Consider the following 144179-nt stretch of genomic DNA (forward strand, 5'->3'; position numbering starts at 1 on the left):
TTCACCCCCAAAATATATCTTGAGCAAAAGTGTTTTTGTTTAAGCTAAGTGAAAAAAATTTATAGCAGCAAAGGAACTGCCAGACTGGATCAGAGCTGTGGCCCATCCACACCAGGATCCTATCTCTGACAGTGGCTCATACCAGATGCTTTAGAGACAGCTGCCAGAATGATATAGGAGACAGCTGTGGGATGATTTCTCATTATGACAGGATTATTCAACTTGTTAATAAAAAAGCCCCCCCAAAAAGTAGTAAGTGAATTACTACAGCCAGCTTTGGCTTCACTCCTATTATCTGAAAAGTACAAAGTTCATTTTTAAAGAAAGGCGCTTATCAACGTATTATGGACATTTATCTAACTACCAGCTATAACCTGTATTTGGCTGCTAAGAACAACTCTCTAACCCCAGATCCTCCCATGCGTCAATACATTTCTTTTATTTATAGTTAGTAAATGTTTGCAGCAGAAAAAATGGAACGAAGTTTACAGTGATAAAGAAAGTGACTCATATACTACTGCAAATTTTCCTGCATATTTTCAAGGTGAATGGCAAAGGAAATATAAAGGCATCCTCAGAATGGTTTAATCTTATGCTATTTTTTCTATTATCATAAAGATTAGGTTTTTCTGGACTTTTATGTTTTTGCTGGCAGACTCTTTGGAGGACTGAGAGAATATTAATATCACATGAAAACACTTATTACTTTACCAGTCCTCAGTAAAAGAGTGAGGGGAAAAGTTGATGAGTATTAGGCCACGTCTGCGGTAAGGAATTGATCCCATCACAGCAGATTGCGTGATAAAGCTGGTTTCAGTATTAAGGGATACACTGTGGCCCCTTTGCTAGGCTGATCTGCGATCTGAACAATTGTGTTTTGTTCTTCATTTTTATTGCACTGTTACCTGTCCCACCAAGGCTCCTAAAAGCATGAGATTCTGAATTACTACATGGGACAGTAATATTTGAATTACCAATGCTACCCCCCTACCCACCTTCATCTTCACCAAATCTAAAACAGTTGAGATTGAAACAGATTTTAAACCAAATGATACCAATAATTGGCATTAACATTAAGTGTTAGGGGCACTTCTGGGTATCAATACAAAATGCTTTCCAAGCATTTGGAGAAACAAAAAACAGTACATTTCCTTTCCTGTTTACTTTTAATGCAGGATTTGGGGTTTAGGGTTTTTTTTGGGGGGGGGCGCAGGAGGAAGAACAGGAAGAACAGCATTGCCCCTCATCTGTTGTTACCGTGTACAGGAGTGGTCTGAATCTGTAAATGTAGGTCTAATATAGAATTATAGAATCATAGAACTGAAAGGAACCTCTAGAGGTCATCGAGTCCGGTCCCCTGCCCTCACACCAGGACCAAGCATTGTCTAGATCATCCCTGATAAATGTCTATCCAATGTGATCTTAAATATCACCAGTGATGGAGATTCCACAACCTCCCTAGGCAATTTATTCCAGTGTGTAACAGCCCTGACAGTTAGGAAGTTTTTCCTAATGTCCAACCTAAACCTCTCTTGCTGCAATTTAAGCCCATTGCTTCTTGTCCTATCATCAGACATTAAGGAGAAGAATTTTTCTCCTTCCTCTTTGTAACACTCTTTTAAGGTACTTGAAAATGGATATAATGCCTCTTCTCAGTTTTCTCTTTTCCAAACTAAACAAACCCAATTCTTTCAATCTTCCCTCATAGGTCATGTTTTATAGACCTTTAATCATTTTTGTTGCTTTTCTCTTGACCTTCTCTAATTTCTCCACATCTTTCTTGAAATGTGGTGCCTAGAACTGGACACAACAATCCAGCTGAGGCCTAATTAGTACAGAGTAGAGCAGAAGAATTAATTCTCGTGTCTTGCTCACATCACTCCTGTTAATGCATCCCAGAATCATGTTTGCTTCTTTTGCAACAGGGTCACACTGTTGACCCATGTTTAACTTGTCATCCACTATGACCCCTAAATCCCTTTCTTTTCTTGACAATCACTTCCCATTCTGTATGTGTGAAACTAATTGTTTGCAAAGTAGTCAAAGCCACAATTTAAGGGCACACCGAGAACTTTCCTGGGTGCTGTAGAACTTTCATACCAATTTCACACTACTGCCTTACATGGTCCCTGGGAAAAAGAGTCCTTAGTAGGACATCCATAGGCCTGATAGTTCCAGGCTGCTGAAATGAGCTCACAGCTACTCTAATTTAAACCTTCAGGATATACTAAATTAAACAAGGGGTTGGAGCACCTCCAGCTGGTTTTAGGGTAATGGAAAGGCAAAGGTGACATTAATTCTTCTTGGGCATACACTGAGCACAGATTAGCCAGATCAGCACATCTGGAGTGTAAATTTCTGTTAACAAAAAGAATTTTAAAAAAAGGAGAGGAGTGACCATTATAATAAAATAATCTTAGTAAGCTAAAGAAGTCCATTCAGTTGATGAGGATGTAGATCCTGGTGAGGCTTAAGCTGTTTGGATAATTCTTTGAACAGTTTGTTTCTTTAGACTAGTTGACATATTTGTTACACAAGCAGTCCATTGACTATCTTGTATTTTATATGCTAAGATGCAATGTAAGCACTCTTTGATCTGACTTTGAATCCCATGGAATTCTCCCATCTTCTTGATATATGCCCTTCTAGGCTACATCTACACTGCAGCGCTATTTTGGGATTCTGGAAGTATCCCAAAATAGCTAGTCCATGTTTTTTGAGCACGCCAGTTATTTCAAAATATAAGGGGCTTGCTATTCCAATGTCCCTGTAAACTTCATTCTACGAGGAGTAAGGGACGTTTCAGAATAGCGATTTATTTCAAAATAAGTGCTGTGTAGCGAGCACCAAATTTCAAATTAACATTGGAATAAGATACACAATTTGCATAGTTCAAGTTGTGTATCTTATTTTGACCTATGGTGCAGTGTAGATGCACCCCTATTGTTTTAGAAAATAAAAACAGCCATACTGGGTCAGATGAAGGGTCCATCTAGTCCAGTATCCTGTCTTCTGAGAGTGGCTGGTGCACATTCTTCACTGGAGTAAACGGAACAGAGCAATTATTAGGTGATTCATCTCCTGTTATCCAGGCCTAGCTTCTGGCAGTCAGAGATTTAGGGACACCCAGAGCATGGGGTTGCATTCTTGGCCATCCTGGCTAATACCCATTAATGTATCTAGCCTCTGTGAACTTAACAATTTTTTTTATCCCTGTTATAGTTTTGGCCATCACAACAATCCCCAGGAACCAGTATCACAGGTTGACTGTGCAAAATTATACTTTATGTTTGTTTTAAACCTAATGTCCATTAACTTTATTGAATGACCCCTTTCTCCTGTGTTATGTGAAAGGGGGTAAATAACACTTTCTCCACATAATTTGTGATTTTTATAGACCTCTATCATATTGCCTCTGAATTGTCTTTTCTCAAATGTAAGTTGTTCCATACCTGTCCCTTTTCCCCCTTTTTGTTTCCTTCTCTGTACCTTTTCCAGTTCTAAGATATCTTTTTTTACATGGCGTGAACAGAATTCTATCCAATATTCAAGATGTCAGCATCGCATGGATTTTCTATTCCTTTCCTAATGGTTCCTAACATACTGTTAGCTTTTTTTGGGATGCTGCTGCATATTGTGGATAGCTCTCCGAGAATATCTGCTCAATGACTCCAAAAATCTCTTTCTTGAGTGTTAACAGCTAATTTAGAGCCCATCATTTTAGTGTGTGGCTTAAGGTTTTTCCTTTTTTTTTTCTTAGACGTTCGTAATGTTTCTAACTCTTGTAACACTTCCCTGCTTTTTCTACAGTTATGGATTGGAAATTTATGTACATTTATTTTAAAAAAGCCCTGAAAAATTATGAAAGGAGTTTTATAGAAAAAAGATCAAGGCTCTCGCTATTTCTAGAAATACAGCATGATGTGATGTCATATCTTTACAAGTTCTTTGGAGGTTAGAATTGTAATTTGAAATGACCTACAAACTGGAGAAATGGATTGAGGTAAATTGGATCAAATTCAATATGGACAACTGCAAAGTACTCCACTTAGGAAGGAACAATCAGTTGCACACATGCAAAATGGGAAATGACTATCTAGAGAATATTGTAGAAAATATCTAGAGATCATAGTGGACTGACCACAAGCTAAATATGAGTCTACAGTTTAACACAGTTGGCAAAAAAAAAAAAAAAAAAAAAGAAAAAGCAGCAAGGCAGCAAACATCATTCTGAGATGTATTAGTAGTAGTGTTGTAAACAGGGACATGAGAAATAATTCTTTCACTCTATGCTGCACTGATTAGGCCTCAGCTAGAGCACTGTTCGGCTCTGGGTACCACATTTCAAGAAAGATGTAGACAAATTGGAAAAAGTCTAGAGAAAAGCAACAAAAATGACTGAAGTTCTAGAAAACATGACCTAAGGGAAGATTGAAAGAAATGGTTTATTTAGTCTGGAAAAGAGAATGCTGAGGCCTGGGTCTACAATAGACCAGGCAGGTCTGCTTAAGTTACGCCATCCGCTACGTAAAATGCGTAGCTGGATTTGGTTTATCTTAAGCCAAGCCGCCTTAGTGTCTACACTATGGGAGGCCGACAGGGGCACACACTGCCATTGGCTTCCCTTACTTCTCTCAGAGTGAGGAGTACAGGACACCCATGGGAGCTGCCCTCAGCATTTCATTGGGGGGGATGTTCATTAGACCTGCTAAATTGAATACTAGAAGATCAACCTACAGAGGGTCAATCTTTTCTGTAGAGTAGACATGACCTGAGAGGAACCATGATAATGGCTTTCAAGGACCTAAAAGGTTGTTACAAGGAGGCGATGGAAAAAATGTCCTCCTTAACCTCTGATAAGACAAACAATGGGCTTAAAATGCTGTCTGGGTGGGTAAGCACTGGAATACATTGCATAGAGAGATTGTGGAATCCCAATTGTTGGAGATTTTTAAGAGCAGGTTAGACAAACACCTTTCAGGGGTGATTTAGATGCTGCTTGGTCCTGCCATGAGTGCAGGGGGACTGGACTTGAAGACCTCTCAAGCTTCCTCCCACTTCTATTATTCTATGATTTCATTATTCTCATTATGTAATCTATCAGGATAGACTATGTTGAAGAATAGTCCCATTTACCAGCAGCTGCTGACTTTCCCAAAGTTTCTCCATATTATCATGAAAACCAAGAATAAGGTACAAGGGTTCCCTTCCCTATGGCCATGAGGTATTTAGGTGTCATTTACCATTGATGGGAATAGTAATCATGTAGTCAAATTCCCTCCATACAATGCTTTCAAACTGCACCTCTGAAAATCTAAGAAATCTTGTAATCCAATTATAATTGGTATTGTCTGTATTTACCAGAAATTACCCTTGTGCTAACGGAAAACTAAACGTTTGCATGAGCCAAATACAGGAAGTTTTGATTCTGTGAATCACACTCAAGGGGACATAACCACTTGCTGAGAAAGAGGCTGAATTTGTGGTCCAATATTTTCTGGTTCTCCAAAACATTTTGATTTGTTCTCTCAACAGAAATATAGTCAAGATAGCAGCATTTGAGCCTGAATTTACTCTGATATACAACACATCCTGTGGAATACTCACACAGAATTCCTTTGCTGTTGCCTTCACAGTGAAAGGGGAAGACAGTCAAAATGGGCTTAGGGCCTTATGTGCACTGCTTCCTTGGGTATGTTCCAACTGTAGCACAGTGAGCAAGATGCTACTTGAGGGTGTTCCCAGGGCCATGGCAGTGTGTTCCTCCTGCTGACTGGCTATTGTAAAAGAGAGTGTTTCAGGCCTGATTCACCCCACGCCGCTTCTCATGTAAAGTCTGGGCAGACACACCTTGTACTTTCAGTGAATTATTCCCCCGCCCCATCCAACAGAGCAAGGACATTTTGTTTCCTGGGAACTCACCTTAGATCAATCTCATCCCCCAGGAGTTTGTATTTTGGACTTTGAATTCACCCAGTGAGCATTAGGACTCTCTTGAGGATTTATCTCTTGCTCATTCATTCTAGGTTAAGGGATGACTTTCACTTAATCAAAGACCTGGGCATGATGCCATATCATAAGACATACTTTCCAAATCAGTAACTTCTTCCTTGAGAGCTTTCATTTTGTAATGCATATCTTTGATCTGCTAGGAGAGCCCTGTACTGTATCCAATCTGTTATGCAGTAAGCCTACACTTACTTGACACCTTCTGGGGGGCTTAGTCTTTTAAGTTTCTGGAAATTATTGGAATACTCACCAGACGGAAAGGGATTCTGCTCATCCTCAGAATAATGGGGCTTTAACAATGACATTGTGAATCACTTGGCTTAGATTGTTGGGGCTGTGAGGAAAGAATAAGACTTGAGAGGAATTCAATCTTCCAACTGATTAAAACCAACCATGAAAAAGTATGTAAATAATAAACTAGGAAAGCTAAATGCCTGCTAGCATCCATAATATACCCCACATACACGTCCCACTATCTTTCCTTTCCTTACCCTCACTCTCTAAAAATATTTTAATGTCATTAATTTATTTTCCAAAGATCAGTCTAGCCATTCATATAAATGTTCACTTATTAAATAAATAAACCAATTAGGAAGAAAATCCCATAGCAATTTCTCTCTGTTACAAATTCATCGGTAACTCAGTTCACTGGTTAAAATACTGAATCTAAATCATGTAGCACATGTACACCTGAAAAAATAAATGTGATCCTTGTTCCTTAGAGGAAAACTATTGGGAAACCCCACTACTTCTGAAACAGGAATATACTGTTTAGAGTCTCTCTTTTAAAAATCACACACTTTTAACGCTTTTATTAAAGAGGTATAAATAGAATAAAACCAATAAAGATTCCACGAGCAGTAACAGTTAATTCGAACTAACGGGTTTATCTTGGGATCCCGCTTCTCTGCCGTGTGTAGACGTGGGCAGTTACTTTGGGCTAGTCAGTTTCCAAAATGGCAACCGGCTGGGATTATGCTAATCAAGCGTGGGATATTTAAATCCCGAGCTTCATTAGCAATTTCAGTCACCCTCATTAGCCTCCCTAGTTCGAACTAAGGGGCTAGTGTAGATGTACCGTAAGAGAGAGATTTTAAGTGATGGACAAAATGTCAGAGTGTGTGTTACCAAAAGCAAATAAAATATAAGCATGCAATCAAAACACTCAATTCTATTAGACTGGACAACATTTCGATTAAGCAGTTTCTCTTACCCAGCTGGTTATTGCGGTTCATAGTGTACAGGTTTCACCCTTGAAACCTGGGCCTGTCCCTTCTGTCTAGGAGTCTCTGTTGGAAATTCTTTGTCCCTCGCAGCATAGGTGAAGGCAGGAGAAATGCCAAGTCCATGTGCTTGGAGAATACAAATCCAGGCATGTCTGGGGGCATTGCTGAGTCCCCAGACAAGGCTGAACAATTCTGTTTGTATGGTTTCCTGCAGATGAGTCATTGATTTGTAGCTCCCTTGCTGCTAGACAATGACTATTGGTGGTTGTTTGACACCCTATCTCAGTGTTGGTTACTCTCCATGCTTTGTCTCAGGGCTGCTTTCCCAATTACAGCATGTTTTAGCAACAACCATACAACACAATCTCATAACTTAATCTACACCAGATAGCCAAAACCATGGGTTTCTGCAATGCATAACCTTTACCCTGATACCTTACATGGCATGCTTTATATGCAAGATCATCTCTCTACATAAATGAGGGATATGTGGGTTACAGAGCATGCCCACAAGGTGGGGAGTGTCATTGTATGAACTTGACATAAAGAGAGGTTCAGAGAGAGGCTTCTCAAAGGCTCTGTGATTCCTGAGTTGTAGCGCTGAGTTCACAGCTCTGATGGCAGTAGTTGTTTGAGCATGCAGAGTCGGGCAGAACTTTTAATGTGGAAAAATATCCATGAGGCAAACAACTCACAAGATCTATAACTAAAAAACAACTATAAAAAGGCTCTCAATCCTGAAGTCCTTATTCACTTTTTTTACCTTATTCATGGGGCTTGTCTACACTTGAAATGCTACAGCAACACAACTACAGCACTGCTGCAGCTGTTCAGCATGGATATTACATATGCCAATAGAAGTTCTCCTGTCTGCAGTGTATGTTGCTCAGACCTCTGGATCTTCACAACCTGAGCAACATAGCACACACAATTTAATTTTCTAGTGTAGACTAGTTCTTACTGGGGCAAAACGGATAGATTTCAACTGGAGTTGTGCCTTAGGAAGTACTGAATGAGGAATTGAGATTGCATGTGTAGGTGAGTTAGTATTATGGGAGCAGATTCTCAGCTGGTGTAAATTGGCTATCTCCACTGACGTCAGTGTAAGTCACCAGACTTCTGCAGAGCACTAAAGTTAATTGAGCTATACCTTCTTAATTAAAGAGGTAACCAATTGTGTTTTGAAAAGGTGGATAATTTGGTCTAGAGAAAAGAAACAAAGAACTCCAGCTGACAGTTGCTGTTAGTTGGTGGCCTGGAAGGTAATACTCATAGGTCAAGAGCGATAAACAGAGTTGGTGGTGAGGAAATCCTCAATTCCATCTTTTTTTGGTTGTCAGTTATCCTGTTACAACAAACAGGGATCGCAAAGCACCTTCTTCATATTCTTCTCTATGTACTAGCTGGGAAGGGACTGTGTGTCACAGTGAAGTTTTTGCAGCTACCAAAATGGCAGTAAATACCCTGTCCTCCTATGACATAACTGTGTATGTAGAACGCTGCTCATACCACCCAGACGTAAGACTCAGATCTTTCATGTTTTACTTTATCCTTGAGCAGTGCCATTGGCTGTCTAAACAAAAAAGAAGCATAAGGCCAAGTACTGCTGTTGCTGTGTAGAAGACTGATGATATGAATTAGCAAGAGTTTGCCGTGGCAACAAAGGCTGGACTGGTCGATCACATTCTCAATTAACTGAGTAGTGTTCAAATAATAAGAAGAATGAGGTGTTTGGCTTCTTTGTTTACTTGCTGTTCAACTCAGCTTGCTTCTGATGTTTTTGAAAATTAAAACAAAAAGAGAAAGAGAAAAAAATGAACTGATTTGTGGAGGTTACATAGCAAATGGCCTGTTCTCTGTCATAAGGTCCCATATATTCATATGCTTTATTTCATAGGTACAGCACAGTTAAGTCACCAAGGGGAGCTTAATTGTTAGAGTGCTGGATAACATTGTTTTGCCATTTTAAAACTCACTTTGAAGAAATACTTTGCAGGCAAATTAAAGACACAATTCCACAAGATTTTGAGTTTACCTGGGGAATGAGGCATGTCGGCACCTCCTAAGACCAGGCCTTAAATGTTCCCCTTCTCTTGGATACTTGAATGACATAAAATGTAACACAATGTAATGGACTTACATGTAGACATTTACATGGGTTGCAAGGCTGCCTATAACTGCAGTCCATTTGAATCTCTCAGTAAAATAATAAAATAAGGTTTGAACCTTTATTTTTTCAAATCAGGACATTTGCAAACAATTCGCATTTTTGCTGCATAAATCTAATTCAGCGATCAGGTGACTTATGTGGCTTTGCACTGAGAACACTTTGTACTTCATGTGCGCCAAGGGAACTCTAGCTTGCCTTGAATTATCTTCAGCAATTGCCTCGCCTAACAGTTGTTCCAGTCTTGTACTCTTCACTTTTAATCAGTAATCTCCTAGTTGCATTTTTTATGTTGTAGTTTTTTTCTCATACCCTGTGCATAGAGAAAAAGGAAAATGATGTGATGAGAACACACATCTGGACGTAGTTTTAAAAATGTCCTCAACCCCGCCTACACATTCAGGCCTCCAATTCTGGATACTCATGTTTTCTGACACATCTAACCTCAGCTCTCTATGTGAAATTAGCATGGGTGTATGCACACTAATTTCGCTACTCTGAACATTTTGATACCCTAATATGTGCATATCCAAAGTCATCCACTTTGGACATTCAGATTCAAAGGCCTTTTTGATGATCTGTCTTGAAAAAGTTTTGCTTTCTAAAGTCACTTATCCTGTGCAAAGTTAATGAGCAGCCAGGCTGAACACTTTCTAATGCCTAAACCCAAACAGCATCTTGGGTGGCCTGAAGATAATATTTACCAACATTCACACTGCAGACAAATAGCTTTATTTGAGCATGAGGGATGGAAACAGTCTTAGGTTTTGTTTATACTGCAGACAATATATCTATAAGGTATGTCTAAATTACACCTCTCTGTCTGCAGAGGGATGTAAATTAGACACATCGAAAGTGCAAATGAAGCCAGGATTTAAATATCCCACGCTTCGTTTGCATAATTGCAGCTGCCGCTTTTTTTCAAAATTGGGCTTTTCGAAAAAAATGGCAGTTCAGACAGGGCATTTTTGACAGAAATGACTGTTTCAAAAGAGGAGTATAGGATCTTTCAAAATGGGGCATTTCTGTCAAAAATGCTCCGTCTAAACTGCCGGGTTTATTCAAAAAGCCCGGTTTAGAAAAAAAGCGGCGGCTGCCATCATGCAAATGAAGCATGGGATATTTAAATCCCAGCTTCATTAACACTTTCGATGTATTTAATTTATATCCCTCTTCCAACAGAGGGGTGTGGTTTAGACGTACCCTCTAGGTTAACTTAAATTTTAGGTGCAGACCAGGCCTTACTCTGGCTTTTCATGAGTCTTCCCTCTTTCAATACACAAGAACAAACACCAGTGCTGCCAGTCTGCTGAGATTTGTACAACTGGATCAGTCTATGTCAGCCCTAATGCTAATTAACAAAATTGCATTTTCTTAAGCATATGCCTTTCAAAACCAGTTTCACTTCCTCATACTACCCTCCTGGGAACCAGGTGGGATGGATTCTATCTATCTATGGTACTTTTAAGATGCTAATCCAGGAGGATCTAAGTACAGACATGTCAAAATCAGGTAGCCATCTTTGTTGACAAAGCAATAATGTTCCCTGCCAGAATTAAGTTCAAGGCCAAACACCAAGGCTATTTTTCCTTGAGGCTTTTTCCCCTTTAAAATGTTCATTATTGCAGCAGGACTAAATGATAGTTGGTAATGGAAACTCCTGTTTCAGGTCTATACTAGTGCTTCCATGGGTACAGAAAAACTCACTGGAAATAAGAAGTAAAAAATAATTGCTAGTGTAAGTAATTTCCCTCTCAACTATCAGCCAGTATAGAGCTTCGATAGTACGGTAAGACACAGAGGACAAAAATAGTCATAATGCAGTTTAGCATTAGTCTCCTGAGGGGTACAGTTTAAATGGTTTTACTCAGATACCTCAAGGAAGTCTTGTGCCTGCTTACAGGTTTTGATTCAACATATGCAAACCCAGAGTTGTTTGCTGAGGTTTTGAGAATACACAAGGAAGGTTGGATTACACCAAACTGGCTGTGGTGTTTCTGTGACACCTCAGTGTGCCTGTATACTCACAGAAAAGCATGTGAATAAGGGTGGGTTGTTTTTTGTGAATAGCTTCATTGTCATATGCATAAAGGTCAGCAGAATTGTGCCTCTACTAGGAATGGGTGTCAATACGAGTTGGACCTCCCTGGTCTGTCACCCGAGCGACCTGACTGGTCCTGAATGATGGATTTTGCTGGACCACAGGAGGTCATTTCTGGCCTCCCAGCCTGGTTCCTCCTGGCATGGCCACTGGCCTCTTCAACGGCTCCCCCCCGCCACAGGTCCTGCTGCCCCACAAGCAATCTGCTCTGATGCCAGGCCCTGGTCCCTCCAGCCCTGCTACAGCAGCCTGTGGTCCTGCCAAAGGAGCTCCTAATCCTACCACAGTTGACTGCTACCCCACTGCCTAGGCTCCCTGCCCCACCAGCTCTGCCACAGCTGACTCAGGGCTCCTGGTTCTGCCATACCTGCTGCAGCAGCCCGTGGCCCCATTGCTGGGGCTTCTAGTCAATCGCAGCTGGCTGCTGCTGCTCTACTGCTGGAGTTCCTGGCTACACCAGGGCAGACCTGCCCATCGGAGCTTGCTGGTGCTCTGCACACCCTGTTGCTGGCTCAGCCAGTCCCCCTGCAGCCAGCCCATCTGGGTTCCCAGCCCCCCGCAAAGCTCCTGCCTCTGGCCCTCCACTGGGATTCTCTAGTCCAGCAAATTCCGTGGTCCAGTTGCCAGACCAGGGAGTCTCAGTTTAGAGAGTTTTAACCTGTACTGTAAACCTCTAGGATTCAGATGTTATGTTCCTTCTCTAAGTTACCTCCAAACCTTTTGCATCTGCTAAAGTCATGTAAGATGTCTTCCTCCTTCTCAGATGTCTAGCGGTGCCAGCCAGGATGTGAACACTGTGAGAATCAGTCTTTCTTGAAATAATTTGCCATTTCTGATGATTGAACCTAGATAGTGAGAGACACATGAGAATGGGAAAAAGGGATAAAAGCTATATTATAACCCCTTTAGACCTCAGGATAATTTTGGGTTTCAATTTTTGGGTGGCAGCTCCTGTTTGACCCTTTTCAAAATCAAAATACCACTCAGGGATTAAAAACAAACAGAACAGATCCTCAATAGGTAGTGTGCATGTGTTATAGAGACATTTCAACAAGGAAATCCTCTTTACTCTGTGGTGCAGGAAACAGCCCTCTGCAGCATAAGCAAGGCAATGAATACAGACAGAGAATATTTCGCAACAGGAATATGTTTTTCTTTCCTCCTAAGGCTCATGAGCCTGGCACAGTGGGAGATACCCAGGGCTGAAATGAAACACTTACTAGCACAATTCATCCTGCGTGGAGTAGAATTATAAAGAGTTGTTCTGCCTTAATGCATTAGCTGAGTAATGAGTTTTACTGAAGCATTAACAACTTGCTGGATAATCACAATTCTGACCACATCATTGTCGACTTCACACATTTGGGCCCGGAGGAAAAAGCTCAGTGCTTCAGAGGTTCAGCTACAGATGTTGCCATTAATAATATGGATTGTTCTCTCTGGAGATTTTTCTTTTTCTGATTCTGTGTGATGTGTTTGCATAACTGGAGATATGGCATTGTTTTTTGTTACTGAAATTATTAGCTATTTTCTTTTAGAAAGGAGCCCTCTGTAAATCATGAGATGTGGCTAATAGGCATGGCAGCAATAAGCTTATCAATGCTATAGTTCTGCACAATTGCCTTTATCTTTGTGCTATCTGCAGAACAGTTGCAGCCATGTCAATCCTAGTATGTTAGAGGCAAGGTGGGTGAGGTAATATATTTTATTGGAACCAGCTGCTGACTTTCCCATGTTCATCACCACTGCCTTGAAAACACATACTCAATATCATGTTTACCCTGTGTTGTAAAATGTTGTCCCTCCCAGCTGATTCTGAAGACTGAAAGGCCTTTTCTTCCAGGCAGTTTCTGCATCTACTTAGTAAATATTAACATGAACAAGCCAATGATTTACAAAAGAAGGCTGTGAGACTCCTTCACAGTGTAAGAATTTAGGGGCTGACATATGGAACAGAAAACTGTTTCATCTAGGCCCAGATTCAGATTCTATAATGGCGTAAATCAGATGCTATTCAATTGAAGTCAATGGACTTATATCAGTATTAAATCAATGAAAGCAATATTGGAATTTGACCCCTTGTTTGATATTTTTATTTGACAATGGCCAATGCCAGATGTCTTAAAAAGAAGTTGTGAAATCCTCACAAAACACCTAACACTGAATTATTATGCATAGAAGAAATTTCTTCCTGACCATTCTGGGGAATCAGCATGTGCCCTGACACATGAGTGTTAGTAGCAATGATCATTATTATTTTAGCTAGTATAACTGCAGATGCCATTCATTTCCTCTAAATGCTTAATCATTTTTTGTAACGTACTAAGCCAAGTGAAAGTCATTCAAACACAACCAAAACCCTCCATTTGTATTATTGAACCTCTCTCCTCCAGCATCCTTGGGACCTGACTGGTGCCAAACCAGAGAATTTGCCGAACCAGGGGAAGTCAATACTGTCTAGCAACATTACCAACACTTCTACTGCTTCCTGTACACTTAGGAGACATTTAGGGCTAAGTAACAGCACAGAACACTGAGAGTCAGGACTGGTGGCTATAAACAAACTTTATGAGACTTCAGGAAACTTGGCCACACCCATGATAAGTGGCCATCTGGTTAACTACAATCATGTCAGATCATGGATATTGACAGACCAGAGGGTGCTGGACAAGAGAGGTTCAACCAGTAGTCTGCTAGTAAGACTTAGAGAGGACAGCGGAAGGAGCATGGGTGGCAGGTTTGTATAATTTTTGGTGGTGCCACATTAGCTATGCCCCCTGGCCCCTGTTAGCCACACCCCCTGACCTGCTCCCCCTCCCCCGTTAGCCATGCCTCTAGAGGTAACACTCTCGGGGCAAGATGGACACATGACCAAGAATAAAAGTGTCATGTCACCCCTCTCAAAGGGCTTTTCCGCCCCCCTCCTGCCCCCACCAAAGCCCCCTCATGCAACTATCCCGCAGTTGCATTAACCCAATGTGTGTGACATTAACTCGGGGGCAGAGAGGCTGGGGGAAGTGTTCCCTCTAAGGCTATGTCTACACTTGTGGCTTCTTGCACAAGTACAGCCGTTCTTGCGCAAGTGCAGCTGTTCTTGCGCAAGAACCCACAGAGCATCCACACTGCCCACCTGCTCTTGTGCAAGGAAATTTACAGTACGGCGCAGTAAAAGAGGGTCTTGCACAAGAGCTACGCTCTTTTCTAACAGGTGTAAGCTCTCTTGTGCAAGAGGGCAGTGTGGATGCTCGGCAGGGATTTCTTGCGCAAGAAACCCCTTTGGCTAAAATGGCCATCGGAGCTTTCTTGGGCAACAGAGCATCCACACTGCCATGGATGCTCTTGTGGAAAAGCACACTCGCACATGACAGTGTGGACATGTTCTTGCACAAGACTTCTTGCACAAGAACCCTTGCGCAAGAAACCGCTAGTGTAGACATAGCCTAAGAGTTTCCTCCCATGAGCAGAATGACTTGTGTTGTGCACCAGTACTGTGGCTTGTTTGGATGTGCCACTGTGGCACCCAAGTTATTAATAAATATTTTTAAACCTTTACCTTCTCTCTGCTGCCATGTGTCCTCCCCTTGTTCCATCAGCTCCCCTGGTGCCTGCTGCCCCCCAGCTCCTCACCCTCCTCTGCTGTCCTGACTCCTGCCCTTCTCACTGCCCTCAGCCCTCCTGCAACCTGCCCCCCTCCACCAGCCCTCTCCTCCAGTAGCTCCACTCTGATCATGTGAGCTACCCCTCCTCATCCCCTCTTCTAACACCTCCCTCTTCACACCTGCCCTGCCTCTCTCCTCTGGTGCTGGTCCCTCCAGTGCAGGTATCTGCCCTTCTGCTTCACCCCCCCTGGAATCCTCTGGCACCTGCACCTTCCCTTACTCCTGCACCCTCCTGGAGCCTCTCCCTTCCCTCACTGCCCCTGCCCCCTTTGCTCTCTTTTTCCCTGATGCCCACCCCCCTCACCATCCTCTGCCCCTGTTCCCCTCATGCCCCGTGCCCTCACATGTGCTGGCCTTCCTCATGCTCACCCCTTCTTTCAAGCCTTCTCCTAGCACCTCCTCCTCCAGCCCCCAATGCCCTTACCCTCTCCCCTCCCCGCATCACCCGGTCCCCCTCCCACTGACAGCTCCCCTTCTGCCCTTTTCCTCATTGTCTGCACTTGGCCCCCTGTCATTTGTCTCTCCTGTACCCTGTCCCTTTGGTGCCTTCCCCTTTCTTCCCCCTCTCCTCTCCCCCTCCGCACAAGCCCCTTTCTCTCCCAGCCCTTCCCCTAGTTTTCTCCCTCCCCTTCTGCACAAGCCCCTTTCTCTTTCACCCCTTCCCCTTCCTTCCCCCTGCCCCTCCACACAAGCCCCTTCCTCTCCCAGCCCTTCCCCTTCCGCTACCTTCTGCCTTCCACTTTGCAGGGCTGGAGTCTGCACTCCATCCCCAGCCTCCGAAACCGCAACTCAGCCACGCGGCGCAGTGCAATGCAGCACCCAGCAGTTTTAAAATCCCAGGCCGTGATGTTACTTCATGCCCGGGCATCTCCATGCCCACCTGTTTGAACACGCTTTAAAGTAGGAATAAGAGATCCTCTGGAAAAGGGCTTTTTTCCGGAGGATCGGGGCCAGTGTAGACGCTCTTTTCTGGCTTTTCTAAAAGCCAGAAAAAAGCGGCGGACATTTTTATTTAAATGCCGCGGGGGATATTTAAATCCCCCGCGGATTTCCCTATTACGACCTGTGAAATTAACATGCCCCTTTCGGAAAAGGGGCCAGTGTAGACGTAGCCCGTGAGTACGTACTACCCTGAGAAGGGGGGAGGAAGGAAGTAGCCCAGGGCAGGGCGGTGAAACAGCCCGTGGGCTGACGCGTTTAGGGGCACAACCCCATCAGCTGGACCAAGACTGGTGCACAGTCTCAGTCCTTAGGGCCCTGGGCTGGGGCCCTAGAGTGAGGGCAGGCCCGGGCCCCTCTTCCTTCCCCCACCTGAGGAGAAGGGAAATACAGCAAAAACCCCAATGTGAAGGGCAAGATCACCCAATTTGACGAAAAGCTGTCCAGCCCCCCGGACCAGGCTGGGGGTGCCCAGTCACATGAACATTCCAAAAAGTGTCAATTCAAAAAGTGATCTTGTACTTTTAAATGTTGCAGCCCAATGATATAGCCCCTACTGGTGTGCACTAAAGGTTCCCTAGTATACTTTAACAAAATGTAGTTTGAAACAGTATTATGTGTATATATAAAAAGAAAGCCCTGAAGCATCCAGATATTTATATAGAATTGAAAAATTGCTAAAAAAACACTCAAACAAACACTGCTCCCCTTCTCCTGCAGACTTTAAAGCTCTGATTTAGAGATAGCAGCATGGGGTTGCAGGGCACTCTCCAAATGTGGGGCCAGGAGCTCACTGGCTGCCGGCCCACCTCCGGGGACTATGAAATAGTCATGTAACCACTAAAATTTGATGTTATTACACAACTATTCAATTACACACTCTGTAATATCCCTAATGTTGACTCTACATTGTTTAAAAGCTTAGCAATTGATTTCACTCTGATGGTGAAAAACATCTGTCAGGGCTGTTCCCCACTTTGGCACTCCAACAGCAGAAGATGGGGGCCTGCAAAAAGCTAAAACAAAAAACCATCTTTGCTGCTATAGGCACTGGTTACAAAAAAAAAAAAAAACTCCCCCCTGAATAACAAAACACAGATTTTTTGGGAATCACTGTCACCATCAAGTGATTTTTATCCCTAAAAACCAGGGATAAACACTTGAACTCACCTCCCAGGGTTATTTCAAACTGTTTTGCCCTAAAAGAGCTTGGAAAAAGGAGAGAGAAAAACAAGCTGCGGTCTCTAGTACCTGATCTCTCAGTCTGAAGCAGACAGACAGACCTCCTGTACCTTCCAGGACACAAGAATCAAATCATCCACTTAAAAAAAGTGATTTTTATTACAAAACAAAAGATAAACTTGATAAAGTATACTTGGTTGCTAGATGTTACAGAACAACTAAGGAAAATAAATTAAAACACAGAAAAGTCTCTGGGCACAATGCAAGATGGTAAATGGGGAGGGGAGGCATAGTTTCATACAGAGCAGTTCAAATTAAACCACAAAATAGAGAAAAAATACCCTGAATGCGACTAGATTCACTTTCCCCCTTTACTAACTTCCAATCTTCTCTTTATTCAGTACATTTTCATGCCCTGAATTCCTTTGAGGCATGGTAGTCCTGCCTGGGTTTAAATCATTCTGTCTCTCTCAACTCCTGATTTAACTTTTCCACACAAAGAAAGCAGGCAAGAAATCTTATAAATTCAAATTTCATCCCTGTATCTTGATTGGTTCTCCCACTCCCCAGCCAACACCTTTGATAGCTACATGAATTTAACCGATTAGTCACCAGGTGCTGATCAGCACTCCTCCTGTCCATTACAGCATCCAATAACCCACTTGAAATGGCCCCTTGAGAATTCTTCTTGCATAGATGGTGTAGACCTGCTATTATGGCTCTTATTCCTTCCCCCTTCTGGTCTGTACAGGGGCATGATGAGCAAAAAGGGACACTGGTTGGGCCATTTCTATGTCCCAGTGATCCCCAGCTGTTGGAATGACCAGCCAGGGCAGTGAGCTGCTAGCGCAAGATTTACATCATACTGCAGACTTGCCTGGCACCTGGCAGCCCAAAGATTGGAATGTAGCCAGGATGGCTCTGCATCCCTCTCCTCCAGAGCTATAAAAAGAAGGAACTGGGATTTGGTGATTGGAAAAACTATTATTCTGCTTCAGAAAGAACAAAACTGATTTAGAGCCAACCATGAGATTACAAATCCAGATCTGACAAAAGCATAACTGAAAAATCCCTGTTCGAATGAAGTCAGTAAGATAAGGTTTGTTCTGGTTACAATGCAATTGTAACCAGTTTTGTTGGTAGAATATTCAGGGATTTTTTTTGCTCTAACTTTCTTGTTTCCCTAGTTGGGGAGTGAGGCAATTTAAGAAGAAAAGCAAAATCAGACATTCTTGCCATATTATTTACTCCGGAGACCAGATGAGCTCATTTAGGAAAAAAAAACTTTAAACAACTTGCCATACCAGTTAAAAACTAGCTGGGTGGGGAGAAGTCAGGCCTCTGCTTGTTCAAAGCTAGATTCCACGCTGGGGACACATCAGCATAATCGTAGTGCACTGTTTTCTGCTGATAACTTCAGCATTGCTGTTTGAACAACTCAGAGCCAAGCTGATAAATGCTGGGAAATGTGAAGCTGTGACAAGGCGCAGAGGGCTTACCCTCGATCCAGCAGACACTCGTGGGGTAATGAGCAGGGCACAACAGGTCAACGTAGAGGTAATGATCTGATTTAAAAGGGCTCTGAACATTTGTAACCCCCATTGACTCCAGTATGAACTCCAGGCGCCCAGCATCAAAAAAATCAGATAGTGAAAAATACTCTTTAAAAGCAGGCCACTAGTAGGCAAGTGGGAAAGGCAAGGTAGGGAGCTAGGGGGCCTCAAGGAAGGCAGCCAGGATAAGCTATGAAGGATCAGGCCTGCTGACTGCGGAGGAAGGTGAACAAAGGGTGCAATTGTCCTGGGGCTGTCAATTCAAAGGGGCCTGGGGCTCCCAACCATTGCCACTTCCTACTGTGGCAGCGGCAGAACAGTAGCAGCAGCAGTCAGAGCCCTGGGCTCTTTAAATCACCGCCAGAGTGCCATGCTGCTCTGAGGGCTGACTGCCCTAGTCCTGCCCCTTTTGCCTAAGGCCCCGCCCCTTCTGGGCTCCACTCCACCTTGCCAAGGGGACCACAGAGGCTCCCCTGTAAGAGTTTGATGTTTTTGTTACAGCCCAGCCCAGCTGATACAGAGGCAGCAAGTGAGGCAGGGAGTAGGAGGGGATGGGGGGATGTGTATAGTCAACAGGGTTAACGGATAAGCCTAAGCTTTTTGGTTAATCATGAATTTGTCTACACATTGACATCCCTAGTCAGCATGGTAGAAGGCTTTCTGTTACGGATGTTCCTGGGTCATTCCAAGGAAAAAACGAAAAGCACCATGAGCACCAAATAGAGAGGGAAGATCTTAAAGATGGAAATGCTACAGTTAGTCACCTGGAGATAGCTCAGGTGTACAGATTTCAGGCTATTCCTAGGCACCTGGGGAACAAAGGGGACAGACATCATTCATTTCCAGTGTTCAAAACTGAATGTTCTCCACAAAATTTTACAACTTGTGAATCTGCAGAAGAGCACACTTGCACCATCTCTATCAGTAAGCACACTGTCTTTCATTTAATAATAGTGAACTCCCAATCCCCAAGTCATGGTATTATATTTGCCACATGTAACAGAGGTGAGATTTAACAGTTCTCACAGATCAAGATGATTTGTGGAAGTGAAAGCATTTGTTGGGGGGTTTTTTGGAGGGGAGGCAAATGAAAATCAAGAAATGTAAGTTGCCTCTGATCAACATTAAAGGACATTTTCTTCGAAACTTTCTAAACAATAAATACGAGTACAGGTTGGACCTCATTGGTCTGGCACCCTAGGGGCCTGACTAGTCCCTAACAAGAGGGCGTGCTGACCAGGGAAGTCTCTCTGCACCTGACCCAGGCTGCCACCGGGTTAGGGCTCCAGTCTGCCTCAGCTGCTGTCCCAGCCCTCTGGGGCATTCTAGATGCCACCCACCCTGCTGCTGCCAGGGCCGGAGTACCACGGCCAGAACTCAGCACCTGGGGCAATGGTCCTCAGCCACCTGGCTCCATGGCTAGGGCCAGAGCTCCGCTGCTGAGGCCAGAACTCCCTGCTGTACCGCCCATTCCCCCTCCCCGCCACACACACAGGGTCTTCCCCACTGAGTCGCCAGTGTCTCCTCTGGTGCATCTGCCCCACTGCCAGACCTCTTTGTTCCTGGGCTCCCTATGCATGTGTGTTTACCAGAAAGTTCTAGAATCAGAACACTTCAGTAATCTACTATGGTGATCTCCAAGGCATGGAATACATATACCTGTCATCCATAAATCAATGTGTGAGCATTATGATGGTGTTCATAGGATAATCTTAGACAGCAAGAGGAAGGTTCAAATATAAAATGATCATCTTTCTTGAACTTGAACACAGGGCTCACATTTTCACCTTCCGCAGTTTCAGAATCCCCTCTGAAGTGACTAGATTATTTCAGACACTGGCATTACGGGAACCCTAGAAATATCAGTGACAGACAAAGAGGTATCTCAGTGAACTGTCAGAGGTTTAGCTCAAAGAGCATCCCAGCTTTGCTCTCCTATTCCATGTTTGCACCTTTTGGGTCTTCAGAGGTGGGCTGGAAGTTTCAGAGGAACAGTTTTCCTTGTAACATTTTCAGGAGAGCTGACAGCCTTGGAATGCCCTTGAGCAAGCAGAGGGAGGACCAGCTCCGTGCTCCTGAAAGGGGCGGGACCTCAGATGGAAGGGGCAGGACTAGGGGCAGCCAGCCTTCCTGGCTGGCCAGAGGTAGCACTCCTCCCTCCAGCCCTAAAAACCCTACAGAGTATGCGGTACAGGGCTCTGTCAGCAATTTAAAGGGTCCAGGGCTCTAGTCACCACTGCTGCCACAGTAACAGCAGCAATGGCAGGGAACCCTAGGCCTCTTTGAATCACCAGGCCCCGGGGCAACTGCCTCCTTTACATACACATATACCCCTGTTGGTACGCATGAACATTTTGGCTCACTCTCTTCTATTTTTGGCTGTCACCAAGTAATTGAAGTATGTTTGGAAATGAAAATAACTGAAGGAAGAGTTAACTGAACTATTTTAATCTCAAGAAAGTTTCAGTTTTGTGCCAAACTTTGAATCAGCGAGTGTTTCAGCCGAACAGGCTTGTTCTTCCCTGTTTGTTTCACCCAAAGGAGATTATTTCAGTCACCAGACTTGTACACAGAAGGAGTTCAGATTCCTAAGTACAGTAAAACTCCATTGGTCCGGCATCTGACGGTCCGGCACTCCTGATGGTCTGACACCATCAGGAACCCAGAAGTGCTCCGGGCAGCCAGACCATTGGAGCTACTCTGCCCCCGGCTTCCCCGATTCAGCCGCTGCTGAAACTGACCAGCGGCTGAATCAGGGAAGCCGGGAGCAGAGCAGCTGGAGTGCTGCTGGTAGGTCCCGTAGCGCTGCCCCTCGGGGCTGTGGGACCAACCCAACAGCACCCCAGCTGTCCCTGATACAGATGCCGCTGAAACTGACCAGCAGCTGACACCAGGAAGCCCGAGGCAGAGCTGCTCTGCCCCAGGCTTCCCGGAGTCAGCCGCTGGTCAGTTTCAGCAGCGGCTGACTTGGGGACACCTGGGGCAGAGCAGCTGGGGTGCTGCTGGGTTAGTCCGGTAGCACTGCCCCTGCAGCACCCCAGCTGCTCTGTCCCGATTCAGCTGCTGCTGAAACTGACCAGCAGCGGCTGAATCGGGGACACCTGGGGCAGAGCCGGACTATCGGAAGGGGGGGCTATGAGGGGCCTGGGGTGGCATCCCCCCCACTCCACCCTAGACCCCTCATAGCCCCCCCCTTCCGATAGTCCGGCATATCTGATAATCCGGATTATCGGAAGTTTACTGTACACAGAGATTTACAAGATAAAGAGCAGCCATACAACACAGGGAAACTGAGGAGAGACTTTCTGAGGGTAACTAATACACCTTTAATTGAGTAGACTACCAAGACTCTTCAGGGATTGGTTCTCCATAAATTACTATAAAAAGAATAGAAACAACACTAAAATAATAGTAATGCTAAAACTATCAGGATTTGAAACTGAATTAAAGGGAATCTTAACTATAAGGCAACTTAAAAAAAAAAGGAAATAATGGCCAAAGCCTTAAAAAAATTCAAATGAGCTACTTTTTCTTGAACATGCAATCTTTATTATATCTTGCTTTCTTGAGTGCTCTGAGACCTCTAATTCCCTCAGAAAAGGTAACATGATAAAGTTTCCTGCAGAAAGATGTTGAGGATGAGATATAAATCTAGGCATCAGCTTCATATAATAATCCACAAATATGGAGGCAAAGGATAGAAATCTTAAAAACCACATCAATTAGGAAAAGTTTGAGGCCAACACAGAGGCCCCTAGGCAAGTTGGCAACTCAGAAACAAAACTGAAAAAGTAATTTGGATCCATGATGCAATTATAAGTAAAGATATTTAAATAGAAGTTACACAGCAAAGCATTTTCTGCCTCATATCACTCAAGGCTGCATCTACACTACTATGGTAAATTGACCTTAGCTACACACCTTAGTCAATGCACTTCAGGTGAGTTTCTACTGGGTCTAAACTGCAGTGGGGGTCAAACTCTCTCATCAGCTTACCTTACTCTCTTTGTCCAGGGCAGAGTAGAAGGGTAACTGTAGCATGATCTTTGGTCAATTTGGTGGGTCTTAATTAGACCAACTAAATCAACTGCCAGTGGATCGATCTCAAGAGCATTGATCTGGGCTGTAGTGAACACATAGGTTTTATTATTTTCCGTGTAGATCTCAAGCTTGAAAAGTCTTGCAACAACACTAAATAGTAAAATTTCTTTGAATTAAAAGTTGACTCTAGCAAAGCACTCCTTTATACTGCACAATGCAGAATCTAACAGTGTACAAATAGGCTGAACTTGGCATCATCTTATATTCTTGTCAAAAAGGGGTTGTTCAAAAGGTCACTGAATATATGGGACTTGTGTAGTACCACCCTGTCTAAATTTTTACTTTTGTGTATCTATTATTTTATAACTGAAAGGAGGTGATGATTCCTTAGACTGTAAATTCTTTAGACCAGAAAATATCTTAACATTCTGTGCATGTGTACACTGGCCAGCACAATGGAGCCAAAACTATTAAAGTGAAAGACTATAATATTAATGCAGGCTTCTATGATTTGTCTTGAGATGCAGTACAGGCAGTCCCCGGGTTACATGGATCCGACTTACATCGGATCCCTACTTACAAACGAGGTGAGGCAACCCCGCACTAGCTGCTTCCCCCCAGCAGACCAGGGAGACGTGAAGCTAGCGCCCTCCTCCCCAGCAGATGAGGGAGACACAGAGCGGCTTTTCTCAGCAGACACCTCAGCTTGAGAATAAAGGACTGAGGGAAGTGAGGTGTGGGAGAATGAAACTGAGCTCTGGAGAAATGTTTGGCTAGAGTTTCCCCTACAATATGTACCAGTTCCGACTTACATACAAATTCAACTTAAGAACAAACCTACAGTCCCTATCTTGTACGTAACCTGGGGACTGCCTGTACTACAAAGTTATAACAAGAAACGATGACTAGAAGCTGAAGCTAGACAATTGTGTGATGCTGTTGCAAAAGAAGCAAATATGATTTTAGGTTGTATCAACAGGTGTGTTGTAAGCAAAACTCGTGAAGTCATTCTGCCGCTCTACTCTGCACTAGTTAGACCTCAGCTGGAGTACTGTGTCCAGTTCTGGGCGCCACATTTCAAGAAAGATGTGGAGAAATTGGAAAGGGTACAGAGAAGAGCGACAAGAATGATTAAAGGCTTAGAGAACATGACCTATGAAGCCAGGCTTCATGAACTGGGCTTGTTTAGTTTGGAAAAAAGAAGATTAAGGGGGGACATGATAGCGGTTTTCAAATATCTAAAAGGGTATCACAAGGAGGAAGGAGAAAATTTGTTCCTCTTGGTTTCTGAGGACAGGACAAGGAGTAATGGGCTTAAAGTGCAGCAGGGGAGGTTTAGATTGGACATTAGGAAAAAATTCCTAACTGTCAGGGTGGTCAAATATTGGAATAAATTGCCAAGGGAGGTGGTGGAATCTCCCTCTCTGGAGATATTTAAGAACAGGTTAGATAGACATCTGTCAGGGATGGTGTAGACGGAGCGTGGTCCTGCCTTGAGGGCGGGGGGCTGGACTCGATGACCTCTTGAGGTCCCTTCCAGTCCTATTATTCTATGATTCTATGAATTCAGATTAGGGATGTTAAAAAGCAGGTAATTGGGTAAGTGTGTAACTGCTGAAAATAGTTACACAATTACACAAACTATAGCACTGAGCAGCAGCCAGCTCTCTAGGAGGCGGGGTGTGATGGGAACCAGTTTAAAAGCCAGCTCTGAGTGTGTACTGGTACCTGCCTGCTCCCTGCTCCCAGGAAGCCAGCTACACCCCTGCACTGCTGCATCTGATTCAGCTGGTGTGTGCCGGGAACAGGCTCTGTGGGCTTATTAGTTAACTGTGTAAATGGTTATCCTATTACATCCCTAATTCAGATTAGAAATAAGATACATTTTTAACAATGAGGTAACTAATCATTGTAACAATTGACTAAAGGTTTTAGTGGTGTCTTCATCACTGTTAATTTTTAAATCAAGACTGGCTCTTCTTTGTAAGTGCCCTAATTCAAACAGAAATTAATTTGGGGTAATTCTATGGCCCGTATTATACAGGAGGTCAGACTAGACAATAACATCATGCTTTTTTGGCTTCAGAATGTATGACTATGACAAGAACATGCAGACTTTTTATGCACAACTTAACTTACCTATAAATATATCTGAAAGCCAATCTGACACAAGCTGAACCTAACATCATCATAAAGTAATCAAGCGTTTGTTCTACAGAACACGTTGTTCTATGGAGAGTGTCCTGACTATCATGATTAGTTGTTTTCTGGGTTGGGAAAACAAATGCAACATCTCTGTGGGAATCATCATCAAGAAATGCTATCATTTACTGAATGGTGTCATTCACCTTTGTCTTGCTACAATAGTTCTGTGATATGTTTTAGTGCCACCGCCCAAAATGGCCAAAGTATGTTCTCCAAATAGGTCAACACTATTGCTATGCCTTCAAGCTACCCTACTGAATGAATGTTGACACAGAAGAATTTTGAATGATGCATTATCCAGTGCATCAGTCAAATGTAAAGACAGCACACTGTGAATCACCAGCTAGTCTCATTTTTGTTTAGAACTTTTACCACACTTCATATTAAAAAGACCCATTTTTCATTTAGAATAAAATCATTATGAAATATCAGCCCTTATGGTTTAAGCTTCACTGCTGTCAGGCAGCTAATCAAATATTCATTACAAAATTAAAGGACTATTAACAAGGGTAACCATCTAGTGGCATTCATTAACAGTGTTAAATAAGAAATCCAATTTATATTTTTCGGGATAGAAATACATGTTGTGATTTTTTAAATGGAAATAAAATATACCGTAAAAAAAAAAAAAAAAACCAACAACCAAACAAATGGATAGACCTATTAACAAACCAACCACCTGGCAATCAGCCAAAAAATACCATCTCACAGCTATGATAGAGAAGCTGAATGTACAATCAGGACTGTGAAGCAATCAACCAGGTGGATATTAATAAATTTTTGGGAGTGTGGGTTTAAATTATTCTTTTAAAAATATTTTTAAATTCATTCTGAAATCGTGACAGGAATATATTGTCATACCTAAAATGTCTTTATGCTAGCAAGAAACATTAGACTGATTGCAATGCCAGTGAACATCACCACACTGTTCACTCTCTTTGTATGTTATAGCTCTTTTCCCATATGACTTGTCATTTAGACTGCAAAATTTAAAATCTATTATGATATGATGAAAGCTACAGAACTTTTTGGCATCATAAAATACAGGTCGAACCTCTAAAATCAAGGATTCTCTGGTCCAGCAGCCAGAGAGCCCTGATGGTCAGGAGTCAGGTGACAGGAGGGTCTGTGGCCAGGAGCCCTAATAGTGACAGGAGTCCAGCTGGGGCAGGCAGTCCTGCCATGGATGGCTGCTCTATGGACAGTGGCAACAGGGATAGCACCACTGGGGACAGCAGCTGCAGCGTGGCCGGCAGCCTGGCTGGGGATGGTAGCCATAGCAGCCTCGCTGGGGCAGGCAGTCCAAATGGGATGGGCAGCAGCAGCCGGTCTGGGGAGTCAGGGGCTGGGTGGGGAGAAAACTGGCTGGGAGCAGAGATGAGCAGTGGGGGTATGTCTGGAGCTCATTGAGGTTTGGGGGTTTCCTGCACTAAATGCAGGAACGCAGCCGTCTACAGACGGGTGGCTGACAGCCTGGCCACCAAAGGCCACAAGCGCAACCAGGAGCAGGTGCGCATGAAGATAAAAGAGCTGAGGCAGGCCTATGCCAGGGCCTCAAGGGGCAGCTCCCAATCAGGGGCAGACCCAGACTCTTTCCCCTACTTTCATAGAATCATAGAATAATAGGACTGGAAGGGACCTCAAGAGGTCATCGAGTCCAGCCCCCCGCCCTCAAGGCAGGACCACGCTCCGTCTACACCATCCCTGACAGATGTCTATCTAACCTGTTCTTAAATATCTCCAGAGAGGGAGATTCCACCACCTCCCTTGGCAATTTATTCCAATATTTGACCACCCTGACAGTTAGGAATTTTTTCCTAATGTCCAATCTAAACCTCCCCTGCTGCACTTTAAGCCCATTACTCCTTGTCCTGTCCTCAGAAACCAAGAGGAACACATTTTCTCCTTCCTCCCTGTGACACCCTTTTAGATATTTGAAAACCGCTATCATGTCCCCCCTTAATCTTCTTTTTTCCAAACTAAACAAGCCCAGTTCATGAAGCCTGGCTTCATAGGTCATGTTCTCTAAATCTTTAATCATTCTTGTCGCTCTTCTCTGTACCCTTTCCAATTTCTCCACATCTTTCTTGAAATGTGGTGCCCAGAACTGGACACAGTACTCCAGCTGAGGCCTAACTAGTGCAGAGTAGAGCGGCAGAATGACTTCACGAGTTTTGCTTACAACACACCTGTTGATACAACCTAGAATCATATTTGCTTTTTTTGCAACAGCATCACACTGTCGACTCATATTCAACTTGTGGTCCACTATGACCCCTAGATACCTTTCTTTGAGGCCCTGGACCGCATCTTGGGGGACCAGAGGGTCCCTGCCCCTCAGGTGGTCATCAACCCTGGGGCAGAGGGCCCTGAGCAGGGCATGGAGGAGGAGGAGGAGGAGGACGACGAGCAGGAGTCACAGGAGCCTGGAGGAAGCGTGGCACTCACCCTGAACCCCCGAGGCATACCAACGGCAATATCATCGCTGTCTTCCAAGGCCGGGGAGGCAACAACATATGAGTGCCATCACTGTCCCCTTAGGCGGGGCTAAGGGGGGGGAGAGGGAGCTCAGGGATCGCGTGTATGGGCCTTGCTGACCATGGAGCATGCAGCAACCTGTGCTTGTGTCGTGCCAGCCAGGGCATGTGGCCCCAGCTGACTGCCACACAGGCCCTGGCCTGTTACCCACACACATGTATGTATGAAGGCACATGACATGCTCCGTACCCCGGAGAAGGACACTGCACACTGCCCTCCCTCCATAAGCCCCCTCTACGCAGAGGCAGGGCACATCCTTCCCGCCCTCCCCCAACACCCACACTACATATAGCACAGGGGCATGGGTACAGTCCCAGGCCAGCTCACACTCCTGGAGATAGCAGGACATGATGGTGCGGAGACCTGCTGTCCTCACCTTGCAGAGGGGGGCTGGGCTTCATCCACTATGTCCCCAGGAATAACTGACCACCTCTCTGGTTTCTCCACAGCTGCATCAGCTGCGAGTGCAGGATGCACCACCCCACCCAGGACATCCTCCTGCACTCAAGCCAGCAGGCTCACTCGGAACCAGGAGAGATACCAGCGGCAGCACCTGGGGTTTCTTCAAAGGCAGGTCCACAGCCAGGAGCACTGGGTGCAGGAAGACCTCCAGGTATGGCGGGAGAGCTTGCAGGAGCTGCATGACCAGTTCCATGCCATCCACGACGACCTGCAGAACATGGTGCAGAGATTGCTGCCTGCTGCCACTCCATCTATTGCTCCTCCTCCCACTCCTGCTCCCCCTCCCATGTGCATGTCCCATCACCGCAGAGCAGGGGCAAGTCACTCACAGAGCTCGAGGAAGGTGTTCTTCTTCATCCTGAAGTTCTGGGTCCACTGTTGGTCTCCCCAGCACTCCAGGATGATGTGGTCCCACCAGTCGCTTCTGGTGTCCAGATGCCAGATGCGGCGGGGCATGCTGGCGTCCAGCCGCTGCTCCCCCACAGCTCCCAGGGGGGTCTGGAAGAGGACCTGAGGGTCAGGCTTGCCGCAGAAGCTGCCAGGCAGTCTCCAGCACTTGCTGCCAGGCTTGCAGCAAGACATCCAAAATGAGCACCAGAGTGCCCAGAGGCAGCTCTGGCTACATGGTGCTGAGTGCTGTGGTGTCCCGAGTCAGGGCAACTAAATCACTCAGAGAAAAAAAATGCCAAGCAAGCAGGAAAACCTGAGAACCGGCTGTCTGGGGGTGGGGGGGCAGGGAGTCCCTTTAAGCACAAGCCTCAGATAGCCTCAGGCAGCATCCACACAAAGCAACTACTGACCTGATGCCCTGCTGGAACTGGTTTCAGCTGCCCTTAAATGCGATTCAGCGTCCAATCAGTGTAAACGCACTATTCCGAAATAGCAAAATGCTATTTTGAAATGCATTTTGTGTGTAGACGCGTTATTTCAAAATAACTTATTTCAAATTAACTATTTCGAAATAAGATATTTCAAAATAACGCTGTAGTATAGATATACCCTGGGAGCCAGAATTGACCTCTCCTGATCCAACAAATTCCCTTATTTGGAATTGAGGGTGCCGGACCAGAGAGGTTCAACCTGTAGAAGAACAATGATTTTGAACATCTGATGTTGACAGTATTGGGACTTACATCAGTTGCAGTCTAATTAGCCATACCCATGAGCCCTGGTCTACACTAGGACTTTATTTTGAAATAATGCTCCCTCGCCTCCCCCAAGGTCAAATTTATAAGAGGAGCATCCAGACTATGAGCCCTGTTATTTTGGGCTGTGGAATTTGAAATCTGTACTCCTGTTTTTCATCAGGAGGAATGCTAATTCTGAAATAATTATTTTGAAATAACAGTAGTGTGGATGCTCCAATGCCACTTTTTAAAATAGTTACTCTCCAGAGTAATTCTAATTACTCTCCAGTGCTTCCTGGGCCTCTAAGTCAGAGGTAGAGCATCCGTATTAGTCCAAGCCTGCCTCAGACTAATTTTGAGGCTTTCCCGTAGTGTGGACACACTACTTTGAATTTGTTAAATCGGGTGTTGTGTTGAATTTAGTCATTTTGAAATACTTCCCTAATGTACACATGGCCTGAAAATCACTCACCGTGCCTATGGTCTCCCCTCCATGATAAACTGTAGAGATCTGTCAGAGACCTGTGTAGCATGCACAGGGTTTTCGCTGCTTTCTCTGCCATGCAGCAGATTCTCAGCTTTTAAGCTTCTTTTGGAATTTTTGGAAGCATGTCAATTGCCTTAGGATTTGGTCCACTATATAATACCGGAGGCCTGTCGTTTCTTGTCACTGACTTTGGATGACTGCCTTTACCAGAAAATACTTTGAGAAGCAATGTTCTGGCATTGATCAAATAGATATGTGACTATCATGACTGGAAGTTGTTTAAGGGTTGGTGTTTGACAAAGAAGGATGTTTATAGGGCTGTGTGCCAAACCCAGAACCTCCTGAGAAAGGAGAGTCCCAGGCTCCATCTCCTGCTCTTTCCTGAGAAGCAGCTCAAAAGGGCTTCTGGGAAGGAAACTCATGGAGAGTTCCCCTCACCAGCTCTGCAGCTGTAGCAGCAGGGAGATGGCAGCTCAGCATTCAAGACTGGGAACTCTGCCACTGAGTTCCCAGAACTGATGTCTTCCATGCTGTCATTATTCATTTTGTTTCGGTGGAATGAGGAAAGTGGGTGTTTCATCCTGCTGCTGTCATAGTAGTTCCCTCCCCACCCTGCAACCCTGAGACTAGAGACAGTAAGAAGTAGGCCTGGTCAAAAAATTCTTATCCAAATGTTTTGTCAGTGGAACATTGGGTTTCCAACATAACTAATTTTTCTCACCATGTGTTTGGTCTCTAATGAAATGTTTGACATTTTGACAAAAAAAAAATCACCACCTGAAAAAAATTTGGGTGAAATCTAAACATTTCAGTTCAGCAGCATGTCATAGGAGTTGTTGTTCAGATGCCTCAAACTCCAATTTTCCTCTCGAGGGCAGGTTCCACAGCTGAACTGAACCTTCCAGGATGCACAGTGGAAATGGCAACAGTTCAGCCAGAAGGGAGACTGCTGCATCATGGGAGATGCAGTGTAGCATGGCTCATAGAGCAGAATACGGGAGCACAGAGGTAACCCTAGCTACAACTCCTGTAAGGCACTACAACAGCATTTCCAAATCCTGAAAAATAAAATATTTTCTCTGGGAGAAAATAATCTGACCAGCTCTAATCTTAAAGGCACCTTCCAATCTCTCCTCTGCCCTTGAAGAGGGGGATAAGGATTTGCCGTTGTCCTCACACACTCCTTGACTATTGGGCATAGCTACAGGGAAAGTGGCTTAGCTCAAATTCCCCCCCTGAACAACTCTGCCATGTTGCCTCTTTGGGGGAGGAAGGTGTTTTCCTCAAAATATTACCAGAAGAGAGAAAGTAGGCTACCCCCTGATGCTTCTTGTAAGCAACTCAACTTGCTATCACTATATCATAAAGCAATGAGGAATGAAATGTTTTGTCCTCTTCCTTCTCCTCTGTGACTTTTTCTACCAACAGGGTCTTCATGAAGAAACCTTCCTGAAAAAAAGAAGAGGCAAGTAATCTGGATTCGTTTTCTTGATAGGAAGGAACATATCTCAGTTTATTTCTGATCCAGGCACAGGACAGAATGGTGTGACCAGAAGGGGAAAGAATGTCATGCTTCATGTTTGGGAATTTCTACTTACTTTAATTCTCACTGGAAACAAAACCATGTGTGAAGGGAACTTTTTAGAGAACTGGGAATAATATGGTTTCTTCTAATTCAGAGTGTCCTTGTGTGGGTTAAATCTAACTATGTCTTATTAAAAATGACATGGTAGCTTGTGATTCCAGATGGCAGATCTCTGAAAACAGTAATGTTGCAGTTTTCTCTGTGAAGGAATTTTGAATCAACTGCTTTTTTCTTTGGTTCACTGTTTATTATACCAAAATTGCTTTTTCAGGCTGCATTCATTTCTTAGCAGTCTACACATGCTATTATTCACCTCTATCTCTATAGGGCTTTACTCACTTTACTTTAAACTGAGCCTTCAATTACACCAACCTGTATCCCCACAGAAAACGTATGTCTTTGCTTGCTTTGTGCATTGTCTTTTCTCCCCTATTTCAAAGGCAACAACTGCTCATGCAGTGTTTATAGTGTTTCTAACTCTTGCAGTTTTATTGTTAGTTTCACAATAAACAGTGAAGCAAAATGTCCAATGTACATAGCAGACGGACACTTTCGGCACATGATAGCATAGATTATATTTCTGGATGCGCAGGAATATATGTTCTTGATCTTATAACTCACTTGGTTAGGTCCAATAATGGTATCAGCAGAATGAATATGTGGACAAAGCTGGCAACAGGGTTTGTTGCAAGGGAAGGTACCAGGGTTGGTATTAGTGTGGTATGTCCTGTGGTGGTTGGTAAGAATCATCTTGAGGTTAGGTGGACAAACATCTCAGACACTTCGCCAAAGGATTAATGCCCACAAAACAGATATCAGACAAGATCACAAAGAAAAAACAGTTTCTTGCCATTTTAACCAGAAAGGACACTCTCTCAATGACTTAACCACCTGCATTCTGCTACAAAGACCTTTTACATCTGCTCTTGAAAGGGAATCCTCTGAACTGTCATTCATGTTAAAATTCGACACTTTCCAAAAAGGACTGAACAAACATTTGAACTATCATACCCATTACCAAGATAGTTTCCCTAATTATCACCTCTAATACCATTAACTCACAAACATCCCACTCTCCCCACCTCTAATATCATCAATTCACAGACACTTACCTTCCTTCCTCCCCCCCCTCCCCCCGCATCCACCTCCTGTTCTGCAATGTGATTTGTCCTTTTCATATTTGTTCATTTTTTTAATTGTATCCTTTGGTATATATGGTTGTGACTACTTTCTTCCACTATTTGATCTGAGGAAGTGGGTCTGGCCCAAGAAAGCTCATCATCTAATATACCATCTTGTTAGTCTTTAAAGTGCTACATTGTCCTGCATTTTGCTTCAGCTACCCCAGACTAACACGGCTACATTTCTATCACTACAATAAACAGTGTAACTGTGGTTTCCTTAAGCCTTCGCTTCTGAAGTCATGTGACTATTTAGAGATCTCAAACTTTCATTTAAAAAATAAGTATTTGGTGCACCTCAAAAGCTTGAAAACTAGAAGGTATTAAAATATATTTTTTTAATCTAATGAATTTTTATTTAGACCAGTCTCATGGTTCTGGGGAACAGTCTCATGATTTTTGAACATTTGGGTTGGTAATACTGCACCCAAGTGTTGTCATTCATCCTGTTTAACCCAATATATCCAGACACAACATATCTCTTAGACTGTCACCTGGGACAGATGCTGTTCCTCACACCGTGGCTACATCTAGACTGCAAACCTCTTTCAAAAGAGGCATTTTTAAAAGATACTTCCAAAAAAGCCTCTTTCGAAAAAGAGCGTCTAGACTACAACACGTGGATCGGAAAATCGATCCGCTTTTTTTGAAAAAGAGCGTCCTGACTGCTGGACGCTCTTTCGAAAGAAAAAGCCACCCGGAACCGCTTCTGCCAAGGTATGGGGGCAGCATTTCCTTCCGGGTGCTGCTGCCTGCCCTTTGCAGAGACGCGTGGTTAAAGGGACGCCCCTGAACACCCATTGCTCTGCTCCTGCAGCTGCCTTTGCTGTCCCTCTAGGAGATAAGCAAGGTAGTGCAGTGCTTGTTTGGAGTGCCCAGCTTCCTGGGATACCCCAGCAGGTTTTTTGTTTGGAGGTTTTTCTGTTTTAGTCCCTTTTTTTGGCATGGAGCCAGAGCTGCCCCTGGGCAGGTGATGGCCCCATGCCATCATACTGCAAGTGTTGCTGCATCTGCATGACACAGTCATGAGGCTGCTTCCCCATTTGGACCCAGACCAGAGGTGTGAAGGGATTGTCCGTCAAGCAGCCCCACTGCCCTTGCCTCCAAACTTCTTTGTGGACAGGTGTTTTTGGAGGCTTGACTCTGACTGGTGGGACAGGCTCGTTATGGAGCTCTGGGATGACCAAGAGTGGCTCCGCAACTTCCGGATGCAGAAGACCACTTTCCAGGAGCTGTGTACCTGGCTCGCCCCGGCAGGACACCCACCTGTGGCCCGCTATCCCCCTGGAAAAGAGGGTCGCTATTGCCCTCTGGAAGCTGGCCACCCCTGACAGCTACCGCTCCATGGGACACCAATTTGGAGTGGGCAGGTCTACTGTTGGATCCATCCTGATGGAGGTAAGTCATTGTCTGGGGACAGTCACAGTTTTGGGAGGAGGAGGGAGACTGTCAGGAAAGGGCAAAGTGGAGTGGGAGTGGGAGTGAGCTCCTCCACTCACCCTGAGCTGCTGGGAGGGGGTAGAGTTCTGAGGAAGGGATTCCCGGGGTATTTGAGAGGGAAGGTGGATGGTGGGTTCTCCTCCTAAGAGATAAGGCACCCCTTCTAAAATTTTGTTGTCTGTCTCTTTCTGCAGGTGGTGAGGGCCATCAATTCTGAGCTGCTGAACAGGCTCGTCCGTCTAGCAGATCTGAACAGCGTTGTGGCCGGCTTTGCTGCTCTTGGGTTCCCGAATTGTGGAGGAGCGCTCGATGGGACACACATTCCAATCCATGCACCGCCCCATTGTGCAGCCCAATTCATTAACAGAAAGGGCTACTTTTCAATGGTCCTCCAGGCCCTGGTCGACCATCGTGGCCAGTTTACTGACATTTGTGTTGGGTGATCAGGGCGGGCACATGATGCCCGCATCTTCAGGAACTCGTACCTCTACCAGAGGCTTCAGGCAGGAACACTTTTCCCTCATCACGACTTTGGGGTTGGGGATGTGCACATAGTGGCTGATGCCGCCTACCCCCTGATTCCGTGGCTGATGAAGCCCTACATCGGCCACCTGAATGCAAGCAAGGAGCAGTTTAATGCTCATCTTAACCGGGCTCGCAACCAGGTGGAATGTGCGTTCGGACATTTAAAAGGGAGATTCTGGTGCTTGCTCACACTGCTAGACACGGGGGAGTGCAACATCCCTGAGGGGGAGTGTTGCGTTCTCCATAACCTGGTGGAGAGAAAAGGGGAGGCCTTCCTACCAGGATGGGGTACAGGTGCTGATTGTTAGGAGAGGCACTTTGCCCAGCCCCGGACAGCTGCCATCCGCCAGGCTCACCGGTCTGCTGTTCGCATCCGGGAGGCCCTACGGGAGTGATTCTCTATTGGAGGCCACTGACTCTCCTGAGGGGCTTCTGGTCTGGGGGCTTGGCCCTGGCCCAATACAAGCTTCCCTCCTCAACCCATATCCTGACCCTGTTTGTAGAAATAATAAACACCAGGGTTTGTCTCAAAAGAATAAGTTCTGTTTTATTGTTATAAATATCAGTAACTGAAAGAATGTATAACTGTTACAAACATAAAAAAGCTTTTGTTGATTTTTGATGGAGAAAATATACTTTCATGACAAACTATGTACAATAAACATTTTCTTTAACATAGTGCTTGTTATTTAACTGGGATGATGGGAGTGCTTGAAACCTGGAGGGGGGAAGGGGATCAGGTTGCACGGTGCTTGCCTGCTCGCAGTCTCCTACTTGTGCCTTGTGTTCGGGGTCCACCATGGCCACGGGATCAGGTGGGACGACTGTCCGTTGGCTGGACAACAGAGGGTAGGTGCACTTGGGACTGGGAGGCCTGGGGGAGAGGAGGGCCAGAGGGAGAGAGGGGCTGGGGGAAAGGAGGGCCAGGGGGAGAGAGGGAGTGGGTGGGCTGGGGGAGAGGGAGATACAAGGGGGGAAAGGGATGGTGCTGTGGAAGGGGGGTTTGGTGGCGTGGGGTCATGGGGTGCTGGAGGAGCAGGACCAGGCACAGGAGCAGGCAAGCCACAGATCTCCCTGAGAGTGGCACACAGGGACGTGCCCTGCTGGACAAGCTCCTCCATCAGCCGATCATGCCTCTGCCCTCTCTTGCAGGATGGTGTTGAGCTCCTGCACGGCCGCCACATGCTGCCTCAGGATGACTGCACAGACATGCCTGTGTCTGCGGCTCCCATGTCCCTGAGATGGAGGTGGGGCTAGGGTGCTGCGGCCCTCTTGCATGGCTGGTCCGGCTGTGGAGGAAAAGAGGAAGACATAATCAGTCATAAAAAACTGGACTATGTAGCACTTAAAAGACTAACAAGATGGTTTATTAGGTGATGAGCTTTCGTGGGCCAGACCCACTTCCTCAGATCAGACTAACACGGCTACATTTCTATCACAATCAGTCATGTGTGCAAGAGCTGTCCAAAAGGGCATGCCCTCTCCTTCAGACAGGGGACTCAGACATTCTGAAGGTAATACCATGTGTGACCTGGGCATCAGCCTGAGCATCACAGGGGTCCCGAAGTGCCAATGGAACCTCACACTGACAACCCACCTGGGTGTGTTCCAGACTTGGTTTATGCCACCACGTGGCGCACCCCCATGTGTCACACTGTACCGCTGAACATGTTGGCACATGCACAGCCAGCTGCAGGATGTCCATGGTGAGCATAACAGCTTTCCCTTGTGCATCACCCACTGTGCACCCACCTCCCCTCCCCCGTGTGTTATATGACCTCTCTGAACTCACCTGCTGCTTCGTCTCCGCCATCAGATGACACCTGGGAGGCCTCTGGGGTCTGGGTGACTGGCTCCAGAGTGAGGGTCACCATCTCCTCGCTGTCCTTTTCCGGCACCATCTTCCAGTCTCCAGACTCCCTGGACTGTTCTGGGTCCTGCTCTGGCGCGTTCACCACAGGGTCCCCCAAGCCAGACTGGACAAGACGCAATGGTGTGCGTGCTTCGCCACCACCCAGGATCTGGTCCAGCTCTGAATAATAGGGGCAGGAGCGGGGGCTGCCCCAGAACAGGAGCTCTCCTCCCTGGCCTTCACATAGCCTTGGCACAGCTCCTTAACTGTAGAGCGCACCTGGTCCTGGGTGCGGGGGTGCTACTGTCTCTGGGCCAGGGCCTCTGCCATGCAGCCAAAAATGTCCACATTTCGCCGCCTGGTGTTCAGGGCTTGTAAGGCCTCCTCCTCTGACCAGAGCTTGAGAAGTGTCTTGAGCTCTGGCCCAGACCATGCCGGTGCCCGGCATTTGGAGCCCCTGGTTGGGTCCCCAGAAGGCTCTCTGGAAGGGCCAGGAGGGTCTTGGGGCTGGGACATGGCTGCACTTGAACAGCCATGTGCTCTGGCTGCTTTGCTGCCACAAGTGGCTGTGAGGGTGACTGTCCCTTTAAAAATGGCTGCAGGCAGGAACCAGAGACATGCAAGGCTTGCCCCAGATTGTCCACCAGGGCTTCTTCCTGGAGGCCATTATTTTCGAAAAAAAGGCCTCCCCGCATCCACACACACTTATTTTCGATGGATCTCCATCAAAAAAGGCGTTCTTCCTCGTGAAATGAGGAGTACCGCCATCGAAAGAAAAGCCGCGTTCTTTCAATTTAATTTTGAAAGAACGTGGCTGTAGTCTAGACGCAGGTGAAGTTTTTTCGAAAAAAGGCTACTTTTTTCAAAAAAAAAACCTGCAATCTAGACACAGCCCATTTGTACAGTGTGTTGCACAAGGTGACTGACTGGTGTCTTTCAGTACTGTCCCAATACAAACCAATATCAGATTAGCTAAAATTACCAGTCTCCTCAGACAAATATGTCTAGATCGGTAATCATAAACCTCCAACATTCAGTAAGGTTTTACCTTTTGGCTTTTTAAAATATCTGGTAGCTCCATCTCTGCTCACAGATCCTTCTCTCCAGCCCATTTCCTGAAGACAGCAATCTCTTGAAATGGAAGTGGCAGAGATACATATTCTTTTTACAAGCTCTGATTCATTTTAGGTCTGAATCTATTGGCCACTGCCTCCATGCTTCCTCAAATTAAATCTCCAGAAAGCTACCATGTCCTGTAGTGCTGTGTAATTACAATTGTTCAATATTTATATTCCTAGAGTGTCCAGAAGCCCCAGTCTGGATTGGGATCCAATTGTGCTATTCAAATATATACAATGTATCTTCCCTGAAGATCTTCAACCTAAGGAAACATCTTGGTATCTGAAGGGTGTGGGAAAGGTCTACAGCCAAATCTTTGCATCCATGTAGTTAAATAGTAACCATTTTTTACATCCTTACAAACAGATACAAATGCTGTTATATGAACTATGCTCATCTGCCCCATAAGTTATGTATACTGGCCTTATAGATTTTAACTAACTAGGAAAATTGGTTACCAGGGTTTCCAAAGGCAAGCAGGGTGGAAATGATATTTTCAGGCCCACTGAAACCAAATTAATGCATAATGCTCAACAGCTCAGGACTACATTACAACCTACTGAAATAGGAATTCCCAGTGTATTGATTCACTGTTGCAGGCAGCCATACAACAATGTCAAAGCAAATGGTTGTGAAGCCAATGATTTTCCAGCAACTGCAGCAAATGGAAATGCATAAAAGAACCACCAGGGAGTAGCTATTACATGAAGAAATCATTTCTATGCCTGAAAGGAAAGGTTGTAATAGCATCCTATAATGTCTCTCCTAAAGCATAATTCAATAATTAATATTTGCTTTTCGTCATTTGTATGGTATAATAATGGCAACTTAAAATGGCGATCCTGGAGCAGGTCTGGGTTCTCCCAGGTGGAAAGCATACATTTTGTTTAAAGTATTATATAATAAATGCCTAGCTAGAGGATTCCTTTACTTTTCAGGTTACCTAATTCCTGGAAACCATTTCCATGTGAGGATCCTAAGTGAGCTGAAAAAAGTTGAAATGTGTTTACTGAGTCTGACTTGTGTCTTGTTTGAACTGGGAAAAAAGCAAATGGGAGGGGAGATAAAAAAGCCCTTTCGAGCAGTGCCTGTCAGTCTCTTGGAACTGCTACAGCCAGTTGCTTTCTTTCTTTGGGGCCCTGGCTGCTGCAGACATATCAGGCACAAATTCTTGCATCAGCTCTTTGTAATTTATTTTTAAAACTACAAAATGACCATGACCCTCGGCACTGAACCAGAAACCCTCTGATTATGTGTCTTTGTAAAGCTACAGCAAGTTTTATATATGTGGTAGCTACTATTGTACAATATGTGCTGTCTCTGCCAGTGTTTCACAAAGTGTCCTTAGCGCACAGGATGTGAGACTGATAAATAATCATTCATAACATTTTTCCTTTCTCTTTTTAGACTTATTGTTATTCTTATCCTCCCAGACTTCCTAACCCATTACATTACAAATCCTAGATAAACACCCAGTCATATTGATATGATTATAGACAATTCTTGTAGGCTTCTTAGTTGCACAATGAAGCACATAAAATACTATACCTATTGCTAACAGAAGATAAAAAAAAATACCAGACCTCTACAATAAAATACCAGGGCACAATACTCTAGAAGCCTTGTTCTGGATTTCCTCATAACAGACAAAGCAATTCCACCAATCAGTTTTAGATTGTAATCCTTGTAGCAGTCATTTGATTGAACTATAGTACAAGTTGAACCTCTCCAGTCCAGCACCCTCGGGACCTGACCAGTTCTGAACCAGAGTCATGTCTGGACTACAGGAAGTCAATATTGTTTAGCAGAGTTACTAACGCTTCTACTGCTTAGTAGGCTGTTAGAGGACATTTAGGGCTCATCTAGACTACGGGGAACAGTCAAAAGAAGATATGCAAATTCCACAGGAATTTGCATATCTTCTTCCGATCGCACTTTTGAAAGCGGAGCTTTCGAAAGTGAAAGTAATTAAGACGTGGCTTTTTCAGCGAACCGCCCTCTTTGTCGAAAAGCTGTTCCTCTTTTGTCAAAAAGCAGAGCTTTCAAAAGTGTGATCAAAAGAAGATATGCAAATTCCCGTGGAATTTGCATTTCTTCTTTTGACCATTCCCTGTAGTCTAGATGAGCCCCTAGGGTTAAATTAGAGCTAAATAAGAGCACAGAACACTGAGAGCTAGGATTGGTAGAAACTTGGCTACATCCATGAAAAGTGGACATCCGCCTAACTAAAATCATTCCAGATGATGGATGTTTCCAAACCAGAGAGTTCTGTACTAAAGAGATTCAATTAAGGATGTTAAGAAGTGGGTAACTGGCTAATCAGGTAGTGGATACAATTTTTATTGACTACACAATTAGTTGATAAGGGAAGGCATTCAAGCTTTCATGGAGGCCAGGAGACTCACCCCTGCTGCACCTCTGCACCCAGCTCCCTGCTGAGACCCCCCCCATGGACAGGGGCTGTTACCAGAGCAGCCTCTGCCCATGAGCTTGGGCCTACCACAGGCAGAGGTTGCTTTGCAGCAGCTTCCCCTGATAGAGGCAGCAGTGGGGGGAAGGTGGCCGGCGGCACCACAGAGATGGTACTGGGGGGAACCGGCTTTTAAGGCAGCTGCCCCCAGCACTGGCTCCTGCCACACACACCCCCCTCCCGATCGTTGCCTCTGATACCAAGGCGGCAAGGGGTGGAAGAAAGGTGAGTAGTCGACTCGACTACCTGATAAGCCTAGACTTATCAGGTAGTCATCTAGTCGACTACTGGCTTACATCCCTAGGTTCAACCTGTATTCCCAAACTATATTTTCTTCAGTGGTGCCAATAACAGTGACAAGACTGCATTTCTTCTATGTTTCAAATTAGACAATTTTCTTCCATAAATAATCTTTTATTTGCTCGGTTCTCCATCAAACAAAAGAAAACTTTATGCAGCCAGAAGGGCAGGACTGGATTTCCAATTAGGCACAATAGGCTCATGCCTAGGGGTGACTTGCCTCTCTAAAAACTGGTTGCAACGTAAAGGTCAACTATGGGCAGGTGGAAGGTATAAATCTAGCCCTGTAGGAGAGTAGATATAATATGCAGAAAAGTATAATGGTCTCCGTTTACAACCATGGGCCATTAGCAGATGGACTGTATCAGATCTCAATAGATGTTCTTTCTACTAGCTAGTAGAGATCTTCTTTTAGCAGAAATCACTCTCTCTTAGACACTGGTTCTTCTGGAGTCATCCTGAGTCCTCAGATGCCAGCAGAATGTGACTAGTGGAAACTTTGCTTTTTATATGGAATTATATTGGCACTTAGAACATATATAGTGCTTTTCATCTCAATTAACTGGTTAATAATTGCAAAATACTTTATCAAAATCCACTTTCCATTCATAAATGAAAACTCAGGCCCAATATATAGCACAATAGTTTTTTTTTTCTTAAAGCTACAGGTCCTGTAGTTATGTAAGTGTATGAGAATCTCAGTTTGTATATTTTAACAAAAAAAAGTTTCTATCCCTCACGCTAGTGGAGATAAGCTTTAAAATGTGGCCCAAGTAAACCTTAACTAGAAGGAATATAAGATCTGCAAATGTATTTATTTAAATCTCATTATTTTAAGCAAGTCTCATGATTTTGGGGGGCTGACTCATGATTTTTGTATCCTTGAGGTTGACAATGATGGTTAAGGAACTTGAACGAGTTCAGTGTTATAGTAGAACCTCAGAATTCTTAGCTTTCAGTCCTAAATCCAGAGCACTAAATCACCCACCTTTTTCTTAGTTACAGAGGGCCATGAATCTTTTCTCAGTGTTGATGACACTCTGTGGTTCAACCAGAAGAAACAGCCAAGAAGAGGAGCAGCTCACACTGTTTCCCAGCTCAAAGGAGTTCCTGAATCCCTTAGTTGATACTTAAAGCCCAGCAGATTTACAGGTATCTTCTTTATGTCCACAGGTATCCACTAGGGATCTAAAATCCCATGTAATCAGTTAACCAATTAAATGTGAAGTTTAGCAGCTGGAGTAGCACCTCCCTCCCTCACAGGCCTTCTGTGGACAGAGGCTGCTCTGGACACCCGGAGCATCCCCTGTCCATGGCCACTCCCACGCGGCTGGAGCAGCCCCCTGCCCACATAGGGCAAGGAGAGGCTCCAGTTCCCACTGGCTAACTGGGACCGGTAAGCATCACCCGTTAAGAACAATGCTAACCTTTCACATTCCTTGTATTCACATCCACAAATGTGGATGCAGATATCCACTGCTCATTTTTGCAATGTGCATACAAAATTTCTATCTAGAATCCTGCAAATCTGCAGATGCCTGCTTTATATCCATGCCTATCCACATCCATGGATGGGAATATGGATGTGGATATTCGCAGAGCATTTTTGCGGATGTTGATACACATTTTGTGTCTGTGCAGGGCTCTAATGCTACTGCTGCCAATCCAATGGAACAGAAAGGTAGTTGCTAGCTTAGAACTTTCAGGATTCACTAAGAAATGTCTGAGTCCCTTAGCAGCTATTTGCACTTTTCCATCAGATATTGCTCCACACTTAAGAACTGCAGTATTGCCTAGAAAGCTTTCATTATGTCTATGAAACCACAAAACTAAAAGGTCATTAAACTTGGCATTAAACTTCAAAAATAAGATGAGAAAGAACATTCAGAGTTTATATTCCCTCTTAAACCAAACAAAAAACTTCAGTAATTTAGGATTAGGGTTTCTTATATGCAAGTTGCACTAGCAAAATCCCTAAAAATCCAGGAACCACCCATTAGACCAACACTCACTCATATACTAACCTCAGCTTTCATTCCTTTCCATCTAAACATCATAATACCAAAATAGACTTTCAAAATCTCAAACCACCACCCAAAGCACACCATGCATTTCCTCATACCCATATTCAAATGAAAAAGCCTAGCTCCAGCCTTAGTTAGGTGATATTTTATGGATAGATACATCTGGCTTAAGTATATAGTTACTTCTCCATCGGGAAGTTGAACATCAAAATTAGGTTTGGCATACAAAAATTTAAAGGATGTGCAGTTTAGAGTGATTTGTTTGGCTATAATGAGGGGGAGGGACGCAGTTTAAAAACTGAATGATTTTAAAATTCTCCAGCAAAGATTAACAAGTATTTATCTAGAGAACACACTAGAAAATTCAGTTGCATCAGAAATTGTAGCAAATGTGAAGACTAAATTCAGTGTGTGAAAGAGCGATTTTGGTCCTGCTTCAAGTAAAAAGCCCCCTTCTCACCCTAATTATAGAATTATTACTAAGGCTTGCAAAGTTCTGCCTAGTGTGCCTAGATAATGTAGCGCATTAGGAGGATATATGCAATAGACCATTAGATACTGAAAATTAGCAATTAGCACTGGAACCATTACTCAAAATTCAAAATAAGAGAAATAAGTTTCAAGAATATAATTTGTCAAATATTATATAACCCTTCTGCCAGGACAAGTTAATTGCAGCAAGGGCCGGGTTCAATATCTAGGGGTCTCCTCCCAACAACATAATACAATGCCAGCTCGAGCCCCCACCCAGTGACCTGGGAAATCTTACACAAACCCCTGGGTGCCTCAAAGAGGCAATTCTTCCCCTCTTGCAAGCACAGAGCCTTAGTATAGCAGCAAATCTTTAATAACACAAGGTAACCGACATCAGCATTGAAGTGGAAAAACACCACAACTCAGATTCATAAACCAGACATGAGCAAAGACCCACCCCCCAACCACAAATCACTCCAGGTCCCCAAAAGTCCAACACCCCAAAAATCTCTGCCCCGGGTCAGTGCCGCCCCAGAGTTCAAAAGTTCACCTGGCAGGGTTTTACCATCCTAACCTGGGTGCAATGGAGGGGGCAGAGGTTGAAACACCTTACGCGGTCCACTGGCAGCTCCGCCTCTCCGTAGGTTTCTGCTGCCGCCATTGATGCAAATCACTCTGCAACACTCCACCTGCTGTCCTGTGAGCTGCTCCAGCTGTTCCATGGAGCAGTGTCTGCTCCGCCAACCCGCCTCAGTCCATGCTCCCCGGTCACCAGCTGGTAGGTCCCGCAGCTGCTCCACCGGCTGTCCGTCGGTCGTCCCTGCCAGCCACTCACCTGCATCCACCAGTTGCCCCTGCAAACTGCTCCGCTAGTCGTCCCATGATTTGCTCTGCTAGTAGCTCAGCAATAGTGATTTCAGCTCTTCAGCAGTATGGCACCAGGCACCCCTCAGCACACAGTGATTTCAGCTCTTCAATAAGTTCAGCTCAAAGCAGAAGAGTCTGAGTGCAAGTGCACCATTGGCCCACAGAGAAGCCAGCAAGTGAGGAGTAGGTGCAATTAGCATGTTTTGGGCTCTCAGATGGGGGCCCCCCACCATCAGGTACAAAAACCTATCCCCAGCCTCTCCCAGTCTGATTGGGTTTGGAACCCATGACCCTTGTCTAGCAAGTGCTACTTAGTTTATGGCGAAACAGTTCCACTATTTGCTTCACATAATCAGGGTAACAACACTTTATCCCCCCTGCCTCAATAACAGAGAAACTTGAGATCCCACAGTGGCCAAAGTGACCATTTGGCTGCTGAGAGCACATACTAGGCAGGGTGGGTGTGCCTATGCAAATGAATCAGCCCCTGAAGTCTTTTTGCATCACTTGCCACAGTTCACCCCCAGATGTCAGGGTAGGGCTTATCCTGACCCTGCTTACAATTATATACTAAGGAGGAGGAGTAAATTGTGTTTTTTCTTTAAGTCCCATGGATAGGACCATATTTAGTTGTTTTATGCCCCCTAATTTCTCTACACATAATTAGATATGTCAAGACGTGGCCATAAAACCATAATAGTGCAAAGGCTTGTTGAAGGCCACTGAATTGTTTTAATTGGAAGCATGTGAATTATTGGTTGTTTTAATGTTAGTTGTTTAAACTATATATTCTGAAAGAATTCTGGGTGTCCTTTAAGTTTCACTCAGTTGTTACATTGTAATTGGGGGTTAGTAAGATTTTGGGAGACGTTCACTTCTTTGACGTGACATGGCGAACCTTGAAGTTTTGAGCTAAACCTCCAAATAGTTTACCAACTATTGACGTTTTACTACTCCCTCATCCAAACAAATCCAACACAGTACAAAGGATTTTGCCTAGATAAGGCCCCTTTAGTCCCCCTTTCCGGGATTTGGATTTTTGAGGGCTGTGGGATCTCCAGAAGCATGCAAGACGTTGATGGTCGCTGCTAAGAGGCAGAGCAGTGATGAGAAGCTGCAGGTAGCTGTTGTGGGGGGAGCTGCTTCTCAAGAGCTCCTCAGGCAGTGAGATATGTGCTTCCCTCTAAGAAGGTGCTCTTCTCCCCACTATTCTCAGAAGGCTCCCCACCTACTCCCATGCTCCTCTCTTTGAAGGTGTCAGGTGATGCTCTGACAAGCTCCCTCCCTCCCTTTTACACCAGAAAGAGGCCTGTGAGAGCAGAAATTTGCCAACTGTCATGTTGCCAAGGAAAGAAGCCTGTATGGGGAGCTTGTTTCACTGCTGTCATGCTGTTGAAGGAAGAGGCTGTGACAACTTGCCAGGGCACAGCCTGGTTCCCAGTGAATGAGAAGTTACTAAGTTCAGCTTTCCGCTGCCTTTGCTCAGGTCCACAGCAATGGTTGTTTGGGCAAGAGAGGGAGTTTGCCTTAGGCCAGGCATGTCCAAAGTCCGGCCCAGGGGCCAATTGCGGCCCGTGTTCCGGTTTAATACGGCCCCACAGGTAATTTGGCAATATCTATCTTTTATGGCCCCCAACGAATCCATATGTATTGAGATGAATACATTGTAAAATCTCAGTTAATGTCAGATGGTCTAAATCAGTTATAAATATATTTGGACACAACATGTATACTTGGTGTTATGTTCCTGTTCATATTTTTTGAATTTAAAAGTTGACAGACAACCTTTATTACCAATAATATGTAATGTACTTTACAATGTTCCTGACATATATTTCAGCTTCCTGGATTTTTTTTCATCTGGCCTTCAGATATGAAAGGCAGAGTGATTTAACACCTGTTTAGATTTGTCATCCATGTGACGAAATGAAAAGTATGCCGTTTGCAATAAACTTTGCATAAAATAGTTAATTTGCATTTAATTTTAATGGTTCAAAGAATGTCAGGCAAAATGGTCGGCCCTCAAGCATGTTCACTTCATCAAATCTGGCCCTCTTTGAAAAAAGTTTGGACACCCCTGCCTTAGGCTCTACACCTTGTTGTTACTGGGTTTTTAGGTGGCTTTCCAGTTCTTCTCTCTGGATGTATTAAATTTGTATTTACTTGGTACAAACAGTAACTCTAAGGGAGAGCCACTGCTGGCAGAATTCTGTCCCAGCTAAAGCCCCAGCCCGTGGGGCCCCCCAACCACCCTCAGAGTGAGACTGATGGTTACCTACTAGGGATGTTAGTATATAGTTGAGTAAACAATTAACTGTTAAGCCTCTGCTCTGAAACAGAGGCAGCAAGGGGGCAAGGGAGCTTGGGCCAGTGCCCGTGTAGAGCTGGCTTTAAGCAGGCTCCCCACAAGCGCAGGATCCACCTGCCCCCTGACACTCTTGCACTGCTGCCTCTGATAAATAGGCAGCAGCACAGAGGGTGAGGGGGGAAGCTGATGCCGATATGCATGGGGAGCCAACTTTCAAGCCTGTTTCCCATGCATATCTGCTCCCTCCTTTCTCCCCCTTACTGCATCCCCATAGAGCAGCCTCTGGCCACAGCGCTGCTTTGTGGCAGTAGCTCCTGTCCATGGGGGATCCGAGCTTCCTGGAGCAGCCTCTGTCCACGGCAAGCCTGGGCCCGCCGCAGGAAGAAGCTACTTCGTGGCAGTAGCCCTTTTCTGTGTGGGGTCCAAGCTCCTCGTGGAGAGAGGCTGTTCCACATCCTATGAAGCAGCTTCTGTCCGTGGGAAGCTTGGCTCCCCCCATGGACAGGGGCTGCTGCCACCCTGCACTGCTGCCTCTGTATCAGAGGCAGCAGTGCAAGATGGCAGGCAGCTGGTCCATGAGGGGAGCTGGTTTTTAAATTGGCTCCCCTCATGGACCAGCTCCTGCCTTCCACCCCAGGCTGCTGCCTCTGATAGAGTGGCAGACAACTCTTTGGGAAAGGGGCCGGAGTGCACTAGCTGCTGACCCATCCCCTGGGGACTATCAAATAGTCATGTAACTAATAAAATGTAATGTGGTTACATGACTATTCAATTATACAATATCTAACATCCCTATTACCTACTCTTTTACCCAACTCTTAAGTGAGACCCATAGAGGTCAGTGTCTGAGAGAGTAAGGGCTTATCTCCATGCTGAAGTTAGTGTGCCTCAGGCTAAGGTGTGAATTTATAGAACACTGGCTACTCTATGCTAACTCACTCTTAATACACATTGAAAGTGCCTTTGGGAGATTATTCTCCTTGTTTTATTTTCTTCGGGTAGGGTTACCAGGTGTCCAGTATCGAACCAGACAGTCTGGCATTTTTACCTCCTGTCCAGAAAAAAAAATTAGAAAATACTGGACACTTAAAATGTCCGCTATTTTCTGATTATTTCCCAGCCAGGAGGAGAATCCCGGGTGCTTACTGGGTTCTGCAAGGGAGCTGTCCAGCCCGGTGCAGGGAGGCAACACGGTGGGTGGCCACCGGCAGCCTGTTAGGGCCAAAAAGCTTCAAAAGTGTTTCTTAAAGGGGCCATGCTGGGTTTTTTTTTATTTTTAAGTTTTTTGCTTAACAACTCTCCACCTCTCAGAGTCCTTTTTTTCTTCATTTTGCTCAACAACTTTGGTCTCCTCCTTTTTTTTTTCTTCAACAGAATTTTTTCCTGGTGGTTCTTTTTTTGGGGGGGTGTTTGGTATTTTTGGTTAAACCATCTGGCACCCCTATCTTCAGGCAAGAAGAAGCCACCATGCCTCACGTCTGAGCACAAGCTACAGCAGTCTCTTACTGGATAAATCAGTTACCTGTTTCTAATTTCCCCTTTCCCCTTAACATTATACCATATATAACAAGATTTCAGTTAACATATCTTGAACCAGATGTTCATGAAAACCATATGATTTTAAAGAACATAAAATCTGTTCCCAAACCTGTTAACTTAAGGGCATGTCAGTTATGTCACAAACTTCTCTGGTTAGAAAAGAGTTAAAGCTTGATCGCATACACCAGTGCAATGCAGCCCAGCTCAGATTACTTTTTGTTGTTGTTGCTGTTTAAAAAACAACAACCAAAAAAACCCAAACACCATTCCCCCATTCCCACAATCTGCAAACATGAGGAAGTCTGGTCTCTGGCCTGGTATTTTCCGGAGAGGCCTCGCTGGATTCCACAAGGTCAGCAGAAGGGAGCCTGCAGTGTGTAGAGGACAAACAGAGCTCTGGTGGAGATTTCTGTGCCATGGAACTATTTTTGTTCATTCTGCTGTGAGGACTTTGAGAAAACTGCTTGGCCAGCAACCAAACACCAAGTGAAGAGAGAGACACTCACCAGAACAGAGGAACTATCTTCTCACCTCAGAGGCATTTGAATTCCTGCCACCATGCAGTGGGATAGAAATACTGAGTAGATTTGGATAACTGCCTGCCAAAGGTTAGAGCACACTTCACTACTTCTTCATTATGCAAAGACTACTTATTTCTGAAGAGATCTCTATCTTATCATTGATTTGGGAACCTTCTCTCCTATCCTAGCACTGGTCTCCCTAGCCAATCACAATGGGTGCCAGTGACAGAAGCCCTCACAATATTTGCTCAGTTAGGACTGAGAGGTTTTTTGTGTAACTGAATGTGCATTTAACACTCTTAGCAGATGCATTCAGTGTGTGCTGTGAGCTAGTCTTTGTGTGAGAGAATTCAAAGGCAGGTTTTGAAGGGAAGAGTTATGGGGCTTTATATTTGTTTAGCACAGTGGTAGGCAAGATACGGTTCATAGGCCAGATCCAGCCTGCCAAGCCATTTGATCCAGCCCACAGCCCACCCTGCTGCACCCCTACCCCCAGGCCAATCGGGACCTGGGGGTAGGAGAGTGCGTGAAGTCTCCTCCCCTCACCAGGGGTGCACAGAGCCTAGAAGGAACCACCAGGTGTTCAAAACAGTTGGTGGTTCCCTCAAGGCGCTGCGTGCACCTGGCAGGGTGGGGTAGGGGAGCAAGAGACTTTGTGCGCTCCCCGGTCCCCAGGCTAATTGGTGCTTGGGGGTGAGGGTGTCCACGAAGTCTCCTCCCCCCACCAACGGTGCATGGCACCAGAGGGAACTGTCAGCTGTTCACGGCATGGCAGGGGAAGGGGACAAAGAGATTCTGCATGCTCTCCCACTCTGCCCCGCCCCGGTTCAACCAGCACCAGCTCCTGTCTGCCCCTCCTCCCCCACCTCCCGCTGCCTCTGTAGGAAGCAGTGGGGGAGGGGGAAGGTGGGTCAGTGGAGTTGGCATGCGCCGAGAGCTAGCTTAAAAGCCGTCTCCCCGTGCATATTGGCTCCTGCCTGCCCCCCTTTCCCTTCATGCTGCTGCCTCTCTATCAGGCAGATCCTGTGCTCGTGGGGAACTGACTTAAAGCCAGCACCCCACAGGCACCGACTCCTGCTTCCTCTCCCCTTGCTGTTAATGGATAAGCCTAGGCTTATCGGTTAATCGTGTAATTGTCTATACGTTGACATCCCTAATGGCTACAAAATGACCTGGACTAAATTACCAGTGACTTTGAGTTACCCTTTCATTCAAATACATGCAATAGTAAACAGGAACTACATAACTATAGCTGTAAAAACAGCTCCATTTTAGCAATAATAAAAAACAACAAATACATTCAATCCCATGAACCAATAGCTTCCAGGCTGCCATCAGACTGGTACACAGCTATTAAGAACATAAGAACAGCCATGCTGGGTGAGACCAAAGATCCATCTATCCCTGTATCCTGTTTTCTGACAGTGGCCAATTCCAGGCGTCTTAGCCAGAATGAATGGAACAGGGAATCATTAGGCATGGAAAATCCTGTTTAATAGAAATAGTTTGTTAACAGCTTAAATGGGGATGCCCCCTACTTATGGTGCAACTCAGAGGGCTCAGCCTGGCCACCGGTTAACCACTGATAACCCTATTAATCATCAAGTGATCCATCACCTGTTGCCCATTCCCAGCTTCTGGCAAACAGAAACTAGGGACAACATCTCTGCCCATTGTGACTAACAGCCAATTATGGACCTATCCTCCATGAACTTAACTAATATTTTTTTGAACCCTGTTATAATCTTGGCCTTCACAGCATCAGATTCTGAACCTGTTTGGCTTGTACAGTATATCAGATTCAGTTTAAATTTGGCAACTAACAATGTCCGAGCTGTATAGTTTTCTTCTTTTAGAAGGAATTGGTAGTGTCTTACTTTTACATTTTTTTGCTGTAATATTTTATTTGATACACAAACTCCTTTTCTGATAAAGTAGTGTGTAAAGACAGGCTATCCCATCTAGATCAGAACAGTAGATCATGCAGCCATTATGTAGAATGTCACTGTTTTTTGTTAAAAAGAAGATGTCATTATGGAAGATATTGCACAGTTTGAAACAGTGGCATAGCCAGAAGGGCATCTGGGCCCCAACTGCAGGTGGGAGGGCAATGGTGGGAGTGGTAAGCTTCCTGTTCCCCCACCAAAGCACCAGGGGAGTGAGATCAGCCCCTCGCCCCCATCAGTGGGAGGTGAGGTCTCATCACTGGACACATTTTAAATGACACACACATATCTCTGTGTCTTATTCTCCACTCACCTTTCTCTGATTACTGGGATTTTAAAAAATATATAACCATTTCCTTCTGGAGATAGAGAAGTACATAGGCATTTTGATCTCTTTCAGCAAAAAATTCCAGAATCATGAGCCAGCTACCAGAGATCTGTCTCCAATACTAACTAGCTTGACTCTTGTGTTTGGTAACTTAATTATTGCAGAGGCACATGGATAACACAGCAGGTCATGACAGCTCTTTACTAAGACTCAGGCCCAGATTTTTAAAGGTATTTTATCATTCCTCCGCTAAATTTTGCAAGGCCTATTTCCACAGGTGACATAGGCACTTAAGATACTTTGTATCATTGAAAGTGGAAATACTTTTTAAAAACTAGGCCTTCATTCCTAATTTTTTTTTTCCATCTTAAGGGCCAATCTGTTTGGAAATAGCTGGAGAATGTTTAAAGTAATTTTTCAGGAAGAGGCATTTTCTTCTTCCTTAACGAAAGCAGTCAACCCATCTCAAGTTGGTGCACTTTGTTTCAAGTGTGGACTGGCAAGCACCCAAAAAATATCTCACACCAGAAATACAAGATCTGTCTGAAAGGATTCCAGGACAGAGGTCCTTGGTTTTAATAGGCATTGAACCCAGGACTCTCAGGTGCCTAGGTCACTGAAACTCCATCACCACCATGAATGGAAAGATAAAGCAGCCCCTCACTAATCTTGGAAGATCTGGCTCCTTAGAGAGTCCTATCAGGACATCCAAGGCCTTGGGCACCTGATTTGCTCACATTCACTATTTAAACTGGGACATGACCCAGATGTCTGAGCAACTGTGCAGGCTCCCTATTGCTGCTGAATCAGACACCACCTTTTTCCTGTCTCCTGTGATGTGTGTCAAACCCTGTTCCTGAATCCTCCTCTACTTCTGCTCCCACTTCTAGTTTCTCCTTTACTTCTGCTCCATGGCTGCTCCTTGTCTTCTCTCTGGTTCTTGCCCCTGGACTCTCCTTCTGATCATTGGCTCCATTGGAACCTTGGCCTGGACTCCTGATGCTGATTCCATCTCTGATCAATGGTGACTGGTGGTGACGTTACTTGCAGGGGAAGCAGCACCCCCATCACTGTACATTGAAAGAAAGCCATGTGTACCAATCCCTGAGGCAACACCGACTGACTTAAGCTGCCACTTGACCCTGGAAGAATGGCACCAAGGGAGACAGACAAAGGGGTATCTCACTAATCTTAAAACGTCAGGTCACACAGGAAATCCTGTTGGAATAACCCAGGCCTAGCATATTTGATTGGCTCTCACCCACTTCTTAAGACAAGAATGGATCCATTTAGGTCTCTGAGCAAACACACGGACTTCTCATTGCTGCCACACTGGGACCTTGCTCTTTGCCCATCTCCTGTGATCTGTATCCAACACTGCTCTCGCTCTGTCCTGTTCCTGTCCCCACTCCCTGTTTCTGTTTTACTTCTTCTCCATGCTTGATCCTTGCCTTGTCTTTGGTTCCTTTCCCTTGCTCCTAAACATTAGTTCCAGTTATATATCTGGCCCTTGGCTAAACTCCTGATACCAATTTCTGCTTTGACTGTAAACCCAGGCTGCCTGCATTCTGGTTCCTAAGACTGTCATGCTTTAAATTTGCACATGTTGGGTTTTACTGCAATATCAATTTTGATAAACATTGCGCACACATAGGAAAATTATGTTTCTGCCACAAATAATTCAGTAATTAAGCACACTAATTGGTTAACGAAGTCTTTGTGTAATATTTGCACTAATAGTTAGGGTTGGAGAAATAAAACTATGCATATTGTCAGAAGGAAATTTTTGTTTTGCTTCTGTATTCTGTTTTATTATTTGTTGAGTGCTAACAGTATTCTTAGTGACATATGAATAGATAAACAAGAGATTGTTTCCCATGCTTTCAATGGAACTTAGAAGAATAGCAGTTGGCATGAAGGACCAGCAGTGCAGCAGTTAAACTACTTGCAATGCTGAACCATGAATATGCTTAGTAAACACGTTTTCATCTTCAAAAATGAAAAGCCAACATAAATACCCAAATAATGTTTACATAATGGGGAATGGATGAGAATAACTCTATTACCAACTGGTAATTCTTCCAAACAAAGCTTTTCTGTGACTCAATAATCCTCTTATGCACCAACCATACATAATTGATACTTCTCAATCATATACCTGCAGAAGCAGCATATGATTATCCCTTGTTTAGCCAGATTTGAATCCAGCACACCAACTTTCCATATTTTCCATGGCTCCACACCTTATATATTGCTAATGCCTTTGATAGGGAACTATATATACTCTATTTATGGCATCTAGTGCCTGTCTGCTCTATCCCCCATGCTTTGTCAACCAAGGAGCATGGTATCAGATAAAATTCCATTACATTATGCAGGCATGATCTCCCTTTTCTAAAACCAGATTTACCTTCCCTTAATCTGTAATTTTCCATTTCTTCCTCTATAGATCTTATTCAGACACTCTGATCTCTCTTTCCTTGAGCTACTACATTTACACCAGATTGAGTCCTTCCCATTTCACAAATGCAAAGGATACAACTACATTATAAACAGCAAAACAAAACTGGCAGCATAATTTAACCCCTTGTGGCACTCGAGACAATCAACATCAACAAGTGACCTGAGCGTGGTAGTGTGCTTTACATCTGCAAGCTGCTTAACATTTCTTAGCAGCTCTGTGGGTGCCACATGAAAATGTGCCTGCATGCTGAGGTGCAGTGCACTGCTCAGTGGGAATCATGTATGGATGCACAGTTTTAGGCAATAATAACTATACAACACCACCAAGCATTTAGATAGTGTCTTGTACAGCAAATGGCTTCCAACCTCCAATGGCATAAAAAGTCTTCAACCTCCCACTGACTTCTAGGTCCCTTGTCTGAATGGGGAATATTTTATTACTCTGTGCATTCCCACAGACTGATAATATCCTGTGGTTAATTAAACTAGAATAGTATTTATCTGACCCACATGCAGAGATTTTGATTTGGAGCTCTACAGTTGTGCAGCAAGCCTCCATGGCCAGATCTTCCCATCAAAGACACATATACTGAAGTCAATGGGAGCTCTGATCACACATTTGAGGGCATTTTGAGAGCATCTGCTTTCACAAGGTTGTTACCAGTGACTGTGCTGTGGTCCGCAATTTTGATATTAGTTGATGCAGTGCCAGCAGAATGGGATTTGCATTTCCACTGACAGGCGGAAATTTCTACTCACACACGGCTGTGGTGCCTCTCCATAACCCACTGCTCAACAGGACAAGTCCTACCACATTGCCTTCACTTATTTGAGAAGTTTCAAACCATTGGAACAGTGCATATGGGAGGGATCATTTGTAAACTCAGGCTTCTTTCTAGCTGACATCAGTGGTGCAGCTTATGGTTCGCCCTAGAGCAGAAAAGCATGTGATATTATGTAATTGATGTCATTGGATGATCGCACTAACATCTGAGAAAAAACTCCTATTATCTTCAAAAGGCCAAAATTTTAAGCATTGTTTATATTTGTCCTTTTGAGGCACTGACACCTATAAACCACTCACACTGTTCCTTCACACATATGTTGTCTTCTGAGAGGACTGGGGAGGGGTAAAATGCACAGTAGATTTTGTATTTTCTCTCTCACACACCTTTCTTTCTGTTACACTTCTATACGTTTTACGAGGCATAAGGGATCTATCAGAAAAGGCTTTATTTAGCGATAGATCAGCATCTAGACTGCTGCTTTTCTCCGACAAAGCTCCATGCCAAAAAAAAGCGGCAGACATTTTTATGCTAATAAAGTGTGGGATATTTAAATCCCCGCTTCATTAGCAATTTCGCCCAGCTAATCTGCATCCCTCTGCCGGCAGAGGGGTGCAGTCTAGACATACCCTCAGAGGCCTTTACGAACAATAACAGAAGTGGGGGAGAGGGGGGAGTTGGCTGCATTCAAAGTGAACCATCTACTCTCCCACCCCAACAATGCTTTAGCCATTTCACAAAACCTCTCCTCAGTTGTCAGGATCAGTATCATCCATGAACATGAGCTAACCAAGGATTTCCATGTCTATGCTCCAAAAGGATTTGTGGTCCTTACAGGAGCATTTGCAGAACAAAGCTTCTCATTGCTGCTTCTAGATAAAAGGAAATGAGAAATTGAAAAAAATGGATGAAAGAGTCAGGCCTTTGATTGCTTTATTTCCCCTACCAGTTCAGACAACTTACACTGGGGAGATGAGACAGTCATCAGAAAAAAAGTTATGATTTGGTGATTCTGATAACTAAAGAAGCCAAGGCACTATGCATGTCTTTTGCACAGTCCTCATCAGTGAGACAGAATCAATTCCTTGGTGAAGCAGTTTCTTCTGAGTAAATCTTCACTCCATATTTGGCAATAGATTTTAACAAATAAACAAAAAGCACTCAGCTAAGCAAGTTGCTAAAATGTACTTCACTGTAAGGGGCTTACTCATTTCCTTTGAGCTCTTTGCCATGTATTGTTTACAGAACAGATACCTCTCCAGCAAAAGAGTAATGCTGAAAAAAATGTGAGCTACGATTTTAAAAATTCTCTCTTCTACATACATGATTGGTTGCAAAAGAAAGAAAGGCCCACAGAGTGGAATTCATAACCAGACAATACTGAAAAAAATGTTAAATGTACTATGTTCTGAGAGAGCTTTGGAAAGAAATTTTTAAAATTTTGGAAAAGGTCTTAGAACATCTCCCTCTCTCTCTCTCTCTCTCACACACACACGTCCTCTAAAAGATGCCAACATTTTCTACAGTACAGTGTTTCAACGATGTTCTGCTTTCATCAGGAGATTTATAAACAGTGCTTCTATCATCAACAGAAATGAAGGGGCTTGCTCCTTTTAAAGAAACTAAGCTGTACTGTGGGCAACAGATTCATGAGACTTAAAGAGACAAGGATCTATTTTTAGATCTGTTTACAATTCTCCCTCTCTTCAATCTCACTATGTTTGATCTCTCTATACATTCATTTTTAACACTAGCAGTAGGAAAAAATATTAATTGTTTTTTAAAAATAGTCGTATTGTATTGGCCACACAGAGCTGGACAGAATGAAAAGATACAGGGAAAAGGGGAAAAATCTCTAGAAGAGATAAAACAAACTAAAATATTTTCTAAATGGAAGGATATGGGAAAAGTTTACAATAGCACATTGAGATGCAGAAATTTTGCCCTTGCCACTGGATTTAATGGTTATTAATAAATATTGGCCTAGTGCCAGAGCTGCATCAGACAGGAATAAGCCTGAGTTTCTTTCTCCCAGTAGCTAGTGGAGCTAGTTGTGTCACAGAGGCTAGGTGCCTGGGAGATATCTGTTACAAGTCCCTCCTTCAGGATGATTCCTGCTGGCTACCTCAAAGGAGAACTATCACCTGCTTTGTGCAAGGCAAGCTACAGAGAACATGAGAATAAAATAGTGTTTCCTAGATCATGGCAGGGATAATCAAGGAAAGACAGGCCAAAGCTAACACAGGCACTGGACCTGGAATTTTCAGAAGGGTTCAGCATGCTTAGCAGGAACCAATTATTCAAAAGAGCTGTTCTCCCACAGACACCTAAATAAAGCCACATTTGTAAAACCTATAACACTAACCAATGTGCTAATCTCTTGTAAAAACTGGCTCTGAAAGCGGGTGCTGAGCACCTGAAATTCCGTCCTTGAAACGGTGTTTAGTTGGCCCGTGCTTCCCATACTTCAATCATTCACTATCAGACTTCGGATCATTACCCAGAAGAGGAAAAAGATTACCATTATTTAATCATAGACCTCTGCCATACTATTGGACAAAGATTTTTCAAAAAGTCTCAGAGGGATAGCCATGCTAGTCTGCAACTTTAAAAATAACAAGTAGTCCTGTGGCACCTTAGAGACCAAAATATATAATATCATGAAATGAGTCTTACCCACGAAAGTCTAAGGTGCCACAGGACTACTCGTTTTTAAAGATTTTACAGAATGTAACAGTACAAAGGCAATGAATGTGATGTTCATTAATTTTAAACACTTGTATTAGCCTGAACTATTCCATCGGAGTTTCCTTGAGGAGGAAAAGTACTTTATATTTGACTGAATTGCAGGATGAACTCGAAATATGTCTAACATGTGGATTTCCTTTGTTTTTAGAGAGCTCCTTCCTCCCCTCCCCCCAGGCAGCTTCATTTGTAATTCTTTCATCTGGTTTTATTCAGGCTGCTTGGGGCCAGGTCCTGATTATGCAAGAGTAATAAATTGACCTCTCCAAAATCAGAAGATTCCCCTTGAGGGAAGGAACCCTTGCTTTGTATAGAGCCAGCTCAGTAGATCCACATTAACCTCTCTCAGTCCTCTCTTCCACAGCATATGAAGCATTTGGAGCATAGACAAGGAAGGTGTCCTGGCAAAATACCATTGTGCTCTAGCAAGCTAGTAGCCACCATAAAAAGTCCTTGGAAACTGTTGCAAGCCAGCAATAGTGCAGCCTCGTGGATGCCTGTATCAGAGCACAACTGACCTCCATAGCCTTAGGGAAATAGAGAGTGTAAAGGTGGACTGGACTCAAATATTAGGTCACAGTGTTCATGTTCAAATTTCAAACCAAGTATTGAAATTGTATACATTTCACTGTCACCAAACAAATTCTTCCTCTCTAATTAAAAGTATAAGATTTTCTATAGCCATATATCCCACTGGTTGACAATATCTGCTTCCTCCCAACTGAGGACAAAAACTGATGCATTGGAGAGATGTGAAGCCCTCATGTACAATTCACGTCATTCTGTTCTCGGTTATACCAGTCTGACTTCCGCGGTGTTACTTTGATTTACACCAACATAAATTAAAGCAGAATTTGGCCCTTACTGAATTGTGCAAAAATAGGTATTTCTTTGACCCCTACAATCAACTTATTCTGTGAAACTTTCAGATTTAATTATTGTTGCTGTATATAGCTAAGAATGTTTATAACTGAGTAGAAAATTACCTGTCCCTTAAAAACAAAAAGCCAAAACAAAAACCATCCATAGTATTTAAATTCAAGATCTACTGTGGCTCCAAAGGTTGATAATAGGCTGAGAAAAGATTTCCTTTTATTTGTTCTAAACTTACTGGGCATTAATTTTATATTCTGATTTTAGTATGATAATTTGGGAAGTAAAAGAAGGTGATACTGAATATGTTCCCAGCAAAAAAATAAAATAAAAAAACAGCATCCATTCTGTGTCTGCACACTGGCATTTTCTTAAGCAGTGGAAATTTGTATGACTATATAGAAGCAATTTGCATGACTCTGTAGAATTGATAGAATCAAAGAGCTAAACTGTAGTGTAAATCCTATATAAATTACAGGGTGTTCTGTTTCTTCTTCACTGTAGATTTTCTAATTATATTTTTTTCTGAGACATCAAAAGCAGAAGAAACTACTATTCAGCAAAAAAACAATTTCCCTAAAACCATTTTTTTGTTTGTTTTTGGTAAGCAAATAAAGTTGTGGGATCATCCCACAATCTGTAATCTGTTCATTTGGAGACATATTGATAAAACTAGCAAAAGGACAAAATTGATAGGAACACCTTTTTGCTATTTAAAATAGTATTGAGGTAGAGGATAAACATACATGTATTTAAAAAAAATACTGGCGATGGGCCCAAAGCCAAAACCCTGGTCCAGCCCCTATCTCTAGCACTAACTTTAAATTTCTGGGGGTGCATCTACAATGTACTTGGAGCTCAAAATAAGCTACACAATTTGAGTTATGCAAATTTCATAGCTTATTTCGAGTTCATTTTGAAATAGCTTATTTGGAATTTGGCACTGTCTACACAGCACTTAGTTCAAAATAACATCCTTTACTCCTCGTGGAATGACGTTTACAGGGACTTCAGAATAGCGAGCCCATTATATTTCAAAATAGCGGGCACACTCAAAAGACTCAGAATAGCTATTTCAGGATATCTCCAGTATTCCAAAATAGCACTGCAGTGTATACATAACTTGGGTGTGATTGTAAAAATATTTTTGACCCTGTCCAATGCAAAGAATAACTGAATCAAGACACTATGATCTTACCATTACGTACAAGGTTATTCTATGGTCAGAGAGTTTTAACAAATGTATTCAATAGTTAACATCAAATTAACTGACTTTAAAAGTGTGTGTATGGAAGGATCTGAATCCATTCTGAAACCTTTGTTTACTGAAATCCTAATTTTTAGTATGGGTTTGCATAAATTAAAAAGTTACTATTTGAAAAACAATTGTGATACAAATTTGAATCACAAAGTTAGAATATTATGGAAAAGGGACACTTTTGATAATGTCTACTTTTTTATACAGAGTTTTGTTTTGGAAAAGAGGGCATATATTAATGAAATAACTTTGTGTCAATAATTCTGACCAGCTCTAAAGAGAGACCACAATCTACTCCATCAGCCAAAGATACATCTCACACTACAGAGATGCCTTACTCAGGGTCAGAGGCATCTATGTAGAGGAACAAGCAGAGATGCAGGCAACTGGCAGCAATTAAGTTGTGGCAGCAAGCCCTCTCTAATGCATAATACATTCAATAACACTGGACAAGATAAAGCAAAATTTTGATATTATGAAGGAGAAAAAGAGCAACATATACCCTTCACTTTCTCCACTTAGCCATTCTGACCTAGCTGGAAACTTAGACCACATTGTTTCAAATTCCTCTTCCTTGTCTTTCAGACAATAAGAAATCTTTTTTTAATTAGCTAGCATACTCCACCTTGTGTACAAGACTTCAATATTTAAATCTTCAGCTGACTTCATGTTTTCCCCACATATTTATTTTGCCCATTACCGATGCTCTTAAACTGAGTTGCATGAGGAACAGTTGCTCACTATTTCTGAGCCACAGCAAAGGAGGCACAGTAAAAAAAGGCTCTGGGATACATTCTTGCCTTGGATACATGCCCATAACACCTATTAATTTGAAATGGGATTGTTCATGCAGGGGTTCACTTACTGTAGAGTGAGCATAGCATTCATCAGTGGTCACTATTGCTGTAGTGGTCCCTCTTGTCATAATTTGGCCTTCCATCCAGGTTACAGTTTAGTGCTCCCTTTCCGGAGACAAGGAAAGTCCAACATGAAGCAGTCCAATGTCTTCACCAGAGTTCTGCTCCTTATGCTCCTTATTTCCAGTGTTCTTGTCCTCTTCTCCATATATGGGCCACATTACTAGTAGCTGGTTTGGGAACCTGATTCCTCTCACTACACAGATTCCAGTCCAGGCCAAGAGCAGTGGAAGTGCCCTAAAAGTGTGGAGGAGGGGCAGCAGCACCAGAGCCATGAGTCTGCCCACTTATGGTGCCCCTTCCCCACCAAATCCCTGTTTCTACACTGTCTGGCTCACTCCTCTCTCTCTGTGCCATTGATTGCCCTTATGACTAATAAAAAGTGGGAGGGCATCAACCCCAAGTCTGCCCTGTTCTGGTGCCCCAGCCTGCACAATTTCACTCCTTGCTACTGTTTCCTGGAACTCCCCCGAGCCTTACCCTTTAAGCCTCTTAAGTTCTCCTTACCCTTTTCCTCCACAGAACACCTCCCAGGGCTTGTCCCCTCCTTAGCAAGCTAAATTCTGCTCCAGGGCCTGCCCTGTACCATCCCAGTGGCTGCTTTACACCTCCCCAGCCACTTGCCATCCTTCCCTACTCAGGATAGGATCCCAAGTCTTATTCTCCCCTGGGCTTCCTCTTCGCCATCTCTCTAATTCCAGAGAGTGACTGCAGACTCTTTCCCTGCAGCACCCTTCTGCCACAGATTTCCTGTCATACACACACAAGCCTGCTCTTGGCCAGCTGTGCTTCTTGACCTGTTAAACCTGGCTCTCTCTCCAGGTGGAGCCAGATAACATAATCGACTTCTCAGGCTCCCATTCAACCAATCACTGTCCCCAAGGCTAAAACTGTTTCTTGATCAATGAATCTCACTAGGCTAAGGTTTCCTCAGTTTATATTCTACTTCCTTGAATTTGATTATTAATATCTTTGCTCCAGTCTTAGGAAATGTCAGGTACTTTTCTCTTCGGGCAGTTTGGCTTGATCATTATCTGAGTATGATAGCACGTGGCCATAGTTGCCAGTGCATTTCCCCCCTTTGCCTTATCACTTGTTTTTGCCCTCCACCCTTTGCTATCTTTGCTTCTAGCCCACTTCCTCACCACAGACCTCTGCCTCCTTCCTCCCTATCTCTTACATTCTGTCAGACTTTACCCTGACTCTATTACTAGTGTGTAAGTAAGTAAATATGAGTCTCAGTCACAGTGGCAGAAAAACAGACCCTTGGGCCCAGATTTTTAGGCATCGCCTTACTCAGCTATGTAATACCTAAGGGTATGTCTACACTACCCCCCTAGTTCGAACTAGGGGGGTAATGTATGCATACCGAACTTGCTAATGAAGCCCGGGATTTGAATTTCCCGGGCTTCATTAGCATAAAGCCGGCGCCGCCATTTTTAAAAGCCGGCTAGTGCGAACCCCGTGCCGCGCGGCTACACGCGGCACGGACTAGATAGTTCGGATTAGGCTTCTAGGCGTACAGATAGTTCGGATTAGAAGCCTAATCCGAACTATCTGTACGCCTAGAAGCCTAATCCGAACTATCTAGTCCATGCCGCGTGTAGCCGCGCGGCACGGGGTTCGCACTAGCCGGCTTTTAAAAATGGCGGCGCCGGCTTTATGCTAATGAAGCCCGGGAAATTCAAATCCCGGGCTTCATTAGCAAGTTCGGTATGCATACATTACCCCCCTAGTTCGAACTAGGGGGGTAGTGTAGACATACCCTAACTGATTTAAGAGCCTAAATGGGAGTTAGGATCCTAAATGGCTGATACACTGTGGCTACATGTCTTTTGTAAATGACACTTAGGCTCCTAAATACACTAGTTATTGCAGCACTGAGTGCAGCAGCTAAATATCTTTGAAAACCTTAGGACTGATCCACAGGTCATTGATTCAATGAAAAGAATCCTATAGACTTCAATGGGCCTTTGGCCAGACACTCATAGTGATACACTTGTTCTCGGGGGTGCATTACAGGGAAAGATGCTAATGAGAATATTTTCTGGTGGTAAGACTGATACACTGTGGTACTCCATAAATCAAGTATTTCACTTTGTATACTACATAGCAACTACTGGACAGCATTACTATTTCTGATCAGAGTGGATAAAATGTAAACCAGCATCAGAAACTAAAAAGGAGCAAGAGAGGATTAGAACCATCCTAGTGGCTAGGAATGACAGATTGATAATCTATTCACCAGCTTTAATGTGAGCCTGGAGAAGTAATCAAGGACTATGAAACAGAATCTGCAAATAAACTGAAGTAATTAGTCAGTTGTTAACTGAGGCTCACTTATGAGCTGTTTTTTCTCTGTGTTGCAACAGGAAGTAAGTGCTATTTTTCATATAAAAAGCCAGCCTTATAAAGATGAATAAGCCATTTGAAATGTGTTTAGTAAAGTCAAGAAGAGGAGTATACCAAAGAGGAGATGGACTAGTGTCAAGAACAAATTTAAATAACTGGTAGTTTTACTGTTGTTCGAGCCAGCTAAGGCCAAAGAACAAACAGTTTTATAGAGCACTACTGAAGATCCAAAAAAGTTTGAGATTGTTATTAATGCATGAAATATTACACTCCATTATACCATATTTAAAAAGGACAGACTGTTCTTGGCAACTAACAAGTTAATATGATCCCCACAAATAAGACTAGAGAGGAGTTATGAGAGTTAAGTCAAAAACAACTTCCAAGTTTGGGCATTAGATGATGTTCAGATAGGACATGAGGGCTGCCAACTTTGCAATACTTAAAATTTGGACACTCCATCAGAAGTGCTTGACCTTTCATGTCCATGCCTGACCTGCTCCTTGACCCCCAAGATGACCCTGCCGTGGAACGAGGAGTAACGGTAGTTCGGAATAGGAAGCCTAATCCGAACTACCTAGTCCGTGCCGCGTGTAGCCGCGGGTCACGGAGTCCGCACTAGCGGACATTTAAAAATGGCGGCGCCCGGCAATATGCAAATGAAGCCCGGGAAATTCAAATCTCGGGCTTCATTTGCAACTCCGGTTGCCTACATTACCACCCTAGTTCGAACTAGGGTGGTAGTGTAGACATACCCTTGGTAACTCTATTTGATATGGGGGTAGGTGTGAGCAAAGAGTGGAATGCAAGCACTTGTGTAACAAATCCACCAGTCACTCCGTGTAAGTGTAATAATGAGATTGAACAGATGTGGACTAAGCAGTACAAGGACTCGATGCTGGAACGGATATTTAGGTGATTTCAGAACATTTTCATGAATGGCCCAAGTTTTTCTGCAAAACTTAGACTCATCTTGGGACCCCAAAGTGGGTCATGATCTCATTTTAATGGGGTCACCAAGGCTGGCATTAGAATTGCTGGGGCCTGGACTTGAAGCCTGAGCCCTAAGCTGAACCCTGAGATCTTCAGTCCTGGGCAAGCTAGGCTCAGGTTATACAGGTTGAAGCCCTTGTTCTTCAGTTTTGGTCAGCTTGCCCAACCATCCTGGGGAGCTCAGGCTTTGACTCCCCCTGACGGCTTGAGTGGGTGGAGAGGTTTCCTCCCTCCTGGGGTCACATAGTAATTTTTGTTGTCAGAAGAGGATCTTGGTACAATGAAGTTTGCGAAATGCTGTGCTAGAGAAATTACCAGCAATATCTCTATTGTGGCCTCTTATTCTAAAAGGTAACAAGACAATGCATAACTCTTGTGGAAAAAAACATAGAATTTAGAGACTGACAATCTTTCTAAAGTATTTTTATAGCCACATATAGCAGAGCTATAACTCTCTATCAAATCCCATAGGATGCATTCAACATTTTATGGAAAGAATATTATTCTCTTACATTTTATGTTTTCAGATTGATTTCTATATAATTTCACTTAATTTCTATAAAACCCTATAATGGGAGTGGGTGAATGAAGTTCTGTGGCCTGCAGTGTGCAGGAGGTCACACTAGATGATCATGAGGGTCCCTTCTGGCCTTAAAGTCTATGAATCAAATTCTACAGAACTTTCCCATAAATCTTCACAATAATAAAAATTATGCTTGTCCAAAGCCTTAACTGCAGCAGGAAGAAACCGCATCACCATATCATGACTCATGAAAGAAAGCTATAATATTGAGAAGTCACTTAAGAAATATAACAGTTGAGGGAAAACCCACAAAGCAGCTTGAATGAGACAGGCACAAGATAGATCTAAAGTCCTAAAGGCTTGCCTTAGTAACTCTGTTCACAAAACAAATAGCAATGACTCCCATTACAGACACATTGTAGGGCACCCAGATAGGAAAAGCGTCTATATAGTGGGTGTCACAAGCAACGTTTCCTCTAATTTCTTCCGTCTACGTGCAGAATAAATTTTGTTATGTGTACTGAGGCATATGCAGATGTGCACCAGCAGTAGAAACATGTGCTACTGGCTGTGGGTGCTCTGAGTGCTCTCCTAATCAGGTTTGCAGTGGCCCCTTGTGAGGAGCCATCAGGGACAGTCTCATAACTGGCCTTCCATGAAACTCTCCCTCAAGACTTCCCTGATGAGCCCAGCTCCTTGATGTGCTCTCCATATAGCACTGGTATCCAGTTGCTCAAATTCCTTGGACAGTCGTTCAGCCTCAGTCCCCCACCCTGACAGAAAAGTTTCCCCCCTTTGCTTTCTCAAAGGTTGTGGTGCACACAAGTAGGCCACCACCACAAAGGGGATGTTGCACTCGCTGGGTGAGGAGACTCTTGAACTTCCCATTAAATGTCCAAATGCACATTTAACGACCATGTGGCAACTGCTCTGCCTGGCATTGACATACTCCTTGCTGGGGTCCAAGCTGCCCATGTAGGGCTTCATGAGCAAGGGGAGCAAGGGGTAGGTTGTGTCGCCCACGATGAAAATGGGCATGTCCACCTCCCTGACTTGGTTGGTGCAGTCAGGGAAAAAAGTGCCAGTGTGCATCTTTCAGAACAGGCAGCAGTTCTTTAAGATGCGAGCATTATGCACCTTTCCTGACTATCGGATGTGATTCATAAGGGCCTGCAGCATTATGGAGAAGTACCCTGTCCTGTTGATAAAATCTGAGGCACGGTGGTCAGAAGCCAGGATGGGGATGTTGGCAAATGTCATTGCGGAGCCTTTGGCCATTATCTTTGAAAATTCATGGAGATCGGGAGAGATCCCAGATGATTGGAAAAAGGCAAATGTAGTGTCCATCTTTAAAAAAGGGAAGAAGGACAATACAGGAAACTACAGACCAGTCAGCCTTACCTCAGTCCCCAGAAAAATAATGGAGGGGATCCTCAAGGAATCCATTTTGCAGCACTTGGAAAAGGGAGAAGTGATCAGGAATAGTCAACATGGATTCACCAAGGGCAAGTCATGCCTGACCAATCAGAATTAGCTTCTATGATGAGGTAACTGGCTCTGGCAACATGGGGAAGTCAGTGAATGTGATATATTTTGACGTTAGCAAAGCTTTTGATACGATATTCTTGCCAGCAAGTTAAGGAAGTATGGATTGGATAAACGGACTGTAAGGTGGATAGAAAGCTGGCTAGTTTGTCGGGCCCAACAGGTTGTGATCAACGGCTTGATATGGTTGGTGGTCGGTTTCAAGTGGAATGCCCCAAAGATCGGTTGTAGGGCCAGTTTTGTTCAACATCTTTATTAATGATCTGGATGAGGGGATGGATTGCACCCTCATCAAGTTTCCGGATGACACTAAGCTAGGGGGAGAGGGTCCAGAGTGACCTAGACAGATTAGAGGATTGGGCCAAAAGAAATCTGATGATATTCAACAAGGACAAGTGCAGAGTCCTGCAGTTGGGACGGAAGAATCTTAAGTATTCTTACAGGCAGGGGACTGGCTAAGTAGCAGTTCTGCAGAAAAGGACCTTGGGATTACAGTGGATGAGAAGCTGGATATGAGTCAACAGTGTGCCTTCGTAGCCAAGAAGGCTAATAGCATATTAGGATGCATTAGGAGGAGCATTGGCAGCAGATCCAGAGAAGTGATTATTCCCTTTATTCGGCACTGGTGAAGCCACATCTGGAGTATTGCATCCAGTTCTGGGGGTCCCACTACAGAAAGGATGTGGATGCATTGGAGAAGGTCCAGCAGAGGATAACCAAAATAATTAAGGAGTAATGGTCTCAAGTTACAGTAGGGGAGGTCTAGCTTGGATATTAGAAAAAACTCTTTCGCTAGGAGGGTGGTGAAGCACTGGAATGGGTTACCTAGGGAGGTGGTAGAATCTCCATCCCTAGAGGTTTTTAAGTCTCGGTTTGACAAAGCCCTGGCTGGGGTGATTTAGTTGGGGTTGGTCCTGCTTTGCACAGGGGGTGGACTCGATGACCTCCTGAGATCTCTTCCAACCCTATGCTTCTATGATGTGCTTGCCCTCTAGGACTTCCCTGCAGTTGGGGAAGCCCATGGCAGCAAAGCCATCCATGATGCTGTCCACATTCCCTAGAGCAAAGACCCTCTGTAGCAGCACATAGTCGATAGCCTTGGCTACTTGTATGAGCATGGCCCCAACTGTGCATTTCCCCATGCCAAACTGGTTCCTGACTGTCCGGCATGGCAAGATTCCAGAGGGCGATGGCCGCGCACTTCTGTATGGGGAGGGACAGTCACATGCGGGTGTCCTGTTGACTGAGGGTAGGCGCAAGCCACTTGCAGAGCTCCAGGAAGGTGGCCTTGAGCATATGGAAGTTCTGCAGCCACTGCTGATCATCCCATCCCTGCATAACAATGCAGTCCTATCAGTCTGAGGTTGTCTTCCACCACCAGAAGCAGACCTGGATGAGCAGGGCCTGTGGTCCACGCTGAGGTTTGTCCTGCAGGTCCTGGTCTTCGTCCTGCTCAAGCAACATGCAGGCAGTCTGGATGTACCTTGCCAGGAAGTTCAGGATGAGGTTTTTGAGCCTAGCACTGCTTTACAGCAGCTCTAACTCCATGCTGTGAGTGCTATGGCATCCGCAAGGGCAACCAGAGCAAAAGGGGGCCCATGCCCACTGCATCCCTTTTGTGTCCCACAAAAGGGGAGGAAGTAGAGGCAGCGGAGGAGCAGCCATAGAGTGGAGCCTCCGAAAGCACACATTGCAACTTGCCTCACCAAGCAGCCACAGGAAGTATCTACCCTCCTGGTGCCCTCCCTGAGGGTATGTCTACACTAGCTCAGTAGTTCGAGCTAGGTAGGCAAATGAGGGCAACTGGAGCTGCAAATGAAGCCCAGGATTTAGATATCCTGGGCTTCATTTGCATCTTCCCGGGCGCCGCCATTTTTAAATCCCCCTTAGTCTGAACTCCGTGCCCGCGGCTACACGGAGTAAGTAGTTTGAATTAGGATCTCTAATTCGAACTACCGGTACACCTTGTTCCACGAGGAGTAACGCTAGTTCTAATTAGAAATCCTAATTCAAACTACTTACTCCGTGCCGTGTATAGCCGCGGACACAGAGTTCGGACTAAGGGGGATTTAAAAATGGTGGCACCCAGGAAGATGCAAATAAAGCCTGGGATATTTAAATCCTGGGCTTCATTTGCAACTCGGTTGCCCTCATTTGCCTACCTAGCTCGAACTACCAAGCTAGTGTAGACATACCCTGAGTGCTTCCAGGGCTCTAAGTCCGAGGCAGGCTGCAATCAATGTGGACATGTTATTTTGGAATTATTCTAACTAATTTTGATGCTTCCCCATAGTGGGGACACACTATTTTAATTTTGTCAAATTGGAGTTAAGTCGGTTTTAGTTATTTCAAAATAGTTTCCTAGTGTAGACATGCCCCCCTGGCCGTGGGGAATGAACTGCTCTGCTAGTTAATTTAGAGCAACCTTTTTTTGGCAACATAGGCAGAGGGATATTGATACTTTGACATACAACTGTCAAAGCAGAGCACCCTGCAGGCAAAGATGACTACTCTGTACAAAAACAGAAGTACTGAAAATGTTGTGTGGAATGTTAGCTGCATAAGATTCTGGGGGGAAGAGGGGAGGAGAATTTGCATAGACTAGAGCAGGAACAGAAAGCTTGCCCCTAAATGGGCTGGGTCCTGGTTACCTAGAGATCATCTCCATCCTTAATGTGCAATGAGATCACCTGAGATTAGTTTAAGATAAAATTGCTCTGGTTTAATGTGAAGGTGTTTGCACTCTGTAGCTAGAAGATGAAATCCTGGTCCGTCTAAAACCAACCTGTGGACTTGCAAGTCAGTCTTTTCCTAGGAAGCACAGGCACATCAAACCTAGGCCTCCCAGATGACAGAACAGAGCATTAGCACTAGCTCATCAGGCCATCCCCCTTATGTAGGTTTTAATCTTCCATCCACTTCCTGCTCTTTGAGTCTGGCTGAACACGCAAACTGAGACTGCAAATTTCCTGGTAGAAAAACTCACAGCATTTCATGGTCTGAAGCCAAGAGTCATTTTAAATTTAGAAAATTTCGTAATATTCAGCATAATCTACAGCAATTATATTGCTATGTAATGTGTTTTTAAAACATCATTTAGTTCTAAGAAACCAACTATATGGGTGACAGTATAATTTTAGTTGTGTTTATTTTAGTTTGACAGTTTAGGGCAGGGCTGAGTTGGACTCGAGCCATGCTGAAAGTTTACTGAATTTCCCGAGTCTACTTTTTATTTACAAAAATCTCTAAGTGAAATACAAGTCAGTCACTCCCTTGTTGCCTGTGATAAAAAAAAAAGCAGGAAACATGAATAAAGTGTTATGCAGGCGTTTGGAGTTTTCATATATTAAGATGGATAAGTAAGTTCTACAGGAAAATAAATATTAAGGAAGCTGCATCTCAGTATTTACAGTCTTCAAAATGAGAGTACCTTTAAACAAAGCAAACAGTTATTGGTCATAAACATTAAAGAGGTTTTGCAAATTCTGTTTTAAAAAATACGTTGCATTTGTGCCTATTTTGTGGACAGCCCCGAATCAGAAAGCCCCAGCAGCTTAGAGCAGAGGCAGGCTAGGAGTTCAGTGGCTGGGGCTGGTGGCCAGCAGGGGAACCCAGCCAGCAGCCCCGAGCGGGAGAGAGGCAGGGGGATTGGTGGCCCAGGCCAGCAGTGGAGCTGGGTTGGTAGCCCGGGAGCAGGAAACTTGGCCGCTGGGGCCAGCAACAGAGCCCTGTGGCCAGGAAGAAAGCCCAGTTGGAAGGCTGATGGCTGGAATTGACCTTCCCTGGTCCAGCAAATTCCTTCACATTTAGGAACAGTTATGTCCCAAGGGTGCTGAATCAAAGAGGTCCAGCCTGTATTCTCTCTCTCTCTCTCTCTCTCTCTCTATATATATATATATATATACACACAAGTTTTTCCTGTTGCACAACAGAATGATGTCATCAGGCTCTCTGAGGGTACGTCTACACAGCAGGGCTAAAGTCGAATTAAGCTATGCAGCCTCAGCTATGTCAATTTTGTAGCTGAAGTTGAAATAGGTTAATTTGGCTTTTGGCGCTGTCTACACAGCAGGAAGTCAAAGGAAAAACACTCTTCCTTTGACTTCCCTTATTCCTCGTAAAATGAGGGTTACCATGAGTCAGAGTAAGAAGTCTTCCAGCTCAACATTATTTTGAAATAAAGGCTTTTAGTGTAGACATGCTCTTTGTTATTTCAGAATAACATCAGTTATTTCGAAACAACGCTGCTGTGTAGACAAAGCCTGACTGTGAAACTGGCCAGAGAAGTTGGTGAACATAGTGAGCAGGGGGCTTTCGTGGCCAGAGAGTGGGGGGATGGTGAATGTACCGAGCAGGAGGCAGCCCCCTAGTATTTTTTATTAAAAAAAAAAAAGCAGGGATCTTTCCCCTCCATATTTTTACTTTAGGAATATCAAGAGTGTGAAGTCTGATCTTCCTTTTTTCTCAAGTAGAATTTCTTGGAAGCTTCAGGACAATTTATTGTGAGCTTTCACATACTAATTTGAGTAAATGAAATATTAACAAAGACAACCTTTCAATCTAGTGTTCATTAGACATGGGAGTTAATCAGACGTTATCATTAAACACACACACACACACACACACACACACACACACACACACACACTCAACTTTGAGAGGTGTATTTATTTGTAACAATGACTAAGAATCTCTGGCTCTGGCCAGCTTTCAGTATCTTGTCTCTCATGATACCCATCTCTACAACACTACAATCCTATATGGCAATTTTACACTGGCATTTTTCTTTACTTCTCCCATTGTTGCATTGGCGCATGTGCAGTAGAAGTAGCAATGGTGGGACTTTTAATATAGACCAGTTCCTGGTGTTTTTTCACCATCATCTAGTTTAGTCCTGCTCTGACCGTTAGTTCCACAGGGACTAAGTATAGAATAGCTGCTACAAATGGATTAAGGAAGATTTTCAAAGGTAACAGGATTCACAGCCTTTCTGAACGGAAAGGAATGCTAGTAGGATGTTCAAAAAGGAGGAGAGAGCTTGAGAGGAAATAGTGAGAATAACTGGCAAAAATGAGAAGCAACTAGAGAAATCCATTAGATGAAATCTAAGATGTATGGAAGCCATTAACTCCCATCTTGCTTTCACTGGAAATTTTGCTTGTGTTCCCTGAGCTATTATAACTATTTAGCTGTTAGACATTAACTGGGAGAAGACATGCTATTTACATTTTTGGGAAAATTTGGATGAGACAAGGCTCTGACCTGTAGTTTCTGTAGACTCGCAAAGCCAAAAGGCTTTGGAGGATAAGTGGGAATTTTTAGCTGGCCTGAAGCCACTTGTGTGAAAAAGGATGGAAAGTGGGAATGGATAACTTAGATGATCTCGGTTTCCCTTAAGACTCTTGACCAGCATCCCTGCTACTCCTGGTCCCAGTACTATTGACTTCCTCCTGTAGCATTAGCCCCACCCACAAGAGAATAGAAAGCAATGTATTGAACCAAGATATAGCATCTCCCCCCAGCCCATACTGATAACTCTGTGTACACATTCAACGTTGTTCTCCACAATATCCTTTCCTATTGCTGTGAACGGCAAGAAGAAACATTGAATTGAAAGATTAGGTCAGCAGAAGAATGGGAAGAAGGGAGAAATGGAGGGGCAGCCTCCCCACCCAAATCTGTACCCTATAAACCATTTTTCACCCTCCCCTTTCTTCTGAAGGTATGCACATGGACTTTAGTTGTGTTGCCTGTGTGAGACTGGGATATACCTGGTCAAATTTTGCCTTGGAGTAAAGGCGTCATGAAATCAAGTATACCAGCTTTGGGACTGACATGTTACATCAATTTCTGTGCCATTCAAATGTTCTCTTAATTTTTGTTTTTGCCATGGCATCAGTCTCATAACACTGCATTGTGAATTGAATTAGAAGAGTGGTTTGAAGGGGCTATGGGGAAGGAATAGATTTCTGTCCTATAGCTGCATCCGAACTATCTTCATTAATGGCATCCTTAGTTGGAATGTTTGTGTGTCTGAAGTGTAAATGAGCCATATTAGAATTCATTGACTCTGCAGAAAGAGGAATATCATATGGAAATATGAAGCAGGCTTGTGTAATAATCTCAGGGCAACAGCTGCTTTACACTGTGACATGAAACCTCTGTTCTAGTACTAGAAAGGATAGAGCCAAGAACTCCCTTTATCTATTTTAATTACTTCACATCAAAACAGAGGTGGATTAGCACTGACAGTGCTTATTAAAATTTACAGGCGGCACTGCCTGTTGGTGCCTCCATGTCTCAAATTTTAATTCCTTCCACCCAACAAATCCAAGAAAGTTGTGGTTTTCCAGACTCCTCAGGGTTAAAGAAGTTTTCCTAGCCATTGTTCAGAGAGTGGCAGGGTAGGTCATTTTTCAGTTGAGTTTTCCTGTCCGTTTCATGTTTATCCATCATCATCCTTTTGCTGCCTGTCTCTGTCAAGTACCCTGCTCCTCCCCTGTGCTACCCCCATCTATCTCCCAGCTCCTCTTTTATGCCTCAGATCTTCTCTTTTTTTTTCAGCTCCTATCGTTCAGTTTGCCTACATCATGATCTTCTGGCTCCCTTAAGCATAATATCTCAATACCTCAGGACAGATCCATCAGGCTTATGGCTCTTTATTCCTCCATGTCTGTCTCAGAAGCTAAATTATAGAATCATAGGACTGGAAGGGACCTTAAGAGGTCATCAAGTCTAGTCCCCTGAACTCATGGCAGCAACAAGCACCATCTGGCCACAGATATTTGTCTAATCTGTTCTTAAAAATCTCCAGTGATGGAGATTCCAAAACCTCTCTTGGCAATTCATTCCAGTACTTAACCACCCTGATAGATAGAAAGTTTTCCCTAATGTCCAACCTAGACCTCCCTTGCTGCAATTTAAGCCCATTGTTTCTTGTCTTATCAAAGGTTAAGGAGAATAACTTGCCACCCTCCTCCTTGTAACAACCTTTTAGGTACCTGAAAACTGTTATGTCCAATTTCAGTCTTCAATTTTCCAGACTAAATAAACCCATTTCTTTCACTCTTCCCTCATAGGTCATGTTTTGTAGACTTTTAATAATTGTATTGCTCTTCTTTGGACTTTCTCCAGTTTCTCCACATCTTTCCTGAAATGTGGTGCCCAGAACTGGACACAATACTCCAGTTGAGGTCTAATCAGTGAGGGATAGAGTGGAAGAATTGCTTCTCATGTCTTGATTATAACACTATTCTGCTAATGTATCCCAAAATTGTGTTTGCTTTTTTTTCCCCCAACAATGTTACACTTTTAACTCATATTTAGTCCACAATAATCCCTAGATCCCTTTCTGCAGTACTCCTTCCTAGGCAATCATTTCCATTGTTGTATGTGGAAAACTGATTGTTCCTCTCTAAGTGGAGTATTTTGCATTTGTCCTTATTGAACTTCATCCTATTTACCTCAGAACATTTCTCCAGTTTGTCCAGATCATTATGAATTATCCTCCAAAGCATTCACAACCCCTTCCAGCTTGGTATCATCCACATACTTTATAAGTGTACCATTATCTAAATCAGGAGGGTAGGGGACCTCAGGGCCAGGGGCCGAATAAGGCCCCTGGCTTGCCTTGTCCAGTCCCCAAGACTCAGGGCTCCCCCCTGCAACATTGGGTAGCCCTGGGGTCTTGAGCACACAAAATCTACTATCCAGGGCCCCACAAGGCTCTGGTGTGCAAGGGAAATGTGGGCAGTGTCTTTCTCCTTCTCAGTTGGGGGCCACATCAGTGAGGTTTTGGGGCAGGATGGCCCAGACATAACGGTGGTTTAAACTTTAAAGTTATCTGTGAAGCTGCTTGCTCACAGCAGGGCATCTGGATGCATATGTTCCCAGAATTACTGAAGTGTATAAAACAAAAGGGAAGAGACATACAAAGGAACATTAGGTCACATTTATAATGATGTAAATAGTGGTGGAAGTTACATTCAGGCAAGACATACCAGGGTGTAAGTTGGTGTAATTTGCATTATGAGAAGGCAGAATGAAGTTGTAAAGAAACAAATAGGAAGGTGTAGCCTTTTATTTTATTCAAAATTAATCATGCTTCCCTAGGTTCAGCTCTAGAGGCTACAGCCTCAAGTTCAACATATCTCTGTGTGCTCTACATCTGGGTCCCATTGGAACACAGGAAACCATAGAGAAATAGCACCTATAATTACAAGAGCACCTATACTTTAGTAGTTTTATTAAAGCTGCCAATCATATCATAAAAGTTACAACATATATGATTCCAAATAAAGATATGCACCATGCACTAACAATAACCATGGACATACTCACATCCTCCTAGGCTGTATTAAAGCCTGTTGGTCCTCTTGAAGTCTGTTGGTCCCTGCATGGATTGACTGTCAATATGGGAGTGAAAACAATGGGGAGTCCTTTGGCACCTTAAAAACTAAAGATGTATTTGGGCATAAGCTTTTGTGGTTAAAAACCACTTCGCCAGATTCCTGGTGTTCCTGGAAAACACAAGTGGTTTCTGCTGGAATTTTCCATAGGAAGCTCAATTTTCTATCTATCCCTACATTCTGCATATGTATGTGATAGCATTCTCTCTCTCTCTTTCTTATTGGCATATGTCCCCTGGAGACACAAGGGATCGTGAATTCTATAGGCTGTGTAGATTAATGTATCACCTCCATCTTGCAGCTAAGGAACACTTTATAGGCACATTTTGTTGTTACAGCATTTTTAGGATTTAAATTTAACTTTTCCAATTATGCTTTCATAATATTATCAGTTTCTGACTCTTTTCTCGGAATCTTAGGGCATCAGGTTATTAACAGGTCACCCACTTACACTCTATTTTGTATCCAAGGCCTAAAATAGCTAAAGTCCTGCAGGCCTCCGCCTACAGATTTCTTGTGTTTCAGCTTGTCTGACCTATTACCCAGTTCCTATAAATATTATTCAGTCTGATTATTTCAATAATCCTATAAATTAATTCTGATTAATATATGAATATATAGAACATAGCATATTGATTAATTATATTACACAATAAATTAATACTAAACTAAAGTCTTTGGCTACAAAGATTTAATATAAAGCAGTCCTCCAATTACCAACTTTCATTCACTTTTAGACCAAACTGAGTCAGTCTTGGCGTGCATGAATGAAACTCCATCAGAGTCAATATGATGTATTTACATCAACTTACAGATGTATAACTTACCTCCCCATACACAGGTAGTTTTGAATTTGGCCCCTTGAGAATATCAGTTCAGCATATAACAAGGAAGCCAGTGCAACTCATTGCAACTCATACATTCCATGGAACATTTTCATTAACACTGAAGCAAAGGAGTCGCTGTCAAATTAATCCTTCTTAAACTGTATCTCCACCGAAGAAAAAGGATTTAATGGCTTGGTTGGTAATGGTTTCTTTGGATACCATTTGCCTGCATTACCTCGAAAAAGGGCATTACTCCTCTTCTGATACTGTTCTGTTGTGGTCCATTAATACCACATTAGGCATACTGGCTAAGAGACATCTCTTCAGTCAGCATGCCTATCATTATATGAATACACATATACAGCTTTTCTTTGTTACTTCCTGCTGCATATTTGATTTTTAAAAAATACAAGGAGCAAGGACTGGGAATTCATATTTGTTTTCGGTTACTTTTCCATTTCCTTTTAAAATAAATTGTTTCAATGTGTCATACAGGATTACACATAAATGGCTTTAATTTGTTATGTACTAATTCAAATGTCTTTACAACTGAACAGGGAACGGAATGAATTGCAGACTAAAAACAGAATTTTTTTTCTTGTTCTGTAACAGAAAAACTATCTAACAGAGGGTACGTCTACACTACAACGTTAATTCGAACTAACTTAGTTCGAATTAGTTAATTCGAACTAACTTAGTTCGAATTAGTTAATTCGAACTAAGCTAATTCAAATTAGCGTAGCTAGACCTAAAAACTAGTTCGAATTAGCGTTTTGCTAATTCGAACTAGCATGTCCACATTGAGTGGACCCTGAACAGAGGTTAAGGATGGCCGGAAGCAGTGCCGGCAGGGCATCAGAGTAGGACTTAGAGCGTGGAGCTGCTGTCTCAGGCTAGCCGAGGGCTGTGCTTAAAGGGACCTGACCCCCACCCTGGACAGACAGTTCTCAGGGGTGTCCCACTTGCAAAGCAGTCCTGGCTTGGATTGCCCGGAGTACCCACACTGGGCACATCACAACACTCGGCCATCAGACTGGCTGCACTTGCCGCAGGCTGCCATCTGGGGAGAGGGGTCAATTGGGGGGCTGCAGGAGAGCTTCCACTCCCAGAAACCCGCAGAGCCAGCCCAGTCCTCCCCATCGGGGGCTCGTACCCCATTCCTCCCTCACCTCCTTCCACTTACCCTTCCCTACCCCCTCTTCTTGATGTACAAAATAAAGGACAATTGTGTTAAAAAATGGAATCTGTCAAAACTGGGGGAGACTGGGAAAAGGAGGTGGGAGAGGGGAAGAGAAAGGCTGGGAGAGGGGAGGGCAACTACAATGATGAGGGGTTGGGAACAGGTCCCATATGAAGAGAGGCTAAAGAGACTGGGACTTTTCAGCTTAGAAAAGAGGAGATGGAGGGGGGAGACAGGATAGAGGTCTCTAAAAGCAGGAGTTGGGTGGAGAGGGTGCATAAAGAAAAGTTCTTCATTAGTTCCCATAAAGAAGGACTAGAGGACACCAAAGGAAAGGAATGGGTAGCAGGCTTCAAACTAGTAACAGAAAGTTGTTCTTCACAAAGCAAAGAGTCAACCTGTGGAACTCCTTGCTGCAGGAGGCTGTGAAGGCTACAACTAGAACAGAGTTTAAAGGGAAGTGAGATCAAGTCATGGAGGTTGGGTCCATGGAGTGGTATTAGCCAGGGGGTAGGAGTGGTGTCCCTGCCCAAAGTTTGTGGAAGGCTGGAGAGGGATGGCACGAGACAAATGGCTTGGTCACTGTCTTTGGTCCATCCCCTCCAGGGTCCCTAGTGTTGGCCACTGTCAGCAGACAGGCTACTGGGCTAGATGGACCTTTGGTCTGACCCAGGACGGCCATTCTAAGCTCAGGGCTCAGGGTCGGGGGGTCTCACTGGACCACCTTGATTTTCATGCAAACCTGCTCCTGGGTGGCCAGACTGGCAGCTCTCCTGCCCTAGACGGCCGCTTTCCTGTGCCTAGTGCGGAGGTCGTGGACGAGGTCCACGATGTCTGCACTGGACCAGGCGGGTGCCCGCCTCTTGCGGTCCTGGGCAAGCTCCCGGGAGCCGCCAGTCTGGTCCCGGGAAGAGGGGGAGGGCTGGGGGGCATCGGGTGGCTGGCCCTAGCCGTGCCAGGTGCAGGGTCTGCTGGCTGGGTGCTGGCAGGCTTGCACCTGGCACGGGCATTGTAGCCAGCCCGTGCCCCTTTAAGGGGTCCGGGGCCGGGAGGGGAGCAATAGAGTTTCCCTGGTGTTGGCCAGAGTGGCCACCAGGGCAAGCTGGGGAGGGCTAGCCTCCCACTAGTTCGAATTAAGGGGCTACACACCCCTTAATTCGTACTAGTAAGTTCGAACTAGGCTTAGTCCTCGTACAATGAGGTTTACCTAGTTTGAACTAAGCGCTCCGCTAGTTCGAATTAAGTTCGAACTAGCGGAGCGCTAGTGTAGCGCCTATCAAAGTTAATTTGAACTAATGTCTATTAGTTCGAATTAACTTTGTAGTGTAGACATACCCTGGTAGAGTTTTTGCTCTTATGAGTCAGAAGTAGCAAGTACTAGGTGTGATACTAATTGTTTTGTATCATGAAACCTTATTTGCAAGATCTTTGAAACATGCATCTGTCTGTTAGAAAGGATGATGATATATGTACTCAAATGTCTCATAGCTGTGTTAGTCTGCAACTAAAAAAACAACCATGGTCCTTTAACACCTTAGACTAACAAAAAGATATAAATAGTATCATGAGTTTTCATGGGTACAACCCACGTCTTCAGCCAAGAATTGTGTTAATTTTCTTTTTATTTGATTTTATATTAGATAATCATAAGCATTGCTCCTTGTTAATTAGCCCTTGTTCTAATATATTTTCTTCCACACCTATGGACTATTTAAAATATATATTTATATCTATGATTTTTGTTTGTACTGGTGGGTGCACATCCACACACTACCTCAATATTGGTGTTGCACATAAAAAATTTCTACCTGCGCAAAAGAAAATTCAGCCCGCCCAAGGATGGAAAATCTTAGAGGGAACATTGCTGATAGGCTCTCTCTGCCTCCAGACATCATGAGGACCTTGAGAATCTGGTCAGCACCAAAGGATCACAGACACTATTGAATTCCGCTATTGAAATCAAGATGGGAGCTAACAGAACATAAGAGTGGCCAAAGGTCCATCCAGCCCGGTATCCTGTCCTTCAACAGTAGCCAATGCCAGGTGCCCTAGAGGGAATGAACACAACAGGTAATCAAGTGATCCCTCCCTTGTCACCCATTCCCAGCTTCTGACAAAGGCTAGGGGCACCGTTTCTACCCATCCTGGCAAATAACCATTGATGGACCTAGCCTCCATAAATGTATCTAGTTCTTCTTTGAACCCTGTTAAAATCCTGGTCTTCATAACATCCTCTGGTAAAGAGTTCCATAGGCTGACTATGTGCTGCATTATGAAGTACAGGTTGTAACTGACTGGTCCCAAAACACGGAATTTGCCAGACCTGGGGGAGGTCAATGCAGTGGGGAGTCTGCTTTCCCCTGGCCCACCAGGGGCTTTGCTTTTTCCTAGGCAGATTCACTGCCACCCAGGGCTCTGCTCTCCCCACAGCATTGGGGGAAGGGAGGTCTACTTTTTGCCTGCGCCTGCACTTAGCTGCCACCCGGGGCTCCACTCTCCTGCTGGGGTTCTGCTCTCTCCACAGTGCCCGGGGACTCCACTGCTGTCTGGAGCTCCATTCTCTCCCTGGTGGCTTTCTCACTCAAATAAAAAGCTGAAACATTGTCATGAAAAATGGGAGGAGAAGGGATTGATTTGGGATCACTAAATCATATTGTTTTGATGAGGTGAAACTGGTTCATTTTGACTTTGTCATTTTGATTAATTCCATACTGACTTATAATGTATATGTAATATTTAAATACAAATATTTACTATTTTAATACATTATTAACATTGTTTTAATAGGTTATAGAAGTCAGAATTAAACTGAAATATTGTCAAAAATGTTTATCATCAAAATGGAACAAGAAAGTTGAAACCATTAATTTAGCCTTCTTGCTGTAGAAATTTTTGTTGAAATGACATATTCCTGCAAAACATTTCCAATTCAGTAAAAATGCATTTTCCAATGAAATACTACTCCATCCGACAGAATTTTGAGTTGCTCTATTTATTCTCATACTTAAAAACCAAACTCAGAACCGGAACCTCAAGTTCTATGAATAAGCTTTTAATTTTAACGTGTGGGTTAAATGAAGACTTTTATTTCATTGCCTTAAAGCCAGGTGTCACTTTAATACTTGAGTTCACACGGCTGACTGAGACTGTAAAAGCTCCTGTCAGAGAGAGTGCTTAAGAAGGACAGAATGCATCTCAAATGTCTGCTGCATAAGGATGTTTGTTTTAGATCATTTAAATATTCAACTAACTGCTCTGTTCCAGAAGCACCAGAGAGTAATTACTTCAAATTACTCTGGGAAGTAGTTATTTTGAAATAGCAGCAGCAGCGCGTCCACACTAACCCTATTTAGAAATAACTATTTTGAAATTAGCATTATTGCCTGAGAAAAGCAGGAGTACACATTTTGAAATAACCAGCCTGTTATTTCAAAATAACAAGCTTGGTGGTGTGTCTCCTCCACTTATTATTTCCAAATAAATCCCTAGTGTAGACCAGGACTTGAACTCCTCCACAAGGGGAAAAAAACCCAGCTACTTCTCTGTTCCTGTAACTGTGGTTCTTTAAGATGTACTGCACATGTCCATTGCGCATGCACTAGAGATGTTAGGAAGCGAGTAATTAGCTAATTGTGTAGTTGATAGAATTTTTATCAACTACAAAATTAGTTGATAAGGGAAGAAGCCTTAGCCTGCTGGGACCCCCCACGGACAGGGGCTGCTCCATGGGGTGTGGAGCAGCCCGGGCCTGCAGCAAGCCTGCGCCTGCCACAGGCAGAGGCTGCTTTGCAGCATCTTCCCTTGCTCCCCACCACACACTGCTGCCTGATAGAGTAGGAGGGGGGAACAGACAGCACCATGGATACAGAGCTGGGAAAATTGGCTTTTAAATCTGCTCCCCCCAGCACTGGCTCCTGCTCCCCCTCCCCACCTTGCTGCCTCTAATAGAGAAGCAATGGGGGGGGGGGGCGAGAATGAGAGTAGTCAAGTAGTCGACTCGACTAATCAATAACCCTAGGCTTATCAGTTAGTCGACTACTCCCTTACATCCCTAGCAAGCACCCAGTTTCCCAATGCTGCTGCACAATGGCATAAAGAAGGCAGAGTTTTTGCCCCCACCTTCTCAGTTCCATCTATTAGAACCAAATATAGAGACAAAGAAGATTGGGGTGTGGAATGGACACATGCAAGAACAGTTAAAGAATAAGTTAGAAACTTTTTTTCTTTTTCAAAAGACTGTACATTTCATTCCACTTTTGGTAATTCACAAGCACGTTAATCTAGAAGTGGGATCAATGCCTAACTGAATAATGACTGATGAACTACACACCCAAATCTGGCATTATCTTCAAACTCTTGAGAGATGGTATAACGAGAAGCAAACTCAAGACCAAGCTCTACAGCTCTACTCATGTCCAGCATAGGGACTGAGTTAGAAAGGCTACATAGACTGTATGCAATCTCATTGAAAGTGCTAGCACCTGTTTTGGTGTAGCACAAATGTATACAGAAGGAAATCCATCACAAGATTCTTGAGATGAGACAGGAAGGCCTTCATCCTGTCCACAACTTCATAAACAGTTGAGAGGATGACCTGAAAGGTTTAGTCCTACCCAAATAAAATATTTACACTCTTCCAACATCCAATGTGCGGAGTTTCTCCTATCCTTTTTAGCTTAAGGCTTAGGGGGAAAACATTGTTAAGTATAGTGCCTGACTAATGTGGAAGTGAGAAACAATCTTGGTAAGAAATGTTGGATAAGGATATATATACCTTGCCCTTGTACACAGTAGGTCAGATATCACAGTTCTCAAATCTCCTACGTTCCTTTGAAAGACTAATTGCCACCGCAACTAGCTATTCCCCCAAAGCGCAGATCCATTAGCTTTGCCAACCCCAAGGTTAAATTCTAAGGAGGAATAGGATCTTCTATTTGTGGTTAAAGCAACAAGGAGTCCTGTGGTACCTTATAGACTAACAGATGTATTGGAGCATAAGCTTTTGTGGGCAAAGACCCACTTCATCAGATGCATGTAGTGGAAATTTCCAGAGGCAGGTATAAATATGCAGGCCAGAATAAGGCTAGAGATAATGAGGTTAATTCAGTCAAGGAGGGTGAGGCCCACTTCTAGCAGTTGATGTGGAGGTGTGAACACCCAGAGAGGAGAAACTGCTTTTGTACTTGGCTAGCCATTCACAGTCTTTGTTTAATCCTAAACTGATGGTGTCAAATTTGCAGATGAACTGTAGCTCAGCAGTTTCTCTCTGAAGTCTGGTCTTGAAGTTTTTTTGCTGCAGGATGGCTACCTTTAAATCTGCTACTGTGTGTCCAGGGAGATTGAAGAGTTCTCCTAACTGGTTAGTGGTCCTAACCAGATCAGCCACACTATCACTGGTTCATTCACCTGCACATCTACCAATATAATATATGCCATCATGTGCCAGCAATGCTATATACATCGGCCACACTGGACAGTCCTTACATAAAAGAAAAAAAGGACACAAATCAGATATTATGAATGGCAATATACAAAAACCTGTAGGATGCAAGATTCTCAAAGTAGTATCGCCTCTTGGTTCAGAAATGTCAATAAGGCCCCTCCTTGTCTGTTACACTGCCACCATGTTTTCTTTCCTGTGATGTGGAAAGAAAAGTTTGATAAACTAGAAGAAAGGCTTTTAACTGGAGGCTCTTAATATGGTGAGCTAACTCCTGGTGAGACCAGAGATCAATTCAGGACAGAAGCATAAAAGCCTAGAATCAAAGTAGATTGTGGAGAATTAAAAGGAATGTCCACACATATTGGCTGAGTCCATCCACCCGTCCAAAGAGACTAAGACTTCTGTGGCCAAACAAACTAACATGTCCAGAAGATGGCATGTTGGGGAGTATGCTGAACTTGGCCATCTCTGAAGCTGCAACCGAGCATAGACAACCAGGTAAGAAAAAGGCAGAGGCAATTCCATTCTGTTGTGGTAGGATGGACAGTCATGTCTAATCAAATGGCTAATGTCTGGAATCTGGTTTGAGGGAGGAGGAACTTTGCCCACCCCCATTTAAGTAATTAACTGACTAAACAGGGTTTTACATTATACACTCTACCCTCCTGCCGAGGTTGTTTGCTGGATGTAAGTACTGTCAGCCTTGGTCTCCTGGATGGCAGGCTCCTCAATGCAATCTTCCAAACTGAAGAAGAGGATCAGTATTGAGCTTATGGCATGTCAGGAGGAGTGTCTCCATGTCAGAGGCACTCAGTGAGCACTCTGAATAGGAAGGCTCTGAGGGTAGAAGTAGGGCTGCATCCCCAGGAAGGCACATTCATCTAGTGATTCTCAATCTTTCCAGACCACTGGCCCTCCTTCATGAGTTTGATTTGTCTTTCAGACCCCAAATTCTATCTCACTTAAAAACTACTTGCTTACAAAATCCAACATCAAAATATAGAAGTGTCACAGCACACTACTACTGAAAAAATGGCTTACTTTCTCATATTTATCATAGAATTATAAAACAAAACCAACTGGAATATAAATATTGTACCAGCAGAATAAACAAGTCATTGTCTGTAGAAAATTTTAGTTTGTACTGACTTCTATAGTGCTTTTGATGTAGACTGCTCAGAGGTGTTAGAACAATCTCTCTAATGGGGTGCTGAGTGCCATTGAACTAAACTGTAAACCCTGTATATAATGGAAACCACTTCAAATACAAGAATTCTGCAGCACCATAAGTATCCCTATTTCAAGCACCTGTGAGTCTGCTGTAAACTAGGCAAATATCTAGATAAGTTGATGGGCCCCCTGGAAAATCAATTTGTACCTCAGGGGAACACTTACCCTGGGTTGAGAACCACTGATTTAGTCTGACCTTCCTGTCCTTTTCAGTTCTTGGTTTAAAGTCCCTGCAGATTTGGCACCAGTCTCTGGGTGGCTGACTGGCATCAGCTTCTTGCATCAAAAGGTTTGAATCCCAGGGACTGAAGCATGCCCCAGGTCAAGGTATCAGTACCCAGAACAGGCAGGAACCAAAGTGTACACTAAGTATACGAGTAAACAGGGAAACCTACTAGTAAAAGACAACGCTAAGACTATTGACTAGTAATGATGAGTACCAACTATGCACACAATAGAACAGACAAAGAAAAGGAGGAACACTTGCAGTAGCAAGTTAATGTGTTTCAACCACCATCCTGGATGGGAAGAAGGAATGAGAGGATGGAGACGGCTCTGCCCTTTATACAAGCATGCAGCAGCATGAGGCAGTAGAGGGCACATGTGCTGCCCTGACAGATCATGCTCTCTCACTAGCACACTGGGTGCACACACTTTTGAAGTAGATTGAACCTGGGCATCACAGCTCAAAGAACTAATTCCAGAAGACACCTGTAGGAAAACCCTTGGACACAATAGCATTAGCCATACCCAAATGTTGGAGAATCTGAATGACTGATCTGATTATCCTTTAGTCTATTTGTTGCTGTGGACAAGTGGAATTCATACCCAAGTCTTTGCACAGCACACATGCTGCTTAGCATTAAAAACAAAACAAACAACCTTCATGCTGAACCAGCTGTTTCCAGGACTCTTCCCTACAAGATATTTTCTCACCTCTTGCCTCTCAGACTATCTACCTTCTCTGAATTAGGCATAATGAGACCCCACTGGTTCAGCTGTCAGGTTGAGTCACCAAATAGGCCTCCGTTAACATGCAGGTCCAAGAGCCTTGCAACCTATCTCAGATGCTCAGGAGCATATTCATTATAGATCCTTGGACTTTTATAAATTCACTTTCAAAGAGTGAAGTTTTTAGAAGCAACCAAGTCACTTAGGAGCCCCAGTCCCATTGACTTTCAATGAGATTTAGGCTCCCAAAGCCGAGATCCTCAAAGGTACTTATGTGACTAATTCTCACAATGGGAGTTAGGCTCCTGACTGCTTTTAAGAACCTGAATGGAAGTAACAAATACAATTAAATTAAATCACCTATGTCATAGAAGTGCTTTTGAAAGTATTCCCCAAAACATGTTCCTGGAAATTCTTCACTCAAGCCCCTTGTTACTAATTACTTAAATTTCTGCACAGTAGAGAGGCCCATCGATTGGGGGGGAGGGGGAAGGGGAAGGTGGGAGAGGCAAAGGGGGTGGCTATCCAGGGGTCTGGTGATTTAAAAGGGCCCAGGGCTCCCAGCCACCACCAATGCTACTGTGGCAGGATCTTTAAATTACCACCCGAGTCCCAGCTGACATGCTGTGGGCGGCACTGAAGGGCTGGCTCTGGGAGGCTAGCCACATCCCTGCCCTTTCTTCCTGAGGCCACCCCTTTTGGGGGCACGGAGCTGGCACCCCTCATCTTGCCCAGGGATGAGGGAAGTCTGTTGGCCATCCTGACTGTAGAACAATAAAGGAGTGGCCATCAAAGATCAAACCAGTGGTCTTTTATCTAGTCCAGTGTCCTGCTTTCGGCACTGTCTGATACCTCAGAGAATGGCATAAAATAAATCCTATTCTTTCACAATGTCTCTAGTTAATTGTGAAGCATTGTCTATCTCAAAGCATGGTATTTGATTACCCATGTACAACTGGCTGGAGCTTGCATAATGGCAGATGTTATTAATGGACACAAAATGTTCTAGCCAAAAGTTTTTCTTTTAATTCTAGCCAAACTATTTGTATCAATCATCTGCATAAGTAAATCCCAGAGAGTGATAATATGCTATGAAAAGAACATTTATTCTTATTGGGTCTAAATACACTGCCGTTTAATATCCTTTTTGCCTGCTGAGAAGTCCAGTATTATTAATCGCTATTATAGGAAAAACTTGAATTTTAACCATTGAAAAGAACTAAGAAAAAAAAGCAAATAAAGGACATAGATAATTTTATTTAACTCTTTAAAACTTGCATTTCAAAAACTGTTTGAAACACTTTAGGAGCTCTTATCAATAGTATTAATAGATCAGAACTGCTTTCTCTTTGGAAATCAATAGTCCACAAGGCATGTCAGTCAATGTCAACTGGATGAGGGATCTCCCATACCTCACATCAGTCCTGACACAGTCGTTGCCTCAGCACATTTTTGTCAGAATACACATCTCATACGTATGCTAGAAAGACATCATGTAAGACATCATGTAAACACTGGTTCTGAAACTCTTTGTGTGATGTACATACTGATTGTGTGCAAAACAATATAGATGTGTGCTGGAAATATGCTCATAGAACACTAGAACTGGAAGGGACCTCATGAGGTCATCGAGTCCAGTTCCCTAATCTCTCAGCAGGACCAAGCATTTAGATCATCCCTGACAGGTGTCTGTCTAACCTGTTCTTAAATATCGCCAGTGATGGAGATTCCACAACACCCCTACACAATTTATTCCAGTGTTTAACCACCCTGACAGAAAGGAAGTTTTTCCTGATGACCAACCTAAACTTCCCTTGCTGCAATTTAAGCCCATTGCTTCTTGTCCTATTCTCAGAGGCCAAGGAGAACAATTTTTCTCCCTCCTCCTTTTGACACCCTTTTAGATTCTTGAAACCCACTATCATGTCCCCTCTCAGTCTTTTCTCAACTAAAAAAGCGCATTTTTTCAGTCTTCCCTCATAGATCATGTTTTCTAGACCTTTAATCATTTTTGTTGCTCTTCTCTGGACCTTCTCCAATTTCTCCACATCTTTCTTGAAATACGGTGCCCAGAACTTGACACAGTACTCCAACTGAGGCCTAAAACATGTTTGGAAGGCAGAGCATGAATCCAGCCTTCCCTAGACAGGTGTATTTACCTGTCTGGATGGCTTGCATATAGGTGGAGAAAAATGACAATATATTTACGTGCACAGTAAACAAAGACATCAAGCTAAATGGGGGGGCGGGGAGAGAAGACTTCTTTAACAATCATGCCAGGGAACTGAAACTTCGCTCCAGTAAGCCCTTCTGGGACCTGAAACAATATATTATCTATATAAGGGGAGAAAAATGCATGTTCATTATCCTTCAGTTAGGGGACGATATCATACAGCCCCTCTGAGCCTATGAAAGCTAAATCCTTTTGACCTGGATGTCAAGAGTTGCTGGAGACTTGATATAAGTGAGAACCTGCTTGGATAAAGATTATAACTTGCAGAAAATGCGTTTTATTCTCTAGGAAACATGCTTTGTTTGTAACCATACTCATCTGTTTTTTCTTGGTCAGTATCATTTATCACTTCATTAATACGTTTATACTATTATTACAGAACCATCTCAGTGCTGTGTATTAAAGAGAAAGTGAGTCCACAGCTAGCCTAACAGACTGGTGTGTACTCTTTGAAGGCAGTAAATTTAGTAATTTCTCTGAGCGTCCAGTTAGAGGACTTGACACTGCAGTGATGTATCTCTGGGGAACTCAGGAACTGGGGCTCACTGATTGGTCTGGAAAGGTAAGATTTAGACTGTCAGAGTCCTGAAGAGCATGCTAGCATGTCAGGGAACTGACACACAGCTCAGCATCAGCTAAAATTCCCTAAAGTGAAGAGGAGTAACACAAAGGGCTCACCCTGCGCACGTTATCACAATGGTGCATATTTGTACAGTTTCTGTGTCTTAGACAAACTACATCAAAATAAGTACGTTTCATGGCCACGGTCTTGCTGAATAATTTTGCTCATTTCTATTTTATGATGAAAACAAGAGTAGCAGATACATCCAATGATACGGCAAATGCTTCAGGTATGATTAATTCTCTTTAATGGTAACACCATATGTAAGCAAGATGTAAAAGGCACTGTTAATAAAATTGGCCTTCTTGCTGACAGAGTACTGTTTTGCTGACTTCACTGTAACAAAAGTACATTCTTAGCCTACAGAACATTTATAACACTATAATAAAACCTGTCCATGAGATGTATTATCAACACATATTTGATGGCTATTGTGCTTTGGGCATCACACAAAAAATACATGTTGAATGTTAAAAGTTAGAATCGTGATGCTCCTGGCTGGAAGGCTGGAATAGATACGATGTTGAAGCTGTAAGTTTGATGAGCTTAAAATTTCAGGTGGACCTTTGAAGCAATGCCAAGACAGAAGGAAATAAGAGGCAGGAGAAAGGGAGCGAAACTACTGAGCTGGCTACTTTGCTGAAATTAGATACATGACTGACTGTTGCTGAGAAGAACTTAGAGATCAGTGTCATAGCTCAGCTGGTAATAAAGATACTGTTGCTACAGACATGATGACAAGGAAAAGGAAGAATAGATGGAAAAAATGCTATTTAGAAATGTGTAATAGAAGTGCCCTTTTAAGTGGTTAGAGCACATACATATTGATGTACTGTAAGATGCAAGATGATAGAGTACCATTTATGGTCTGTTAAACACCACAAGGACATTTGCATCGTGAATGGTAAGCAGATGTCATTGTTTTCCTAGAGAACAAAGGAGCTGGAAAGACTTAGTCCTCTGCTTTGGAAATATAATGGCATTCATCAGATCCGAAAATGCAAAATGTGTGTCTGTCGCCCCCTGTATTTGTAGTTCAACATTAATCCCAAGTGCATTATTACTGAAGGATAAATGGTTTCCCAGCTGCGGCACACATGTCAGTAACGTAGCTTTGGAATCTATAACAATAACTGAACTCTCACTAACATAGGAAAGGATTACATATTTTGTTGCACAGACCAATGGATTGATCCGATAGGATAAGTCCTGTGTGTAAATACGCTTACTAAACTTCTTAGCTATACTGGAGAACAGGTGTGGGGCACAAAGTTCTAGTTTTCCAATATTTCTAGATTATCCTTAATTTATATGAAATAATTCACAAGTAGTCCCCTCTCCCTGCACTAACTAGAAAAGGAATGGCATAGGCTATGATCCTATAAACACACTGCACTGGTCTTCACTCACAGAGACGGTTGCCTAATGGTGAGGGAAAAGGCATGTGTGTTGGCATTTTGTTTTACTTACATATGGTAATCCTAGAAGTAAATTTGCCATAACAGAAGCAAATGTATCTTCTACTCTTTTTAATGCTACAGTATCTTTTCTTTTGATGTCCTTTAGAGTGATGTCCTTGAAAGTAAAATATCTAATTACCACTATAGGTCAGGTCATGATGCTACAGCTAAGAAATCTGAGCTATAGTTTAAGTCTTCCAGAGATTCTTTAGATGCAATGTCATGCACATATTGGGCATTAGCAAAATACAGCTGGAAAATGTCTTACAGAATTCTAGATCTGCAGATTTTCCTCATATTTATCTTTTTATAAATCTCTATAAATATGCATATTTTAGAAATATCTTCTGTTAACTTGTCACACTATGATGAAAACATATGCTCCCTAAACACCAATACAGAATTGAATGTAATGTGTAACTGAAACCAGCAACAAAAGAAACTCATTGCAGGACAGAATAAAACTAATAGTGTTGTCTACTTGCAATTAAAAAACAAACCAAACTCTTTCGCTTCTCCGATTCCCATGTTTCAATCTGGCAATTTTAAAGCCAAGTAATATTTTTCTGAGCAACCGCAGCATTCTAAAAGAAAAATATGTCCATGTTGCGTATTTAGAAGAGATCGGTTAGATACTGTGAAACCCACCAGCGTTTTCTATCTTTCTTGTACCCCAGTCCCAGAATTTAATACTACCATTGAAGAAGGGCTTTTTCCTTTACATTTTCTGTTCAGGCAAAGCCAACATGCTGAAAGTGTTAGAGGATGTGTGTGAATGTAATTTTCAGTAGGTTTATCAACATTTAAGGGATATGATGTTGCAACTAACTAAAAAACCTCATTAACTTTTCACAGAGGGACTGGATGGACTCCATGTCTGCACAAATTGAATCAAGTGGAGATCAAATGTATGAGAACTGCCTCAGACTCCTGTTACATCACATGGCACCATATCATCTGACATTGCAATATGTGGGGAGTGCTGGAGAAATGGAAGCCTGATTGTTCCTGACTCATGCACATGAGGGAAAAATAAAAAGCCTTTCCTGCTCATCCCACATGAGGGATGCAGGGGCTGCTTCCTTGATGTGCCCTCAGGAGCACAGCACTATCACCCTGAAGAGGGCAAAAAAGGGAAAGGAGAAATTCCATGTATGGTGGAGTCTGCATATTACCCTCCCTTAGGCACAATTCCTTCCAATGCTGACACTGTAGTGGCATGATTCTGAACCATTCCTTGTCTTGAGCTTTTCCTAAGATGACTAATATATCTATGCTTCCATATCTCATTGGCCATCTTCAGTGCCTTCCCTCTTGTAATAATTGTCATGTTCGTTACATACAAACAGAGAAAGAGTGCTTTTGTTTTAAAATAAATCTTTGTAGAAGGTTGCAACTTAACACTGTTTTCCTTAGAATTCAGCACGATAACACAGTAACCAAAAACAGAGAGAATCAAAGCAGACTGCTCCCACTGAAAGAGAGTCACAATCCACCCCATCTTGTTCTAGGCTGGCTTTTTCCAGACTGATCTTGCTCTCCAGATTGCACACTTCAGTACAGAGCCCCCTAGCCTACAGGTAGGAGCAGGAAAGTTCGTCCACACTCACATACTCTTGGCTACATCTACACTAGCAGCTTCTTGCACAAGAACTGTTTTGCAGATGAGTTCTTGCACAAAAAGTCTTCCACAAGAGCCCATCTACACTGGCATGTGCTTTTGCACAAGAGATGTGCTTTTGCGCAAGAGCATCCATGGCAGTGTTGATGCTCTCTTGCTCAAGAAAGCTCTGATGGCCATTTTAACCATAGGGGCTTCTTGAGCAAGAAATTCATGTTGCCTGTCTACACTGCCCTCTTGTGGAAGAGCTCTTGCGCAAGAGGGATTATTTCTCATGGGGAGAGGAATAACTCTTCCAGAAGAAGCCCTGTTTTACAACGTCTAGACTGTAAATTTACTTGTGCAAGAATGCGCATGCAGTGTAAACAGCAGGCAAGTTTTTGCGCGAGAAAGGCTGTTCTTGCACAAGTGTAGACAAAGCCTTAAAGTGTTAGCTTGAAATTCCAATATATTCCTCCAAATACAATAATAATAATACTTTGTATTTCAATTGCACTTTCCACTGGAGTATCTCAAAGCAATTTACACATATGAGATTGTCAGAGCTTTAGGACAGGTGCCACATCTTAGTATAATAGCTACTTGGTCCACGATGGACTCCTATTATAGCTACCACAACAATAAAATGAATCAAGCCCCACAAGAACCCTATGAAGTAAGTATTGTTTTGCTGGTGGAGAAATAGAGAGGCAGGGAAGACTTAAGAGACTTGCCTAACCTCAGAAAGAGTGTGCACTGCAGAGCCAAGGACAGAACTCATTTCCCTCAGTCTGAGCCCTGAGCCTTAATCAATCACCTTGCACATAGATTAAGGACAATAATGCCATTTATTTTTCTAAAATGTTATTTTTTACTGTCTGGACTACTCTGTCACAATGGTTCAAAATAGGAGGTAAGGAGGCAAAGTCTATGGACAAGATTTCTCAGTCTTAGATGTTATTAAGTATAGGTTATATCTATTTAAGTTCCAACCAGGGAAGAAAGTTTCCTCACTTTCCTGTTGCCAATATCCAACTCCTCTTTGCTTATTAGGAGCATCACTATGACTCCCTATGTCATAGTGGGAACAGAGTTTCTAGAAAGGCTCCTAAAGGAAACTAAGGGTATGTCTACACTAGCCCCCTAGTTTGAATTAGGGAGGCTAATGTAGGCATTCGAAGTTGCAAATGAAACCCTGGATTTAAATATCCCGGGATTTATTTGCATCTTCCCATCCGGGTGCCATTTTTAAATCCCCTTAGTCTGAACTAACTGCCCGCGGCTACACGCTGCAGTCAAACGTTAACTCGAACTAAATCCTTATTTCGAGTTAACTGTTACACCTCGTTAGTTAGTTCGGACTAAGGGGATTTAAAAATGGCACCCGGACGGGAAGATGCAAATAAAGCCCAGGATATTTAAATCCCAGACTTCATTTGCAACTTCGAATGCCTACATTAGCCTCCCTAGTTCAAACTAGGGGGCTAGTGTAGACATACCCTAAGTCCTATAGAAGTCAGAATGCTGTCCTGGAGGAATGTTTAGGTTTGTATGACAGGGGTACAGAGTTTATTCTCTCCAATCAGAATGCCTCCACACCAAACAAACAGAACATCTTCCTGAGCGTAGCAATTAAAAGTATTTTACACCTACATCACACCCCTGTCATTAAGGGCCAAATATCTGACTCATATAGCCAACTGGTATAAGATAATATGAATTCAAGTCCTTGGATGTAATAGAATCCTATTCAGCATCAGCAAGATCAAGGGATACTTCCACTGAACTTAGTGGGAGCTTTACCATTGAATTCAACAGCAGCAGAATAGCAGAATCCAGCCTTAAACATGAGGTCTAGACTGAGTAATTAACTAAAGTGAATGTTTAAAAGCAGGACATTTAACAAAATAAACTTTATTAAAGTCTGAATCCAGATGGGAAAGATTTTTCTACCATGCATAATAAAAGCCCTCCTCCATCCCCATCTGTGGACCAGTAAAATGATTAGTCCTGTATTACTGTGGAGACTCACAATTTACAGTTCAGTAATAAATGGAATAGTCTTTCCATTGCAAACTGTACACTTGGATGGGTTTGATGCCAGAGCTATTCCCCGTTTAGGAAATGTTTACTAGATTTGGCCTTTATATTTGTGGTTATTCTTATACAGACATCACTCCTGGTTTGAAGAGATCATCGTTAATGACGACCTATAGAGCGGTCATAAACAGTTTTAGAATAATTCCTTTTAACTGCCTTTTCCTTCCAGGCTCACTATTTTCTGATATATAAAATATTTTAGGTTCTGCTTATCTTTATAATAGCTTCATTTGCATGCACATCCAACTTCCTGCTGAAATGAGCAAAAGCTCAGCTGTTCAGCTGTTGCTAAAATCTCACTTCTCAAAGGCATGTACTTTCTGATACACTGGAGCCTATTTTAAGATCACCTGGGTTGGCTGTAGAGATGTAAGCAAGTATTGACTATTCACTTCCCCCTCCCTTGCTGCCTCTGCATGAGAAGCAACAAGGGGGGAGGAGGGAAACCAGAGGTTGTGCTGGGGAGGGCTGGCAGCAGCCCCTGCCCACGTCCAGCTCAGGCAACCATGAACAGGGGCTGCTGGACCTGAACAAACTGGGACTGAGCAGTCCTGTCTTGCACCAGTCCGTGGCGGCCGCTGGGCTCTTACACATTTGAAATGCAGAGGCACAGCAGACCCAGAGTGCGCCTCCCCTTATCCACTAATCACATAGCTGCCCATTCCTTAATGTAGTTAGTTGGCTGGTGTCCATAGCATGCTCTCAGTTAACATTTTTTGCTATCTTCTTTAAAGTAAAAAGTGGCAACTAGCTCTCAGAGCATTTGTAATATGGAATGGTTTTCCATGTTTCCTTTATCATGTCCGACAGCTGAAAAGCATCAGGGAGTTGCCTGACAGAGATGCTATGGATCTTAGTGTGACAACTTTACACACTTTAATGAAGCACGCTGACTCACATAAGCAACTCCTTGAGAAATGCTTCATCAACAAATGTGATTCCACACACAGGACCTTCTGATCAACATTTGTTGGCTGAAATATGGAATTAACCCTACATACTAGGAGACATTGAGGGGAGCTCAGTCCACGGAGGTTGTGATTTGGCCTCTTGGTTTCTTTCAATGATACTATCCCCTAACAGCATCCCATTTTATTTCCTTCTGCAGCTTAGAACTGGACGAATCGGCCTAAGGCCCTGTACCCAGTGCCTGGCATTCCATGATCCAATACTGAGTCATGACCCATAGTTTGAAAACCATTGTCCTAGGCTGACGTTCAAGCTGCACTCTGTCTCTGGTCTGTCCTCTGGCTCTGGTACTTGGCAGTTGACTCTGCTGCTGACCCGTGGTTTCATTTCCCAACCTGGATGCCTGCTGTGCTCTCTAGACATGATTCCTACTCTGACCACTAGGCAAGACTGCCTACATCCTGTCCATAATACTCAGGTGCAAAAGACAGCCATGATAATTAGCAGGGCTCAACAAACCGGTGAATCTACTCACCCATGGCAAGTAGATTTCAGCTGGTCACTCCGTGCGCCCCATTCACTGGCACTTCGCACATGCGCAGTGCCAGTCTGGTGCATGCATGGTGTGGGGCTGGTGAGTAGCTCTCGCCGGGGTTTGTCAAGCCCTGGTAATTAGGGAGTCTTATAAAGATTATTGCCTCCTCGCCCTATTCACTGTGAAATATAGCTGTGAGCTATTGTATCCCATCCGCAAGATGGCAACATGTCAGTAATAGAAGTATCTTCAACCCAATCCCGCCAGCTGGTCTGTGTGGGTGCATGGTTCTGCCCATTCAGAACAGCTTGGAGTATCTGAGCCAAAGTTTGTTTATCATTTTTTTCTCCCAGAGCTGGTAACTTTTTGCTAAAGTGTAAGTTCTCAGAGGAAGACTCAATTAATTGTTTATACTGTAATTATAATAGTCTTTCTATCCCAAAGCACTTTACAAAGATTATTTAAAATTCATAACACCAGTGAGGTAGGTAAATGAGATTATTCCCATTTTGCAGATGGGGAAGTTGAGGAACAAATAAATAAAATAAATAAATAAATGTGAGCCCATATCAGTGTCACAGCTATCAGAAGACTATTATCTCTTTGTGACATTTAGAAAGCTGCCCATCATTGAGTTTTAGGGCTCCAGCTCCCTGTCCTGATCTCTAACCACTGTCAGACAATCCCTCTCTTTCTGTTATTGTTCACTAAGAGGATTTCAAGTTGCACATTGGGATGTAGTATTGATGTAGTATTTACATTGCAAAAGTATATTTAAAAAGCCACAGGGGGGAAAAAAACACAGCTTCCAACTGACAAGTGTTTGTCTGAGGCAGTATATATCCATTTAAATGTCACAACGAACATGCTAATTAAGCTTTGATGTCCCTCCCTCCTCTGGTTTCTCAGCAGCCATCCCTTTTAATGGATCCCTCCAAAATAATCTCAAAATTAATTGAAAGGTATTATAAAGGAACCCAGGTGGCTCTGTAGTCCTGGACCTACCTTCCTTAGAGCCAACTTCCCACTTTCTAAACAGCTGGGTCAGAGCTTCAGATGTCTAAAATCTGTGTAGCTCTTTTGACAGCACTAACTTACATGAGATGATGGTTTGGCCATTTGCTTGGCAGGTCTCACTCTAATCCAGAATCCTGATCTAAATCAGTTCTGTTTCCTTTCCACCACTCCATTTTGTTTTGTCAGCATTCGTGTTTGGCTGGGGGTGCTTTGGTGGGTGATGGTGGTGAAGGGTAGGGAATGAAGTGGAGCACAACCAGCAAACAGAAATTACCTCACTGTGTAGATATTCTCAGAGGTTTTATTCCTCAAACAAACAAAAATATACAAACGCCTTCAAATCCCAAGTTCTTTCAAACCCTTTTGCTTCCCCCTCTCCTCCCAGCTTGAACAAGAACTAATTATTCATGGAAAAATCTCAACCCTGATTTACCACTCTGGATTCCCACTCCATGTTATACTTCTCCAGAAACTACAAGCTCTAACAAGCACATAGAACTGTAGGTATAAAACCTGGCAAGGAGGAACAGCATAATGGAGAAGAAAACAGCCTGCCAGCCTAAGGGAAGTACAGATAAAACTTCACAGCCACATATTCAAAGAAGCCAATATACCCTCTATCTTAACAAAGAAGCTATTTGCACTGGTGTCATTTACCATTATCAATTCAGCCATGCAAGAAAACTGAGGGGCACAGTCCTGATCCATATACTCACACAGCAGCACAACCTTCCATAATCAAAATAAATGAGGTCTAAAAAAAAAAAAGGAAGAAGCAATACTTACCCATACAACATTGCAGAGATGTGCAATCAGGGTCCTCTTTGTGGTCTGAGCATAAACGTAGCAGCAGAGAACTTCTGACCACAAGTATCATCTTCATCTATGGACCTGGGCAATTCATTTACCTGCTCTGTCTCCATTTTCTCATCTGCCAAATGAGAGGAGAGATGGCTACTACACCTACTCCATGGGAATAAAGTAAGGCTTAATGTGCATAAAGCACTGCAGATGAAAAGCACAGTGTAAGTGCTAACTATTATTATTAAACTAGTTAAGGCAATTGGTGTTTTAATAGGAAGATATAGAGAACTTCTCTGAAATCAGACTCTTCACTTCTCCCAGACACATTTTTGAGAAGTTAAATCACAATTCTCTCTCCCCCATAGGGATTCAATCGCATCCTGCAACAGAGAAGAGGCAGTAAATACATTGATGTCACCCAAAAGTTCAGTCACAGCACCCAGGAAAGATGCAATCCAGTTGCCCCCTTTGGGTCTCATTATCACATGATGTTTTGATAGACAGGGTGGAGGAAAGGTCTGTATACCAAGCAGAGGCAAGCTGCTAATGAAAATATAGCAGGCAGAGGAAAATAAAATAAAGTAACTTTGCCCTGCAGTAGCTATTATCAATTTTGGAAATACAAAGTGTTCACTGCCTCCTCCTCTTTCCAGGCAGGAAGAGCATAAAATAGATACAAGCATAAAGGAGAGGAAAAGAGTCAGAAACATTTCTGTAAATTTAACAGAGTTAGGGAATGCATGTGTCCTGGGGGCCTTGCAAGAGCTGCTACTGGTGCAGGACTGAGTTAGGCTCCAAAGGCCAAATCTTTTTTGGCCCTGATTCAGCAAAGTACTTAAGTACATGCTTAAGTCACATTGGCTGGAAATGGCAAACTGGAGCCAATGGGAGCTGCGAGGCTCCATGGCTATGGACCCTTTAGGTAAACAAAGTGGCATGGGCCCAGTAGAGGCTTTCCCAAAGTAGGCCTGCAGAACACTGAGAAACACTGGGTTAAAGTGAGCCGTGCCACCAGAGGGGATAGTAAGGAAAGGCCATCAAGGATGTAAGGGTTGGAAGAGGTGAAGAGGGTAGTGAGACATTGGGAACAGACATGGAGGAGAAGGTATCATCGGAGGAGAAGGTGGTGTGGTTCAGAAGGATAATTTGAGCATGTGACAGAAGGGGCAGGAGTACAAAGGGAAATTTGTTCTTTAAGGCACATCTGAACACAATTACAGCCCTTGTATGAAAGCCAAGCATGGAATAATATTTCATGAGTGAGAAAGCTGTAGTGATCACCATCTCACTTAAGTTAGATTCTTTTCTTGTTAGAAGAACCCTTTAAACTGATGGTTTGAGGTGGGGGAGCTATTAATACAACATAACTGGCATAGATGGTTCAGAAACGTCTTGGAAATGAAGAGGGATTACATTGAAAAGGGCTTTCAGTAGAAGTGCTAGTGCATTTCCATTGCTGAAGTCCTGAACCAAGGCATCCTATAGCTACCCAAATATATGTGTATCATTTGCTTATCATCAGATAACTCTTTCAGCTGTGTCTGAAAGGGACAGTGGGGAAGCTTTTAATCTTTAAATGCATGTGGTCTTTATTTTCAAAAGTAATGCAGATCTCTAGCTTAACTTTGCAGATCACTCTGTACTGTATTGTTCCCCATTTAATCATTTGCAGAATGCTATTCAACTTTCTTTGGGTTCATTAGAAAGTGGAGATATGTTGTTGTATTCCTCCTGCAATGAGGTTTAACAGGTAGTTCGAAATAGGGCTTTATTTCGAACGCCCATTTCACTGCCACATGTAGACGCAGGCAGTTATTCCTGGCTTGTAAATTTAAAAAATGGCGCCCGGCCTGGAAGATGCAAATCAGGTGCGGGATATTTAAATCCCGGGCTTGATTTGCAATTCCGAATGCCTACATTTACAGCCCTATTCCGAAATAGGCTGCAAGTGTAGACATACCCTAACAAACAAATTCTACAGAAATGTTTATTATTTAGCAAAAATGTCAATGTGGAAATATTTTAGCCAAACCCCAAAATATGTTGATTCAGGAGTGATACCCTGTGTTTCGTGGAAGCTGTAGTATGGGTGCCCTGTGTTTCCATTTTTTTAATAGGCTTGGCTCCTGGGTTAGATTACATCTCCCTAATGGCACTTGGTCTCATCTTTGGAGAGGGGAGGCAGTTTGTTATGAAATTAGCCTAGTGGAGGAACCTCACCCATAGAAGAAAATGGGTCTATGTGACAACTGAATTACAATTCCCATGAGATGCTCTTGTAGCATATATAAATGAAAATATTTTGACTTGAGGACATTATTTTTAAAACATTCATGTATTTGAAAACTGCAAAAAAATTAAAATAGAAAATTTGCAGCCAGTCCTATTAATAAGCTATATTGGCCTCAACCCTGCAAAGACGTATGCATACACTTAACTTTATGCATGCAAACAGACTTAATTCAATGGGATTACTCAGAGTGCATAAAATTAAACATGTGCACAAGTCCTTGAGGACATCAGAACACTTTAGAAAGGAGGTTAGGCATCATTATTCTCATTTACAGATGTAGAAAATAAGCCCTAGGGTACTTAAGTGATACGTTACAAGTTAGTGGAAAAAAAACAGGAAGAGAACCAAGTTCTTCCAACATTCTGCCCAGTGCCTTATTCACAGGACAACACTGCCTCTAGAGAGAGTGCTAGAGACATCTTCATGTGTCACACAAGCTCGGTTTCATTCAATAGAAAGGGATAGCTGGTTTTGGAAGAAGGCTTATTTCTAACAAATAAAGGGCCTTCCATGTTCTAGTTTCTCTTTTCTAATTATACAGAACTGTTCTAGTGATAATTACAACATCTTCTTTATAATAAGAAAAGAAAGTAAATTCACATAATCCATAGTGAACACTGCTATTGTCTACACAGATCTTCTATAAATGAGATTATTATAATCAAACAATACATTAACACTGAAAAGTAAGGGTACATCTAGCCTACATGCCTGTGGCGACAAAGGCATGTAGATTAGATTACCCGGCATAGGAAAATGAAGCGGCGATTTAAATAATCACCTCTTCATTTAAATTTAAATGGCTGCCGCACTGAGCTGATCAGCTGTTTGTCAGCTCAGCACAGTAGTCTGAACGCTCCGCGGTCGACATCAAAGGCATTTTTCAACCTCCCAGGTATGTCTCATCCCAGGAGCCAACAAACAGCTGATCGGCTCAGCGCGGCAACCATTTAAATTTAAATGAAGTGGCAATTATTTAAATCGCTGCTTCATTTTCCTATGCCGGGTAGTCTAATCTACATGCCTGTCGCCAGAGGCATGTAGTCTAGACGTAAATAAGTGTCTTCAAATATCCCCTCAGGTCCCTTGTGCATTGCTCATTTTCTTTCAGCTTTTCTGTGCCACTCAGGTCATTTGACAGCTTCCTCTTATCCTCTGCTTCTCAGATCAGAGACTTGCCCTATTTTTACCGACAATGGGAAAACCCCTCAAAGTTTGGCTTGCTACAGATAAGCAGATACAGGTTTGGAGGGAAGACTGAGTTGGAATTCTCACAAGACCCAGCTGCCTCATTAAATTTCTGATATCTCTGACTTCAAGTCAAGATGGAAACACAAGAGCTACCTTCTGTTGGAGAGCTGGAAACAGGAATTGTGCAAAATAGTCTGCCCAACATTGCCAAACCACTGTGAAGAATTCATTCAAGTTCAGTTCAGATTTAGAATTAGCATTCTACCATAAGAATTGATCTAAACTATTCTCCATCCTGTAGCTTTCTCCAGGCATACTCCTGGGCCTTGTCCATACTAGGGAGGTATTTGAAAAGTTACTCACTATTGCTAACACACCAGTTCTTCAACTTCATGGCTGGCCCTATCATTGGCACTATGTCTATAAATTTGCTCAAAGGAGGCGTAATCCACACAATGCTGAAAGACTTCCAACATTGCTAACAGAGGTTCAGTCAACGGGTGTTAACAATAATAGGAAGGCTTTATTTCACCTGGGCTACGTCTACACTGGCCCCTTTTCCGGAAGGGGCATGTAAATTTCACTAGTCATCATAGGGAAATCCGCGGGGGATTTAAATATCCCCCGCGGCATTTAAATAAAAATGTCCGCCGCTTTTTTCCGGCTTTTAAAAAAGCCGGAAAAGAGCGTCTAGACTGGCCCCGATCCTCCGGAAAAAGTGCCCTTTTCCGGAGGCTCTTATTCTTACTTCAAAGTAGGAATAAGAGCCTCCGGAAAAGGGCGCTTTTTCTGGAGGATCGGGGCCAGTCTAGACGCTCTTTTCCGGCTTTTTTAAAAGCTGGAAAAAAGCGGCGGACATTTTTATTTAAATGCCGCGGGGGATATTTAAATCCCCCGCGGATTTCCCTACGACGACTAGTGAAATTTACATGCCCCTTCCAGAAAAGGGGCCAGTGTAGACGTAGCCCTAGTGTAGAAATGGCCTTAAGCTTCATCCCAGAGCTGTTGAGAACTCACTGGGCTGAGAGAAGGTGCACGTGTTCAGCAAGATTGCATCCTTATTTGCCTCAAGGAGGGCTGCATGAGCCCATAATGTCTGATCTCAACTTCCTTGTGCACCTAGTTTTCCATGGTAAGTAATAGGAGCATTGAGATGCATGGAATGTAAGATCAGGCCCAGCCTGCAGAGTATAAGAAGTACTTGTAAAAGCTCTTGTAGAAGCAATTTAAAGATTGTGGTGGGGAGGAGGGGGAACACTGCTGCTGTGCATTTTTCTTTATTTTCATCAGGATTTGACATTGAGGACCAAATTATTTTTGGATTGGACACCTCACTGTTTTAGACACTGCACAGGGTGTACAGAAATGTGGTGTCTGGCTCATGCATAATATTACTGTACAATACATCATACCCTTTTTTAAGAATGTGCTCACCCAGGCATATACACTGATGCCTTATACTGACAGATTGTTGAAGCTGAGCTATAAGGAGCTGTAGAATATTGCCTAAGAACATTCTTTCATTAGACTAATACCACCAAGGTATGTGCCAAGAAAATGTATCTGCAGAGTTCTGTGTGTCTGCTTCACAATCAATACAGCACAATAAGTGTGGTCAGCATTGGCTCTGGTTATAGACACTCTGTTTCTTCCCCTAGGAAAAGTATCTAGAGGGTATAATAGTTAGCACTTTCAGGCAGGGACTGTCTTTATTTTATGTCTTCTAGATCAATTTTCCATCTAACCCAGTATCTTGTCTTTCAACAATGACCAATACCACGTGTCCCAAAGGGACTAAACAGAACAGGTCATTATTAAGTGATCCATCCGCTATCAATTCCAAGTTTCTGGCAAATAAAGGCTAGGGACATCATCCCTCTGGCTTGTGAAATGTGATCGTCTCCTACTCTATGCAGTTACAGAGAATAAGATGGACATACAAAATGGGAAGTGACCATCTAGGAAGGAATATTGCAGAAAGGGATCTAGAGGTCCCAGTGGACTGCAAGCTAAACATGAATCAACAGGGTGACGTTGTTGCAAAAAAATATATATATATTCTGGGATGTATTATTAGAAGCATTGTAGGCAAGACGAGAAGTAATTCTTCCACTCTACTCTGTGCTGATTATGCATCAACTGGAGTAATGTGTCCAGTTCTGGGCGCCACATTATAAAGATGTGGACAAATGGGAAAATGTCCAGAGAGAGCAACCAAAATGATTAGAGATCTAGGAAACAAGACCTATGAGGGATGATTGAAAGAACTGGCTTTGTTTAGTTTGGAAAAGAGAAGACTGATACCAACTTTCAAATACAGGCTGGACCTCCCTGGTCCAGCTCCCTCCAGACCTCCTTGTAAGATCCCGAAGAAGGAATTTTTCAGGAACAGGGGAAGTTATTTCTGCCCCCTAACACTGGCCCCCCCAGCCCAGCTCCGCTCCCGGACTGGCCTCCCGGCAGGCTTCCCACATGTCACCAGCCCTGCTATCACAGCCCACGGTCGCACCAGTGGGGCTCTCAGCTTTGCCGCAGCAAACCACTGCCCTGCTGCTGCTGTTCCCTGACCCCACCAATTCAGCCACTGCAGCACCTGCCCTGCAGCCTGCAGTCCTCCTGCCGGGACTCCCACTCTCCCCCCACTGCAGCTCAGATACTGAGGTTCCTGACCCTGTCAGCCCTCCTGGGGAAGCACCAGTCCCATTGCCTTGGCTTCTGGCTTTGCCAGCCCTGCTGTGGCAGCCCCGCGGTCCTGCTGCTGGGGCTCCTGGACCTACTGCAGCAAACTGCTGCCCTGCCAAAGCCCGCAGGCATTCCAGCCATCCCGCCACCGGCTCAACTGGACTTGCGCAGCAGGGTTCCCAGCCACTGACCTCCCTGCAGTCAACATGGCTGGGTTCCTATTCCCCACAGGGCTCCTGCCTCTGGCCTTCCAGCTGCTCTTTGGTCCAGCAACATCAGTGGTCCTGCTGAACCACAGATGTTTCTAGACCAGGGAGTCCTGGTTGAGAGAGGTTCAACCTGTACCTAAAAGGTTGTTACAAGGAGGAGATAAATTATTTTTCTTAATCTCTAAGGACAGGACAACAAGCAATGGGCTTAAGTTGCAGAAAGGGAGGTCTAGATTGAACATTAGGAAAAACTTTCAGGGTGCTGGAATAAATTCCCTATGGAGGTTGTGGAATCTCCATCATAGAAGATTTTTAAGAGCGGGTTAGACAGACACCTGTCAGGGTTGGTTTAATGGTGCTTGGTCCTGCCATGAGTGCAGGGGACTAGACTCAATGATCTCTCAAGGTTCCTTCCAGTTCTAGTATTCTCTGATGGTCAAACTGTGTATAAATTAACCTCCTTTTCTGGCAAACAGCTTCTTAGAAATCCCCTACCATTTTCATCTCAGGCAGAGACCAGTCCTTATAATGGACCCTGAAGGTCAACAAATTGAGGTTCTCTTGTACGAAGGGGGAAGCGAGTGCCAACATGGAAAGCCCTGCTTTGGGAGCATAAAAGCCCAGGTGTACTAGAGTCCCCAGCCACATCTAAACTAGCCATAGGTTAAGTTAGCTAACAATTTTACCTAACATACTTTAAACAGGGCTTTGCACCCCATGTAGCTATATCATCGATGGAGTGCACATAGGCCAAAATTGGCATTTGAAAAAAATGTGTTAATTGAGTGATGATAGAGAGACTAGAGTTAACCATGATCAATTAATATTTTTAAGCAGAATTTGTCCTGTCTAGGAGTAAAGTCTTATTTAGCATTTTGTTTGTTAAACTGATGTTAGCTAACTTGTTTTAATACACAACCTATTTGCTGAGTTTGGACATGGCCTAAATTGGGGAGTACCCTAGGAATTCTCAGATTTTGGTAATCGCTGTTCACAATGCTTATTATGATTGCTTGGTTTGCAGAAACTGGGGCGTATTTCAAATTGTATTTGGCTTGTTTGCAAGCATCCAGCTCCTACATTTATGAAAGGATTGCATGTCCATCAACTCAGAATGACTCACTGTGATAAAAGGTTTATAACATAGTAGCCATTACTGATATCTGGCCATTAGCATTTAGGCTGGGATTGTCAATGGAGCCTCAGGCCCCACTCGTATGAACAATCATGCCTATTCTTTACTATCATGATTTGCATAACTTCAGGATCAGGGCATGAGAGAGTCAGATGCCCAATTCCCAGCAAATTTCAAAGAGCTTGAACATCCGATTCCCCATAGGCGCCTTTAAAAATCCCAGGCTTAAAATATTACAGACATAAATAAAACAACTGCTCATTACAAGGAAGCTGTGGAAAGGTTCTGCAGGCTCTACCAGCAGCCTCTGACACAGCATCGCACAGATGAATGGTCTCAAAGTAGTTCCTTAGGAACTGGCACAAATGTTTGCTGTTAATTGCAACAAAGTGCATTCACCATCAGAGAAAAGCCAAGGTTTTCAATTGAAATTAAATTGATGCATCGGTACAGAGATGAATTAGAACTTGGCTTTAGAATTAAAAAATAGTCCCATATATGGACATGGAAGATATTTTCCTTTTTTCCCCTCACTTCAAATAGTTTTATACAAGCTCTTATGAGCTTAGAAAGAAACCTCTGGCTAATACTTCTGAAACTCCTGTATATCATCATTAGGAAAATAGGTTGCTTTAATCATAGTTATATCAACTCAAACCTGGAGTTGCCATAGCTCCAGGAGAAGACTTTCTTTTTCCTTAGCAACCATTTTCATACAAGCCCCCTGGTTATCTTAAGTTTGTCTGTATGAAGAAATATACTGCTTTGAAATACTTCCCAGTCTCCTCCTGCACTTAGAAGAATTCAATATCCTCTCCATACATGGTTAAACTGCAGTTAGCAGAAAACAAGTGTGTGCAACTGAAGGGAAGATGTACCTCTTAAGAGAAGGGAGTAAACACAGTACATCTCAGGGTAGAAGCAGACTTGTTTGAAAAAGTGCAGTCCTGGAAGGCTCTAGACTAGGTATTATGCAGAAATGAGCAGCCCAAAGCTATGCATGATGACAAAGCTTGTTCCGCTAGATTTTTACTCACAGGGATTCCATTTTGTTCTGCCTCCAGTAACAAATATGAACATTAAACAAAATAAAATAAAATAAATCTAACTGGAAGAAATAGTATGTCCAGAGTTTAAAATGCATTTCATGCTCAGTAGATTCATTCCTCTAAAAGTTGAAACAAATCTCTTAAAGGCACATCGTTGACAATAAGGGCAGTTCTTTGCCCTTTCAAAAAGCTATGGAACATTTTACTTGCTGTGCTAAACATGTTAGTTGGGCTAAAATTAGAGTTAGCTTTGTTCTAAGAGCGGTAGTAGTACACACATATATAGCAATGTCCTATTGTGCTCTGTTGCAGTGAAATTCACCCCTGTGCAGACAGCTAGTACATGGCAGATGGAGAAGTCCCACAGAAGCCCTATTTTGAGAATTTAACTAGGACTTAAGTGGTGCCTAGATTTCATGCACAATATCATCCTCTGCATTCCTAATGCATCTGTCATTGTGTTATCACACCTCCATTCTTGTGAGTGGGCAGGGCACAGAGTGAATGGCACCCTAAACTGAACTGACAAAGCAGAATTCTCACCTAGTGTGAAAGGCCCCATACCAGGGGAATTAAAATTTAAACAAATAATCAATACAAATGCAGAGATTTTAGAAGAAGAGTGAAATAGGCCATGTTTGAATAACTGGGGAGGCAGGTAGAGGGGAGTGGAGGGAGGTAGGAGGCCTGACATAGGTTTACAAATTGTTTTTTGGGGGCAACAAGAACACAGTGGGATATAACCATGGGGATTAAACCCAGCCTTAGCTTTCAATAGATAGGATTTTAAAGTCATTTCCCAACATGAATACTGCATCTACCTTTTCTTTGACCTTCCTTACACTCATCTTGTTCCCCTTCAATCCAGGTTACAGCCAAGACCATCATCTTTGCCCATCAATATGGCAACATCACTCAACTCTTTGAAACCTTCTCGACAGCATCAGATTTCAGCATCTTTTCTTCCAGGTCCTCCTCATCTAACTTACACTTATTGCATTATCGCCTGTCACACCTCTATAGCTTAAGGGGTTTGGAGTGTGAGAGGAGCTCTGAGATGCAGGCATTTGGGATGTTGGAGGGGGTTCTAGGTGTTAGCCCTGGGAGGACATTTGGATGCAGGGGTGCTTGGGACTAGGGATGTTGGGGGGGCAGTTATGACTAGGGTGGGGTTTCAGGATGTGGGCTCCAGCTGAGCCCTGCTTACTTCAGGTGGCTCCTGGGTGGTGGTGCAGTGAAGCGGAGGCAGGCTCACCCCTGCCCTGGCCCTGCACCACTCCCAAAAGAAACCAGCAAACTCCATCCCAGATCCTGTTGTGCTCTCTCTCTGCTCTGTGGAGATAGGATACAAGGTGGGAGAGCAGGCACCTTGACATCAGCGCCCCTCTTCTCTCTCTGCTGCCCTGCACCGCAAGCAGGAAGCTCCTGAGGGGCAGCTCCAAGGCAAAGGGCAGGAGATGTGCAGCAGTGGGGGGAGGGGCAGCTGAAGTGCCCACACTTTGTAATAGCCTCTTGGCCAAACCATCAGGATCACCTGTCAGAGACTCCAAGATCTACCAGTAGATTCCGATCTACTGGCTGGTGGCCACTGCTCTATTGCATCATGTCCTTGGGATTGTAAGCCCACTGGGGCAGGTACTGTATGCTTGCCTGTCTGGTTATACGGAGCATGAAATGCCTTAAGGAATCAGGGTGAATCTCACTCTTGTGCAGGGGAGCCGACAGCCATGCCAGGCCCCTAGGCAAGATGCCGGGGCCCAGCTCTGAACTCCCAGAAAGGTTGGGGCTTTAGGAAGAAGGGATGAGGCTGAGACAGACAGCCCTTAGCATTGCCCAGAGCATGGAGTGCCTACTCACCCCCAGCACCACCCGGAGCGCATTATGCCACCCACCCAGCCCTTAGAGTTGTCCAGTACACACTGCATGGCACTCCAGTAGCAAATTTCAAGGGCTGGAGCAGTTGCCCCCTTTGCCTCCCCTCACCTGTCAGCAGGCCTGCCCTTGGGCAGACCTACTGCACAAGGCTTTGCACAGCACTTAAGTCCCGCTGGTTGAAGTGGTGCAGAAACCAGGAGAAGTCTCTATGCACAGCGTTGAATTTTACCTTCAGTTCATAAGTAAGAGACTTTTAGAAACAAGGAGATGAGTGTTGTTCTATTTTGAGAGCCAACTTTGCTGCACACAGGTTAAATTTGACTCCACGAATATTTTAGTGAGGTATTTTAAACCATTTACTTTATATCCAGTTTACCCAAAATAATACATTACATTTTGAAAAATATCCCTTGGCCAAACCAAAATATCCCTTCCCCCCAAACAGTGTGTTCCACCTACTTCTGAGCAGAGTTCATTTTTTACATATACCTATAGCATAGGATTTATCATGCATATATAAAATCGAATTGCAAGGGTGAATGTTTATAAAATATTGACACATCAGATCATCCAGCACAAAACAAAGAAGCTACGTCTACATTGGCATGATTTTCCGGAAATGCTTTTAACGGAAAAGTTTTCCGTTAAAAGCATTTTCGGAACAGAGTGTCTAGATTGGCACGGACGCTTTTCCGCAAAAGCACTTTTTGCGGAAAAGCGTCCGTGGCCAATCTAGATGCGCTTTTCCGCAAAAAAGCCCCAATCGCCATTTTCTTGATCAGGGCTTTTTTGCAGAAAACAAATCTCAGCTGTCTACACTGGCCCTTGTGCGCAAAAGTTTTGCGCAAAAGGGTCTTTTGCCCAAATGGGAGAAGCATAGTATTTCCGCAAAAAGCACTGATTTCGTACAGTAGGAAGTCAGTGCTTTTGCGGAAATTCAAGTGGCCAGTGTAGGCAGCTGGCAAGTTTTTCCGGAAAAGCGACTGATTTTTCCAGAAAAATGGCCAGTCTAGACACAGCCAGAGGGTATCTGGCTGAAAATCTTTAATTTATAGTGATATACCTTATATTTTCCCAAAAGTCTGTGAAATAAGGCTAGAGCGTTAGCCTGTTGGGTTTGCTTGGTTTGAAATAAAATATTTCATCACATATTAAACCACCAGACCTGGTACAACCACCCACATTTTTACCATCTTATGACTGATAGGCTGATCTCAGGACTGAACATGGAGTACATGTATGGTATTACATTGTATTTCCACTGGTTATCTAGAAGACAACATTTTGGGCACGTCTACATAGAAGATCGACACTGCAGCAGTTATCTTCCAGGGTTTGATTTAGTTGGTGTAGCATGGACCTGCTACATCAAACACAAAGGGAGTCCCTATCATCACCAGCTTCTCCTGCTTCTCACGAGGAGTAAAGAAAGTCAATGGGAGCATTTGCTCTCATCAGCTTCCCGCTGTTTAGACATTGCAAAAATGCAATGTAAGATACTTGGATGTAATTTACGTAGCTGGAGTTCTGTATCTTACTTCAACCTTCCCATGTATTGTAGGTCAGGCCTTACTTCCCAGAGTTTAGTGAAATGTTAAGTGTGAGTCTGTGGGATTGGTGAGTTAAACTTGAATATCTACACCCCTCAAACCACAAAACTTGAGCAGAAAAAAATCTTACTGTGAACTTGCCTGATTCAGTGCAAACAATTGTTGTGGATCCTTTTCCCTCCTCTGTTGATTCTTAAGATGTCCCCAAGCTGGCCTGTTTATCATCAAAACAAACCCTGCAAAACATAAAAACAACTCTGGGCTTCTCTCTCTCTCAAGTATAGGGCTGCTACTTGTTATAATCTTTAGCAACTGCAATCACCATAAAATAAAATATAAATAGTTCAAAATATGATTCAGGAGAATTCTCTTCCTAATTTTCTACACTAGAAGCCTTTCTTAGGAGCTGGCTGGCTGGTCTCTGAGTTTCCTCTCCAGCCACACCTACGTAAACCCTAAGGCTATGTCTACACTTGCGGCTTCTTGCGTGAGTAATATGCAAATGAGGCTAAGCGTGGAATATCGCCGAGCCTCATTTGCATACCTAATGAGGCACCTTTTTTTTTTCAGAAGAGACTCTTGCACAAGAAGGAGCGTCTACACTGCCCCTTCTTGCACAACAAAAACCCTCTTCCACAATGCCGTTACACCTATTACTTTTCAGGAAGAACGGCGTTGCGCAAGAGGGTTTTTCTTGCACAAGAAGGGGCAGTGCAGCTGCTCCTTCTTGCGCAAGAGCCTCTTCTGAAAAAAATGGTGGTTCATTAGGTATGCAAATGAGGCTCGGCGATATTCCACGCTTAGCCTTATTTGCATATTACTGGCTCAAGAAGCCACGAGTGTAGACAAAGCCTAACTGACAAATTAGCAAGGCCTACCTGTATAGTCCACTTTAGTGAAGGCCAAAGTGCTGAAGTTACTTCCCTGGAATCAGCTCAGAGGTGGGTTCCCCTAAGGTCAAAGGTGCAGTACATCTACCAAAGTTTCTCATGTATTTGCAGCTCTGTGGTCTTACTGCAGTTAGGTGACATCTCCACAGCTTTGCAGTTACTGGATTTCTCTATGTAATCAGAGCAACCGAGTGGAAGCAAATAGCCAAGAATTTTCACCAGGTAGGTATGCCCAAGTTAGGAGTTAAATATATATTATAGAATGTGATGGGTCTTTGATCAATACAACAGCTGGTATGTTTCAATCTTAGCCAATCTCTAATCACAAGGATGCTTTTAACTGCTCCCTGGCTTGCAACCAGACATTTGCAATACATCAAACTATTGAGACTTTTTTCAAAATAATTTAGAATACAAATGTTTTAGCCATTTGTATCAATTCTTATTTGTACAACTCAGCAAATTCTTAGATTAAGGTAGGCAAATAAATTTCCCATTCCAAACAGCGGGCTTGGCTTTGCAATGAGGGAAGCTGAATACAGACTAAGCTGAACCAGTGAAACATTATTAAACTTGTGTCTTGCTCTCACCACGCAGACTGGGAGCAACTCAGCCAAACTCCTCAAGTTCTCTATTCCACTGGTGTCTTGCCAATAGCAGTCAGTAAAAGGAACACTATCCCTCTGTCTCCAGTCCAACAGATCATGAACCACTTCTTATTTTACATTAGGTGAAATGATTTGTATTTTAAAACTTATTTTTGTCCTACCCAGATTAAGTTGGCAAGATCTTAGCGGGTCTTTCCCAGTGCAACTCTATAGCTTTCTTAGAATGTAAAGTGCTTAAAATCTGCAATATATGGCCTGATCTCCTGTGTGTCCAAGGTGTATTTGATTTGTTCTGGGACATTTTGGAAATGATAGTTGATCCCAGCTGTCAGACATTACTCAAAACTGTACTTTAGCCACACCTTCCTGTGACTCAGCACCAGCTTTAATCACCTTCACTATGTGAAACATTCCATTGCTGCTCAGGCTGAGAATGTTTACTAAGTCATCCAATACAACAAAGTTTAAATTCTTTGGTATTCATCTGTTCCTTTTATAGATACACACGTACTTCATATGGTGATGTGCTCAACTGATGGCGTCAGGGTTTTATAAAGGCTTTTATGACTCAATGAAAATAAGAAGCCTGCAAATGGGACCAAAGTGCAGAAGAGCAGGTCTGTCACGCAACCAGACAATGAATGGTCAACACTTTATCTGACTGGGGAAAAAAAAACCAAGTAAAATCATTTCTTCGCATTTAGGCTTCTTACCAAAGCAAAAATCAGGCAGTTAATTGTCAGGGTGCTCAGTGTAAATTATTCCATCAGCCATTTTTTCAGACTCTATCTCCTTGGTCTTCTGTCTGCCCAGCCAGCCAGCCATAAGACACACTGTCCAGTGGATTACACTGTGACACTACAAAAGCCCCTTTACAATACATCTCAAGTTGTTTTCGCATCTTGCAGTCTAGCGGCACCTCATTTGGTATCTCCTTTTCTACTTCAATGCACAGGAGAAAAAAAAGAAACAAAGAAGAACGAAGCAGTATCTTTACTGTTTCCCCCTTACTTGTCTAACTGGCCATTTGTGCACATAATTACCTGAACTAGGCACAGTTTTCAAATATAGGCTTTGGAGAGAAAGCTAAACTGTCACAAATTCTAGTGGTATCCACTTACAAGAATACTGGGTGACCAGGGACATCTTGAAGCCAATTGACCGAGGGCACATTGGATGCACATGGTTTTACAAGCATCCCCTGGGGCAGGAATATACATAGTAATTCACCAAATGATGGCATGGAAGTAGCAGTGGAAGCAGGGCAGTACAGGATATTTATAGCCAGTACAGCATACCAGACAGACACAGGAGGAGCAGAATGTGGGGCTGCTTGGCAATTCTTCTGTTAGGGCTGTATCACACCAGTCTTCCACACAGGGTCTCCTACATCTTTACAGCAGGCCTGCTGGAGGACAGGTCTTGGAGTGGTACAGCCATGCCGGAGAAGGCGCCACCTGGTGGTCCCTCATTTCACTTCTTTGCTGCAGTTCCCAGGAGAACCCCAAACCACAGGGTGGCCCCAGGCTGGCAGCTCCTCCAGCACGGCTGTATGCCCCCAGCCCTGTCTGACGGGGCTGCTGTACACACACGGGAGACCCTGCCTGGAAGGGGTGGGGGCAGTATAGCCATGCTGGAGGAGCTGCAGATGTGGGGCTGCTCAGTGGTCCTGTGTTCTGCTGCTTTCCCTGCTGTGGTTCCTGAGTGAGCCCTGCACTCCAGGGCAGTCCTGGGAACAGCACTGGGGAAAGGAGCAGAATGCTGGCAACTCCTCTAGTGTGATTGTACTGCCCCTAGCCCTGTTCTCCTGTGGGACTGGTTTACAGACGCCAGACCGATGCAGCTGTGTGGAAGGGCTGACGCAGTAGCACTGCGTCAAAGGAGCAGCCAGAGGAGCACTGCCCAGTGGCCCCACATTCTCTTCATTTCACCTCTTCAGTTCTGAAGTCTCCTGCACAGTGGGAGGAGGACAGAGGTCCCCCTGCCCCAGATGAAAGGACGGGAAGACTGTGGGAGCCCTGGACTGGGGTTGAAGTCATGTGTAGAGGTCAGGTGCTCCCCATGAGCTCCTGCCCTCACTCCCCACTCCTCATACTAGTAAGAAATAGATTCTACTTGCACCATAGCATGTAAGGTGTCTACCAAAAGCCAATGGTTTACTGGTCGTCATAGTCATAGTCATTGCAAAAGATGTGCACAGGTAACATTTAAGAAATTATGTATCTATATTGGAAATTATGTTCTTAAAACCTATTATGTTCTTAAAGCATGTCATGTGCACAACAGGCCTTGGACAGGTTCTCTTCAGGCATAGGGGTAAGAGGCTCTTGTCAAGAATCAGTTGTGCATTGTATGTATCACAACTGATTCCTATTTGCATTACTGTTAATCAAAAGAATAGGGAAAGCTGCAGGAAAACAACAACTCATGGGGTGGGGGTACCTGTTTATGAATAAAGACAATAGCTTTCTGGGGTATAACTGTGAGTACTGAAGCACACACTGGATCCTTTATGGAGGAGATGAACTGTCATTGTATTCCTTCTTATGAAAGCCAACCAGGCTAGGAAACACTGCAAAGTCTTTGGGTGAACCAAACTTAATTAACAAGATACCGTGCTGTTTAATTAAGTCAAAGCTCTAGAACATGGGTTATAATTTTATTTAATACATTACCATTTGTTTTTCAATACTTGCACTTGTTATTTCTCAGACTTCTGTACCTTGTTTCTCACTATAAACCTCTCTATGTGCTGTGTGTGTTAAGAGGAGCTGAGATCTAAGGTATAAGGGCTATGCAGGGTGGATAACATTCTTTTGGGAGCAAGGGACCTGTGAGTGCTCAGTACAAAAGGGGCTGGGCATTGCAAGGGAACAGGTGGAATGTTTGAGGTTGGAGCACACCTGCCACGGCAGAGCGTCTTCAGACCCGGAGCTGACACACAGCAGACACAGACAAGGCTTCCTCATGCTAAGGGTAGGTGTAAGTAAGATGCCTTGCAACTCTGGGAAATCCTGGCAAGCATCACATATTGCACCACAACAAAGAGAGTGTTGGCGTGAAAGGTGAAAACACCAGTCTGGCATTCTGCAATATGTTGAATCCAGTGGTTTATGTAATTAGAACCCTCAAGCACACAGCACAAGTAGAAATAGAAAGATTGCCACCTGACCTGTCTTGATTTCCGAGGGGTAGGTGTGTAATAAATAGAATCATGCAGTAGTAATCAACCCATCGATCACGACTGACTGATCAATCATGCAGCCTCAGCCAATCAGTAGAGATCTCTGGGCCACTGAAGTTTAGCAGGGCTCACACTGACTTCCTGCCTTCCATAATCCCATGCCACTACCAGAAGTGGCTTCAGGCTTGTCTCTATGCTCCCCTTGGTGGGAATAGGACAGCGCATATCTGCAAGCTGTCCATGCCCACAGCTCCTATTGGCCAGCTCGTGGCCAATGGGAGCCATGAGGACAATGCAGGGGGAGAGGGCAACATGCAGAGCATGCTGTCTCCCTCCCTCCAAGGGGAGCACAGAGACAAGCGTGCAGCCAGCCACCTCTAGGAGCAGCATAGGGCCGCAGCAGGCTGGCAGCCTGTCTGAGCCCTGCTGCACTGCCAGTTGGGAGATGCCTGCAGTGTCACCCAGCTGGAGCCTATATCTCACACTCACATCCTAGTCCTGACCTCCTCCCAGAGCCAGCATCCCACACCCCCATCTGCATCCCAAAACTGTGTCCTTGCTTAGAGCCCCCTGCCAGAGCCAGTACTCCCTCCTCCACCCCAACACTCTGCTCCAGCCTGAAGCACCCAAAATCCTTCCCAGCACTTGAACTCCTCCTGGCCCAGCCCAGAGTCTGCACCTCCAGCTCCTGCCTCAGCCCAGAAGGTGAGTGAGGGTGGGGGAGAGCAAGTGATGGAGAGAAGGGGGAATTGAGTGGGCAGGGCTTTGGAGAAGGGACAGGGCAGATCCTGGGTTGCCCTGAAATTTAAAAAGGGATCTTAGGTGTAAATAGGTTGGAGGTCACAGGCATAAAGTAATGTTCAGTTAAATTTGTATGTCACCCTTCGAGAGAGCTTTCAATGCAACTTGTATAACAAATACTTCATAACAAAGGATCCAGCATGGCTTCCTTCTGAATAGAGTCACCTGTGCAGGAGTCACTGATTAGTGCTGACTCTGAGAGGAAATTCCACCAATGCCTGAATTACCAACACCATTTCCTCCAGTTGCTAGATAAGCTTTGTTCTAGTTTCCATTTTATGCACCTCCATTGGGCCATGCGTAAGAACTGAAACCTACACAAACCAAGAACAAAACAAAATATATGGTCCAGTAAGTCCCCATTGAGATGATGATCGTAATCATTGTGAATAACCCCTCTCCCCTCCTTCACAACAATCAAATTACCCCTTCCTACAACTCCGGGTTTTGCGGGCATGCTGAAGGCTAATCAACGCAGGCTGTATCTGAGCAAGGAAGGTCGCCTATTCTAATGCAGGGGTCCTCCTGAAAGATTGCTTGCCAGCAGCCCCCCTTTGGCCTAACATGAGCGTGCTCCTGGCTGGATGCCTCACCTAACTGCAACTATGGCAGTGTAATATGGGGAGAGAGGAAGTTCCTCCAGTAATCATCCCATATAGACTCTTCTTAAGGATTAAAAAGCAAGATGGGGTCGTGACAGAGGATATTTGATAAATGTGTCCATATGTTTTTGTTTTAACCCTAAGAACCCATATTTTTCAGTTACATCAGCTATAATGGTAGGGTATTTTCCATGCCTCCCGATGAAAGGTTTAGCATACAAACAACTTCATTCCTCCATTTCTGATATTGGAGAGTCCCCCTGCACCCTCCAAAAGACAGGTTGCACCTTTCAGGACCACAAGGTACAGTATTTTCACTCTGCAACATTTTAGATTTAGATACCATTTACAGTGAAACCTTTGTTATCTAGCACTCTGTTAACTAGAAAACTTTGTTAACCAGCATATCCCCCAGCCACAATACTGTCACATCTTCAGGCACAAAGGCCTGGCATGGTTTACCATGATTGGCTTACTTTTTTATTTAAGAAGTACTAATCATCTTTAACTCAAAATAGAAATGTGAGACCAACTGCCTCATACCAATATTAAAAACTTGAGTTTTACTATTATTGTCCGTTGATTTTTCCTAGGTTGATGGGACCCTCAGATAACTTGCATTTTTAGATAACTGGAACACCTTAATCCCCGAGCATGCTGGATAACACAGGTTTTACTGTATTTCCATTTATAGAAAATGCATCTAGCAGAACCATATACAAACTTTTTTCAAAATGGGTTGATTTATATTGACCATCCTTTTCAGCCTACTATAATTCCTTTAATAACTTTCTCTATGTTAAACACATAACTGATTTGACAGATGACCCATCCTAAGAGTGCCCCATAAGAGAAGTTCTCAACTTCTTGTCCAGCATGATACAGGGAATAGCACAGCACAAAATGCTCGCTCTCTCTCCTCGTGAACACACGCAGAATTAGAACATCAGCTTCCACTCCTTTTCTTCTGCCCTAGGCAATGCTTGGGGAAGTTTTTAGCCTTCAATATTTCCTGGGAAGACAGAAAAACATGTATAGAAAGAAGAAAGAGAAGAGACAGAGCTTGACCCAAAAAAAAAAAAAGGGCAAGAAAGAAAAACGGAGTAAAAAGTAAGTAGGAAAGATGGGAAAACATTTAGACTAATGGAGTCACATGATTTTCAGTCACATGGTACTCCAAAATAAGCATGCTAGCTACCAATTTTCCTTTTGATAGCCTACTGGACTCCTACACTCTAGAATTTGATTTGTTCATTCCTGAAACTATATGTTCACATTCTTGCTGCCTGTTTTCTCTGTTGCTGGAAACTTGCATTGAAACCACAAATCACCCTTCCATGCCTCCCCAGTCAGAAACTCTGTTCTCCACAGAGGCACCAATGAATCACTGTAGATAATCACGTGTAAACCTGACATTTGGGACAGCTTGGCAGTTAGCAGCTTTCATTTTTAAATTGCAGGGTAACTCCTTTCTTCACCCGATTGATTAGATGTGATTACTCAACTACTCTTTTCAGCAACTCTGACATACAAATGGCAATTTATATCAATATCCTGGGTGCTTTCTGCTCTAGATAGACATGCAGCAGAGCTTCTAGTGCTCCAGTGTATGGCTGACATCACTCAGTCCCCTGCTGGAACACACATCCACCTTAAAGCAACTGGGGGCAATTTATTCCTGAGGTACTCTGATTTCAGCGGAGTTACACAAAGGGTGAACTGGTCCCAGGAGCACACGTGGAGACATTGAATATGCTGTTACACTCAGTATTACCCAAGCAACACCATCTAAATTTAGTTCTCCATTTAATAAGCTCTTTGGGGGGAAGTGTCAGTTTTCCACATAGCCACAAACTCTTAGGGAGTTTTCCTGTACAACAGCATCTTGCTCAGTGACTAATCATAATTCCAATAGCCCCATTCATCATCCCTTGCTGCTCTGAAGCCTTTTCTGACCAATGAGGCAACAAGGAGTGTGTCCTTTGGAACCTGACTTCTAGTAGGATTCTCATTCTGGTAATTTCCATTGTTATATATCACAATGGCACAGAATTAAGGAGTAAAAAGAAGGCCTACCTCAAATCCTAGAGAAGCAGCATCCCCTAAGAGCAAACAGTACTTTTCCTTCAGCAACATGCCAGTAAGAATTTTTGTAATGCAGCTGAGTGTATTTATATCCTGCACAGAGACTGTTAATGGCTTGGGTTCTCTGGCTGTCCAGCCTATCTCTATAAAGTACCGTGACTGCATGATCAAGACTTTAAAAAAATCAGTGTTACCTGTTTATCACAACTCTCACAATTTGTAATGTTTCAATATTAAAGTTCCAGCACCTGGAGTCAAATGATTAAGTGGAAAATCTCAGCTTATGTATATAAAAATTTCTAGACCTTGTGGCTACAGAGAAAATCTCAAAAACATCAGTTGAATGCAGCCAAACACCAAAAGGCAAATAAAAACCAAACATTAATTATTTTTAAGAGAATCTCATGATAGCTGGGGCCTGACTCACTGTTTTTGAACATCTGAAGTTGCTAATACTGAAATAACAGTATCTCAGCTATGAAGAATGTTGCGCATTTCTGAAAACGCAATGTAATTAGGCCAAACTAGTGTCACAGGCATCTTGCTGTGCTTCGAGAATTTATTTAATTAAAGGTGGGTTCAGCAGCCATAGCCTTCAGTTGGAAACAGAGACAACTAGCCTTGTGGCTAATCGCAGAGATTGGCCATTACTGTCTCAGTTGGCTGTGTTAACTTTTCAATCAATTTGAACTTCCAGAGTTAATGGGATCGGTGGTTGCATAAATAACTAATTAAAACTCAAATTATCTCCAGACACTTGTTCATCTAGGAAAATATTTGGACCACAGCCAGTTTGCTAATCATTTCATTGTCACCTTTCTGCAGGTGGGCTGTGAAGTCTGAGGTTTGAGACTCGAGTACAAGTCTCTGAATAAGCTCTTGGAGGAGCTAAATCCTGGTGTCTGTACACCACAGGGAAAAAAACCCCTTTCTTCGCCTGCACAAGCAAATACACAGGCACTTGGGTACAGGTGCTAAATAAGAACCAGAATACATTCAATGATGCTGTAATTGTGATCATTTCTATGGGAGGATTATTTAATGCTCTTTTTTTATATTTGTTTCGCATTGTATTTTGTCACATGGCCCAGACGACTCTTTCCCACATATTTTCCCATGGGGCAGAAGCCTTCTGAATTCTCCTACAATGAAGGTGTTTGCCCTCCATACAGAAGCATATTCTCATTCCCCAAACCTTTGGATCCTTTAAGAGCAACACAGCTTCAAGCAGACCTCCTGAAAGCATGGTGGGACTAAGTTGCCAGTGACTCCCCTCCCTGTAGCTGCTGCAAGGAGATTCAGGGCCAAGGGAGTGCCATTCATGCCCATTATGTGAACATTTTGGCTGGAGTTCGTGCAGGCATGGGTTGCACTAACTCCTGAGCAGATTCCTCACTAGGTTACAAGGGACTGGAGGACAATGTGTGCTCCCCAGAGCACCAGGATCCCCTAACAAGGGTCCTGAATACCACAGTGAACCTTAAGCATGAGGATTTCCCTACACGCACCCCATGGGGGTGTATACCTCCCCTGAATTTCCCCAACACCCCTCCACCCCAGTTTTGTGAACTAGTTACATGCCAATTTAGTGGTTGTTTGGAAATTTGAATTGAAATTGAAACATAAATACACACTTTAAAAGCATAAACAGTATATGATAAGACATGTGTATCTGAAAAAGTATAATAGATTTGAAAAGTATGAACATAGACTAGCTTCCTTATACAGCGGTTGTTTTTTTATGACAGTGTCAGTGCATTCATTTTGGTGATGTTGGCCAACCTAATGATTTCAAATTATGATTTGTAAGCACAGTCAAAATGAGCTCTCCCTGATAGCTAGTGATGGACTGGGGGGAAAGGCTTCAGGACCAGATTGTATTTACATTCACACCTAATCTACCTAGGTATCCAACAAACAGAGCTCTGTTGTTGAAGTGATAGATTTTGGCTGGGAATGGGTTACAAATCACTTGAATGTGGGGGGAGGGGGAATGAAATTTTGTTGTTCTTATTGTATGAGTAAAGGGCATTAGAACTGTATTTAACATATTGATCTGAGGAAGTGGGTCTGGCACACGAAAGCTCATCACCTAATAAACCATCCTGTTAGTCTTTAAAGTGCTACATAGTTCTGTCTTTTGTTTGTACCTAACCTGTACTGATTGAGGGCATCAAGAGAGAGCATGGGGACAGGTATTTTGCTTGATGGTCTGTCTGAGTCACAAGTACTATTTGACCTGCCCCTCTCCACTGTTTAAAGACAGAGCTGATTAGGCTCCAATGTAGTCTTTTGTTTTGTTAAGTGACCACTACAGCTGAAATCACTGATAATCAGGTCTAAATGCTTGGTCCTGCTGTGGGAACAGTGTACCTGTGAGTACAGTATTTTTGTGTAAGAGACAGCCCAGACTGCACTAGCAGCAAGGTTCCCCCACTGAGAGCTCAGCTGAAATCACTGAGAGCTGGTTGGAACCTCAAGAGACCAACTTGCAGAGGTCACAGTGGCAGGTGGCAGCAGAAGGTTACGGCGCAGGGCCATTGGCAACAGAGCAATTTAGTGAACGGTGGCACAATGAACAACAGTGGCCAGAGCGAACAGTGAGCAGCTGGAGGAACAAGCAAGGTGACTTCTTGCTCCCTACCTGGGAGGTGCATTCACATGACACCACCTCTGAACTCTGAGTCTCCACTGACCAAGGACAACACCAGTGAGTGGGGTGAAGTAGAGGGGAAAATGAGGGGTACATTAAATAAACATTTGTTTGTTGGACTATAATTTAGTGACTTTGTTCCAGAATGCTAGATTTGTGACTGGGAATGGAAACTTATATAAATGTGTTTCCTAGTAGGCCAAGATTTTTAAAATGCATTATTTGCCAAGGTTGTTATCTCACATCATTGCTATCTTGAGAGATCATTATGTTGAGGAGTTTCCGAATGAAACATTATTATTATAATTAATTTTTACGTAAGAATGGTCATACTGGGTCAGACCAGTGGTCCATATAGCCCGGTATCCTGTCTTCCAACAGTGATCAAGTCCAGATGCTTCAGAGGGAATGAACAGAAAAGGTAATCAAGTGATCCATCCCCTGTTGCCCATTCCCAGCTTCTGGCAACAGGCTAGGGACACTCAGAGCATGGTATTGCATCCCTCTCCATCCTGGCTAATAGCCACTGATGGACCTATTCTCCAGGAATTTATCTAGGGTTTTTTTTAATCCTGTTATAGTTTTGGTCTTCACAGCATCCCCTGGCAAAGAGTTCCACGGGTTGACTTTATGTTGTATGAAGAAGTACTTCCTTTTGTTCTTTTAAAACCTGCTGCCTATTAATTCTGTTGGGTGACTGCTAGTTCTTGTGTTATGTGAAGGATTAAATAACATTTCCTTATTCACTTTCTTCACACCGGTCAAGATTTTATAGACCTCCCCATCAGAATCCCCACTTAGTCATATCTTTTCTAAGATGAAAATTCCCAGTCATTCTAATCTCTCCTCCTGTTTCATACCCCTAATCATTTTAGTTGCCTATCTCTGTACCTTCTCCAATTCCAATATATCTTTTGGGGGATGGGATAACCAGATCTGCACACAGTATTCAAGGTGTGCACGTACCATGGATTTATACAGAGGCAATATGATATTTTCTGTTATGTGTTCTGGTGTATTTTGTATTTTCCCTTATGTTAAATTTGCATTATTCTAACAAAACATTTATTTTATTCATATCTCTTTTATACATTGCAGGTCAAAGTGAAAATGAAAAGACAAAAAACAATACATTCCACTCAAAGGCCTCAAAAACTAACCAAGGTGAAGAACACATCAAGAACCAAGAATATATCAACATGTCATCTGAAGGGTCAAGTAGTATATCTACATCCGACCAGCCAAGATTTTTAAAATGCTACCCACATCTTAGAAGAGTTAAATGCTTGTCAGTTGGACCCCAAACAGATGGTTTCTTGTGAATTTGATGGAGCTGCAAACTTCTCTGGAAGACATGGTGGAGTACAAGCTTTGTTCAGAGAAAAGTATACCCCTAATCTCTCCTATACACACTGCAGAGGCCATCTACTTCAACTAGCACTAGTTCGAGCTGCAGAATCTACAAAAGCCATTTAAAAAAAGCTATACATTTAATGTCTTAATTATATTCTTTTTTCAGCAAGGGTCCAAAAAGACTGAATATCTTGGAAAATATAGAAGATACACTGGGACTGAAGTTCAAATTAGTCCAACCTAAGAAAACCCACTGGCTTTCTTATGAGCGATCCTTGGCTGTTGTCTTAAAATTATTCCAGCTATTATTACTGGCTTTAGAAAGTATCTACCAAGATGAGATGGATCTAAGTAGTAAGGCTGGCGGACTACTTTTGCTACTACGTTCATAGAAGACTATTGCCATTCTCTCTCTCATAAATCTACTGTTGAAACCACTTGGGTCATTAAACAATGCTATCCAGGCATCTGTTACAACAGTAGTAAATCTTTGTCCAGTAATAGAAGCTACATTTGGATCAATCAACGAGCTATCCATTGAAAAAGTACTGGAAGAAGCAAAGATTTCAGTCCAGAAGTTGACTAATGAAGACATTTATATTGAATCCTTAAGTGAAGAGGACAAGAAGTGTTTAAGACAACTGAAAAGGTACACACACCTGATTCTTAAAACTCTACAACAGCGACTTCTAGATTCTACTCAACCTCTATGTAGCTTTTACAGATGCCTGTCCTATAGAACACCGACAGTTGAGTGGAATGAGGCACTACCAGCAATGGGGCTGCCATGTGCTCAGGACAGAATAGAGAATTTGAACACAGAGTGAAATATCATACGATGAATGAATTAAGATTTGACTTCAACTTCTTTTTTATCATCACTGGTGGCTCAACCAGATCTTTGTGCTATGTTTCCTGGGATGAAAGAAGTAGGAATTTATCTCTTGCTATTCCCAGTTACAATAGCTACAGTTGAGCATTTTTTTTCATCATTTAATAGAATTTTGTGTTCTGAAAGAAGTCGCCTTCTGCCTGATCATGTGAATTAACTAATGAGCATATCAATTGAAGGAATGGAAGTACCGGACACACGAGAAGCCACCAAAGATGAACGCATTGCATTCGAGAAGTTCATTAAAAGAGTTGTGCAAAAGTATAACAAGAAACCAAGAAGGATTTAGATGTAGTGCTTCATAGAAGGCTTGTGATTTTAAAACATGAGTAAAATCTAATAAAATGGTCATGAAACATTTTCCAGTTTGTACTGTGGTGCCATACAGCCCTACAGCCCACCGTCACCTTCACGGTCTCACCCCTCATTGGCCCTAACACTCCCCCTCCCCTGTAAATTCGAACCCCCCCCCATTTCAATTCCTGGGGAAAACACTGGCATGCCCCCAAGAAAACAGTGGGACTCCCTCCTCAAACACTACCTATACAAACATCTTTTTAAGCAGATAGCCTTAGGGTAACCTGGCCCCAAGACATTCCCGAGTTTATTATTTATTATAAATTCTGGAACAGCTGATACTTCCCCATCCCTGCTTCCATGTACAAATAAGATCTGTACATGGTAAAAGCAATGCATGTGAGTCAGCGGGTACAATCCAGACACTTTTTCCCCCTTCCATCACCAACGCTCCAGAGACCAAAAAGAGAGAGAACTGTTAATGCCTTAAGTAAGGTACATGGCCTTGCCAACTCTCAGGATGTTCTCACCATGTTTGGTGTGTTTCTTAAAGTCTCTTAGAATCAGATGACTAGATGAGACTCTCAGCTTTCAGAGTTTTAAAAATAAAAGTTCCTAACCCTCCCGATGATGAAGTAACTTGATGACAATGTGAACCTTAAATATTACATGCCCACAAGACAAATAGAAAGAACCCAAAACTTATTTTAAAAAAGTAACCCTTTCAGAGGTCTAATTTGAGATCTGGCATTGAGAAAACTGTTCTCACTATTTCATCTAAATGAATCTCTGTGTTCTCTTTTTTGAGGAGAGGGGAGTATTTTATGCATCCTGGATTCTTAAAATTAATTTAAGACTTTTCACTTTTAGGCTTTCCTTGGTGCAGGAAAGTGTGTTTGAGAACAACAGTTTAAGAACAACAGTTTCTCCTGAAATTTAAAAGATTCATAAAACTGTTTAGTTTGGGTTTAGATTTTAATCCATTTGTTTTGGGTTTTTTTTTAATCGTATCTAAATGCTGAGCCACAGTCAAGTTCTGTGCCCTTTGAACCATACACAACTTATGGCAGTTTGTGTTCACACAGGCCTGCAAAATCCTCAGCAATAATGGCAGTGACGTTAGTGGTCTCCTAAAGAGCAAAGATAAATGTCACTACTAAAACATTCTCTTTTGTTTGTATAATTTAACTAATTAAAAAAGTTGGTTCAATTACAGATATTACCTCATCTACCCTGTTTTTCTAGTTGAACTGTGGCAAAGTTTGAGTCAGGTAAGAATGTCAGTGTTGTTCTAGAGCAGCCGCTCTCTCACTGGTGCAGTGTCACATAAATATAATGAATTCAGTCATGGATTTCAGCATAAGCCAATTACACTTGCAAAACTCATCACTCATCACTAGGGGTGTGTGCTTGGATTCCAAATTTATCCCTCAGCTTCTGAGACAAGTATCTTCTCCTTTGGATGAGAAAGGCAAGTATAAGAGCCATGTACTTTCTCAGCTTCTCAATATTTCTTGTCTGCTTTCTCCAAAGCCCATCTTGTTATTTTATTAACTAAGCACAGTGACCTTTAAACATAAAAAGTTATTTGCAATGATTTTTTTCTGAAATGGACAACATTTAGAGCTTGCATAAAAAGTGCTTGAAAGGGCCATTCCTGCCTGGAGCAAACAGTTGACTAAACTATAAAATACCCCCCTCTGGCAGGATACAGGGGGCAGCAAATGCAAATTAAGGCAACCCCCATCTCATTGGTCAGGCTTTGGGGCTTCTCATGGGAGGTAATGATCTTGGAAGGCAGGCAGTTTGGGAAGCAAATATCTGTGCAATCCTGCCCAGATGGAGCAGTGCTCTCACTGTTTGAGGGAAAAGGACTCATTTCAACTGATTTTAGATCCTTTCACTATATTTCAAGAAGACTGAGCCCATTTATCAGAGATGGTAAATGTAATTAAACTAGTGGTATCCAGTCTCTGTAGAAATCACTTTCCAGGGATTAATGGCCTCAGAGAGGCCCTCCCATCTGGATTCACAAAATGAACATAAGTGGTGTGAGGCTGAATGTCACAACACCTCACTTTGTGGTGTGCAGAGAACACAAAAGTGACATTGCAATCCATAGTGCAGTGTTGTGGATAGACAGAGCTGATTGCTGTGCCTCTTGGAATTCCCTCCGAGTCTTCCCTCAGCCTCCTTTGCTGCAAGGAACAGCATCATGAGTAGCTCCATGAACCAAGAAATGTCAAAGAAGCACAGCAATCTCTTCCCCTCTCCCCACACAAAGGAAGTCTGCCTGCTATTGTGTTCCTAGTGCAGGGCAGAGCAGGGGCATACCAATGATTTGTTCGTTGTTCCCCAAACAGAGCAGCTCACTCATCTGTCAGATATTTCACCTGAGCTTTGAAAGAGAAGGGGTGCATGCCTGCAAGTCAGCAGGGATCAAAACACTAAGCAAAGCAAACAGGTCAGGCATTGTGGCATACTGGTGGAAGCCAGTTCTGTGAGCAAAGCTAACAGCTGTGTCTACACTGGCTTTTTGTCGATAATAAAGGGAAGTGAAAAGAAAAAAATGTCTCCTGAAAGGGTAGAAATTTTATGTTGCAGAATCTGGGTGTTTTTCCTAATTAAAATCACAATATAGTATATACAGTCTCTGTTTTGTCACCAAGAGGCAGTTTTTGGTGAAAAAGCTTGGTAGACAAGGCTTATTACACTCCCAAAGTGGAAGAAAGAGTTTTAGAACCAATCTCAGGGCACACATTAAAAACGAAGGCACAAACCCATAACCGGTTATGAGTTCTAAACTTTGATTTCACCAACCAACTGTACCAAGTGCAAACTCCTCAGGCACTTCAGCAGCCTGAGAACAGTCACAGGCAGTCCCTTTGAGTACACTGTTAAGTCTTGCCACTCAGGTGAGCATCTCTCTGTGATAGATGGCCCCTTACACCAAGAACATCAACATTATTCACGTTACTACTAAAGGACCAATCACTTACCCCAGCTCAGTTGCACTTGTGGTCTCACACCAAAGACAAGGTTTGTAGTAAATCCTATTGTAAACCATATGAAGATTTATTAAGCAGGAAAAGGAAATTAGAGAGTTAGTTACAAGGACAAGGCAAGAAAATAGATACACAAACAAGTTACAGCCTTAGATTATAAAGGTAATATGGGTTTCTATAATTATCAAGCTATATTTGACCTTTTGGGCTAATCCAAACTAAGCAGATGAGATTCTTGATTCCAGAAATACCTGTCAAGGTATAAGCAGCATACAAATACTTAGCTCTTTTTGTTTTGGATTTTTAATCACCCTTCTGCCATGTGCTGTGAGCTGCACATTCAGCAGATAGAAGTCCACTTTCATGACTCATCTTCACTGGGAGGAGAGCACAAAAAAACCCCAACAGGAATCTTTAGTTTTGTTGTTAACGATTTCTCAATTCAGATGTGGGAAGTTTCCAGTTGCAAGATCCACTCATATCCTGTCTGGTATTGATAAGTCTCCCCTTTGGGAAGGAGTGTAACAATGTCTGTAGAAGAGCAGCTCTTCACACTAATTAGATGTCCCTTTCCTTTACGACAAGTCACAGTCACACAACGTAACTGCTCAGATATCACATTACAGTAAGGAACACTGATATTACCAGTAGGATGAATGCAGGCAGCAAATCATAGGCATTCGATAGACTCTTAATACTGAACCCCTTCTTGTAATTTGAATACCTGTTTTATCACAATTAACCCTCAAGTAAGCCAGACACATTACAGCTATGTATGTGTTAGTCAAGGCTGGACCGAGCCATTCCGGCACCCCGGGCAGACAGTTTAATTGCGCCCCGGGTTGGAGGAGGGCGCATTCGCGGCCCATCCCTGTGCCGGGGCGTGGGAGAGGGAGCATGCACGGCCCTGCCCCCGCCCGGTGCATGGGGGAGGGTGTGCGGAGCTGGCAGCAGCAGGATGCACATGCCTGGCCAGGCCCAGCCCGGCTACCGCCACTGGTGCATAGCCCGGGGCCACCCGGGGGCAGGCCGAGCCTGGCCCAGGAGGGCCCCACAGCCGTGGGGGGAAGGGCGCTGCTGGCTGGCACTGCGGGGGTTAACGTGGCCCCCGCTCCAGGCAGCTGCTGCAGGGTGGCTGCTGGGAGCTGCTGCAGTCCGGGAGCCGGGCGCGCGGTGCCTGATGGCAGCTATAAGAGGTGCTGTGCTCCCCTTACAGCACCATCAGGCGCCCGGGCAGCTGCCGGGCTAGCCCCGGCCTTAATCCAGCCCTGGTGTTAGTGTCCCCATTTGAGACAGGCCTGTCCTGTCATGTTCAGCCCACACTATTTATACTGCCTCACTGAGAGGCAGCGTTCACCGGAGTACCTGAACTTGCACCTGCATTTCCCATTGAAAGAAGCCACATGGAACCAACTAACAGTCCAAACAGACCATAACTGGCAGATCAAATAAAAAAACAGACCTAAATCTAGCTACACCAGCCTGAGACTCCCAAAATGTGTGTGTGCATGCACAAGAGAGAGAGATTGGGGATGTAAAGTCCTGGTTAATTCATTAATTGGTTAAAACTTATGTTTAACGAGTTAACCAATTAAACGGTGAGTGGAGACAGGGGAAGCACTCCAGTTTGGCCACCCTAAGTGGCCCCACCACCCACTGCAACCAGGCTGGAGCGCTCTTGTCTGCGACACACCCTGGCTGAACCCACCACAGTCCAGGCCTGTTCTGACCAGGCTGGAGCACCTCATATCTGCAACGGGCCCTGTGGTGCTGGAGCAGCCCTTGCCCACAGCAGGTGGGAGGCTGCTCTAGCCCCCACCACTTAATTGGTTACATAGTCACATCCTTAATATATATGTACTTGGATAGTGTTGGATGTTCTTGGTCCAGATTCTAAGCAAGCACAAATTCATATCTCCAGGCCTGAGAAGGCATGAAGATTCAGCCAGTTCTCTCACTCCCGAACAGTGGTAGTCTCTTTTATGTCAAGGGCCACATTTCTTGGGCAAGGTATAGTCCAAATCCAGATTCCAGAGAAAATAATAATAAATCCAATGGTGATATTAAGTAAATAAAAAGATTTTGGAGTCTGCTCAAAAGTGCCTGGTAGTCTGTATTTAGTCCCACTCTACCTATTGACTACAATCTCCAGAAGATGCCCCGCCAGATCAGGACTGAGACATTGCTAGGAAGTGGGGAGAATAATGTTTGTTCTGCAGATAAACAGGATTCAGTCCCCAAGGCTATTCGTCTGGTACTTTTTCCAATGCCTAATATCACATTAAAATAGTAACAGAGGTTTGAATGCCCTTCTGCACTTCCTGCAGTATTTCTGAGTCTGGGCTCAGCCCAAACCAGGAAACAACAATTCTTGTGCTGGCGAGGAAATCGAATACTGGAGATCCCATTATATTTCCAGCCCAAAGAAACTGGGAAGTCTAAGCCAAACTTTTTAAGTATGATCCTGCAGTCATGTTTTATGTCCTGGTAAAATGACATAAAAAACAAGAATGGGAATCAAGAGACTTGGGTTGGGTTCCCAGAAGTGACATTACAGACTTACTGTGTGTCCTTGGACAAATGACTTAAATCCTTTGGGTGACATTTCGGCCCTACTTGAAGTCAGTGACAAAACTCCCCTTGACTTCAGTGGAACTAGAATTTAATGTTCATGTTGAAGTTCCCCATCTTTGATACATTATCTCCCTCACAGGAGTATTGTTAGAATATAAGGTACATCTACACTAGAGTTTTGTCAGAAAAACAGCCTTTTTTGGACAACACCTGCGTTACGTCCACACTGTAATCGCGTTCTTGCAAAAGAAAATCGAAAGAACAAAGGGTTTTTCCAACAGCGGTACTCCTCTTTCTATGAGGAAAAATGCCTTTTCCAAAAGAGCTCTTTTGGAAAAAGGCATATGTGGATGGAGAGAAGGGGTTTTTTTTAGAAGAGGCGGCCTCCAAGAAATAGCACAGGTTCCCTGCTGGATACTCCATTCAAATTAATCAGGACTCTATGACTACATCTCGACTGCAGGCTTCTTTCTGAAGAAGCCTTTCCAGAAGAGATCGTCTGAAAAAACTTCTTCCAAAAGAGAGTGTCCACACTGCCAAAGCACATCAGAAAAGTGATCTTTTTAGAAAGATAGCATGCACACTGAATGGACACGCTCTCGCATTTAAGCTGTGATTACTATGGACAGAATGGCCACCAGGGCACCTGTGCCTTTTCTGCTTTCCTCTTCTTTTGAAAGAACTCCCTCTTCCAGCGCTGACCAGAGTTGCTCTGCCCCAGGCTTCCTGGAATCAGCCGCTGATCAGTTTCAGCAGCAGCTGACTTGGGGACGCTTGGGGTTCTTAAGTTGAATCTGTATGTAAGTCAGAACTGGCGGTCAGTTTCAGCAGCGGCTGAATCTGGACGTCAGTTCCGACTTACATACAGATTCAACTTAAGAACAAACCTACAGTCCCTATCTTGTACATAACCCGGGGACTGCCTGTATAGACATTCCATATAGTTCCTGTTTCCTGGCCCCTCTTAAAGCTGCAGGCCCCCTGGGCAAGCCTTGTGGCAGGTAGCCAGCTTGAGAGCAGCACCTCACCACATGGCTCTCCCTGCCACAGGCCTTGCCACTCATGGCTCGGCCTCAAGCCCCCCATGATCTCCCTGGCCCTCGCAGAGAGCAGCCCCAGGGGTCCCAGAACCCACCCAGGGGGACCAAGAGGCAGGCACCCTCCTGGTCCAGAGCGGAGATCCTGTCCCTCCTTGAGTTATGGGGAGAGGAGACCTTGCAGAATCTCCCCTTCAAGAGGCGCAATGATGACTTCTATGAGCACATGGCCGAGTCCCTGGTGGAGCACAGACACCCACCCCAGACCTTGGAACAGGTCTGGAGTAAAGTTAAGGAGCTCCGCTAGGGATATGTCCAGGCCAGAGTGCACAGCTCGTGCTCAGGGGCAGGACCCCACACCTGCCTTTATTACCAGGAGCTGCACCAAATCCTGGGGGGTGGGGAAACGTCTTCCCCACCCGTCATGGTGGACTCCGTCCTCCAGACTTCAGTCATTGCCCGACTGCAGGTCACAGTGGAGGAGGAGCAGGAGGACCAGGGCCAGCTGGAGGAGGAGGAGGAGATGGAGACCATGACCCTGTCCCTGGAGCCGGTGTCTGAGAGCCAGGATGTCTCCCAGGCCTCGTCAGACACCAGGGAGGGATCCTGAGGCGAGAAGCCTTAGTTTGTCACACACACAGGGCAGGGGAGGCAAGCATACAGAGGGCAAGTGTTGCTGGGGCTGCTCAGGCTGGACATCGTTCTTCGGTCTGCACACGTGCAACCACATGCAACATTAGTGCGGCACACGGACTCAGCAGGCAGCCCCTGAGCACGGGTGGGATCTAGCCGCCAGGCTCAGGGGAGGCTACACACGTCCTGCCACGGGGGGAAAGGAACCCTCCCAGCACCTGCCACAGCTGGAAACAGGCTAGCCACAAGGGCGCAGGCAGGACCTGCACGTGCGAGGCAGCAACCGCTCCCGCGGGCAGTGCTGCAAGCCGCAGGGGGGGGGGAGGGTGGACCCCATGGAGGGCTAGGCTGTTTCTGGCTCCTCTGCTGCCCATGAGAGGATCCCACTGTGGCCGGACATTTCCCTTGCCTGCTTGTTTGTGGGCTAAAGGGGGGTTGGGAAGTGGGCAGCATGGTCCCCTGGGCACCTAGTGGCCCCTGAGAGACTGGGCCTGCTGTTCAGGTCACACATTGCCTTGCTTCCAGGACATCCCTCTCCTCTGGCCCGAGCACTGTTGGTCGCTGCTCACAGAAGAGGGCAAGGGCACGGCCGCAGGGACAATGTCTGCATGGATGACTGACCCCCCCCTTTGTGTTCTCCACAACTGGACCAGCCGGGACTGAGGGCCGAGCCACACCACCAGAGCCAGCCCAGGAGACCCAAAGGTGTGCCAGGGTCCAGAACGACCTCATGTGCCAGTATTTCAGTGTCCTATGCAACATGCAGAAGACCCTGGAGCAGAAGGTCCGTGAGGACTTAGAGTGCAGAACTGCACATGGGACCAGCTCATGCAGTGGTGTAATACTGTGTGTGCCATCATGTCACACGATGGCACATCTGCCTGCTGTCGCTGCTCCTGGCTTCCCCACTCCTGTCCCCCCTACTATGCCCATTCTGCCTCTGCCTGCCCCCCATGCGATGCCTCTGATCCCTCCCCAGGTGAAGCCCATGCCCCCTTCCCCCTACCATCCCTTACCCTGCTCCAGCCCTCCCTCCTGGGACCCACCCGACCCCAACTCTGACAAGGTCCCCGCACCAGAGGTGGCACATCTAGCTGCCCCCTCCCCCTCCAGGTTATGAACCCTCCTCCCCCTGCCCACCATTATGGATTGTAAGATAGATACAGACTTTATTTTGTTCAAAACCAAACAGGTGTCTTTATTCTGAGGTCAGGAAAGGGTTGTGGTGGGGAAGGGTTAGGGCTGCAAGCCAGAGGCCCTTAGTGGGGAGGCCCTGGGGAGAGTTACTGGGGTGCTTGAGAGAACCTCTCCATCAGGGCCTCCTGGATGCGCACGCCAGCTTGCTGGACCTGTTAGATGGCAGTTGTCCTCAGCTTTTGGAAGTCTTACCTCTCACAGTTGGTGTCTGCCCCCCACCATTGGAGGAAGGCCTCCCCCTTCCTCTCCACAATGTTGTGGACACAACATGCCACGACCACCTCTGGAATGTTTTGCTCCCCCACGTCCAGGTGGGTCAGAAAGCATCTGAACCCTGAGATGGCCAAAGGCGCACTCAATCTGGATCCAGGCCCAGTTCAGGGAGGCATTAAGTTGATCCCTGCGGGGCTCCAGGTATCCGGTATATGGCTTCCTCAGCCATAGCATCTGCGCGTCTCCAACCACAGAGTCACAGCGGGGGCAGAATATGCCCACTTCCAGCTTTCCATACAGGCTAGAGTTTCTGAAGATGCAGGTATTGTGTGCCCTGCCCAACCACCAGACAAAAATGTCTGTGAACTATCTACGGTGGTTGACCAGGGCCTGCAGCACCATAGAAAAGTAGCCCTTCCTATTAATATACTGGGCCGCTTGATGTTCTGGTGCTTGGATTGAGTTGTGGGTCCCATCCATAGCTTGAGTGCAGTTCGGGAACCCCAGGGCGGCAAATCTGGCCACGATTGGATCCAGGTCTCCCAGGCAGATGACCCTCCACAGCAGGATCAAGTTGATGGCCCTCACCACCTGCAGAAGGAGACAAACACACAAAACAGAGAGAGAGAGAGAGAGGGAATTCCTGAGCCCTTGGCCGGTGCCTGACCCCCCCCCCCCCCCACCATTCCCTCCTCACTCAAACACCTCAGGAGACACCCCCTATGAGGCCGCCACCCCAGCAGCAGAGCTGTGTGAAGGCGGGAAAGCAAAACCCCCCAGGGACAGAGCTTTCCTCCACCCCCATAGCCCCCAACTCCCCTTTCCAGAGGGACCCCCTTTTCCAGGACCCTCCCCTCTCCCACACCCCGCAGGGACTGCAGCCCCAGAGTGCCTTACCTCCATGAGGAGGGCCCCAATGGTGGTCTTCCCCACACCAAACTGGTTGCCTACCGACCAGTAGCTGTCGGGGGTGGCGAGCTTCCACATGGAGATTGTGACCCGCTTTTCCAGGGGGGTGGCGGGCTGCTGGTGGGTGTCATGTCTCCAGAGGGTGGAGGTGAGCCAGGCACATAGCTCCAAACAGTTGGCCTTCTGAATGTGTAAGTTTTGGAGCCACTGCTGGTCCTCCCACCGCTCCATGACCAGTCGGTCCTACCAGTCCAAACTGGTGTCGAGCCTCCAGAAACACCTCGCCACAGTGTATTGGGGTTGCAAGAGTGGAGCAGCCACACCCAGGGAAAGGGTCCCCAGAATGAGCTCGTGGTCAAGCTCCGTTAGGACCAGGAAGGCAGCTGGCACAAAGTGCTGCAAAAACTGCAGCATGGCCGTATGGGGCCATTGCATGCCCAGGGGCAGCTCTGGTTCCATGGCACCAAGAGACAAGCTGTGGCATCCAAAAAGCTGGGCAATTATAGCAGGCACTGCAAGAGCTTTGCTGTCCCTTGAAGAGGTAGCAAACACACAGCAGAAGCAGAGAAACCGCTGTCCAGGGGGGTTCCTTTACATACATGTCTCTGCAAGGCTCTGGCATCATCACTCGGAAGCAGCTGGTGACCTACAGCCCTGCTTGAAGTGGTTCTGGGTGGCCTGGGTGAGAGAGCTTCCAATCGGTCTGGATGCTTTCTTTTGTGTGTGGACATTCTCTTTCGGAAGAAGTTTTTCCGGAAGATCTCTTCCAAAAAAAAGCTTATTCCGAAAGAAGCCTGCAGTCTAGATGTAGTCATAAGAACAGGGGCGGATGAGAGTGCCGCGGGGCCCTGGGCAGCAAAATTTTGCGGGGCCCCTCCTTTGACACAGTGCATGCGCCGTGGCACCACTGCGCATGCGCAGGGCCTCAGGACGCGCGGGGCCCGGGGCAGCCGCCCCGTTCGCCTTGTCCAAAATCCGCTGCTGCATAAGAACATTAGAACGGCCATACTGGGTCAGACCAAAGGTCCATCTAGCCCAGTATCATGTCCGCCGACAGTGGCCAATGCCAGATGCCCCAGAGGGAGTGAATTGAACAGAATTGGTTAAACAATGATCACATGATCCCTCTCCTGTCATCCATTTCATAGGTTATAAAATACTGAAATCTTTGGATGGAAAGTATTATGGGGAAGATTTTCAAAAGGTACAAATAGCACTGAGGTATCTAACTCCCACTGAAAGCCAATCTTAAGATAGTCATTTAATTCATTATGTGCCTTTGAAACTTTCCATCCTAATTATTATTTTTCACTTCCATAATGCCAGAGATACATTCAGCCTTGCACTGTGTGTGGAATAGTCCATAGGCACAAACTGATACAAGTTAAACCAGACCAGAAGGAGACTCAAAGTAGAGAGTGATTTTATAGATGTGCTCAGTCTATTAGTAGATAATCATCACAAGATTATGCTAGTATTTTTAATTAGCAGTTTGTTGATGAGAGATTTATGACCCCTATTAATAATTCGTTTTTTTACTTTACAGGAAATGATGCCTAATTTCTTTTCCCGTAAAAAAAATAAAAAATCCTACTGAACAATCAGAGACAGTAATTCTTGCCCAAGTCACTGTCTGATGGACTAAGAAGTAAATTATTTCCTTTACAGAGTTAATTTAAGCTTATCATTCAAAATCACATCAAAAGCAAGCCCTAGGACAGCACACAGTAAGCCTACACTCTCACAATACAAGCTAAACATGTGTCTTGTTAGCTCTACGATTTTTATTTGAATACATTTTTAGGGGCTGATCAGTCCATTGATGCCTATGGCAATTTTTCCATCAGTGTTTTCCATCAGCCCTTCAAATAAACAAAAGGGCTAAGGGCTGGCAAGCTATGGCTTCAGGGGTGGGGAACCCTTTTTGGCTTGGGAGCCACTGACCCACAGAAAAATCAGTTAGAAGCTGCCCACAAGTGAGAAAAAACCCTTATTGGTGTGGCCCCTGACAGACGGAGAAAGACACTTCCCACATTCCCCTAGCACACCAGAGCCTAGAGGGGGCTCAGCCTACTAGACTTTGTGTGCTTCAGCTGTACAGTGAAGCAGTTGGGGGCTGGAGTGCCAGCACTGGCTCCTCAATGCTGGGGGGCACTGAGCCTCGGGGACTGGATCCAGTCAAGCCGGGGGTCACATCTGACCCCAGGCCTGCGGTTCCCCACCCCGGCTTATAGCATGGTTTCATGAGTTTTGATGGAGGTGAGGATGGTGTGATGCTTTCTTGGGACTCTCAGGACTCCGAATCCCCTTGTTCTCTCCCTGAAAGACGTACATGCTGGTGCTTACATGGGTGTTAGCTCCCTGGCAGCACCAGCCCAAATACTCTCTTCAGGGCCACACTAGCCCTCACTTTGCAAGTTAACAGTAGGTCCACCCCACTCCCTGAGCCTTTTTGAAGCATTCCTCTGTGATACCCAGCCCATCACTCAGTAAGCCTACACTCAGAAATACCTGCTTTGCTAAGTGGACACGTTGATTGATTCCACCCAGCATCAGTTCTTGTATAACACTACAGCACTGAGTTATATGTTCAGGGAAATCAGCCACAGGTTTATTAATAACGATTAAGATTTGAAGATAGTGAGGATAACGGAAACAGAAAGGTTACTTATAAAGTCAACGATCTCTAGCTTGCGAGTGACTAAATTTAATCTTAACAGCAGTCTTATCTTACCTAAAGCTTTTGTACAGTGTTTCCATTCAAGGCTGGTTCAGACCCCTTTTCCATGAATGTAAGTGCATTGATTGCTTTCTCCGGTGCAGGTTCAGGGAATGCCTTTTTGCCTTCCCTATATCTTCCCCAAATCATTGTTTGTCCCAAAAGTCAAGAGACTTTTATCTTGAATAGGTGGTTTATTCTTTGGTGTGTTGACTTCATATGCAAAGAGACTTCAATTTTGCGTTGTCCTACAATGTTTAAATTACATGTGAAGTGAGGCAGACAGGTCACATCCTTTGTTTGGCAGAAACCTGTCTGTCAACCCTGCATTGATTCAGACTTTATCTATCAGAGGCAGCAGAGCGGAGGCTGGGGAGGCTGCTCCATGTGATGCTGGCACACTCCCTGTCCGGGGGGGGGGGGGGGGGAGGTGAGCTCCTCACAGACAGAGGCTGCACCAGTATCCCATGGAGCAGCTACTGTCCATAGGAAGCTGGGGCCTGCCACAGACAGAGGCTGCTCCCTGGCAGCCTCCCCTGCCCTCCCTCCCACACCCCACTGTTGTGTCTGATAGAGGCAGCAGCGTGGAGCGGGGGGGACGACGACACCAGCTCCTGCCTGCCCTCCCGCTGCCTCTGTGGGAGGCAGAAAGGGGGGGCAGGTGGCTCCACAGAGCTGGTACACGCAGGGAGCTGATTTAAAAGCTGGCTTCCCATGCATCTTCTCCTACCTACCCTCCTCACTCTCTGCACTGCTGCCTCTCTATCAGAGGCAGTAGTGGGGGAAGAGGGGACGAAGGGAGACAGGTGGCTCCACGGGATCTGGTGCTCGTGGGGAGCAGGCTTAAAAGCCAGCTCTCCACAGGTCCTAGGTCCCACATCTTCCCCCCTTGGAGGGAGGTGGGAAGGGAAATGCATGTAATCGATAGGATTTAACAATAAGCCCAGACTTATCAGTTAATCATGTAGTTGACTACATGTTGACATCGCTAGTTATTAGGGAGATTTTCAAAGGATACAAATAGCAGCTAGGTACCTAACTTCCTCTGAAAGCCAGGGTACATATAATATGATGCATATAAACACACTCACAAAACCTTATGTAATAGTTGTATGTACACATTTCACTACAATATTAATAACTATTTTACTGAAGACAATATATGATGCTTTTCATGGATAAATACTATGAAAGCAAGTTGCCAGTAAGTTTTGTCAGGAGTTGCTTTTACAAAACATTGAGGGGTTCTGACATGGAAAAACGTCTGACTGGGACAAAGAAGAGATTCCAGTTATATGGGGCACTTTTCAGAAAAAGGGGAATGGTCTGAGATTTGCTGAGTGCACAGGATACCATGTGAGTGGATAGCAAGAAATGGATAATTTTGTTTGTTAGGCTGGGACTGACAAAGGAGCATAGAGCAATTATGTGTCCAAATCCCATTAAAATTAATGGAATTTGAGCAACAAATTCCCCATGGTGTTTTTGGAAGTCCCAGCTTGTTTGCAGTGTTTTTAATGTGTTTTTCAGCAATTCTAGTCGCAGAACCAATGAACAATTCTGACAACATACAATGACATAACATCCTCACTATTCTATCCCAAAGACTCAATTCTCGTCAGGAAATACTTGTCTTAGCATGGCTCTTGCAACATGCCACAAACTTAATGCTGCAATCTCAAGCTTTTTCAGACCAGTTAGAGAAGTAAATTCCAAAGCTAAGGGGCCTGCTTCTGAAATCTTCCTGATACAGAGTGTGTAAATCTGTAAAATGTCCCACCTCCCCTCAGCCTAAAGAGAGAACAGCCATAGAATCCATCTGTATGAGAAGTAGGCCCAAGTTACAGACGGTCTAATAAATAAAAAACCCTCCTTTAATCAAACTCAGTGATCTGGTGTAATATGTATCATGTTCTAGAAACTATCCAGCCCTCTAAGTAAATGGGCAGCCACATCCTGTACTAGTTGATGTTTCAAGCATAGTCACTCCTGGAACACACTGAGTACTAAGATAACAAGGATACAATTAATATTACGTAAAGGAATTTCACCACAAGTAAAGCCTCATTTTAGCAAATATGTAGACACGTTTATGTTGCTCTGCTGTAGTCACTACACTGCCTTTAGAAAATGAACACAGCTTAAAGAAATTTTCATAGAATTGCTGATGAAAAACTGTCTTTTCCTAGAGGAAATTAAGCTAAAAACAATAACTGGCCAAAGGCATGAAAAGTGCTATTTCTGGAAACAACCAATGCCATTGTTGTCTGAGCTAAAGTGGCAAAAGACACAAAAATATATCAACAGCAGCAGTAAAACCCAGGAATGAGCTGGTTTCTGAGTGCCTGGATTAACATTGTGCAGTTTAGTTTATCACAGCATGTCCATAATGAAAATGTTGTGTGATGAAGATCTTTCAAGTTCAGAGCCCAGATTCATAGATCCAGCAATAATCTGCTACTTATACAGCCTAAATGGGAAGCTTTGTTCATGTCTGAAGTCACACAGTAGTTTCTTTACTTGGCTCAGAAGCCTTATTCTCTCTAAATGGATCGTTTACTATTGAGATAGATATTGATCCAGTATTATTCTAAACAATTGGGTAAATCACTTTCTGGACAGAGCAATAAGACAAAAAAGATTATAAAAGAACTTGCAAAGACTTACCTGGGACACAAAAAGCAAGGAATTAACATTTGGGGCCTAATGTGCACGGTGTCTGTAAGAACCTGGGTTGTAAAAGAGAGAAGAGTGGTGCTGAAAAAGTGAGACAAGGCAGAAGCCAATGCTGTATTCACTTAGTGCACAGTGCAAAGTGGTACATCATTATTTCCATCACTTTTAGTTACTCTGGATGTTCCACCATCATTCCACTAAAACCCCTTTTCAGTCAAAATTCCCTTTTCTTAATCTTTTTTTATTTTTGTTGGAGCAAATCATTAACTTCCCCAATTTCAATCACAATGATAAACTGATTTGTTCAGGAAGCACGCTACACCCAGCAATAATCAACTCTAAGATTTAGCTTGTATGTGTAGTTAGCTTTTCCATTTCAGAAAAAGAAATCAAGAATACAAACTGATTGTTAGCTCCAGTCTCCAACATGCAAAAAGAAGAATCAGTCATGCTCTTCTAGATGAGGCAAGTTATCAGGTCAATATTTCAAAAGCACTTAAGTTACATTAGAGAATCAGACTTGTTTGCAAAAGTGATTTAGGCACCCACTAGTTTTGAAAATATTATTCAGCCCTAAATTTGTGCAAACAGCTTAATGTACACACAAATCCCTCTTTGCACAATGAGGATATTCAAGTTTAGCTAATAATACAGACATAAGCTTGTGCGTGTGCGTGTTGAAGAATTAATTGTCTAGGTTTTTGGTCTTCTCTTTCAGTTTCCCTTTGCCAGAAATAATTAAGATGTGGCTGCCTGTTTCTTCCTTCCCCTTATAACTCTCTCACACATATGATTTTTAAAAGAACAACATGTATGTGCCTAAGTATGTATAACATGTACAGTGTCTAATATGCACATATATGAAATAACATTGGTGCATTAACTATGATCCTTTCACCTTAGAAAAGTAACTGAAATAAGATCTTTCATAACATTTCATATTAAGTTCTCTGTATTTTTGTGAAATTAATGCCAATAAACAGAACTGTCTGGCCCCAATAGGGGAAATTAACTGATCTCTAAGATCCAAAGTCAAATTAAAACAAGACCTGTAATCTGGCTATTAGCACCCATATTCTTTTTCTCCCCCATGAATGCTGCATAATGCTACACACACACACACACACACACACACACCCTTTGCCAGCAGTGACAAAGGAAACACAGAAATCAAAGCAATGCTGTTCTCCATTATTAATATCTCAGCATCCTCTTTGATGTGAGAGAGAGAAGTGAGTTTGGAAACACCAATTTCACTAAGAAAAATGATAGAACTAAATGCAAACAAACATTCCAGTAGGAAGACAATACTGGAAAGGATAAATACTTGGAAACTTAAAACCTCAGGTATTTCTCAGGGTGAAATGGAGATATGAGCAAAATCTACCTTGATTTTCATGTTGACAAGCCCAGCTCACAAAGACAAAGGAAATAATACATAGCCAAGGAACCTTGCCCCCTTTACAGCCAATGTACTTGAGTCTGAATTGGGCACAAATGTTTAATTTATGGAAAGCAGGATGCTCAGATTTTGAGCTGTATAGAGTAAAACTAAACATTTTACATGATAAAATAGATTCCCATTTTTATTTAATTAGCGTATCTTGTTCATATCATAAGGCATTTCCCCATCTAGTTTTAATTTCATGTGTCTTGCGCTACCTTTTACAAGCAACACTGAAAAGCTACACAGTTTTGGGGAGCAATGGTCCGTAAAACATTATAGCACAACAAAGCACATACAAATGCAGTGTTCATTGACTTAAAGAAAAAGAATGAACAGATGAGATTAACCATCAAGGGTAATGACTAGTGTTACTACAATGGTTTCTAAAATGCTGTATGAAGAATCAATCAATACAGATCAATGTGTGATGTTTGCCCAAAGCTTCTGCATTATCAAGGGATGGAAACTAAGGCAGATGTTTGTTCCTGAATAGATGCTTCATTGTTCCAAATAGCAATGAAAGTTAAGAGCTCCCCATAGAAGGAAATAGACAAGCTTTCCAATTGCCCATCTTGGGATGAAGACATTCATTTCACTTTCTGTTACTTCCTTTGGTCTAACTCTACACTGTAGTGTGTGGAGGGAGCAAATCCACTGGGCACAGCCATATGGAGCTTTGCTGAGAGGCTTGAATTAGTTTGTGAGATGCTTATTCTTCCATCCCTTTGAATACATGCAGAAATAATGGGGTGGGGCAGGCCAGGCAAAGGAGAATTGCTGAGACAAACAGGAGGGTGCCCCCTTCCTCTTGCTCTCTAAGGGTGTGTCTACACAGCAAAGTTATTTCGGAATAACGACCCAAGGCCCTGAGCCACCCTGCAGCTGCCACTGCCTCACTTTAAAAAAAAAAAAAAAAAAAAAAAAAAAGTGACTTTGTTGCTCCCACTCAGCCCTCCACTGCTCCCAGGGAGTAGTCAGACAGCTCCCAGGAGCCTGCCAGGGGCCGAAAGAGGCATGTGCCTTCCTGCTCTGTGGAGATCCTGGACCTTATTGAGGTTTGGGGTGATGAGACCAACCTCCAGGATTGCCATACCAGACACAGGAACATGGACATCTTTGGCCGGATGGCTGAGAGCCCGGCCAACAAAGGGCACAGGAGCAGGTGTAGATGAAGGTGAAAGTTCTGCCAGGCATAAGCCAGGGCCAGGGCAGGCAGCTCCCGCTCCAGGGCAGAACCCCACACCTGCCCTTACTTCAAAGACCTGCACCACATCCTGGGGGGCAGAGCAGTCTCTTCAGCCTCCTGGTTGTGGACTCAGGGCTTGAGACACCTGTCATCATCCTCACAGGGGATAGCGATGAGGAGGAGGAGATGCCAGATGAGACCAGCACAATCACCTTCCTGACCTTGTAGCCAGTACCCCTCACTGTGGATGTGTCCCAGGTGTCAACCGAGGCTGGGGAAGGAACATCATGTGAGTGCCATAATGTTCCCTTCACACAGGGGGTTGAGATAGTGGGCGGCGAGGGATAGCTGGGTGCTCCTCCCCTGGCCCTTGTGGCCTGGGGATCACGCAGCAGCCTGTGCACATGGGAGCATGTGCTGCGCCACTACCAGCCACACCGCCCCAGGAGGCTGCTACAGAGGACCCTTGTGCTATTGGCCACGGGGTGTCTGGAGAGCCCTGCCATGCTCATGACCCAAGGGTGGGACAATACCCTCCCTACACAAGCCACCTCTAAAAGGAGACTGGGGACACACACACACACACACACACACACACAGAGCAGTCCCACACATGGCACATGGGCATGCCCATGCTCTCAGGGCAGCACCCACTCCTGGGGACATCTGGGTGCCTGTAGGAAAGGGCCCACTAGCCAGAGGGCACATGGCCTTGCTCCAAGCACGTCGTCTTAGGCTGAGCTGAGAATAGTCGCTCTCAGCTCACAGATGAGGACTAGCCTTTAGGCACAGTGTCTCCTGGGATGACTGACAGTCTCTTTATTCTTCACAGCCAGACCAGCTGTGAGAGTGGGGAGGTCGACACCACTCAAGACAGCCTCCCAAACCTGAGTAACCCACAGGCACCAGAGACCCATGGATAAGTTCCAGAGGGAGCACCTCGTGGCACGCTGATCCCAGGAAGACATTCCCAAATGCACCTTCCTGAGTTCTCATAGGGGATTTTGCCTTTAGGCGATGGCAGCCCAAGTTCAGGGAATCTGTGACCTTGAGGAGTTTTTTTTTAAATAGAAACCTTTAGTGTCAGGATATTTAAAAGTCTCTTGTGGGCTCCCCACCTTCTGATCTTGATGTCCCAGAGTGTGGAACAGCCCTGACAAAAGCAATAATGCTGATGGGCAGTGCAACAACAAAAGGGTGTGTCTCGTGGCTGAATACATAATGCAGACAACACAGTGGGCAGCTAAACCATACACAGGCAATTGGTTTACACAGCTCAGTTTTTCACAGGCCTCCCTTGCTTGAGTTGAAGCAGAATGTCCATTAGTTACCAGCTGCATTTGGGACTTACTTTCTTTCATGAGCGGCTACAAAGAAGGTCTGACATTCCATCCAGCAAAAGGAAATAGCACACAAACAACATGAGGCAGCCCATCATATTAATACAAAGCATGTTTATAAGAGCACATTTGCTTCAGTCTTTCAAAAGCTGATTTATTATAGCTTGATAACCTGATTTTTTGGTGGTGGATTACAGCACCTTTGAGGCATACTGCAGAAATGGAGTGATTCCACTTGTGATCCTCCCAACCACACACACAGACACATAGTTATTTTGAATTCTTTTTTTTTTAATTGTAGGATTAAATTCTGACCTCAGGTGCAAGCACATGTAACTGCAACAGGAACTGCGCACATGCCCTTTAAGTTAGGATTTGGCCTTTTTATTCACCAACCTACAAACTTTGGCTTCAAATTTACAGGGTGCTTTTACTATGACTCTGGTCATGCATGCATTTATTCACATATTCAAACACATAAGTAGTCCTACAATGGGAAAACTCTCATATTGAAAGTTAACCTCATGTGTATTTGCGGATGCTGGGCCTAGAATTCAAAGGCTTTAATCCATGCTACTGGCTAAGAACAATTACAAATCAGTTATTTTTCAGTTAGTGGAGAGGATTCTGATTATTTTATATAAGATTTCTATATTTGCTCTCTAGTAGCTTAAAATCACTAATTGTTTGCTAGCTATTAAAACTCAAACCAACTACAGCAGTATCTATCTATATATCTATTCATCAGCTAATGAAAAACAGTAGTAGCTTGGAGTGTGGTCTGCTTCTCTGTGCTGCATGCAATGTGACGCAAAAGGCACTTTCACTCAGAACCACATACTTTCAGGATCCTCTCTAGCCTCCAAACCCAATACTAATCTGAATTAGCAAGGAGGATGTGGTTGGCATCACTCAATCTTCAAGGCTCCTACACTTTAGTTAGATCAGGAGATGTCCTTGGCCAGCTGTGCAGAGGTGAGCTTATTTGCTTCCCTGTCCCTCAGACTGTGGAAGATAATCTCAGGGTAGCATCAGCAGCCCCTGCATTCCCTGAACCTTAGGGAATGCAGGGACTGCCAGCTCTTGCTCTCTCTCCTTCACTGTGTGTCTCAGGTCTGTTTTCAGAAGTACACCTTAGCACTGGCTACAGCATCGTGGGCTACAGCTGTCATGAGATAAGAGGGAAGGTCCTCTCATGGATTGATAACTGATTAAAAGACCGAAAAGAAAGGGTAGAAATAAATGGTCAGTTTTCAGAAGGGAGTGGTGTCCTGCTGAGGTCCGTACTGGGACCAATCCTATTCAATATAGTCATATATGATTTGGAGAATGGCGTAAACAATGAGGTGGCAAAATTTGCAGATGATTCTAAACTGCTCAAGATAGTTAAGTCCAAAGCAGACTGTGAAGAGCTTCAAAAGTATCTCACAAAACTAGGTGACTGGGTAGGCAGATGAATTTTAATGTTTATAAATGCAAGTAATGAATATTGGAAAACATAATATCAATTATATGTACAAAATGATGGGGACTATATTAGTTATTACCATGTAAGAGAGAGATCTTGGAGTCAATTGTGGATAATTCTCTGAAAACATCCACTCAATGTGCAGCAGCTGTCAAAAACAGAAAATGGAATATTAGGAATAACTGAAAAAGAGACAGAGAATAAAACAGAGACTATCTTATTGCCTCTGTATAAATCAATGGTACGTCCACATCTTGAATACTGTGCACAGATGTGGTTACCTCATCTCAAAAAAAGATGATATCTTGGCACTGAAAAATTTCAGAAAAGGGCAATTAACATTGTTAGGAGTTTGGAGCAGCTGCCACATGAAGACAGATTTAAAAAACTGGGACTTTTTAGCTTAGAAAAGAGGAGACTCAGAGGAGATATGATAGAGGTTTATACAATCATGATTGGTGTAGATCAGGAAAATAAGAAAAAGTTATTTACTTGTTTCTATAAGACAAGAACTAGGGATCATCAAATGAAATTAATAGGTAGCAGGTTTAAACCAAACACAAGGAAGCATTTCTTCATGCAACGCACAGTCAATATGTGGAATTCCTTGACAGAAGATATTGTGAAGACCAGGATTTTAACAGGATTAAAAAAAGAACTAGATAAATTCATGGAGGATAGGTCTATCAAAGGCTATTAGCTAGAATGGGTAGAAATAGTGTCCCTAGCCTCTGTTTGTCAGAAGTTGGGAATAGGTGACAGAGGAGGGATCACTTGATGATTACCTGTTCTCTTCATTCCTTCTGAGGCCCCTGGCATTGGCTGCTGTTGGAGGACTTAGTATGGCCATTCTTATTATATTCACTATTTTGTCCAGTTCAGAGGGAAAAGAAGGCTTAGTCTGACACACTTTATGGCTTCAGCTTTGCCATCTTGCTTGTTCTCAGAGCTGGCCTTTCCTCAGGAGGCTTGCACTGCAGGTGACATTTTTGTTATGAAATCTCAGCTTATTGAGCAGTTAAAACCGCATGTTTACGGGGGTTTTCTGGGATACCAGAGATATCCCAAAAAAACTCTGTAGTATCCAGGGAACTCGTCTGCTCTTCCACTTTTTTTTGCAGAAGATCAAACGAGCTCTTTTGAAAGCCCTGTTTTCCTCCTTCCAGGAGAAAGAAGAGCTCTTCCTAAAGAGGTGGCTTTTCTGAAATTTGGCCCAGTATAAACGAGCCAAATTTCAGGAAAGCCTCTTCTGACAAAACTATTGGAAAAAGGTATGCAAATTGCAGAGCACAATTTGCGTACCTTTTTCCAATAAAACATTGTAGTTTAGACATAGCCTGAAAGTAGAGCCCATTGAGAATGCCATGTAGGAAGACAATATTCATCCAACCTAGATTATTATATATTCATGAAACACACACATGAAAAGCATCAAGGAATATAACTCCATGTGATAAAAAGACAATACCCCAGTCTCTCCCCAGAAATAAGACTTCCATAGGTCGATGGACTGAATGGCATTAGTAACAGTTCTGACATCTTAGAGGCAGCCTACCTTGACTATACTTGGAGCATATGGCACAGACATTGGTTTTGTTGTACTGGTTATATCTCTCTGGTCTGGCACCCTTGGGAGTTGACCAGTCCCAAAGTAGGGAATCTGCCAGGCCAGGGGAAATCAATGCCAGTCCCTCTGCTGCCACAGGCTGTGTGGCTCTGCTCTAGCAGCAGCAGAGGGGTCAGCATTGACTGATCAGGTATGTGGGGAGCATTTGGGGGAAGAGGCAGGGCAACTGTGGAGCAGGGCTGCACTCCTAGCCCCCAGCTGTGGGGCTCCACAGACACCCTTCCTCTTCCCCCAAGCGCCCCCCCAGCCCTTGCTCTTCCCACCTTCCTACCTGGGCTTGAGCACCCACAAATGAGCTATTTGTGATGCTCTGGTAAGTTTGGAAGGGCACCAGGGGAGTTGCTGAGCTCGGGGCCTAGCATTTCCCTGAGTGCTCCAGCATGGGAACACCTATAGGGATACCAAACCACAGAAGTCCAGACTATAGAGGTCAAACTCGTATCTGGAAAAAAAACACGTTGGTTGGACAAAGTGCTTTTGGCATTTTTCCCTCTATCCTTGCAACAAAATGTTGGGAGGAATTGCTAGAGCCTGATTTTATTACAGTATGTCTGCATTGCCTCTGCAGCAGGAGCCTGGCATGCTGACATTGGAGACATATTGAGCCAATCCATACCCAGCACATTGTTTTTAAAGACAATTGCAAGTAATGACATTGGAATTATCGAGATCTGATACAGCAATTTTATAAAAACACAACACACACTCATAGAAAAACAATTAATTTCACTCCAATTAAAAGGATCTGAATAGTTTGAAACAAAGATTTTCCCCATTCCCTCTGGTTTTTGCTGTGCTGCAAAAAAAAAAAAAAAAAATACTATTGATGTAAATGGCACTTTCCTTTCTTGTAAGTGTTTCTGCAGAAGCATAGCAGTGATTTTATTATGCAGTACTCTATTTTAAGCCAATTTAGATGACTAGTAAAAGACAGCATTACACATTAGTATCACTTCTGCATAAGTGCAGAAGTACTTACAAATCTCAAAGGGGTGAGTTTTGTGTTAGATTATATGTATTTCTTATGGAAAAGTCCTAAAGAACTTAATAGAGATTAAACCAATAGGGTTCTGCAAAATTACATGCAAGACTCAGAGAACTTAATGGGAACTGATAGCCTCTCTATAGGTTTTTTGAGCTACTCTATATGATCAGAGGGTTACAAAAATTAGAAGGATATTGTTCTCTATTAAATTCTATAGGGCTTTTCTATAATTAGACAAACCAAATTCTGCAGAGGCTACACAATAGAAAAAATTACTAACAACAAAAGGAATATTTGATCGTACCTGAGCATGGGATGAGGAAGGGGGAAGGGTTAGATGGCTTCTTGAGTTCCCTCCCATTTCTACTTGTCTGTGATTTCATGAACAACAATTTACACTTAGCTCATATGCTCTATCCACACATCTCAAAGCGCTTCACCCTGATAAGTCTCATTATCCCCATTTTACAGCTGAGGTCAGTGAGGCAAAGAGATATTAAACGCTTTGCTCAAGATCACACAGCAAGTCAGTGGGAATCATGACCAAATCCATGTCAACTGTCTTTCATCTTCCTGTTCAACCTATTGGACAAAAATTGCTCCTGACAGTAATATGCACATAAGACCTAATTCACAAGTTACACAAATATATGACAAGGTTATGCCCACTTAAGTGAGGGTAGATTGGACTCAGACTACAATATAATGTAGCACTACCAGTATCAAACTGAAAATCACTTTTAGAATAAGGAAAAGTGAAGAGTCCTATACGGAATAATTTTCCACTATTTGGATACACTCGGCTTCTTATTTATGCCTAAAAATGCTACAGTGAGATCGAAGGAGTAGAAACATAATAATGTAATTTGAGAGAGAAAAAAAAGATACAAATAAAACTCCTTACACTGAAAAAAGAAACCCCTAGGACAGATTGTCAGGATGGTTTCAAAATATTGTTCCTTATTTCAAGAGTAACAAATGCCACCATCACATAGGCAATATGCTGCCCAATCTGGCTTTCACAAATATAGGATACATCAAACAACATTCCATAAGAAACTCAATATTATCTATGCCCATCACACAAAGAAAGTATCTCTTATTTTCTCCTGTCTGAGCTCTTCTGGAAATCCTGACACTCTGGTATATCTTAATCTGATCAGTTTGAATTTTTAGAGCCTTACAATCCCTTGATATCGGTTGTCAAAACAGTACTGTGCATGTGTATCATTAACACTCTGCCCTGGGGTTGACTAACTAACATTTTCAAATGTCTTCATCACAGAAACCACAGTAGGCCAGATTTAGCCAGTCTTTACTATTAGCATTTCTCATGAGCTACGTCTGACATTGCTTGGTAACTCAGAGTGAGAAACTGAAAACACTCTTGTCAGTGAAAGCATGAGAGTAAAATGCCAGATCTCTCTCAGAAATAAATATATTGTTTGGCATTGTGTCTCCCCGTTGACACACCATCCTGCAAACTAAAAGAAGCACCAAGAATTACAGAGCTAAGAGAGCAGCATGCCATTTGGTCATGCCTCATCTTCAGTCACCTCCATCTATGCTGCCCGCAGTGTTTATAGCAATCCTTCCACAGGACTGCTTCAGAAAATTCTAGTCATAAAATCAGAAACCCCCATAACAGCCCAACCAGCCTGCTGGCTACCAATTCTTCCACAGGGACCTCAGCCACCTCTAGGGTTCAGAGCCCTTCACAGAAGGATGACAACCTTGCATAAAATTCAGGGCCTTGCTAAGGATTGTCCTTAGGATTCATGGAGCCCTATGCGGTACTATTAAACTGGTGTCCTTTTGCCTGGGGAGGGGGTGATGATATTTTAGAGATGAGATTTAATAATCTTC

At 43.8% G+C, this 144179-nt stretch overlaps 3 long non-coding RNA genes across 6 annotated transcripts; all 3 read right to left on the bottom strand.

The window, feature by feature from the left end:
- Window positions 1-5158: 5158 nt before the first annotated feature.
- Window positions 5159-96402, bottom strand: LOC112543642 (uncharacterized). Of its 3 annotated transcripts, XR_012905649.1 has the most exons (4): window positions 28412-28762; window positions 28174-28290; window positions 12213-12348; window positions 5159-9715 (listed from the first exon to the last, which is right to left on the bottom strand). It is a non-coding gene; the product is annotated as an uncharacterized LOC112543642 (long non-coding RNA). The 3 variants fall into 3 exon arrangements; XR_003086854.2 differs by lacking the exons at window positions 28174-28290; window positions 28412-28762 and adding an exon at window positions 93931-96402; XR_012905648.1 differs by lacking the exons at window positions 28174-28290; window positions 28412-28762 and adding an exon at window positions 15889-17092.
- An 8859-nt stretch (window positions 96403-105261) lies between these two features.
- LOC142830424 (uncharacterized) lies at window positions 105262-114446 on the bottom strand. The gene is made up of 5 exons (XR_012905650.1): window positions 114094-114446; window positions 112830-113029; window positions 111581-111729; window positions 108144-108369; window positions 105262-106168 (listed from the first exon to the last, which is right to left on the bottom strand). It is a non-coding gene; the product is annotated as an uncharacterized LOC142830424 (long non-coding RNA).
- Window positions 114447-119523: 5077 nt separating this feature from the next.
- LOC142830425 (uncharacterized) lies at window positions 119524-140897 on the bottom strand. Of its 2 annotated transcripts, XR_012905652.1 has the most exons (5): window positions 140487-140897; window positions 139781-139849; window positions 134252-134313; window positions 131600-131832; window positions 119524-122350 (listed from the first exon to the last, which is right to left on the bottom strand). It is a non-coding gene; the product is annotated as an uncharacterized LOC142830425 (long non-coding RNA). The 2 variants fall into 2 exon arrangements; XR_012905651.1 differs by having other exon boundaries at window positions 139781-140897.
- Window positions 140898-144179: the final 3282 nt, after the last annotated feature.

This window comes from Pelodiscus sinensis, chromosome 8 (genome assembly GCF_049634645.1).
Source record: "Pelodiscus sinensis isolate JC-2024 chromosome 8, ASM4963464v1, whole genome shotgun sequence".
Classification (NCBI taxonomy): Eukaryota; Metazoa; Chordata; order Testudines; family Trionychidae; genus Pelodiscus; species Pelodiscus sinensis.